Source organism: Microtus oregoni, unplaced genomic scaffold (genome assembly GCF_018167655.1).
Source record: "Microtus oregoni isolate MIOR12 unplaced genomic scaffold, Mior012 000009F_ref0000495, whole genome shotgun sequence".
Lineage (NCBI taxonomy): Eukaryota > Metazoa > Chordata > Mammalia > Rodentia > Cricetidae > Microtus > Microtus oregoni.
Genome location: NW_024543068.1, coordinates 24,142,006 through 24,286,184, shown reverse-complemented (window position 1 = coordinate 24,286,184; position 144,179 = coordinate 24,142,006). Strand labels below are relative to the sequence as shown.

General features: G+C 43.1%; 1 protein-coding gene, 1 long non-coding RNA gene and 1 pseudogene across 3 annotated transcripts; 1 reads left to right on the top strand and 2 right to left on the bottom strand.

The window, feature by feature from the left end:
• Positions 1–9,976: 9,976 nt before the first annotated feature.
• On the bottom strand, positions 9,977–15,065 carry LOC121452494 (annotated as a pseudogene).
• Positions 15,066–33,924: 18,859 nt separating this feature from the next.
• On the top strand, positions 33,925–81,814 carry Ppm1a (protein phosphatase, Mg2+/Mn2+ dependent 1A). 2 transcript variants are annotated; one of them, XM_041658437.1, is made up of 6 exons: positions 33,925–34,294; positions 67,087–67,940; positions 69,824–69,941; positions 73,988–74,096; positions 76,875–76,932; positions 77,684–81,814. In XM_041658437.1, the coding sequence occupies exons 2-6, from the start codon at positions 67,107–67,109 to the stop codon at positions 77,711–77,713; spliced, it is 1,149 nt and encodes a 382-aa protein (XP_041514371.1). In that variant the 5' UTR covers positions 33,925–34,294; positions 67,087–67,106; the 3' UTR covers positions 77,714–81,814. The 2 variants fall into 2 exon arrangements, with proteins under 2 accessions (XP_041514371.1, XP_041514370.1); XM_041658436.1 differs by lacking the exon at positions 33,925–34,294 and adding an exon at positions 66,232–66,313.
• A 12,303-nt stretch (positions 81,815–94,117) lies between these two features.
• On the bottom strand, positions 94,118–96,764 carry LOC121452201. The gene is made up of 3 exons (XR_005974823.1): positions 96,698–96,764; positions 95,716–95,770; positions 94,118–94,145 (listed from the first exon to the last, which is right to left on the bottom strand). It is a non-coding gene; the product is annotated as an uncharacterized LOC121452201 (long non-coding RNA).
• Between the last annotated feature and the right edge of the window lie 47,415 nt (positions 96,765–144,179).

Sequence of the window (144,179 nt, the reverse complement as noted above, 5' to 3'; positions counted from 1 at the left end):
TATAGAGAGATCTCTGCTCCAATGGAAAAGTCATCAAAAAACACCATTACACAATTCATAAAAGAAGAATTGCAAAGTAGGAGAACAGTTATACACGATGTCTATCTTTAGCATACAAACAAATGCAAGTTTAAGTGAGGCTAAGGCACTGTTTTTGCCCCTCCTATGATGAAGGGTGGACTTCTTGTGAGGCTTGGTATCTCGTTCCTATCCCCTGGACATGCAGAGACTCTAACCTATGACATCTGTAGCTGTCATACTGAGAAACTGGGAGGAAGCAGGGCTCCTTCCGACCAGCAGCATCCAGTTTCCAGGAGCCTCCGGGACAGGGCTGCCAACCCGGTGTCTGGTGTCGTATCCAATGTCCAGGCTCAGTGCCAGCACAGGCAGGCTCTCTGGTGGCAGTAACAAAGAATCCTGGCAGGATTGGATCCTCAGGGAGGCTGTGCCTGGGCTTCCAGCAGCATGGCCTTCCTAGCTTCCCAGCCACTTTCAAAGCCTGAGGCTCTGGCTTTCCTGAAAAGTCCGTGGGCTGCCCAACACCTTGCAGTAAATTCCTGGGTAGTTTGTCTTCCTTGACTGACAGAGTCTGGCATTTCCAGCTAGTGAGTCCTAGCGACATAAAAAACTGGAAATGAGCGTACTTAAGTTTACAGATGTGCTAAGCCCTCTTGAGAGTAGCAAGATCACAGAAGGTGTGTAAATCCTCTATCCTAGAGAGGTAATTAGATGAATTATAACAAGGAATATTAAATAGCAATTAAAAATCTGTTCTTAAAAAACAATAGCTATGTCTTGGGCTGGGGATGCTACTTAGTGGGAGGCACTTACCTAGCATGTAAAAGGCCTTAGGTTCCATCTCCATTGCTGCAAAACAAACAAATAAATGAAAAAACAAGCAAACAAGTAAATAAAATTTTAAGGGCACGGAGACATGAAAATATTCATGGTACACTAAATTTTAAAATGTTTCCTGAAAAACTGGTTTTTCAGAGAGCATGGTGGCATTGTTTATGTTACCCTCCTTCTTGGGGGTAGATACAGGAGAATGGCGAGTCAGAGGCCAACCTACCTAGTTAGCTCCGCTCCAGCAGATGTGGGAGGGATATCAGAGAGATGGCTCAGTAGTGGTTACGAGCAGAGGATCCGAGTTCCGTTTCCAGCTCCCACAGCGAGCAACTGGCAGGGAACTCTGTAGTGGTGTGAGTGAGGAATGTCCCCGGGAGGCTCGGGTATTTGAATCAACAGGAACACAAAATACTGTAAGTTGTTTCTTCGTGTATGGCTTCCATCTATTGCAAATACATCTTTTATTACCTATATCTACAAATCAAATACTGTATTGGACAAATGTATTGATCTGAAACATCGAGTGGAGAAGTTGACTTTTTGCTTAGTTGTGTGCTCGCTCTGTGCAGTGTGGTGACAGATCCCAACCAGCCGAGGCAAGAGGGATGGGGCTGGTGAGTTTCTGAAGAGATCCTATAACCCATTTGATGAATTTGCTCACCGCTGCCCCTGAATAAAACTGTTCCAATAATCTTTTTATGTTTGTAAATCTGGTTTTTGTTTGTTTGTTTATTTGTTTGTTTCAGAGTGAAGTTAAATATTTATTTAGTGGGTTATGGAAGGGAAGGAGAGAAGGGGGAAGAGCAGAGAGAGAGAAAAACAGAGAAAGAGAGAAGGGGAGAAGTGGAGAAAAGGGAGAGACAGAAGCTGCCTCTTTGAGAGAGAGATGGAAAAGCTGATTGTTTAAGGTAGACTCGAGTTCACTTTTCTACCTACAGCAGGAGATTTGAACTGGGGGAAAATTGGTGATGGACTTATGAAGAGCCACAGAGAAGATGGAGACTTGAACTCTTCAACATCCAGGGAACACAAACACACCATCCTTCTCAAATGAGCATGTCTTTGCCTTAGCTGACGGACCAAGGGGCCCTCCTCTCAGGGCCAAGGATCCTTTCTCTCAGAGGACAATTTCTTAGCTGATGAAGCCCTTGGACTCTCCCATAGTATTCTTAGGCTCACTTTCCTGAGGAGAAAATTAAGCCTAGAGAATCAAAACAACATGGGGAAGACCTCCTGTTTATTGCTCACAGCTACCCTATTTCTAGGCAGAACTGGGCCTGGGAAGCAGGCCTGCTGTTCTTCTTTTGTTTCTGAAACTTGAAGACCTTGAACTTTGGGACCAGACAAACCTGTGCTGCTGTGAAGGAGCAATACAGCAAGCCATTTTATCATTCACTTTCTGTATGACCTATTGCTGGTGTACAGACACAGTTGACTTTTGTGTGTTGGTCTTCGAGTCTAGAAATTTTGTGAATTCATTAACTGGTTCTGGTTATTCTTTTGTGGATGCTTTGCATAAAGTTTTACTTCTTCCTCTCTGTTGGAAACAGGATCAGAAGAGTCGATTTATATTTAGACACCATGGTATCGGTGGGACTATCCAGTATGAGTCCAGTAAAACATGACTGACATGGGACATTCACAGGACAATGAGTCAGCACAAAATGGCTGACACTGGACGCCTGGGAATCCCGAAAGTAAGTAGTGATGTAATCTGTTCTGTAACCATTCCTGGCAGAATGCCACTTCTGTGTGGGTTTAGTATGAATATGGCTGTGAGTTCAGAGGCCTTAGTCCTTTCTTGGTGCTTTTACCAAGTCACTTGTGTGCATCTGCCTGTGGATCTGTGTGCCTACATTCATGTGGCCTGCGTGCCAATCTGTTCTAGGCCTGCTCCAGCCTGTGTGTGGCCTGGGTGGGCCTGACTGTGCACTGTGCTTGCTTGTGGCAGCCTGCCCACTGGCTACAGCTCAGATAGATGAATTAAATAAAGTCTGTCTTATCTGACCTCAAATCCTTGTACTCGTCAGTCTCCTGACCTGTGACCTTCCTTCTTCCTGGTTCCGTACATTTTATCAGTCTGGAGACTTTTGTTTCTCCTTTTCTTGTGTATTTGGCTTAAAGCTCTAGTATCACGCTGTCTAGAAGTGACAGTGATTGATATTCTTATCTTATTCTGAACCCTAGAGGAAAAGGATTCAGGGTTCTGGGGTGTGTGTGTGTGTGTGTGTGTGTGTGTGTGTGTGTGTTGTTTTGTGCTATGATATTTGTTTGGTTTGGCTTGTTTTTTTTTTAAGATTATACAATATAGTTACACCATTTTCCCTTCTCTTTCCTCCCTCCAAACCTTGTCATAAACCCCTCCTTGCTCTCTTTCAAATTCATGGCCTTTTTTCCCATTGATTCTTGTTATATAAGTATACGGACATATGTATGTATGTATGTATACATATTCCCAAATATAACCTACTCAGTCTGTATAATGACATTGGTATGTATGTTTTCTGGGCTGACTATTTGGTGTTGGATAACCAGTTGGTGTCTTCGTCCCTGGGGAAGACTATTTCTCCTGCTCTCAGCGTTCCTTAGTTGTCTGTAATTCTTTGTGGAAGGTTGAAGCCTTGTAGACTTTCCACTATCTACTTTGGCATGTCTATTGCTGTCATTAAAGGTGTGTGTCACCAAGCCTGGCGGTGACTATAATCTTTAATGGATGATGTTGACTTGGTTTGCTGGTATTTTGTAAGGATTTTTGTATCCATGTTCATATATACATGAATATAGAGCTAAAACTTCCTTACCTTGTGATAATTTGTCTGATTTTTGCAAAATAGTAACACCAACCCAATAGAATGAGTTGGGAAGTGTTCCCAACAGTCTATGTTTTGGGGTAAGTTCATGAAGAATTGCTGTTAATTCTTCCTTAAACATTTAGCAAATTCAAAATGGTCTATGTTCTCAGGCTTTGTAGGATGCTTGTGATAACTAAGTCGGTCTCCTGAGTTGATGTAGATAGACTGCAATTTTCCAATTTTTCTTAAATCAGTGCCAATAGTTTATGCTTTTCTGTGAATTGTCTATTTCATTTAAATTATCCCATAATAACTTATGAATTAAGGCCGGGCCGTGGTGGTGCAACACCTTTAATCCCAGAACTCGGGAGGCAGAGACAAGCAGATCTTTGTGAGTTCGAGGCCAGCTTGGTCTATAAGAACTAGTTCCAGGACAGGTTCTTCAACTACAAAGAAACCTTGTCTCGAAAAACAAACAAACAAACAAACAATAAAAAGTTATGAATTAAGATCATTTATTTCATTGATTGTTTCTAGATGCATATATGTATATACATGTATATTCCTAAATATAACCTGCTCAGTCTGTATAAGACCTTGTATGTATGTTTTCAGGACTGGCCGTTTGATATTGGATAACCAGTTGGTGCCCTCTAGCCTGGGGAAGACAGTATCTCCTGCTCTTAGCATTGCTTACTTACCTGTGCCTTTATGATCTTCTATATTTCTGTAAATTGCTAACCATACCCCCTCTTTTATTCCTGATTTTAGTAATTACTTGTTCCTTCTCTGTCTCTCTCTGTTTCTCTTTGTCTCTGTCTCTGTTTCTCTCTCATTTCTTCCTTGGCCAATATATTACTTACTTTTCTGTTTCTGTAACAAAGAACCATGACCAAGGCAATGCACAGAAGAAAGAACTTATTTTGCCTTGTGGTCACAAGGACAGGAGTCCCTGAGGGTGGAATGGAGGCATAGAAACAAGTGGTAGGATGGCTATAGGAGCAGAAGCTGAGGGCTGAGATCTTGAACCACATGCATGGCACAGAGAGAGTGGACTGGAAATGGCATGAAGCTTTCTCTCCAGCAAGGCTGTACCACCTAAACCTCTAGCAAACATTGCCACCAACTGGGGACCAAATCTTCAAATGCCTGGGACTGTTGGGGGACATTTCTCATTCAAGCGACTACAGTCGGATAGCTAAAGGTTGTCAGTATTTCTGATGGCTAATATTGTTAGTGTTTTCTTTTCTTCTTTTCTTTCTTTCTTTTTGCTTGTTGTTTTTGTTTGTTTATTTCTCTGTGTAGCCCTGGCTATCCTGGAACTTGCTCTGTAGACCAGGCTGGCTCAAACTCAGAGATCCTGTACCACCGCCATCCAGCATATTAATATTTTCAATAACTAACTTTTATTTCATTTATTTCTCCTCCTGTCTATTTTATTCTCTCTGCTTCTTCTGGACTTGATTACCTCATTGATTTAGTTTTCTAGGAATATTGGTTGAAGTTTTTTTCCTTCTTAAAATAATCACTTGGCCGAGAGGGAGGTGGTGGCGCACACCTTTAATCCCAGCACTTGGGGGGCAGAGGCAGGCAGATCTCTATGAGTAGGAGGTCAGCCTCATCTACAGAGCAAATGCCAGGACAGGCTCCACAACTACACAGAGAAACCCTATCTCAAAAAAAATAATAATAATAATAATTAATAATAATAATAACAATAATAATAATAATCACTTGATAGCTACAACTTTCTCTCCAAATTCTACTATAATTCATAAGTTTTGAAAGCTAGGTATGGTAACACATGCCAGCAAAGCTAATGTTTGGAAGAATGAAAAAGAGACCCAGGAGTTTCAGACCAACCTAGAACACACACTGAGATCTTGTCCCAACAAACAAACAAACCTCACAACACACTTGTAATCCCAGCATTCATGGGGTGGAGATAGGAAAGTCAAAAGTTCCTTCTCAGCTACACAGCAAGTCTGAAGGCAGCCAGCCTGACCCACATGGACCCTTGCCTAAAACCTGCACAATAATGTTTGGGTGTGATATAAGATGGTATTCTTTTTGTTTCCAAAAACTCAAAGGGACGTTCTAATTTCTATTTTGATTTCTTATTCAAACTTTTTGCTATCTAGGAAGATGTTTAATTTACACAGATCTGAAGATTTTCTTGTGTTCATTAATGACATTTAATGTCATCCCTTTGTGGCCATTCTTTTAGATCACCAATCCTTTTAAATCTTTATTCAAAAATTTTGAAACTAGATTTATTCATTTTATTTTATGTGTGTTTTCCTGCATTGGATTTGTATACCAAGTGTATACTTGGTACCTATGGTGGTCAAAAGGGACACCAGATTCCTTGGAACTGGAGTTATGGATGGTTGTGAGCCACCTGCTATGGGTGCTGGGAACTGAACCTGGGTCGTGTATAAAAATGACAAGTGCTCTTACTCTCTGAGCCATCTCTCTGGCCTCCTCAGATCAGCCTCAGCTTGTATGTCCCTGAGATGGATGATGGACATTTGATATACTTGTTGACCATTTGTTTCTCTTGCCTGGAGAACTAATGATTCCCTTAATCAGTTCATTAACTAATTGCACGGGTTAGGGAGGGTTTAGTTTCTCTAATTCTTTTACATTTTAGATATTAGTCCCCAGTGGGGTATGTAATTGGTGAAGACTTTTCCTCTATTTTATGGACTGTCTCTTCAAGCTGCTGCTGGTTCTCTGAAGTCAGAGGAGGGGCTCAGTGTGTTAGAGAGCACTTGCTTCCCAAGCCTGGCAGCAACCTGAGCTGACTTTGCCTTCCCCCAGTACCATGTAAAAAAGCCAGGCACGCTTGCCTGCATTTGTAATTCCAGGCCTCCTACAGTAAGGTGGGAGGTGGACCCAGAAAAACTGGGTAGATGAATACCTGCCTCCTCTCTCTTAAATCTCTTTTCTTTGTGGTGGGGGGAGGTGTTGAGCAGGGTTTCTCTGTGCTCTGGCTATCCTGGAACTAGCTCTGTGGACCATACCGGCCTTGAACTCAGGGATACCGCCAAGGTCTTGGCTACCACCTCCTGGCTAGAAAGGCTTTTTAACTCCATATCGTCACATCTGTCAGCTCTTAGGGTTACTTACTGTGCAATTGGAGTCTTTTCAAAGAGTCCTTGCCTAGTCCTATACCCCCCATTTTTGTTTAAGATTTGAAAACTTCATTTTATGCATGCATGTTTGTGGACTGTGTGCTGGGTGCCTGCAGAGGTCAAAAGAGGACATCAGAGTCCCTGGGGGTGGAGGGAACACCAGATGTTGCAGACAGGAAGGGCAAAAGATAAAAGAACAACGGCAGTTGACCAAAATGGCTTCTCTATACGTAGAGAAGAAAGGATGCACAGCCCCTGGACTGGAGAAATTTACAGTAGGGGACAGGAATGCTAACCATACCCTGTAACAGGTAGGGACGGAGGGATGCTGGGAGAACCTGGAAGCCAGGTCTGCTTTGATATCTTAAACAGGCACCTCTGCCATTTGTTCTGGGGTTTGAGACTAGACACTAGTTTGACCAGCTGTGATACCCCTGTGGTCCCTTGCTGCTCAGGATTGCTTTAGCTGATTAGGGTCATTTTGTGCTTCCGTGTATTTAAGTTTTAGGATTGCTCTTCCGTTCATCGAGGAAAAGCATTGGAATTTTGATGGCAGTTGTTGACTCTGTAGATTGTTTTCAGTAATAAAACCATTTCCACAGTATTAATGTTGTCAGTCCATGAGCGTGGGACATCTCTCTATCTACTGACATCCTCCTCCATTTCTTCCTTCAGCATTTTATTATTTGTTTGACTCTTTGTTTGCTTGTTTGTGCTTTCGTCTTTTGAGACAAAAATCTCTCCACATAGTCCTGGCTGTCCTGGAACTTACTCTAGAGACCAGGCTGGCCTCAAACTCACAGAGATCCACCTGCCTCTGCCTTTCCATGGCTGGGATTAAAGGCCTGCACAACCACCACCCAGCTTGAGCAGAAAATCTTAGTAAGGGCTCATTGTATAGGTACGGCCAGCCATGTGTGGGAAGCTTTCTTCCCCTCTACCACGTTGAGCTAATCTAACCCAACTAAAGGCCCCAGTTTTAATATAGCTGTTTTTATATAGCCACATAGCTGGCTTTTATGGAGTTTTGTTTGTTTGTTTTCTATTTCAGAAACAGGATTTTACTATGTGAGCTGTCCTGGAACACATGGTCTTCCTGTTCTAGCCTCTGGAGTGTTGCTATGACAAACATGAGCCACCATACCAGGCTTGCTGGAGTATTCAGTCCCCATCCTGAGTTGTCACTGTTAGGGACCCATCAGTAGCATTAGCTACCACGGACCATGAAGAATAACAAAGATACCTTACTCACACGGGAAATTCCAACAATTTTCCCTAAGAAATAAGAGCAAAACCGACCAAATTCTTCTTTTTTTTATCTCCTCCACTCCCCACAGGGTTGTTGGGAAGCTCCACCCAGCCCCACTCCTCCCATTCCAGACTCCACCCATGAATGAGCCCACCATCCACAGCTCCTCCTCTGGAACTGCTTGAGACCCAGTCATGGCTCTGCCAATTGCTCTCAAGTTTTCTCTCCTGCCTTCCTGAAAGTCACCCAGCAATGCTCTGGTTTTCATTGTCCTCTTTATTAAATCTGGATTTATTTATTAGGTCTGATTTGGCTCATTGCATCAGCGGCAGAGGAACCCAGTAACTGGGGATCCAATACTTATCAAGGGTTTCTGGGTGTCACAGCCCTGGATGTCCTGGAACTCGCTCTGTAGACCAGGCTGGCCTCAAACTCACAGAGATCCACCTGCCTCTGCCTCCTGAATACTAGGATCAAAGGCGTGCACCTCTACCGCCCGGCCACCCAAATTTTCAATTATAAAGTTTCTATGTTTTGAGAACCAGAAAAATAAAACAGTCAAAAGTCTTTAAAATACAGTATATGATATAGTCTGGGAAGGAAGTAGAGCACACCTTTAAACCCAGCACTTGGCCAGCATGCCAACACTCAGGAAACAGAAACAAGGGTGTGTTTACTAACCAAATCATCCTTAAGCACTTCAACTAGACTGGTTTTTCTTCTGTGTCTACCGTCCTTCCTATTTTATGAAATAGTTTATCTTATGTTTTCAATATTTGAAATCATGTTTTCATTTTAGTTTTTTTTTTACTTTCATAATGGCTTTTTATTTTAGCACATTCTATTTTTTTGCATGGAATTACAATTTCAAGACATCCATTCATAATTCATCATATAATTATTTTCATTTTAGTTTTCTTCAGGCTCCTTTGATCTTATGGGCATGACTTCATGTGGCCAGTTTTAATTTCAGGAAGTATCAGTCTTTAATATCCAAATTCTTCTGTCGCTTGTGACAAGCAATTTTGTCTTGTTATTTACTCCAGATGTAGGGAAATAAATGGCTATTTACATTACAGAATAAAACAGATAGCAACATAGTATCTCTTCAATAGTGTTTCCAATTACATCATCTGTCTTAAAGTTTCCATTGCTGTGAGGAGACACTGTATCACAGCAACTCTTAGAAAGGAAAACACTTAATTGTGGTGGCTCACCTACAGTTCAGAGGTTCAGTCCTTTATCATCATGGTGGGGAACATGGTGGCATGCAGGCAGACAGGGTGCTGGAGAGGCAACTGAGAGCGCTACATCTTGCAGGCAGCAGGAAATCAACTTAGAGAGACACTGGGTGGTATCCTGAGCACAGGAAATCTCAAAGCTGGACCCAGAGTGACACACAAGGCTTTACAAGGTCAGCTGTACTCCAACAAGGCCACACCTCCTAATCGTGCCGCTCCATTTGGGGGCCATTTTTTCAAACCAACACACCATCCTTTCCCATATACCAAATGTTGATGACAGGGGTAGAGAGAGGAAGCCAGACAGGAGAAATCAAGATTTCAAAGCTTTTGTAGCCAGAGTCAAATCTTGTTTTATATTTATAATCAAAAAATTGGGAATGGAATATGAATATTTTTACAATATTTTCTATCTTCTTCTCACAGAATATGAGTAGTGTTCAGGTTTTCCAGGGTTGGCCTGGAGCTCATAACAATCCATCCACCTGCTTCTGCCTCCTGAGTCCTGGAATTAAAGATGTGCACTACAATGCTTAGCCATTTTGTTTTTCTTTTTAGAAACTGTTTCTTTTTTTCTTTTCCTTTGTTTTTCCATTTTGCTTGTGACCGCTCTGTGGTTGTTCTAACCCAGTCGGTGGGTGGCTGGAGCAATGGGAGCTAATGACAGTCTTTATTGGCTAGCTGGGCACTCTGGTCTTTGGTTGGTGACTACTCGCTAGGCACAGAGGCACTCCCACACCTTCGGATCAGCCTGTCACCTCAGGCTGAGTGACAGTGAACTCAGGAGCTAGTGCAGTCCGTTCCTTGCTCATAGCCTGTTCAGCAGGGCTTGCTATTTCTTCTGGATTTCTTCAGGATCTCTGTAGAAGTAGAGATCCGTCAGGACCTCCCATGGATGCTCACGGGAGATGCTGGCATGCATATACAGAACTCTCCAGGCCAGCATCCACATCAGCCCCAGCCAATGAGCTCCCAGACAGGCGCAAGGGATGGCAGTGTGCACGCTGCCTCGGGAGAACCTATGTTACACTGAGCGACGGGAGACAGGTTGAAATAAGATGCCTTCGTGAGGGACTGGTGTTCAGCCCTGGGCTCCCTGAAGGATGCTCGGAGCTGGTTAACGAAGCAGCCAGCGATTAGAGTGGCTCCACTGGCAGCGGCAAAGGTCAGCCCAGCTCACTGGCCACTGTTCCGGGAGGAGATGTCAATGACATCTGCAGGATTCTCCATGGCAACAAAGGCTAGAGCTGTCCGCAGCCGCTTCTCGCAGCTCTTCGGATTGGTGAAGTAGATGCCATCATTTTGCCTTTTGTAGACAATTCCTTCTAGAAATCAAGGTTAGTCCCACCAAAGTGTGTTCCTTCAGAAAGGCCTCCCCCTTCTTCATTTGCAAGACCTTAAAACTCTGGGCATTTTGTTGTGTGAGGTCCTTTCATTATGCCCAGAAGGAAGAATCATGCCCTATGAGCCACTGCTCTTTCAGTAGTGTCGAAAAACCTGCTTAGTTTTTTTTTTTTGGGGGGGGGGGAGTGGAGGTTGGAGACTAAATTATAGCAGTGTAAAGGAGTCATCAAACCACATAATAACCACAATACTGACTGTGCCTGATTAGTAATACTGAATCCTTACTGTCTTATGGGATACCTGGAAGACTCACTTAGTTGAAAAACATAGAACCTTAAAATGGAGTCTCATTTTAAGGATTCCTTCTTTTTTAAGATAACACATGCATTATATGCCCTATGTGTGAACATTTCCTTGTTTTTAATATATGTCTTTTTATGATGATAATGGTGACAACTGCTCGTTGATTGTGTCCTAAAATTCGTAGTTCCAAACCTATACCACTAGAGATGAAGCCTTTGGTTCTAGCATTTGGTCAATTTTGAGGACACACACACTACATACACACACGAATGATATTCTTTTTATTTTTTTTATTTATTTATTTATTTTGAGACAAGGTTTCTTTGTAGCTTTGGTGCCTGTCCTGGAACTAGCTCTTGTTGACCAGGCTGGCCTCGAACTCACAACTCACAGAGATCTGCCTGCCTCTGCCTCCCAAGTGCTGGGATTAAAGGTGTGTACCACCACCACCCAGCTACGAATGATATTCTTATTTGAGATTGTTTTCATATAAATTGGATGAAAAAGAGTCAACCTGAGCCTGGAGACAGAGCTCAGTGGGTAGAGTGTTTGCTACCCCAGAACAAAGACCTCAGTTTGTCCTCCAGCAACCAATTAAAAAGCAGCATGGCTCTCTCACTGGAATCTGGTACTTGCCAAATAGGCTAGAAAAGCTGGTCATAGAGCCCCAAGCATCTCCCAGTTTCAGCCTCCCCAAGGCTGGGATTACAAACATACCACTAGACCCAGCACGGTGGTGCAGATCTTTAATCCCAGCACAGTCAGAAACAGGAAGATCTCTGAGTTCGAGGCCAGCCTAGTCTACAAGGTGAGTTCTAGGACAGCCAAAGCTGTTACACAGAGAAACCCTGTCGTGAAAAAACAAAACAAAACAAATGCACTACCATTTCCTACATTGACTCTGTCTGTGCTATGGAATACTTTGAAAGCTCATTTAATTGAGAAATATGCACATATAAATAAATAATAAAATGGAAAGGAAAGAGACTCAAATTAACTCTGAAACCTCACTTAAAGATACCTGCAATAATAGCATGAGATGTTTCTATAATAGTCTGTTTTGTCCCTTTAAAAGACATGCTCTGCCCACTCCCCCCACCTCATCCATCCGCAGAGGCAAGTAGATCTTCCTTCTGCTTCTAGCCTGAGCTCCTTCCCTTTCTCTCTCCCAAAGAGGTAGCTTCTCTTCTCCTCTCCTCTCTCTCTCTCTCTCTCTCTCTCTCTGCCTCTCTCTCCTCATCCCCTTTCTCACTCCCTCTCCCCTTTTCCCTTCTCTTCCATAACCCACTAAATAAATAGCCAACCTCACTCTGCATGGCTTGCCTATCCATCTCTGTCTCTCATCTGCTGTGGACTCCTCGTGGGACCTGCTGACCTGCCGAGGTCTCTCACCCGCTATGCTGCTCCCTACCTGGGACCCGTCACCCCTCGTGGCCTGTTGCCCTCTACCCCTCGTGGCCTGCTGCCTGCTGCCCCTCAGGGAACAGCGCGATTTTATTTTTACAATTACAGTTTCCCTTTAGGAGGCTTGTCTGCTCAGTAATTATTTTTATAAGGAGAAAACTATTTTCTAAATGGGATAGATCTTAGATCTGGAAGAGCTAATGAGAGTCTTCAGCTAAGGAAGTCAAAGGCCTTTGTCAATTTTTTTTTTCTTTCGCTTTTTCGAGACAGGGTTTCTCTGTGGCTTTGGAGCCTGTCCTGGAACTCGCTCTGGTAGACCAGGCTGGCCTCGAACACACAGAGATTCACCTGCCTCTGCCTCCCGAGTGCTGGGATTAAAGGCGTGTGCCACCACCGCCCGGCGCCTTTGTCAATTTTAATTATTGATTTTTTAAATTTTTTTTGCCATCTGTCTATTTTACCATTTATCAGAAAGACTGAAGGTTGTAGGATAAATAAAAGTTCTATACAATAGGTCCAGTTTTACAAGTAAATTTATATTATTTGTCTACTAAAATAGTTTCATAATTACTGTGTAATTTAGTCAGAATACCCCAGATAGAAATAATGCTTTGTACAAAAAGGATTCCTATTCTGCTGTTGATATTAAAACTATTCAGAATTGAAAATGTGGCTCATCTGGCAGAGGCTTGCATCCAACATGCACTAAGCTCTGGGTTTTATTCCTATCACCACATAAACCAGGCATGCTCAAACATTTTTATAACGCTTACACTTAGAAGGGGAAACCGGAAGGTCAGAAGTTCAGCTATAGAGTGAGGTTGAGGTCATAGAGGAAAATAAAATATGACATTTGCAGGAAAATGGAAACCAGTATATAAAAACTAAATAAACCAGACTGAGAAAGACAAACGCAACATGCTTTCTCTCATATGCAGAGTTTCTATATATAAATGTACGTAATATATATATATATATATATATATATATATATATATATGTCTGTACTTACATGTCTTTGCAGACTGTGGAGCTAGAAAAGGGATCATGAGAGGAGAAATAGAGATCTTAAGGAAGGTGGAACATAGAGTAATAAAATACAAGTAACAAGGAGGCAGAGAGGGGATGCCGACTGGGGTTAGAAAGGCAAACACCTAGGGCATGGAGGAGGGCAGTGGGGGAGGGCAGTGGGGGAGGGCAGTGGGGGAGGGCAGTGGAGGAGGGGAATGACTGAGACCAAAGTGTAAAGACACTTATGTGTGAAGTCTTGAGATACAACGTATTACGTTTATTAAAAGAAAAGGTGGGGGGGGACACACAACATATATCAAATCTGAGTACAAAGCAAGGTAGTGTTAGAAACACACAAAGGGTAACCTTGATGTTGCATAAAATAATACCCAATCAAAGGGAAAGTAACTTGACGTGGTGATTCTTATTGTAAAAAGTATGTGCCAGAACCCAAATCAGCTGACTGGGAAGAGGGGGCAATATGGCTTTCTTCTTTTATCCATAAAATAGATAGTGGCTGCATCTCATCCCACTGGCAGAGCTCAGCTTCACAAGCTGATGTGATTGGCTAACGCTGCAAAGGGAAGGGGAGGGAAATACAAATCCTTGCCAGGTTAGCTACCTTAGATAAGGGGGAAAAATTTCTCACAGTAGAACATTTATATTTCTATATCTTTGAGATGTAAAGACCCAGTGAAAAGTCAAATGTGAGTTCCTGTTTTAAGAACTTAAGACAGGCTGGATGGTGGTGGCATGTGCCTTTAATCCCAGCACTTGGGAGGCAGAGGCAGGTGGGTCTCTGTGAGTTCTAAGATTTGAGAAAACTTAGGTTCCTCAGTGTTCACCTTTAGCTCTGAGGCCAGCCTGGTCTACAGAGCAAGTTCCAGGACAGGCTCAAAAGCTATAGAGAAATCCTGTCTTAAAAAACAAAAAACACAAAATCAAAACAAAGAGCTTAGAGAAGTCATTACACATGGAACTGTCTTATAGAAGTGAGAGGAAGCCATGTTTTGTAAGTCAATGGTGTGCCAAGGCCGGGAAATTCTTTAGCAGATCCTAGCAGGTCCTGATGACTCAGGAAACCTCATAATCCCATTTTTAGCCCAGTATTTGTCGGGAAATACAGATGGTATCAGGATCATTTTTCCCTCTAGGCTCTGTTTTCACCGGCTTTAAAATTGTTCTCCTCTGATGCAGAGTAGAAAGAATGAACCACAAAGGAGGAAGTGACCATATCAGAGGACCGATGAGAATCGGATCTGAGAAAACTTAGGTTCCTCAGTGTTCACCTTTAGCTCTGATGTAGCCTCTAAAGGTTTTAATTAATAGCCTATGTTTATGTCTTTATTTGGATAGTTTCCAAGATGCTTACTAATTTTTGTAAGTTTCAATTGCATCATTTCTGTTGGGTCTCAGAAACCTGGGGCAAATGGCTGACTCGGGTTCCTATTAACATATTGAAATAGATGCTGCCCGCTCTTCCCAGTGCTCCTTATCCCATCCTTCTGTACCCTACACCTCGTACCCCTCCAAGCTTCCATTTCCCTTCCCCCAGCCTGATTCCTGCATCACCCAACCATTTTGGCCTGTGCCACCTCCCTCTCTTGCTCTCACGGCCCGCCCTCTTTTCCTGGTCTCTTTTCATGGTCCGGTTTAGTCCGCCATTGGTATTCAGCCTGGACTCTTCCCCTCGGCCTGATTTCTTCTTTATGTCTAAAATGAAAATCTTCTCCATAGTTAGGAGTAGTCAAGTCCTCCTCCTTTTACTTCATTTCTTCATTCAATTTCTATTTGGGGGAAGTTACAAACTCCATTTAAAGTAGTCTGCCCCTTTTGGATCTTTGCTTTGGTTCTGTTGCCTAGGACTTCTAATTTGTTGAGGGGGGGGAGGCAGGGGCGGCTCTTGCTGGAGAATATTGGATTTTCTTCATTTTTTATGACTTGGGAGTTGAGTTATTGTAACTTTGCAATGTAAATTCAGCTGCATACCCAAGGAGGAATTTTTCCAAAGCTTTCTTTCCCTCAATTTCAGTTTCCCATTTTAGGGAAGTTTTGTTGTTGTTTGGTTGTGGTTTCTTTCTTTCTTTCTTTCTTTCTTTCTTTCTTTTTTCCTGAAAATGTCAACATTCTATGTCAGCTTCAAGGATTTGGGTTTTGGGTCAGTCATGTGCTGTTTGGGGGAGGAGTTCTCATGGGGTTTACCCTGAAATCAGTTCCCCCACACTGCACCTAAGTCTTATGCTTAAATCTATACTAAAATACTGGTAACTAAGCCCTAACCCTAATTCTTAGAAACCTGACTAGACCAATGAACCTTCAATTGAAACAAAAGGGGGGGTCCAGGTCCTATAAAGAACTCACCAACAGGGACTGGAGAGATGGCTTAGCAGTTAAAAGCACACTAGCTGTTCTTTCAGAGCACCTGAAATCAGTTCCCAAAACCCACATGGCAGCTCACAACTGTCTGTAACTCCAGTTCCAGGGAATCTGATATCTTCACACCAACACATACATTAAAGTTAAATAAATTATTTAAAAAGAAAGAAAAAGAACACACCAACATTCACCTGACAAGATGGTGTGGCGAACTGGGCACAGAGGACTTGCATTGGCACCTGGCACGAGCCTAGGTAACTCCTCTATTGGAGTAGGTCGTTCTCAGGGCCCACACTGGCACCACAGTTGACTCAAAACATAGTGAGTCAGAGGTAGTTCCCACATGGCCTGGGAAATGTGTCCAGGCTGTCCCGAGCCACGTGGCCTGGGAAATGTGTCCAGGCTGTCCCGCGCCACATGGCCTGGGAAATGTGTCCAGGCTGTCCCGAGCCACGTGGCCTGGGAAATGTGTCCAGGCTGTCCCGAGCCACGTGGCCAGGGAAATGTGTCCAGGCTGTCCCGAGCCACGTGGCCTGGGAAATGTGTCCAGGCTGTCCCGAGCCACGTGGCCTGGGAAATGTGTCCAGGCTGTCCCGAGCCACGTGGCCTGGGAAATGTGTCCAGGCTGTCCCGAGCCACGTGGCCTGGGAAATGTGTCCAGGCTGTCCCGAGCCACGTGGCCTGGGAAATGTGTCCAGGCTGTCCCGAGCCACGTGGCCTGGGAAATGTGTCCAGGCTGTCCCGAGCCACGTGGCCTGGGAAATGTGTCCAGGCTGTCCCCAGCAAAGCACAACATTGCAGCAGCACTTACTTGAGCTTTGAGTCATAGAACAAAAGAAAGTCATGCATTGAGGGGACTGGAGAGATGGTTTGCCCAGCAAAGTGCTTGCGCCACAAGCATAAAGATCTGAATTTATATCCCCTGTACCTCCATAAAAACATGGTGTGGGGGCCAGATATGGGGGCCCATGATTTAGGTCCCAGCACTCAAGAGACAGAGGAAAGCAAGCAGATCTCTGAGCTACAGACCAACCTGCTCTCTATATATTGAATTCCAGGCCAACTTGATCTACACATTTATCTCCAGGCCCACCAGGGATACATAGTGAGACCCTATTTGTTTATAAAGGGGGTGGGGGATGGCGACATGTTCCTGTAACTCTCCATAGTTGGAGAGACAGTCAGCAGGATCCCTGGGGCATATATATATATATATATATATATATATATATATATATCAGGTGTTTGCTGTAGTATTCTTGGTGGAAGCAATTACACTGCAAAGTTAATACATTCCAAATGTTCTACTTCATAGTTGAAAGTATTTTAGGTCAGACAAAAACATAGACAACAAATAGCTATTAAGGGCAAACACAGCCCTGGAGAATTTGGCTCAAACATTCCAATTCTCTACATCAAGAAGTTAATCAGTCTGGTAGAATCTTCAACATAGGAATGTCTCCCTCCCCATTCTCTACCCTCTCCCCCCCGTGCCCCTCCCACTCCCTACACACCCAAGGTACCTGACTTCATACCATCAAGTCTGAAGTCCTAGGGACTCTGAAAACCTTTGACAACTGAATCTCAGTGCTTGTCCCTTCTGATGCCTAAACGCCTCCCCATCCTTTGCTTCCAAACCAGGAAAAGGAGGATTCCTAGTCAGGATTCCAGACACAGCTCCCTCTGCTACAGATTCTCCTCTTCATACAAATTTCCTGTGGTCCAAGGGTGTACCCGCTGTGACCCCTAGGCACCAATGGACAGAGATGCCAACACGTTAGAGCTGACGAAACCAGAACTTCCTTGCCTCAAGTGTCTGAATTACACTGTGGCTTTAGGAACACTCAGAAGAGCCACAGCCTCCTCCCTGTCGCTGTTGGCAAGGTTGGGTAACCTCTGAACAGTTGCCATGGCGTCCTCTAACTGGTCCGCTTGGCTTAGGAGTCTAGCCCTACACCAGATTTTGGACTTACAGCAGGAATTTACTGAGAAGAAGGGCAAATTCTCCCAAAGGCCCTGTGAATACTATGACCAGTGCACTGGGGAAAATAGATGCTCGTGAAAGTAGGGTTGTTTTCCTTGTTAGAGATGAATGGTCAAGCCTGCAGGGGCCGTGAAAGTGAACTGATCAACCATTTTTAATTCACATTTGTAGAAACTCAAAGTTCAAAAGGATAAAATGAATGTTTACCTCATACACAGTGACCTAAAATCTAAGACCGAAGACTAAGACTAAAATCTAAGATCAAAAGTAAAACTCTATTTTACCCATTAATGATCTGGTACAATGGTTCTCAACCTGTGGGTGGTGACCCCTTCAGCAAAGCTCTCCCTCCAAAAATAATTACACCACGATTCACAACCGTAGCAAAATTACAGCTATGAAGCAGCAACAAAGATCATTTTATGGTTGGGGGTCACCACAACGTGAGGACCTGTATTAAAGAGTCACAGCGTAGGAAGGGTGAGAACTGCCGGTCTGGTTTCTTTTTTAAATGTCAAGGTTAACTTTAAATCTCTCTGTGTTCACTTTAAATCTTTATTTACTCACACGCTCTACAGAGAGGACAAGTGGCTTCTATTACTCATCCTCAAAGCGTAGGTAGCAGCACCTGCTTCGAATGGACAGTGACACGGTTAAGTAAATGGTGTGTAAGTAAAGATTCTCAGTCCCAGCAAAAGGGGAGTGGTCACCAAATGGTAGGTGTTGTTTACATCTCTTGCCATTTTAATAGGGCTTGAGACTATATTTTCTTTTCCTCTTCATTTTGTTCCTCCTTTCTTTCTTTCTTTCTTTTTTTTTTTTCTCGGTGGTGGTGGTGGTTTTTGTTTTTTTCCCAGAAAGGGTTTCTCTGTGTCGTTCTGGCTGCTCTGGATCTCTCTCTGTAGACCAGGCTGGCCTCAAACTCACATAGATCTGTCTGTCTCTGCCTTCAGTACTGAGATTAAAGGTCTGCATCACCACCCCACCTGGCAATATCTTCATTGTGTATGTGGTGTTTAACCTAATTCTTTGTGGATGTGAGGGGTCATGGCTTGCATCATCTTGAACATTTCACTGAGAACCCATTTATAGTCTTCAAATCTATATTAAATAGACAAAAGGATCTGACATTGCAAGGAATGTATCATGGCTTTGATTTTTATTTGTTACATTTGTGTGTGTGTGTGTGTGTGTGTGTGTGTGAGAGAGAGAGAGAGAGAGAGAGAGAGAGAGAGAGAGAGGGAGGGAGAGGAGGGGCATGTGTCTGGAGATCAAAGGACAGGTTTCTCCTTCCATTATGGGTCCCAGTTATCAAACTCAGCTCTCCGACTTGTCAGCAAGCACCTTGCCCTTTGCCCATTGAACCACCACACTGGCTTCTCACAGATTTAAGCACATTTTTTGTAACATTACCTTTGAGACTCTAAGTGTAAGGCAGCAGACAAGTTACAGATCGTCTGTTTGCCCGTGTGTTGCTTTTATTTCAGTTTTGCTGTTGAGCTCAGGAGGCCCTGGCGTGTGATGATGATTCTAGTGACAACATTCTCAGCAGTGTGGCCGCCCTCATCCAGTGTTCATGGGGGACGTAATCCAGATATGGCACGCATGACTCACCAGACCGTGTAAACCCCTGGTGTTCTCTATCAAGCCGAGCCTTTTCTTTTGACATCGCATGTTTCAAATACTCACATTGTGGCCCCCGCAGCCTTTCCAAGCGTTGTTGTGGTTGACAACACAAAAGAGTTTTGTGTGTCTTGCCTATTTGGACAAAGGTCAGTTCATTTGCCCTCCCAGGCCATATACAAGTAGTTTCTTTACAGTTCAGATGCATATATTTTATTAATCATTCAAGAATTTGGAATTGTCATAAGATAGGATTTGAACAAAATAATATCAGCAAGAGCATTGAAGAGACATGAGTCTGATAAGTAGGAACTCTGCAATATATTATTATATCTAATATATAGTATATATTTAATGGTGCTTGACACATAGTAGGTGGGTTTTTTTTTGAGACAGGGTTTCTCTGTAGCTTTGGAGCCTGTCCTGGAACTAGCTCTTGTAGACCAGGCTGGCCTCGAGCTCACAGAGGTCCGCCTGCCTCTGCCTGCCAAGTGCTGGGATTAAAGGTGTGCACCACCATTGCCAGGCCCATAGTAGGTGTTTTATTGGGACTCTTTCCTTTTTTTCTTATTAAAAAAAGGTGTTATTTTTAACATAGTAAAATTATATACAACCAAACAGTTATTAAGTAAGAATTACAGATATAATATCTAGTCTATTTGTATTTGACAAAATTAAAGAAAATACTCTATTATCTACTTTATCATTTTGAGTCTAAAGTTTTATTAGGGCTTTTTCTAGGGGCAAGTCCTTGTTAGTGACACTACCTGATGTGTTGGCTGAGCTTAAACTCAGGATTCTATGTAACTATAGTGCACTGATTCTATCGCTAAGTCTTTCTTGGCTGATTTTAATGACTTAATTTATGTTGTAATTAAACATAAAATTAATCATACGCCTTTTCCAAAGACCTAGTCTTGGTTTACTTTTTTAAATGTGGGTGCGAGGATGGGGGTTGGGAGAGGTCTTTCATCTTGTTTTGTTTATTGAAACAGATGCTCTCTATCAAACCTCTGGCTAACCTCAAGCTCACTGTGCAGCCAAGACTGACTTTGAACTTTCAGTCCTCTTGTCTCAACCTCCTGAGTATTGGAATTACAGGCACAAGACACTGTGCCTGGCTGTATGTAGACAGATTTTTCTTTGGGCTACCAACTCACAAAAATGACAGGGACTTATTAATTATGAAAACACAGTCTACAGTTTAGGTTTGTCCCACTACCGCCTCTTATAACTTAAATTAACTCATTTTTAAATCTATGTTTTGCCTTGTGACTTTTTACCTCTCTTCCATCTTGTATCTCCTGTTTCCTCTTCCTGTTTCATCTCCCCTTCTCTCTACCCATAAGTCCTGCCTAACCTCTTCCTGCCTAGCTATTGGCCATTCTGCTCTTGATTCAACCAATCAGAAAGTGACTTAGCAAAGACACATCTTCACAGTGTATAGATAGATTATCCCACAACAGCTTTAGGCTTACTTTGAAGATTTGCAACAACAGTGTCTAAATTAGACAAGGGGATCCTAGCAGTTGGAAGAAGACAAGCCATACGAAGCAAAAGCTATTCTTCCCTTGGGTTCCTGAGAAGGAGCTATTCCAGCTGGTGGAAGAAATGCCACCCGTCACTGGTGTTACAGAGGTCTTCACTTAAGGTTTTGTTTTTGGCTTTAACCCATTTCACCAACACATGCCAAGGCAATTTTCTCCCCCATGGGTTAAAGCTTTTCTATCCAAAGGATCTTGTGACTGTATCCTAATATAATCCCTTGCCCCATGTGAGGACATTTTAATTGTCATCCTCACTGGAGAGCACGAGATAGAAATTAATTGGCAAACTATTTTCTTCAGCATTCAGACATATCCTGAGAGAGAACAAAAAAAGGCCTAAGTAAAGGGATTGTGTTGGGGACTATGAAACTGAACCCCTCAAGTGTGCCTCTGCCTTCCCTATACTAAGCCCGGCCTTTTCTAGGAGATTCTCATCCTTGCTGAATTTCCTAAGAAAGGTTACTTGATGAGTCATTGGCAGAAGTATCCAAATATAGTTTCCAGAAAATAGAATCATGAGTCCCAGGAAAACGGAGCTTTCAAAAGGCTACACACTCACTACCAAAGTGCGACCACTTCCGGCTGGAAACTAATTTCACTTCCTCTTTAGTGACAAACAGAAGTGACATGAAAGGATTTTTTCCTGCTCTTCCTTCCTTTCCCTAAAGATCTATTTCCTATGGTACAGGAAAGCAGAACAGAAATCAGATTGTACCATCCCTCAAAAAAGCAAGCAAACAAACCTCCAGCGGTTTTCTATGGGAACGTTCTTATCATTGCCTCTGTGCCCACATCTATACATCACACACACACACCCTCGATGGGTGCCAGACCTCCCAGAGTGGTATCTATTCCTGGACCTGCCAAACTTATTCTTATTCTAGGGCCTTTGACCTTGTTGGGCTGTCTATCCAGACATGACGTGAGTTTTCTTCTTCTGCCATTCAGGCCAACTCAGCTGCCAGCCTCCTCTCCTGACAGACTCACTCGGACTACCCATATATATCAATACTATATTGCAGTAACCTGTCCTTTGCTCCCTCGCTGACCCCACCCACCATGGCCTGCTTTGCTTGTTTCCTTTACAGAGTGATCTCCTTTTGCATTGACCTTGCTTACTGAAAACCACCTCTCTCTACTGAATGACCTGAAACATCTAGAACTATGTCTGCCATAGCCTAGGAAGTACCTGTTGGTAGAGAAGGATGTGTGGTGACTCAAGATCTTTGACAGAAATGTAAGAATACGGTCCCATTGAAAACAAATGGGAGCCGGGCGGAGGTGGCACACGCCTCTAATCCCAGCACTCAGGAGGCAGAAGCAGGTGGATCTTTGTGAGTTCGAGGCCAACCTGGTCTACAAGAGCTAGTTCCAGGACAGGTTCCAAAGCTACAAAGAAACCCTGTCTCAAAAAACCAAAAAAAGAAAGAAAGAAAGATAAAGGAAAGAAAGAAAGAAAGAAAGAGGAAAAAAGAAAAGAAGTGGAGACTGGGTCCTTCTTGTGAATCATTCTAAAAAACACAGGCTAAAGATGCCATTCAAAACGAAGTGGTGACCTTTGATACAGATGGCACAAAGGAGAAAATGCACACAAAATGAAAATGGGACAGTGGTGGGGAGATAGAAGTCTACAGAGTCCTTTTCATTAAACTAAAGGACCAGATATTTAAAAAGTCTTAGAATGATTTAGTCCTCTCCCTGGCAACTCCAGTGTAACTTACAATAGTGGGTCTTTCCTTTTTTAAAATGTAGTTAATATACCCATCCCTGGACCCGCCCGCGCGGCGCCTCTCCCCCCACAAAACATCACAATGACACATGAGCTTGAAATGATTCTATTTCCTTGCTCTTGTGTCAGGCACAATGTGGTATGTGCATTACATGCAGGATCTTATCTGTGGCCAGGGGATTAATCTTTGTTCCAGATGAGGACATTGGGCCCGAGAGGTTAAACAACTTGTACACACGCTAGACAGTGCAGAGATGGTCTTTGAACACCAAGCCTTTGTGATAGACAAGAGAGATGGCCTTCGTGACCACAGTATGCTTGAAAGGTCTTGGAATGAGAGGTTTTTAAATCCCCACCATTCCCTGTTTCATTACACCCAGCCTGATGTAACTAACACTTTTAGTCTGGCCCCTACCTGGGTGCTTGGGTTTTCAATTTGGTTTGATTAAGGTTTACAGTGCCAGGAACAGAACCTGGCCTCAACAGGCTAATAAGTCCTATCCTGAGCCCTTGTGAGTTCACTCTCGGTCTCTCACCGGAACCCCCACCACCTCCTGTTCCCCTCATTGGCTGCTGCTATGGTCATCCCTGTAACAGGAGGCCTAAAGATTCAGCCTGAACATGGAGGAAACATGGGCGTTGTGCCGGGCTTTGTCTTATGATGTAAGAATTATAATAAGTGTGTGGAGAAGAAAGGGTAGTGTATTAGCACAAACAGGGGAGGTCTTCCTGGGTGGAGAGAGAAGAATGGAGAACAGACAGTTGAAGGCGAAATTCTAGGCAAAGCAACAATTCTACAGGGAACATGATCGCGTTTGCTGTGTGACACACACCTCTTCTCTTCCCCAAGACATGGTTGGTTACGATACCACTGTTAGGATTGTCCTTTTTGTGATCTTATTTGGGGGATTGTTGTTTTGTTGGGGGGGAGCTCTATGGTTTTGTTTTCATTTACAAAAATTTCCAGGAGATAGCAAGCCATCCCAAGAAGGCTCAACCAGCTTTGCAACAGCAAATACTGGAACCAGAAAATCATGTTACCCTGTATTTGCAAAGGATTTCTTTTTCCAGGCTTAACAATATATGTCAGTATATGTATGTGTGTGTGTGTGTGTGTGTGTGTGTGTGTATAGACATATATACCACGTATTGCATATATCTAATACACACATATATAATTTATTTCTTGGCAAAGTTATAAGAATTATATTCGATCACACTCATAAGGGGCCTAGTATGAGGTATGCTATATTCTAGGCCAAGGTCTTTCCCTTTCCTATATTGAAAGGAAATTTTCTCTGTAGTTCTCATGAGTTAGTTCGGGATCTCCTCTGCCAAATGTACTGCTTCTGAGACCTCATACATTGAAAAGTAGCCCTTGTCCAGGTTCTTCAAGAGAAAGGACTTGTCGTCTCTGCATTTAGCTGGTCTAACTTTTAAATGACTTTGCAATTACTATTTCACCAACTAAAAAACAAAACCAAACCACTGTTACGAGAGAAATGAGATAAAGAATAAAAGCGAAAGGGAAAATGAACAAAAGTCTTCAGATATTTAAGAGATAAGATTAGTGGCCAGGCTGGGTATCGGTGGCACACACCTTTGATCCCAGTACTTGGGGTAGAGGCCGGCGGATCTCTGTGAGTTTGAGGCCAGCCTGGTCTACAGAGTGAATCACAGGATAGCCAGGACTATTTCACAGAGAAACCCTGTCTCAAAAACAAACAAACAAACAAAATAAAGATCAGTGGCCAACTGACTGTGTTAGTTTTTCCAAAGACAAAGGACCCAGTGTGTAGATTTGCTCAATGAGCTCTTGCTAGGTGCCACAGATGAGCTGGTGCTTCTGCTGTGTGCTTGGGTGCTCATAGTTACTAATAACCAAATTTTTAAAAAGTGGTCTTATCAATAAGGAACATTTCACATCCCCTCTCCCTGAGCCTGGCGTGGTAGCATCCTTTGCAACTTTAATCTTAGCACTCAAGAGGCAGAAAGGGGCAGATCTCTGAGTTCAAGGCCATCCTACCCAATCTACATAGGGTGCCTTGCAAGCCAGGGCTATGTAGTAGGACCCTATCTCAAAATTAATTAACTAATTAATCAATCCCTGTAGTGAGGAGCGGCGGGTCGCTTCCCGCCACCCAGCTAGCTTTACCCAAAATAATTACACAGAAACTGTATTCTTTTAAACACTGCCTGGCCCATTAGTTCCAGTCTCTTATTGGCTAATGCTCACATCTCGATTAACCCATTTCTAATAATCTGTGTAACACCACAAGGTGGCTTACCAGGAAAGATCTTAACCAGCATCTGTCTGGAGTGGGAGAATCATGGCGACTGCCTGACTCCTTCTTTCTCCCAGCATTCTGTTCTGTCTACTCCGCCTACCTAATTTTCTGTCCTATTAAAGGGCCAAGGCAGTCTCTTTATTTAACCAATGAAATTAACACAAAACAGAAGACTCTCCCCCATCAAATCCCTATTTTAATAAAAGTTCCAGAAGTAGGCAGTTAATGCAGAAGTAGGCTGAATGCGGTGGCTGTGTGGTACACAGATTGGCCATCATTCCCCTTTCGTCTTAGAAAATCCAGGCTCACACATATACAAAACATGGCTACAAATGGCACGTTTTCCTCGTGTGACTCTTTTTTACAGAGCTTTCCAGATTCATCTCATCAGGATTTCTCAGGTCCTAATGGGCAGAAGTTGGGCACATCTATCTGCACCCCAAGATGATGCTTTCTACCCCTTTCGTGTCATGAAACAACTAGATTGTGTCCCTAGGGTGCAGAGGGTCCTGGATGAAGTAGCTGGCAGCTAAACTGGGAACTTCGCAGGACTTCAGTGTAGTGGCATTTCAATTGTATTTTAATAAATAAGAACTGCCTGAGGATCTGAGAGTAAAACAGTCCCACTGGTCAGCCTTAGCCACATTAGTTGCCATAGAAACTGGGCGGTGCAGGATTTTAATCCCACTGGCGCATGTCTTTAATCCCAGCCCAAGAGAGGATTATAAAATGAGAGGAGACAGCTCTCAGACACAGTCTCATTCTAAGATTCCTGGAGGCAGGGTCGCCATTTCAGACTGAGGTTGAGGTCAGAGCCAGCAACTGACTGCTTTGCTTTTCAGACCTTCAGGTTGAACCCCAATTCCAGTCTCTGAGTTTTTATTAACCGTGCTTTACTTCAGCATCTTAGCCGCACTCTGGTGTTCCATTTGTGACATACCAGTGCTCTGCTGGTACATAGACTGGGATATAGTGTTTGTCGCATAGCGATACTTTAGTGACAGACTACAGGTCTGGTGTTGTCTGTAAGTCCGAGAAGATTATTTTAGGCCCACAAGGGGGTAGAAATTCATACCCTCTAGCAACACGAGAGCTGTGATAACATCCTTGCATCACACATGACTCCTGCTTGAGGTGATGCTGGAACGGAGTTACCGTTCTGTCAGCAGTACAAAAAAAAGCATAACAATACAATCACAAGCAGCATATAGTACTCGAAAAATGATGATAAACAATTATGCTACTGGTTTATATACTTTTGGTTTTTTATTTATTAATTTTTGGGGGCGATTTTTCAAGACAGGGTTTCACTGTGTATCCTGGCTGTCCAGGAACTCCCTCTGTAGACCAGGTTGGCCTTGGACTCAGAGATCTGCCTCTCCCTCCCTTAAGAAACTCTGCCATCACCACTCAGCTTATTATTATTGTTATTGTTATTGTTATTATTATTATTATTATTATTATTGGTGTTCACCTACATAAACAATGTTTCCTGTGAAACACTGCTGGGCTATCGTGGTGATGACCTCAAATGTGTCCTGTTTCCCACATCTCTGGATTGCATCAAGGCATGGAGTGATTGAACTTCAACAGTTAGGTTTGCAAAAATCCTCACATGATGACGAATGCCTAACAGTTCTCAAGGCATCTCCCAGCACTAAGAGGTGCATGACTGAGTCTGGCAGGGGTGGTGCATGCCTTTAGTGTGGCAGGTGGAGCTTTGTGAGTTCAAAGCCAGCTTGGTCTACAGAGAGTTCCAGGAGAGCCAAGGCTACACAGAGAAACCCTGTCCTGAAAAAAAATACAAAGGCAAAAAAAGAGAGGTGTATGATTTGCACTCTGGTCTAAGATAAAATGGAGGAGAGAATATGCACCCACATACAAACGCTGGTGAGAGAAAGAACTGCCAACAGGGAGGACTTTGTTTGCCGTGGGTACAGCCAACAATGTCAGCCATGACTTTTCCAAAGTACCTGGACTCCTTTAACCCTTTTAGCCTCGGAGGAAGCATTTTGTGCAGGAAGAAATTGACATTAATTCAAATGATTTACTTAAGTTTGAAGAAGCAGTAACGGGGCCCACAGGGCACAGGGACTGCAGATCCAGGGATGTGCTGGCCCATGCGTACCAAGAGGCTCTCCAACTGTGGTTCTGACATGCCTGCTGGCTCATTTGTTACTGGTAGGAGGGACTTTGTGGTTAACTGCATGTTTCTGTAAAAAAAATAAATAAATAAATAAATAAATAAAGGAAAGAAATCCCATGAAGAAGTTAGAGATATGACATGCCTAGTTTAATCTGCAGGAAACATTTGCTCGGTTCTTTTTCTTAAATTCGAGAAGAAGGTACCACCAAGCCTTTATCTGTGCAGTGTTAGTTCTCCCTTCATGGTCAGTTTCCAGTCACCAAAATTAGGTCTCTGGATTTCCACCGCTCTGAAACCTTATGCATCAATTACCTCAGAAACACAGATCACACTAAAAATGCTAAAGCAAAGTGGAGGTAACTCATTTTAATCAGGTTTAATCTTTATTTTAGTAGACCTACCTATATTAATAGTTAATTTTTATTCTCTGTTTCATTTATTTATTAATAAATGACTTCTTTTTTAAAATGTTATTTCACTTTATGTGCATTGGCATGAAGGTGTCAGATCCCCTGGAACTGGAGTTATAGACAGTTATGAGTTGCCATGTGGGTGATGGGAATTGAACCCGGCTCCTCTGGAAGAGCAGCTAGTGCTCTTAACCACTGAGTCATCTCTTCAGCCCCTATTTACTTACTTACTTATTTATTTATTTATTTATGTTTTTTTCTGGGACAGGGTTTCCCTGTGTAACAGCCCTGGATTTCCTGGAGCTCATTTCAGACCAGGCTGGCCTCGAACTCACAGAGATCCGCCTGCCTCTGCCTCCCAAGTGCTGGGATCAAAATCATGCCATCATGCCTGACGTTAGTTAATTTTTAATAGTGGCTAATATTTAGCAACAGCTGTAAGAACTTCTGTAAGTTAACTGAGCTTGCAGTTTAGCTGTTCACAGCACTGTCTAACTGTAAGATTTATGAGCTTCCCTTCTCCTCTCTGCTGCCTGTATTACTGTTGTGGAGAGGCTAGTGGGAAAAGTCCAGGGTACCAGCCATCGCTTCCTGTGAGCCTGAGTAACTGCTGCCACTCTGGAGCATGGTTTTGTCTTCTTCTGTAAAGGAGACTCCCCCGGTCCTTGGCCTGCCCACACACAGGGCTTGTTGACAGGATTAAGTCACAGGTCTCTGCGCCATTTATTTGATTGTTTCCAACCAAGCTGTCATTGGTAAAACGCAAAAGGGTTGAGATTTTACTTTTAAGGATGTGGTTTAGTTTAGGATCTCCCACAATGCCAGGAATAGAGGGAAAGCCAAGGGAATTGTTTTCAAGGAGTCTCCCTAAAGGTTGCTAGTATTAGATGAACTTGATAACCAGGCTGAGCTCCCAAACGTCCAGTCGAAGGGAGAGGAGCAATAATATGAACAAAGGGGTGAAGACCATGATGGGGATACCAACTGAAACAGCTGACCTGAGCTAATGGGAGCTCACCCACTCCTTCCTAACAAGGGTGGGTGTGGGGGGGATGAGACACCAGCATGGAACCAAACTAGGCCCTTGAATGTGGGTGACAGTTGTATGACTAGGGCAGACTGTGGGGCCACTGGCAGTGAGACCAGGTTTTATCCCTTCTGCGTGTACTGGCTTTTTGGATCTCTTTCTCTTTGGAGGGATACCTTGCTCAGCTTTAGTACAGTGGGGGAGAGCCTTGGTTCTGCCTCAAAGTAAAGTGCTAGACTTACCCTCTCTGAGGAGTTGATGGGGGATGGGGTGGGGAGGAAAGTGGAGGGCAAGGGAAGACAGTGGGAACTGGGATTGATATGTAAAGTCAAAAAAGATAGGGGGTGTTTGTTTGTTTGTTTTTCAAGACAGGGTTTCTGGTAGCTGTGGAGCCAGTCCTGGAACTTGCTCTGTAGACCAGGCTGGCCTCGAACTCACAGAGATCTGCCTGCCTCTGCCTCCCGAGTCGTGGAATTAAAGGTATGTGCCACCACTGCCCGGCTGAGCTGATGGTTTTTGTTTTGTTTTGGTTTTTGGTTTTTTTGAAAAAGGGTTTCTCTGTAGCTTTGGAACCTGTCCTGGCACTAGCTCCATAGATCATACTGGCCTTGAACTCACAGAGATCTGCCTGCTTCTGCCACCCAGGAGCTGGGATTAAAGGTGTGCACCACCACTGACCAGCTGAAAAGATAGTTTTTAAAAAATATAAATTAAAAAAATAGTTTGGTAGTATTTACTGATTAAAAACAGTTGCCCCACGAAATGACTCAGTTTGTAAAATGCTTGCTCTGAAAGTCTGAGGAACTGATTTGAGATCCCAGTAACACAAGTAAAAAGCCAGGCATGGCTGGGCTGTAATGGGAGGCAGAAGCAGGCGGAACTCCGAGAGTTCGAGGCTAGCCTGGTCTACAGAAGGAGTTCTGGGACAGGCTCCTAAGCTACAGAAAAACCCTGTAATCCTATAGGGGAAGTGGAGATAGGAGGCTCGGTGGCCATTCAGTCATAAATGAAATGGCAAACTCCAGGTTCAGTGAAAGGCCTTGTCTCAAAATAAATAACAAAAAAAAGTGATAGACAGAGGAAGACACTGGATGCCAACCTCTGGCTTCCACAGATGCATGTGCACACATGTCCACATACACGTAGATATGCACACACCACATGCACAGTTACCTCTGCCTGAAAAGTGTCCCCCAATTCTTTATCAAGCTAAACTTCTTATTCTAAACATCTGGGTTCAATCCACTTCCTCCACTGCCCCATCTACCACCTCCATGACATCTAATTTTATGTATCCACTCACTTCGTTGTGAATGTCCCTTATTATAAGGCCTCTTCTGTGGGGGCAGGGATCTTTTCCATTGATGTCATTTGCCACCACCTCCAGCCCGGTGCCTGGCACACAATGACTATCTGTCAAACAGAGACGCTTATCTGCTAAGTGCCAGTGTTAGGCATAGCCACATGCCTGGCTTTGAGGAAAGAAGCCCCTCATTAGGACTTGGCTACTAGTGTCTAAGAGTTATCCACCTTTTTCTCAGGGACCAGGAGGCGATGCAGAAACAACAAAAAGTGCTTGGCTCCCTTGTGCTCCACCCCGGAAGGGCTACCCTGCCCCCCACCTCAGTGGTGACATCACATAGGGCAAGATTCTTTAACCCTTCTCATTCCTCCCCAGTGCTGTAAACAGTTGTTTTTCATTAGCATGATATGGTGAGGGGGGAGAGGGAGGGAGGGGATGGGGTGGGGTACTCCACCCCTGAAGGAAATTAGTTTAGGGCTATCTATGTTCAAGTTCAGGAGAAAATGGGTAACAGAAACTACATTTTGGATTAAGCTATTCAAATCAAGGAAGAGAAAAATGAAGGTGAGAAAGAAAAATGAGCTAAGAGTACAGAAGAAGGGGCGAAGAGAGACAAGAAGAAAACAGACAAGAGGACTCCACAAGTGGTTTTGGGAGAGAGAGAAGCATGAACCAGGTAGTGAAACAACAGAAGAGGCAGAGGAAGGGAGAGCTGGACCTCTGGCGCCCTTGGCTTCCAACTCTTGGGTAGTTCTCAGCATGTTGTGGAAGGATGGTTGGCTGGCTGGGGGAGGGGGCTTCTCAGGCATCCTGTGCCCATCACTTACCTGCCTGAGAAGCACTGTGAGAGGCCCAGGTGAGGCCATCTCAGGGCTGAGTCTCTGGGTGCATACCCAATAGTTACGGAATGTCAATCACCTTCCAATGCTTCTTTCTTCTCTTAAAGTCAGGATTGTAGAGAAAATGTATACTAATAGATCATCTTTAGAAATGGGAGACTATTGAGTATAGCAGGCTTTCATTGTAAATTAATAGTGTATTTCAATACTAGACTTTAGCTTTTCTACTGTAGTCGTAGTCCTTGCCCAGGTCTCTCAGTCCCTAAGCTGCTGGGGCACAGTAAATTCAGCACTTTGAAACCAACCTTTCAGCTTCCTTCCTCAGTGTTAACTAAAATAGAAACATCAGATTCTCCGTGTAGAATACGATAGTTTGAGATATGTAAAAAATGGCCAAACTGATATCTCACCAAAACTTATTGTGAAGACTTCATACATGTGTTGGAAGATTAAGTAAAGTCTTATAGTTCAAAATGGAAAAACATTTACCCCCCCCTTTTTTTTTTGGTTTTTCGAGACAGGGTTTCTCTGTAACTTTGTTTGGAACCTGTCCTGGAACTAGCTCTTTTAGACCAGGCTGGTCTAGAACTCACAGAGATCCGCCTGCCTCTGCCTCCCGAGTGCTGCTGGGATTAAAGGTGTGCGCCACCACTGCTCAGCAACCCTCTTATTTCTAAAGTTCCTTTCCTCCTATATACATTTCCCCTTCTTTCTAGGTATAAGATTTAATAAGAGAGCTGGGTGTGGTGGCACCTATCTTCAATCCCAGCACTGAGGCCAAGGCAGGTGGATCTCTGTGAGTTCAAGGCCAGCCTCTTCTACTCAGTGAGTTCCAGGACAGCTTAGAGCTATATAAAGAGACCCTGTTTCAAACAACAAAGCAATTTAATAAGATAAGGGAATAGCATAACCAACATTTTAATTAGACAATATTAATATGTCTTATTCCAAGTTTTTAAATGTTAGCTTTACAGCACACAAGTGTCCTCATTCATTTGAAAATGTCCCTGCAAATTGTGTCCAAAAATGAGACTTGGTAAGCACAGCTGACTGGCTGGCTGACGTACTGGGAAGACTCCTGGAAAAAAAATCTCCTTATATTGCATTTTAAAATTTTCTACCTCTCTTGTTACCCGGGCTTTCTAACAAAGGCAGAACAGAGAAGCTTCAGGAATGTAAACCTAAAAGAAGCCTGACAAAACCCTATAGCGTACCCAGGTGACTCAGCTTCTCGTACAACAAGAATATTTATTGCTTCGGAGCACGCTAATCAGGTGTGGTGGTGCCCCCAGGAGTAGTAAGGTGAAAGCCAAGGGGGGTGAATTAAAAGAGAGTTGAAGGTCAGCCTGAGATAAGATTCCAGTCCTGAAACACACACCCACACACGGAGAACTAAATGTCACATGACTTTGTATGGCAGAATGTTTATGAATTCACTAGCAAGCTCCTCCTGCCGTAACTTGTTGGAGTATTAAAAGTACTAAGAATTTAGCCTGGTGTGGTGGAACATGCTGGTGATATCAGCAATCCAGGGGCAGAATCAGGAGGGTCACTGTATGTTTGAGGCTAGTCTGATCTACATAGAGAATTCTAAGCCAGCCAGAGCTACACAGAGACTTTGTCTCAAAAACAAAATGAGACAAACACCGGCACATACACACAAAAACCACCACCAGCAAAAACCCTAACCAGGGCTGAGGACAGAGTTCAGCGATTGTGTACATGACTAACGAGCAAAAAGCCTGACTTCAATCCCCAGCATCTCTACTTAACAACAACAACAACAAAAAGCCCTAAATATATTAATATGTATTATAATATGATAATATATAATTCCAACAAGGCAGCATTTTATTAAAAGATTTTCCATTTAATTTCATTTATTTTCAACACTTGTGTAGAGAACTAAGAAATGCATAGCGAATCTTTACTTTAAATTCCTGGAAATCTTACATTTTCATCTTACTCCTAGATATTGAGTGATTTGGAGGTTCAGTTTAGATGAGGTCATTGCCGTTAGGTGTCAGGTGTAAAAGTGAAGGAAACAGAATCTTCTCTCAAAAGCCATGCTGAAAGTATCTGAAATGGTTTCACAACTTCCAAAGTAGAGACATGGTCTGCTGGACTGCAGACAGAGAAAAGCAGTTTGCATTTGATCTAACAGCCAAGACAATGGAGTAATTTTAGGAGACACAAAGTAGCCGGGTGCACATTGCGGCAGTAAGCTCCAGCGTGAAAGAGGGAAGGCCTTAATGCAATTCATCTTCTTACTGGCCAGAACTCAATTTGGTCAATTAATTCGTATTCGTTTTAAAGTACTCGCTTATTTCAACAAAATATTTGGTTTTCCTTTGTATTATTCCAGAATCTCTCTTAAACTTCGGTTCCTGCGAATTTGGTGCAAGGGTTAAACTGGTGACCGAGAAGCTGGGAAGGCACCCCAGCCAATGGGAACTCATACTGGTGATGTACTGCTTTCCAGCTCTGATTCATTGGCTGCCTAGGGTTTGTCATTCTATCTCCCGGCGTCTGCAAGCAGCGTGGGTCGGGTTTTCTGTGGTCTAGCTAGCTAAACTGGATTCTGGCCGCCTGCACGTGCAGTTTCAACTACCTTTAGCGCATCTCTGGCTTTTCGAGGAGGCAGCTGTCACGTTTCTGATTGTCCTCTAGATTTTGAAAAACCCTCGGTTCCAATAACCTCATTGGAGGTCTTTGGAAATGCCCGTTGAGACGGAATCACGTGACCGTGTAACGTGCACATAAATACAATTCGGAATCCTTGGAGCGACACAGGGACAACCTGCCAAAAGCTCTAGGCACGTGTCCCAAGGCGTGAGCTGGTTACACGTACACACACGTATGCGGTATGTGGCACCCGTGTGGGACTCCTGGGGTCGAAGGGGAGGCTGACTCCCCCACGCAGGGCCCTAACCGCGACTGCGCCAGAAGATCGGCGTCGGTAGGCAGGTGTAAGAAGGCGGTGTGACAACGACGGCCGGGTCTGGAGGGGACCTCAGCGCCCCAGCGCGAAGGTCTGGCGCCTGGCTCCCACCCAGGACTCCAGGGCTCCCTAGAGACCAGCCCCAGGCGCCGGCCGCCCTACAGCAACCCGCTAAGGAGCAGCGCCGGGCAGTGACGTCACCGCAGCCCCCCCCCCCCCCCGCCCTCGCCGCAGTTCCGGCCCTCCCACATCCGGGTCCCTCCAGCCGGTGGGCCGCGCCGCAGCTGCCGGGCGGGGGAGCGGGCGGCGCGGGGCGGGGCCCGGCGGGGGGAGGGGCGACGCCGTCGAGAGCGCGCGTGCGCGGGGCCGCGCTAGAGGCGGCGGCGGCGGCGCGAGGGGCGGGAGCGCGCGCAGGAGCCAGAACGCCGTGGTCTCCGCGCCGGCCGGGTCCGCAGCTCGGGATCGGGTGGCTGGGGCGGGGGGAGGGGGGCCCAGGCAGGTGGGGCGGCAAGCGATGAGTCCTCGGCGCCTCCTCCGCCTCCCGCGGGCCCCGCTCTCTGCCTCCCGCTCCGACGCCCGGATGATCTGAGCCGCGAGGGCTCCGAGAGCTGGGGGCCCGGACCCAGCCCGGCTCCTCCCCTCCTTCGCCCGGGCCCGGCCGCTGCCGTCGCGGGACCCCCGAGCCCGGCCGCTGTCGCCGCCGCCGCCGCCCCGGCCGATCAAGGGACCCGCCCGCCCGCGGCAGCTCCGGGTAAGCGCGTCGCTCGGGCGAGGGAGGGCGGGCGGGCCTGCGCGGCGGCGGCGGCCAGGCCTGGGGCCTGTAAACAAGCCGGGCGTTTGCCTGGGCGCTCCCGGGAGGAGACGCGACAACTCCACCCCCTGGGCGGCCTCCTCCCGGAGCCCGCGGCTGGAGACGAGGGGTTAACGCGCGGCGGGGGCGGGGGAAGGCTGAGCGCGGTGGCGGGGAGGGGGGCGCGACCCTCGCCCGGGCGTGGCGGGCCCCAGCTGCCCCGGAACTTTCGGGGAGCCCGAAGCGGGGCCGCCCCTTGGAGCTGACCAGCCCGCGAGTCCCCACGATTTGGAGACTCTGCGGCTGGGCTGAAAGTGAGGCCCCTAATTCGGTAATGATGCCTCCAGTTCATTCATTATTCCGGCTTCAAGCAAACCCATTGAAGTCAACGACAGGTTTTGCATCATTTTGGCCGTGTATCTTGGAGGAAAGTTCTTTTATGTTAGAGTTTAGTTGAGGCGCGGCTCGTTTCTGTTTGGAGGTTGTAAATACACACTCGGATCCTTTTCTTGAAAGACAGCTGGCTGTGGAGAGCCTCCTGCCAACTGGAGTTTTAGATGCTTTGCAAATTTCACCATCCGAAGTTATTTTTCTCAAACACCGCATGGTACTTAGAAATTCACAGAGATCAGAGTCTTAAGCAACCTGCAGTGCCACCCCCACCCCAAGTTTCCTGATAGTTGGAATAATGAGCCTGATGTATTTTTAAACGTGGTTAGTGTATAGGAGAATGGCATGGTTTGGGAAGAATAAATGATTTGACGGTATGGAAATTAGTAACTTTAAACATTTGTGAGAAGAAAAAAAAATGATTCTTTTAGACGCGGGATTTGAGATTTCAAACATGACCACTTTCTGGATGGAGGAGAAGCCTTTTGGAGATTCATAGAATTTAAACGGTTTCTCTTCTGGGCCTTAGGGTTCCTGAGCCTTCGTTCGTTCACTCCATAGTCAAGTAGTGCTTGGTTCCCACCTCCCTTTAACCAGACAGAATGCCCCACTTTTACACTTTTGTCTTTTATATATATTCTGGGCCCTTTCCAAAGATTATTTCTGTAGTTAGAGACGAGGAAACTTGAGGCGAGGAAGATAGTGAGCAGTTTTACCCCGTTTTTAAATCTTAGATACTGCCTTTATTGGTTTAATGTCTGCTTTAGCGCTTAATAGTTTGAAGCACAAACCACATCCTCCTCCCGATGTTACAATTCTTTCCTGGGGTTTTTATGTTTGTTTTGTTTTTGCATTGTTGGGCATAGGTCTGACCCAGGGCCTCTCCCCTGGTGCAAGAGTTACACTGTTGCCCCACGTTCTCATTTGTCTACCTTGTATATATTGATTAACATTCTGCTGTGTTGGGATGACTGCCTTTGACCCGGTAGCTTGCAGCAGTAACGCATTGCAATTATAGCGACCTACTTGTGTAAGTTGCTTCAAACATTTTTAGTTAATATTAAACACATCTGGGAAGTAGTTATGATGGTGGTATGAAATATTAAGACGGATAATATTCCACATTAGTTACCTTAATATGTGTTTGAGAAATAGTATAATTGGCTACTGGAAGCGTCAAGTTGCTTCTTGGGTTTGTATCCATATTTTCACATGGATTGGATAACTATATTTCAGTATGAAGGGCTGAAGAGCTGAACCATAATTATAGTATAACCTGTTGGAAGGAACGCTGCCCTGCTGGAATTATGTAGGAATGGCTGTGCTCCGAAATATTTGTGTTCATGGACAAGTCCTCTAACCTCTGGAGTCTCGGTTCTGAGTCAGTGAAGCTGAGGGGTAGATTATGTCATCACATGTCCACTTAGTGAATTTTTTGTTCTCTTGGCATCCTGTGGCAGTTACACATACCTTTAATGAATACATGTCTGATAGGTGCCAACCACTTAGATATTTCAGCCTTCTGCAGCTTATTTTTCTCTGGGCTGTGATGTATTTAAGAGAACATGAAGTTTGGGGCTGTGCTTTAGGAAACTTCCTGTGGTGGCCCTCACAGGTCTTTCTCTTGCCATTGGGAAGCCTAGAAGAACTCCTGGGAGAGTGAGGAGGGTGGACATCGTTGGTCCTATGGCCTGTTTGAAGAAGTTGGGACCCTCAGTACTTGGATATGATGGGCATTATAAGAATATATATATACATATATGGTGTATGTGTATATTTTTGTTGGTTCAAGCTGAGTGTTGTTGATTTTGCCTTATTAAACTTTTGTTTGGAAATTTCTCTGATCCCCCCCCCCAAGTGTATAGCAACCTCATTTGTCACCTGGTAAATATTGCTAAGTGGTTGCTAAATGCCTTCATCTTTTTAATTTTTTTAGACCATACCTTGACTTTTTACTGTATGACCAATAGATTGTATTGCTGATTGTGGTTTCACCGAAATTATTTACTTTATAATTTTAAACTAAAGACTGGATTATCCTAAGGTACAAAAATAATTCTGATATTATATTTGATTTTTTTCCTTCAAATGATCATCTGTTGTCTGAGTTATAACATTGAATACTTTCTATTATTAGTTAAATCAGAAGACTGTCTTAAACAGAAAAACAGCTTAAGCAGAATTTTGTTAAGAGTTAACACAAAAAGATAGAATGTCTTGGCCGTATGACATACATATAGGGATAATATACCTTGGGAAAGGGGAAATAGACAATATGAGGTAATTAGGAAAATATTTCTTTGTATGTGTTGTCACGTTTGTCCTGTTTTTAGGTAGCAAAAATATTTAAAAACTCACTTGCCTCATGAATTATGTTGCTGTTTTTAGCAGGATGTATTTATTTTCTGGCACATTATTTAGCCATTCTCATAAAAGAAGCTTGGATTAATGTATAGCAAAAGAAAGAGTGATTATGGTTTTCCATGCTTTAAGCTGTCTAATGTTTAATGTACTCAATATTATTTAAGTTACATTTTTATAAATGTATTTTTGTTGTTTTGTTTTTTGAGGTGGGAGTCTCACTGTGTAGCCTTGGTTGGCCTGGAACTCACTGTGCAGACCAGGTTGGTCTGAAACTTGTAGAGGTCCATCCACCTGATTCCTGTCTCCCCAGTGCTGGGAATAAAGGCGTGTGCCACCACACCTGGATACAAGTAACAATTTTATACTTCATTATCTTTCCAGAATGAATATATAGAGAAAGTATTGAGTGCAATGAGCTCATAAACCTTTACCTAAAATGTAGTAAGACTTGACAATTCTTATAAGAAACTGAGAAGTGCAGATTTATATCCATTGATAAATTAGACTGTGGTGTCTCTGGTTAAGAACATTTACTGCTCTTGCAGCAGAGAACTGAGATTTGGTTCTTAGCACCAACATGGCAGCTCATAATCATCAGTAATTCCACTTCCAGGGAATCTGATGCCTTCTGGCCTCCCTCCACCAGCTGTAGTATGCAGATACACGTGAAGGCAAAGCATTCAAATACGTAATAAAAATAAATAATTAGGCTGTAGATACTGATCCATCTGCCTCCCCCCCCCCCCCCCCACCCCATAGCCTTGGCTGTCCTAGAACTTGCTCAGTAGACCAGCCTGGCCTTGAGCTCACAGAGAATTTTTGTTTGTTTGTTTTTTGAGACGGTTTCTCTGTAGCTTTGGAGCCTGTCCTAGAACTAGCTCTAATAGCCCAGGCTGCCTTGAACTCACAGAGATCCACCTGCCTCTGCCTCCCCAGTGCTGGTGTTAAAGGCGTGCACCACCACCGCCCAGCTTGAACTCACAGAGATTAATAGTGTGTTTTTAATAGAGATGTTTTAAGCTATCTTTGAGTGAGCGATGAGTTTTCATAATTTAGTTTTTTTGTTGTTGTTTTGATTTTGGTTTTTCGAGACAGGATTTTTCTGCTCTGACTGTCCTAGAACTGGCTTGGTAGACCAGGCTGAACTCGAACTCATAGAGATCCACTTCTGCTTCCTGTGCTTTCTGAGTGTTGGGACTAAAGCATATGCCACCTGGTCGGGCTGAATTTATTTTTTATTTTTATTTATTTATTTATTTTTGAGACAGGATTTCTTTGTAGGTTTGGTGATGTGGGAGTGTCATATATCAATCTGTTCATTTCATTGGTTAAGTAATAAAGAAATTGCTTGGCCTGATAGGTTAGAACATAGGTGGGTGGAGTAAACAGAACAGAATGCTGGGAAGAAGAAGAAGGGAAGTGAGCTCAGACGCCATGCCTCTCCTCACCAGGGCAGACGCGATGAAGCAAGCCACCAGGTCAGACATGCTGAATCTTTCCCAGTAAGACTGGTGCTACACAGATCACTAAATAGGGGTTAGGCAAGATAAGTCACTACCTCGTGGTGCTACACACATTAATAGAAACGGGCCAAGCAGTGTTTATATGACTACAGTTTGTGTGTTGTTATTTGGGGGGCATAAGCTAGCCAGGCGGTTGGGAGCTGGGTGGCAGGAACATCCAACTCCATAAGGAGCCTCTTCGATGCCCATCTTCCTCTTGAAGTAGCTGGTGCTGCCAGGAGCAGACTTGTCTCATTGTCATGAAAAGCCCTAAGTTATTAAAACATTTAAATGCCATATTCTGCAGTCTTTGAAAGATATGAAGAATGCCTATCTAACTGAAATATATCTCTGTATATCTAGAAAATCTAACCAACATGACTACAAACTTGACTATTATTGATGATTATCCATTAACTACCTATATTTCTAATTATACATTACATTTTTAAATGAACTACACAATCACAATACCTTAATCAACATCAGAAATACATATACATATAGCAAAATTGACCTTAAAATTCATACCAATGCAAATTATTCATATCTATATTATATCCCCCTTTAAATGTAAAAGAACATTTATAAACAATATATGGGAACATGGGCACAGTTATTTCTCTCCAAACTGCTTCCTGCTGTATGGGGGCGCTGTTATTTAGGTCTTTCATGGTATAACCTGTCTGTTAGGTTCATCTCAGTCAGCAGTTGAGCAAAGTAATTTTTAGAAGGTGTTCACAGCAACCTTTCAGGAGGGCGTGGTCTATCATACCATATTGGGATAGAAGCAATCCACAGGATCTCATCCTCTGTGAAAACAAAAGAAGAGTCTCTTTTCCAAAGTATCATATCCTTAGATCCAAATTCTGAAGTCAAGGTATTTTCAAAATATCTTGGATTAGCTCAGCAGCATTTATAAACAAATATCTTTTAGCAGCTGTTGCTCTTTCCTCAGCATTCAAACAATTCTAAGAGAGCATAATAGCATACAGTATCAAGATTCTCTGTGTATTTTCCATCTTTGTGCAGCTTTATTTTAACCTCTATTTCTTTTATTTATACTTTTATTTTTTGAGACAGGTTCTTTGTATATCTTTGTCCTGGAATAACTCTGTAGACCAGGCTGTCCTTGAACTCTCAGAGATCCACCTGTCTCTGCCTCCCAGGCATTGGGATTAAAGGTATATGCTACCACACCCAACTACTCTCTTCCTTTTTTTTTTAACTTTAAGAACTTTAACTTTTAGCCTGCATATATTTTTAACACACTGTAAACCATTTAGACGTTTTCTTCGACTTTGAATCTTTCTTTTACTGTATATGTCTCTTTTTGTGACCACATAAGTCTTTAATTTACCAAGCAATATGGGTAGTATTAAAGCCGTGGCTTTGACGGCTGGACTTAGCTTTCCAGCCTCATGGCGGAGGTACTGGCTGTAGCCATTTTTATTGCCACAACTCTATGGCATTTCAAGGTCCCTGCCAGCAAACAAGCTGCTACACTCAAATGCTCTCTCTGTAGCTGACCTCCTCAAAGAGTCAGAGTTTGCCCTGGCAGGACGGCCCAGAAAGCCAGCATTTTAAAACAGCACAACTTTTTTCCTGCTACGGCTGAAAACCGAAAACCATGCATTCAGCTGTTCATCAACACCGTTTAAGTGTTTCGTGGCAGGATCTCTTAAAAGAGCTGCAGGGTTTTGCAGCTAAAGCTGAGTCAGGAAGCCTCTCTTAGATGAGAGCGCTTGCTTTCCTCTAGCAAGCAGAGCAGACCCGAGAAATTGCTACTACCAAGAAAGCATGCTTTACTCTATCTTTCCCAAGCTTTCTCAGGCTTTCTGTGGATGCAGTTATCCACGTGGGTGCCATATGAAGGCGTAAGTCACAAACAATCCCACACCAATTTGGAATTATGATTAATAGAATGGTTATTTATTTAAAGGGGAAAACTTACAGATCACCGTCCCAGACAACAGCCCTCTGCATAGTCAGGAAAGGAGCCTAGTTGCCAGAAGCGGAGCCGAAAGCCAGAGAGAGAGGAGAGGGAAGTGGCCACTTTTTTTAAAGGGAGAGAGACCACACCCCAATGGGCTGGTATCTCAGGGGCTGTTGGCTGAAGGAGCAGAAGGAGCTCCCGCAACAGTTTGGAGACTGTTCTGGAACTAATGCTTGTAGACCAGGCTGACCTTGAACTCACAGAGACCTGCCTGTGAGTTTTATTCCGAACCTATTGATTCAAGTATATGTAGTATTAATATTTAAGATCTGAATTTTGTGGCAGTTTGGAAATCATGAAACTAAAGTTCTTTGATAAATAGCAGAAAATAAATAATGAAAACTATACTTTCCTGGCAGTGGTGGTGCATAGCTGTAATCCCAGCACTAGGGAGGCAGTAGTAGTATCAGCCTGATCTACAGAAAGAGTTCCAGGACAGCCAAGGCTACACAGAGAAACTCTGTTTCAAACAACAACAACAACAAAAACCCTATACTTTATTGACCATTTATTTGTGTCAAGCTAATAGTCCTCTAAAATACTTGATGGTAACTCCTCTTGTTTTGTTTTGAGATAGGGTTTTTCTACATAGCCATGGCTGTCCTAGAACTTACTATGCAGATCTCATGGAGATCATCCACTTGCCTCGCCTCCCAAGTGCTGGGATTAAAGGCGTGCACCCTCACCACCCAACTAGAATTCAATTTTTTAAGTTGGCATACACACGTGTTTTAAGCTGGGCATAGTGGTGGAGTCCTAGCACTTAGGAGGCTGAGGCAGGAGATACACAAGTTGGAGGTCAATCTAAACTAGTCAGGAGTAAAATTCTGGGCTAGAACGAGTCCTTCCCCCACTCCCAACAAACACACACATACATACAGCATATACACAAAAACAAAATAGATTTCCTTGTGGTTCTTACTGGTCCCCTTCCACAAAAACCTCCTTTCTCCTTGGATACCTTCAGTTAGTTACCCTTAGCTTTCATGACAGGTGCCTATCCATTCCTTTCTGTTTGGTTTTCAGGGTAGGGTTTCTCTGTGTAACAGTTCTGGCTGTCGTGGCGTTAGCTTCCTCGTGACAAATAGTTTGCCTCCTTGGTTCAAGCAACCTTGAATAAGTATTTTTAAATTGCATATGTTTCTAAACATTTATACATATTTTTGTACTTATTCTCTAAACAATATATGCTTAATTTACAGTAGTATTTCCATTATATTTGTATTTGGTATTAAGTGATCTAAAGGTGACTCAATGTATACAGGAGAGTGGTTATAGGTTCCATGAAGATTCTACACCTTCTTAAATGAGGGATGTGTGGAATACTGCAACCAATGCCTTGTTAAGTGCCGGTGGATAGCTATATATGGGCTTGGTGAACCTAAGTGACATTGCAGAATCATATCTATAGATTTAAAAATAGTCTGAAAATGCTCCCAAGTGGGTTCTCTCGTTATTCCTGGAACCGGAATTTTAAAAGCTGAAGGTTAGCATTTCTGAATTGTGGGTTTCTGCTGTTAGAAGGAGTAAGTACATAGTTGTCATCCTCTGCAAGAATCTCTTCAGAAAGGATGTGTGATGATGCTTAGCTTTTCATTTCTAGGGCTTTAGAAGTTAAAAACCAAAGATGTTGGCCTGGCCTAGCACTGTTGAGATGGAGGAGTAGAGTTGGTATTGTTGAGTGGCTGAGAGCCTGAGTGAAGAACTTGAAGAAGCCTGAGTGAAGTCGTCTCTGAGCCGGTGGAACAGCAGAGCCTCACGAAAGGCTCCACAGAGGAGAAGGAGGGCAGAATCAGCTCTTTACTTAATTTTAGGTCTGTTTTCTTTATCTGTCAAATAGAACTTTATATTAGAAGGTTGTCTTAAAAATATGGTGGAATAATTATGTAAAGACTTTTCATTGAGCCGGGTGATGATGGTGCACACCTTTAATCCCAGTACTTGGGAGGCAGAGACAGGTGGATCTCTGTGAGTTCAAGGCCAGTTTGGTCTACAGAACGAGTTCTAAGACTGGCTCCATAGCTATTGAGAAGCCCTGACTTGAACCCCCCACTCCCCAGAAAAAGAAAAAGACTTGTATTGGCCATGGTGACTCACACCAGCACTTGGTGTGATCTTGTAAGTTTCATGCCAGCTTGATCTATATAGGAAGCTCAAGGCCTGCCAAGGCTACATAGCAGGGTCTTTTCTCAGAAAAGGGGGTGGCAGGGTGCTTGAAATTTTCCATCATAAAGAAAGTACCAAGTAATTGTTAGCTATTATGGAATCTTTATTTTTTTTTCTTTTTTCTCTTTTGTTTTTCCTGGAATTCACTTTGTAGACCAGACTGGCCTTGAACTCACAAGAGATCCACCTGCCTCTGCCTCCCGAGTGCTGTGATTAAAGGTGTGTGCCACCACACTGGGCTAAGTTTATGGAATCTTAAGGTACTTAGGGTTGAGTGTGAGTAGAAAATTGAGAACATACTGTAAAGACTGTTGGGTATATAGAGCTTTCATATGCACAGAATGAATGTCAAGTAAAAGTAAGTTAAGTATGAAAATTTTACCTGGCTTTCTGGAGTTGGAAAGGGTCATCCTGGGTTTGGAGTTGGTGATTAAGCAATAGTAGATGATGAAATTGGTGATAAAGAATAGCAGCAATAAAGCAAAGCTGAGACTAATCAATAAGTAGGGAAGAGTTGAGTTGCTATTTTGAAGAGGAGTTAAATTTCATGGTTAGAAACAAGCAGAAAGGATTGGGGTTTTTTTTTTTAAAAAAAAAAAAACAACTCATTTTTATAATGGACAGTAAGGCTTTGTGTCTGTCATGGGTTGTTTAAGGCTGAGCACGCTAGATCCTACTACCTCAGCCCAGACCAGCACCAGTGCTATAACTGGTCTCTGTCCCTTTAATCCTGTACCACCACCAATCCAGTCTATAAATACAAAATTCTCCCCCTAATACTGTTATTCATAGTTGCCCTCTCCTCATTCTTCAGTAATTCCTTCTAGTGCCTTCTATGATTAGATACCAGTCATCGTTTTTCTGTTAAGCTGGACCCTTGTCTCTGGAGTGCATCCATTACTTTTCTTGCTAGATTTTTCCTTATACTAATTTGCAGTCTGGAATTTGCCCCAGCCACCCTTCTTTTTTTAAATCAAAGCTCATTCTTAATAGTGTAACTGTATTATTTCTATGGCTTTTAAGTCATGTATTTTACTTCTAGGGATGTGTATTTTAGTTATGCTTGATTCTGAAAGGGAAAACAAAATAATTTATTTCCAGGGCCTACTGCTATGCTATGTGGCTCGCAGACATTCAGATATTTGTTAAGGAGTAATCAAGGTCTGTCTGACATGTGAGTTCCTGCTAGAGAAGGTGGAGTAGCCTGTGAGCTTCCTGGTAGCAGACATATGACTTGTGAACATAGATATTTAAGTGTGAAGGTTACATAAATCTGAAGTGGGACAAGATTCTTATTGGTATGGAGGTTAGGGTCTCTGATTATGGATTTGACAGCTTCACTCTTAACTTATCTTTGGGCTTTGGGGGTTAATAGGACATTTATGATCGATCATACATTTCTTTTCAGAATATCTGTCAATGCAAATATTATCATGTCATAGTTGTCCTTGTAATAACAGGGGAATTATGTAGTCACAGGAATTTTACAGTACATTCGTTAAAGAAGTTATCAACAGATTTAATTTCAACCTGTTTGCTAACATGTAATCTGTTCATATAGACCTCCAAGCTAAGCTTTACAAATTTTTTTTACAAATGTACAAATTGTAAACTAGCTCTAGTATTTAGAAAATGTGTTAATATTCTCTTACTAGATTTTAAGTGGGTAATTCCTTATAATTAGTGACTTCAATTCATTTATTGACTATGATCCTAATGAGATCAGAGTCATGAACTTAATCTTTATGTGCTTTTTATTTCTCTGACCTTGACACTGACTAGTAACAACAAGCATTTGTATAACAGGAACTGCTAGATGATATTTCCAATTATCACTTTAAAGCTTTGCAATATTTTTATGAGATAGATAGCATTATTAGTTATATCCTAACAAACAAGGAAATTGAGGCAGCTTTAAAGCCAAATGCATATTCTGGGACTTTTGAAACTAACTCTAAATGTGGGTTATCGCACTTTTATTGCTGCTGTTGGAAGTCTGTGGGTGGTAGTGATGTGTCAAAGTCTTTGTATACAAAGGATATGACCTCCGTTCTATTGTACCAAGGATGTAACTCTTGTGATGAGTTGGAATCTAAGATGGCTGTGTACACTTCTAAAACACATCACTATGTCACATCAGCTTCCTTTAGAACTTTTCACCAAGCAGAGCTACACACACACACACACACACACACACACACACACACACACACAAGATAGGTAGGGATCTAGTACAAAAGAAAGTCCTTGAAAACTGGGTCCTATCTTTACTCGTTGGAAATAGATCCTCATTGTGTGCCTGTTTAATCTTTTCAGTCTCTTCTGGTTTCTGATTACATGGCAAAAATTGAATGTGAGCCAGAAATATGTCAGACTGTGAGAAAGCGTAGGTCATGTGTAATTTAGTTTAAATTTAGACTCGTGCTTTGCATTCATCTATGATGTGACTCTGAAGTAGAGATGGAGAAAATCATTTTTATTCATGCTATATGTATCTTAATTATTTTAGTGAATATGTTATTCAAGAACTATCTATCTGTTCTCTTTCAAAGAATAATGTAATTGGTTACCAGCTTTGAATGCCTAAATTCTTAGTGCTACTTCCTGTAGTATGGTTGGTTGAAAATTTGACCAAATTTGCTTTTACATCTATAGGATATGGTTTGCCTTCCTTTGTTAACAGAATTCCATAGTGAAAGACAAGTAAAGCATAGTTACGTATTTTGTCATGTTTTCTATGCAAATCTCATTTAATCAGGCTTTAGAAAAACATCTTTGCAGCTTGTCATCATGCCTCAGAATGGTGTAGTAGGGAGTAGGTTGATTGTCCTACCTGGAATATGGTAGACAGTTAACATTGAGATAGGGAAGACTTGAGATGTCAGGCAGATCTTGGAAGTGGCAGGTTGTTACAAGAAGTGGGCCGCCTGGCTAGCTTACACATGAAATAATCACATAGAAACTGTATTAATTTAAACACTGCCTGGCCCATTAGCTCTAACTTCTTATTGGCTAACTCTTACATCTTAGTTTAACCCATTTCTATCAATCTGTGTATCACCACGAGGTCATGGCCTACCAGAAAAGTTTTAGCACATCTACCTCCAGCTGCAGATTCATGGTGTCTCCCTGACTCTGCTTTCTTTCTTTCAGAATTCAGTTCTGTCTTCTCCACCTACCAAGTTCTGCCCTATCAGGCCAAGCAGTTTCTTTATTGATTAACCAATGAAAGCAACACATAAACAGAAGGACCTCCTACACCTGCAGGTTCTGTTCTATGGTCAGCCTACAGCCTGCCCCATGTGAGTTTGGATCTTTCATCTCTGTAATGATGCTTCCTTCGGCTTCTGGTCAGTCACAGAACTGTGGATGAGGCTGTGGGCAGTAGGAAAGCAGCTCTCCTCTAGTATAATTCCAAGACCACACAGAGAGAGTGGCTCCTGCTCCCATTAGTTAGTCCTTGCCATGTCTGAATTGCCTTATAATTTTTAATTACACCATCTACAACTCTGGTGAGTTGGGGATCTCACCAGGTTGACCAGGCTGGTCTCCAAACAACACAAGAGACATTGCCACCTTATTCTCCCTCCCCCTTTCTTTCTTTCTTTCTTTTTTTTTTTTTTGAGACAGGGTTTCTCCGTAGCTTTTGGTCCCTGCCTGGAACTAGCTCTTGTAGACCAGGCTGGCCTCGAACTCACAGAGATCCGCCTGTCTCTGCCTCCCGAGTGCTGGGATTAAAGGCGTGCGCCACCACTGCCCGGCCTTTCACGTGTGCTAGGAGGCTGCTTGTTCATTCTCAGCCACCCACACTCTGGAAATAACCACTCAAAAACTGTATTAATTACAATGCTGCTTGGCCGATTAGCTTATGCACATTTTTAGCTCACTCTTAGCTCTTAAATTAACCCATTTCTATTATTTTATATTTTATCAAGAAGCTTGTGGCCTACCAGCAAGGTTCTGGCTGCTGACTTGAGTCTTTTCTTGTGGCTCCATGGCGTCTCTCCGATTCCACCTTTTCTCTCCCAGCAGTCAGTGTAGTACCCCCCTTCCAGCTCTACTCTCCCCTATCACAGGCCAAGGCAGATTCTTTATTAACCAATAAAAGCAACACATATACAAAAGGACTTCCTACACCAATGCCCTGCTCAGTGTTTTCATATTTATGATGTATAATTGTTTCTGTGGTGATGGAACAGAATGAACTGTGCATTCTGTAGCCTAAGCAAGATGGAAATGGTTGAGACACTGTTGGCAGGTCAGCTTCCATGAGATTATCTCCTTCTGTAGAAAAGAATCACTGGGCAAGTCAAGATGGTTGCTGCCATTCATTTCCTCCACAAATGTATCCTAATCCTATTAGGTATTAGCCTCTGCTAAATACTGACCAAAGCCATGCTCTCTTCCTTTATGAATCTGAAATATAAAGGGAGAGATTGCTCTGGCAGTGAGTGCTACTAAGGGAGATACAGGCTGCTATGAGCATGAGGCTATTGGTGGATCTGTTTCCTGAGACAAGGAAAATGATAGGGACATGATGCTCCTTTTGGGCTATGCCATTAGAGGCGAGACTATCCAATCTAGGCGGCAGTTAGATAGGATTTTTTTCATCGTAAGTTTTTATTCTTTCTTATTTTCTGGGTACTCCATCCTACTTATTAGAAAGTATGTGTGCCTGTGTGTAGATTCAGTGACTGTTTGGTTAGGAAGACACATCTACACAGAAGTCTTTTCAGAGCAGCTGCTGTTGGCTTTCCTAGAGGAGACATTTCATGTGTAAAATATTTAGAACCCCATATATTTCATTTGTCGATGAAGCATTTCTTGCCTTAACTATTAAATAAGTTACATTGCTCCCCTCTTTTGAGCAATATACAAGGTTTTTAACAAATATTGAAGATGTTCAGTTGAGGGGCTTGTTTTAGCAAACAAAAAGTATATTGGCTTAGTAAGTCAACTATTGTTTTTTGGGTCAGCCAAGTCTGAATCATTATGCAAGGATTAAAAATTACCAAACTAGGAATTAGCTATATTTTAAAATTTGTATTCAAAACTGATAAATTTGGATCAGTTAACAGATGAGATTGTGCATATCAAACATTCTTAGAAAACTTCACAGATGAAATAGCTCTGTCCCATTTAAATCTCTACTATAATTGTTGGAGAAAATGAATCAGTCTCTAATTTTTATGGTCACTAGTATTTTTTCAGGCAGTTATTCAATATACTTGTAAAATTTACTTTAAAAAATTGTGTGAGGGGCTGGAGAGATGACTCAGCAGTTAAGAGCACTGCCTGCTCTTCCAAAGGTCCTGAGTTCAGTTCCCCAGCAACTACATGGTGGCTCACAACCATCTGTATTGCGATCTGATGCCCTCTTCTGATGTGCATAAGGACTGAGCACTCATGTTACATAAAATATATAAATAAATAAACTTAAAAAAATTTTTTTTTAAATTGTGTGAGATACACCTAGGTAAAACTTGAGGCAGTGACCTTATGCAATGTGCAATCATCTCAACAGGTCTAGAAGATAATTGCTTTTTTCTTTTCTTAAATGAACCCTAGGTAACAAAACTCTATAATATGCACTCTGAAACTGTTGTCAAAATCTGTACAAACTGACTAGCTGGGATACCTGTAAATTTGTAGCTAGTCTGGCAACTGATTCTTTCTTCATAATTCAGGGCTTAGAAAAATGACCTTTAGCAGAGTAGTCCTTTGTTTTACTTTGATTGGTTCAGTTAGTTGATTCTAGTTTCATTCTGAATTTTTTAAAAAGTTTTTATTTGGGGGCATATTTAATACAGGGGTTCATTTGCATTAGAATTATTTAAAGCTGCTGGGCTGTGGTGGTTCACACCATTAATCCCAGCGCATGGGGGAGGCATAGGCAGGTGGAGTTCAAGGTCAGCCTGGTCTACAAAGAGCTAGTTCCAGGACAGGCTCCAAAGCTACAGAGAAACCCTGTCTTGAAAAACCAAAAACAAACAAACAAAATTATCAACAGCTTTTTGTTGTTGAAATATTTAATTGAAAAAATATTTAAGTGAGGCTATACCGTGAAATATTGGGCAGCTAAGAAATTATCCAGTAATTTCTTTCATCTTTAGAAAAACAAATACAAGTCTTTTCCTATTAGTATGTCTATTAGTATTTTCCATATTAGTATAGCCATTTTATGTTAAAATGCAGAAAAAGCTATAGTGATAGTCTTAAACAGCTTTATAACTCACATCATAAATTTGCCTATTTAAAGTTTATAGTTGAGGTTTTTTTATGTTCACAGAATTATGCAGCCATTATTATAGTTGTGCTGTGTGCTTGTTTTTCAACTGTTTGGGGGACAAGATTTTTGGTTAGATTTTTTTTGGGGGAGGGGACAGGATCTTAATACTGCCACCCAAACTGGTCTCCAGTTCCTGTGTTTCATTAGTCCTCCTACCTCAAGGAACTGAGACCACAGTTGTGTGCTGTGTTCCCTTTCCCCAGTTTTGTTAGTGTTTTCATGGTCTCTAAGATAAACTGTACTCTCCAGCAGTCAGTTCCTGTTCCTTTCTTTCCTGTTTTTAAAAATCTCTTTGTTGCTTTTCTGTTTATAGATTTGTCTATATGAATATTTTATATAATGCAATGCAGGTAACTTTGATTAATGTTTTAATTTTTAACCTCAGGAGACATAAATGCTTGCAGGAGAGCTAGTTATAAGTAAACCCTCCCAATAATGATCACTGCTTTCTTGTCTGACTAGGAAAAAATACATGGAAATTCAGAGATTGTGTCCAGATTTAAATCAAGAATTCAACTTGTCTCTAGCATAACTGAATGTGTGCTGTAGGCCGCTAGTGCTTTTGGTGGTTGCTCAGTTGCTTCTGCTTTTTAAAATGCTACTGTTGTAGTCTTTTTGTTTTTCCTCCCCTTCTGAAACTCAGACTTCCCTGAGTTCCACTGAAATGGTTTTCTTTGCAATGTCAGCCTTGGATTTAACTGTTCTTCTTTTAGTCCTAAATTCTATAAGGAAAACTTAAAAGCAAGATGAGTACATTGTGTAACATTGTTCAAGGTGTGAAGGAGTATAATGGTAAGAACGGAATTAGAATGGCTATTTGGATCTCCATCACACTGAATTTATGGACAATAGAATACAACTTGAAGTTGTTTATAGTGTTTTTATTTTATTTTATTTTTACTTTTCAAGTCAGGGTTTCTTGTGTAACAGCCCTGACTGTCCTGGAACTAGCTCTTGTAGACCAGGCTGTCCTCGAACTTAAAGAATTTACAGAGATCTGCCTGCTGCTGGGTTTAAAAGTGTGCGCCACCACCTCCTGGCTATAGCAATGTTTTAATAAACAGAGTTTGCCTGAATATCAGAAGGGCAAAGCTAAGCCACTAGAGGTGAGGCAATGGTAGCACACGTCTTTGATCCCAGGATTTAGGAGACAGAGGCAGAAGGATCTCTGTGAGTTGAAGGGCACCTTGGGCTGCACAAGATCAATGCAGAAACAAATCCAAGTGGTGGTGCCTCACACCTTTAATGCTAGCACTAGAGGAGACAGAAGCTCGGTCTGCTTAGTCTGCAGTCGCCCAGCCTTGGCAGAGGCAAGACTTCTCAGGTGGCTACTTTGGTTTGGTTTGGTTTTTGGATTGAGCACCAATACCTGTCTCTGGGTTTTTATTATTCTTGCTACAGTTGTTGAAGAAAAGAATAAAGCTGGGCATTATAGGATACAACTATAATACCAACATTTGGGAGGCAGAGGCAAACCAATCTCTGATTCAAGGCCACACCTGGTCTACACAGCAAGTTCTAGGCTATCCAGGGCTACAGATGAGACCCTGAGAGAGATGGGGAAGGAAGAGGAGCACTTCAAGCAAAAATGTAATGTGATAAACGTCACAGACGGAGGAGTTTAGAAAACGGTGCTGTGTGATCCCAGTCATACTTCAGTGACAGGCGTTGGTGGTATAGTGGTGAGCATAGCTGCCTTCCATACTTCAGTGACAGACAAAATTAACTACCTTTCTGAACTTTCTAGACCCTTGTTTAGGAATCTTGAAGGTGAGCAATAGTCTTGTCTGACATTATCCAAGCTATTCAGTTTGAAGCTAGTGAGTAGTAAAGCCATAGAGTAACCTTAAAATAGGTTTTTGGAGGAATTTCCCAGAGGACTCCATAGCATCTGCCTGGGTTTGAATACTGCTCATACTGGGTTGTGATGCATTTAATTTAATTATTCTTTATTGATAAGAACTTGGGAGGCAGATATTGGAATAAGAACCTGAGTGATCAGGAACAAGACAAGGTTGGCCACTCTCTCCATATCTATTCAATATAGTACTTGAGGTTCTAGCTAGAGCAATAAGACAACAAAAGGAGATCAAAATGGGACAAGAAGAGGTCAAACTCTCACTATTTGCTGATGATAGGATAGTTTACATAAGTGACCCCAAAAGTTCTACCAGGGAACTTCTACAACTCACAAACACTTTCAGTAATGTAGCAGGACACAAGATTAACTCAAAAAGAAAAGAAAAAAGGAGCCCTCCTGTACACAGATGATAAATGGACTGGGAAAGAAATCAGAGAAACATCACCATTCACAATAGCCACAAATAACATAAAATGGCTTGGAGTAACTCTAACCAAACAAGTGAAAGGCCTGTATGACAAGAACTTTAAATCTTTGAAGGAAGAAATTGAAGAAGACAACCAGAAAATGGAAAGATTTTTGCAATGCCCATAAAAATACCAACAAAATTTTTCACAGACCTCAAAAGAACAATGCTCAATTTCATATGGAAAAACAAAATACTCAGGATAGCCAAAAGAGTCAGTACAATAAAGGAACTTATGGAGGCATCACAATCCCTGACTTCAAACTCTACTACAGAGCTACAGTACTGAAAACAGCCTGGTATTGACATAAAAACAGACAGGAGGACCAATGGAACCAAATAGAAGACTCGAATGTCAATCCACACACCTACGAACACCTGATTTTTGACAGAAGGAAAAAAAGAAAGCATACTTAACAAATGGTGCTGGCATAACTAAATATCAGCATGTAGAATGAAAATAGATCAATAGATCTATCACCATGCACAAAACTCAAGTTCAATGGATCATAGACCTCAATAGAAAATCAACCACACTGACTTTCATAAAAGAGGAAGTAGGGAGCACACTTGAATGCATTGGCACAAGAGACCACTTTCTAAATACAACCGCAGTAGCACAGATACTGAGAGAAACAACAAATGGGATCTCCTGAAACAGAAGCTTCTGTAAAGCAAAGGACATAGTCAACAAGACAACATGACAGCTTACAGAATGGGAAAAGATCTTCACCAACCCAATATTAGACACAGGGCTGATCTCCAAAATATACAAGGAATTCAAAAAATTTGTCATCAAAAGAACAAATAAATAATCCAATTTTAAAAATGGGATACATGTTGAAGGAGGCTGCTTGTTTGTTTCCCGGCTGCCCAGACCCAAACTGCTTGGCCTGTTAGTTCACAGTTCTTGTTGGTTAGCTCTTACATCTTAAATTAACCCATTTCGATTAATCTGTGTATTGCCACATGGTTGTGGCTTACTGATAAGGTTCTCATGTCTGTTTCCTGTGGTGGGTACACGCCTTCTCCCTAACTCTGCCTACTCTCTCTTCCGCTATTTGCTTGGAATTCCCACCTTGCCCTATTCGGCCCTGCAATAGGCCCAAAGCAGCTTCTTTATTAACCAATGGTATTCACAGCATACAGAGGGGAATCCCACATCATATACAGACCGAAACAGAGAATTCTCAATAGATGAATCTAAAATGACTGAAAGACACTTAAGAAAATGTTCAACACCATTAGCCATCAGAGAAATACAAAACAACTCTGAGATTCCATCTTACACCTGTAAGAATGGCCAAGATCAAAAACACTGATGACAACTTATGCTGGGGAGGATGTGGGTTAAAGGGAACACTCCTCCATTGCTGGTGGGAGTGCAAGCTGGTACAGCCCCTTTGGATATCAGTATGGCAATTTCTCAGAAAAAACAACCTTCCTCAAGACCCAGTAATACCACTTTTGGGTATATATCCAAAGGATGCTCAATTGTACCACAAGGAAATGTGCTCAACTATGTTCATAGCAGCATTGTTTGTCATAGCCAGAACCTGAAAACAACCTAAATGCCCCTTGACCAAAGAATGGATAAGGAAAATGTGGTACATTACACAATGGAGTACTACATGGTAGAAAAAAAATAACATTTTGAAATTTTGGGCAAATGGATGGATCTAGAAAACATCATATTGAGTGAGGTAACCCAGACCCAGAGCTACAAATATAATATGTATTCACTCATAAGTGGCATTTAAACATAAAGAAAAACCAGCCTATAATTCACAATGCCAGAGATCCTAAACAACAGTGAGGACCCTAAGAGAGAAATACATGGATCTAATCTACATGGAAAGTAGAAAAAGACAAGATACTCTGAGTAAATTGGAGCATGGGGATCATGGGAGAGGCAGGGAGGGGAGGGAAGAAAAACATATAGCTCAATAAAAAACAAGAGAACCTGAATGATCAGAGAAGCGGCAAAAAAAAAAAAAAAGTGAGTAGTGACCTCCTCTGTCATTCCTCCATCCAAAAGGGCTGAGACCTCTCTCTCTACTTCTGCTCCCTATCTGTCCTCAGTCCTTCGAAACCCCTACGGTTAATTTTTTTCTAGCTCTGCCCTCTAATTCAAAGCAATTTTTTTGGCAGAACATGATCAAAATATCACACAACAGGGTTACTTTGGAAGTCCCTCATTAGCCAGCAAATTAGAGCTAATTAGAAAATTACTCAGTGGGAGAAAAGAAAGACTGGTTTAGTCAGAATTATTAGTGAGATTTTAGGGTCAGTCAGTGAAAGTGCCCTCCAGAAGTCAGAAAGCCATGTAATGTAGAATTTGAAGTCAGTAAAATGCTATGGTAAAGAAATTAGAAATTTGAGGGTGCAGGGTATGAACTATCAGAAGTCATACTATATGTGTGATGACTAGTTGGATACTATAGAGTAAACATTGTATTCAGCTTTTTTGTTTTTTGGTTTGGGGTGTGTGTGTGTGTTGCTCTGTAGACTAGGCAGGCCTGGAACTCACAGAGATCCGCCTGCCTCTGCCCCTGGAGTGCTGGGATTAAAGGTTTGTGCCACTACTGCTCGGTTTATATTCACTTCTTTAGATTAGAAATAGTGTCAAGAATATTTTATGTCTAGTTTATTTTATGTGTATGAGTGTTGAATGTGCATGTATGTCTGTGAACCATGTGTGCTGGTGCCCTGTGGTCAAAGGACGCACTGGATCCTCTGGAATTCGAGTAAACATGATTGTGAGCCACCATGTAGGTGCGGAGAAGCAAATTCAGATCCACTGTGAGAATGACGGGTTCTTAAATGCCAAACCTTCTCTCTAGCTCCGTGTATGTACAGTTTTTAGGGAGGTGATGAAAGTAGGCTTTTACCCCTTCCCCCATTAGCTTATAAATTAACTTGTTTCGTTTTTTTTTGTTGTTGTTGTTCTTATACAGAATAAAGGATTTGATTGACATCCTTGTACACATGTTATCACTGTACTTTGCTCTCATAGGCGAGTCTCCTTGCTGCCTTTCCCCACTGGTCCTCTCTTGGAAGCAGTTCCTGTGGCTGTGTGAGGGCGTGTGTAAAGCATGCAGTGTTTGGCTTTTCCATTTTATTTCATTTAATATGCCGTTCATGTTCCTACAGATATTTAGTTCTTTGTATTCAATATTGCCTAGTTTGTTTTTGTTTGTTTGTTTGTTTTTTGCTTTTGTTTTTCAAGACAGAGTTTCTCTTTATAGCCTTAGCTGTCCTGGAACTCACTCTGTAGACCAGGCTGGCCTTGAAGTCAAAGAGATCCGCCTGCCTCTGCCTCCTGAGTACTGGGATTAAAAGCGTGTGCCACCACCGCCCATTCTGCCTAGAATATTTTTTATATAATTCTTTTAAGGACCAGTTGGGAAATGTCTTGTTTTCTTAGAGCAAGTAGGGTTCTTTTTTGGGGTGGGGGCGTTTCAAGGTAGGGTTTCACTTTGTAGCCCTGACTGGCTTGGAACTCACAGAGATCAGCCTGCCTCTACCTCCCCAGTGCTGGGATTAAAGTCATGCCCCCATCACCTGTTGAAGTTCATTATTTTAACAAAATTAACTGTTTTATATTGAACTTGTAATGGAAATGGGTTTATAATATGTGTATTATTTGTTTTAGTAATAAGGATGCTTTGTAAAGAATTCCCATATAAATCTTCATTAACTTTTATAAATTACTCTTATAAAAAACTAGGAGAAACTTATGAGTATTTATTGTTTTTTAGCTAGTTAATGTGCAGATTACATTGGGTGTTTTGTTTTAAAATAATAATTGAATCAAGAGAAATCTAAGAAAATATTTATAATCCTGAGAAGGAAATTAGTGTGACATTCTAAAGATGGTTGGCTTTGTAAACTACCAACTAATAGGCCTTGTCAGAAAATCTGAGCCACTAATATAAGTATGCCCAACATCAACATGGTCGCTCACAGTCACCTGTTAATTCCAGTTCCAGGGCATCTGCTGGCACAGATTTCTCCTTGATATAAAGTATTTAGAAAACATGAACTGTCAGAATATTTGCTAAACAAGATTTTGCTCATTGTAGGTGCCACTGCTTTCCTGGCTTTGAGTGTTTGCAGTAGGTGACACTAGGAACTCTGCTACCCCCTTAAACCAGGGAATCAATAAGAACACAGCTGAGTTAATAGACCTTGGGCTTCCGATGTTCCACAGTGCCTGCATCGTCATTCCTTAGAGCTGATATCTATGTTTGTTACTCATTATTCTAACAGAGCTTGCTTATCCTTTAGAATGATACTAGTATGAGATACTTAAAAAAAAAAAAAACTCCTTTGCCAGTAGTGGCAATTATGAATAACCTTCAAGAAGACGGGAGAAATGGCTCAGGTAATATGCTTGGGCCTGACTCAACCAAAGAACTCATGCAAGGTTTCTGGCCCCTTCAGACATCCGAGAGTACCAAGCACAAATGATGCATGTATATACATTCAGGCAAAACACCTATATATGTAAATAAATGTAAAAAACTTTTAAAAAGTAAGGTAATATGACTAGTGAGGTTGGTCATTGTTCCCTGTACTTATTAGTCATTTGTTTTATTATTTATTCATTTAATCACTTGTTGATATCTTTTTACTCTTTCATTTCTTTTGAAGGGTTTTCCACTGGTAGAAGGTGGAGGATTAGGACTTTTAAGTTGCCTTGGGCCTCACCTAGCTCCACGCCCCTGACTACTGTAGACTCAAATCTCAAAATGATTCTTAAAAGAACCTTTTGCACATTTTAGGAATATTCATTTTTGTTTCATTTATTGCAGATACTTAAAATTGCTTGCCCCTCTGAATTTTTTGTTGGTATTGATTGTTGCTGTGTTATTTTGTTTTTGAACTGCATAGGGTCTTGCTGTCCTCAAATGTGTGACCCTCCTGTCCAGAAGGGCGCATCACTAAACACTCCCCCTACAGGTTTATGAGCTTTGTTTTGAGGATAAGAGTTTATATCAGCTGCAGCTCTTTCCTCTTCCAGAGTTCGTATTTCCCTCTGCACCAGCACTGCCTCTCTCAGAAAATGCCCTTTCTGCTGTAAGACTATAGAAACCTTTCCAGGGGACCAGGATGGCTTTGTTATTAAATTCAAGACAAAACTCTTAACTCTTGTGTTGTTTTTAAGGTGCGGGGTAGCCTCCCACTGCAGGGGTGGGAAAGGTCAGCTGGTCTCACCATTGCTGAACCTGTTCCCATATTCCCTCAGAAATCATATAGTTCTCTCTTCCTCATCAGTTTTTTCTGTTTCAGCACCACTTCTTACTTGATTGTGCAAATTCTCATGATATTTGAGAATATGCCGGACATCCACTTGCTTGGTGTTTTTTCAGTGTATTTTGAAAAATACATTTTTTATCAAGGTCTGGGAACCAAAAGGGCTACTTGTGATAGAGTTTATAGCTCACTAAAATGAGATGGTAGCCATCTTTACAATGAACCTGTCTTGGTGAAGTCTCCTATTCCAAAGCCTCCTTAAAGCCCTAGTTCTTTCTGACTCTGCTGCAGGGCCTTGCTGTGCTGCCCCTGCTGGCCTTGAACTTGATAGTCTCCTCAGACTCCTATATGCTGGGGTAATGGACATGTGCTGCCGTAGCCAATTTGGAAGCGTCTTATTTGTATCGCTGTTTCTCTTCATTTTTCTAAGTGACGGATCGTAATAGTGTTCTTGTAATTCTTCTATATCCCTATGACCTCACAGTCTTTTCATGTAGATGTTAGGTTTTGAATAACTGCTGGCAACAAACAGTTTGATCTGTTATCATTTTACATCTCTTTATTTTATCCCACTGTATTGACGAGTCTTGCTAGACATTGCTAAGTTACAGGAATAATAATAATCCTGTTTTTGTATTTTTTTTTCTAGGATTGTTCTAATCACAGTGTTTCATCTTTGATTTTAAATATGAATTACCAAAGAATGGGTAAATGTCTTTTAGGAAATGATATAGTTGTGCTTTTTTTGAAGTTTTTAGGGCTTTTGTTTTGTTTTGAGGTAGTCTAACTATTACAGCCTTTGCTGACCTGGAACTTACTGTGTAGACCGGACTGGCCTCAAACTCAGAGATCCATCCATGCCTGCCTCCTGAGTGCTGGGATCAAAGGCGTGTGCCACCACACGACTCCTTTGAATTTTTAAAGAAACAATGTATTGTTATGATCTCTGATACTGGTCCATAGCTGTCTTTCTGAAATGAACACTGGTGGTTTATTTAATTTTGTTGCATCAGTTAATGAACATGTTTGCACAATACTATATAATAGTTGAAGTATGCTTCTCTAGCCACAGGATGTGCAGACAGCATTCATCATTGCCTATTCGATATCCTAAAGAAGTCTGAAGCCAGGCTGATGTGTCTCTTTCTGAGAAGAAGGGGACATGTTAAGTTTCTCTGAACTGTTGTATCCTTGCAATATGCTTTGGTATTGGCCAGTTTCTACTAAATTTAAATTCATTTTGTGATTAATGAGATTTTATGCTGCTAATTAGAATCTAATGGTATTGTTCTCCTTATAAAACAGTGGTGCTCAGACTCATGGTGGAAGTGGTGAATGGAGCTCAGTCTAGCTCCTGGGAGCTGCAGTGATTCCAGGGTGTGGGGGGGAGTGACCGACAAATCATGATGGTCAGATATAATAGGTGTTGGCAGTCTGTATTTTTAACTACCTTTTTTTTCCCCAAATTGATCTTTTTGTAGTAAAATAATACCACAATTTTTAAGAACAACGGGTTTTTGTTGGTTTGTTTTGAGACAAGGGTTTTTTTTTGTGTAATTCTGTAGGCCAGGCTGACCTTGAACTCAGAGATTTCCCCTGCCTCTGCCTTCTGAGTGCTGGAATTAAAGCCACACACCAACACCAACCAGCTGTTTTTTTGTTTTTTGAGAAAGGTCTCTCTTTGTATTCCTTGCTGTCCTGGAGCTTGCTGTGTAGACTAGGCTGACCTCAACCTTACTTGAGAAATTTGCTTGCCTCTGCCTCCCGAGCACTCGAATTAAAAGGTGTGCACCACCAACCTGGATAATCTTCTGATGGTGCTTGCTGTTGATAGGTCGAGTCCAAAAAAATATGAGCTATTTCCCTGGCATTTTTAAATGATTGGGTAATTTTCTTAGTTCTTTTTTAATTGTGATTTTTTTTTTTTTTAATGTATGAACACTTGCAGGGCTGGAGAGATGGCTCAATAGTTGAGGACTGATTGCTGCTCTTCCAGAGGTCCAGGTTTGATTCCAGTACCCACATGGCAGTTCTCACATGGTGCAGAAACAAACCTGTGAGCAAAACACTCAACATAAAATAAAAATAAATGTAATAAATATTTTAATTTAAAAAAGTACAGTTTGTAGTAGTGCCAGCATGCAAAGGGACAAAATAAAAAGTTGATATTATGAACTGACAATAATGATAGCTTGGAGATTGAAACACTAGGTTAAGTTTTCAAATATTTAAGAAGCATAATGTATGAGACTTGATGGAAGAACTTAGGGAGGCAGCATGTGGAAGAAGACCTAGGAAGAAGCCTGAGGAGCGCCAGTACTCAATGGCTGGGGAGATGGTGGTAAGCCTCCCAAAGAGACAACTTTGGGGAACCTGGCAGAGTATGGAAATTGTGGGGGGCAGGGCAGCTTAAAGGCAGGGAAAGAATGTTTTCAGGAGGGATCATAATGGGGAAAGGTAGTGTGAGCAGTTAGTTAGATGGGGCCATGAGATGATGGTAAAAGCACTGACTGCTCTTCCAGAGGACCCAGGACACTTCCCAGCACCCACCTGGCAGCACACAATTGTCTGTAACTCCATTTCCAGGGGATCTGATGCCTCCTTCTAGCCTCTGTGAGGACTGGGGTAGGCTTGTGGCCCACAGACAGACATCAGGCAGAACATTCATACACAAAGTAAAAGCACGAACCCCCCCCCCCAAAAAAAAAGGTATCACTCCAAAATGATACTTTGGAGTATCACTGCTTTTCAGAAAGGTTGGCTGGAAAGGCGGGCAGCTAGAAGAGTGTACACTGAGATATTGGTGGGTGACATGAATAGTGCTCGTGTGTCTCTAAGCATCATGCTTCAAGACCTGGTATAGAGGCACATTGTTTTAACCAGTACTCCTGAAACAGTGTGAGTGCAGGGCTCTGATCTGGAGACTGCTCTTATTTATATAGCCAGCCAGGGCTACTGCGCGGAAACCCTGTCTCAAAAAAGAAAGTAGTCTCACCAATCAAAAGATGATGTGAAGATCCAGGGAAGATAATAGTGTGGGGACCCAGAAAAGTAGCCTGCACTCCAGAGCGCTCACAGAAGGGTTCATCATGGACAAGAAACAGTCTCCATCAGAATAAAAATAGACGAGGTCAGAAGAGTTCTGAGAGGAGTTGTATCTTACTTCCCGACCACTACCATCTCTGTCCATTGCAGCTCTCCATTTTTCATCTTTATTTTTCATTTCCAGAAAACTATTTTCAGAATGCTATTTTAAAAATTGATAGCCTCATTCAGTGTCATCTTGATAGGTGACTTCCGATTTGGAGTTAATACAGTCCATTACTGCAGCACGAATAATAAAACCCAGAGACAGATACTGGGGTTTGAGCTGAAGGTCAGAAAAGCAGAGCAGCCAGCCACTGGAGAGACCTTTTACCTCTTCCTAATCTCTACCAAAAGGGCGAGATCCTGTCTCGGCGGATCCTCAGACTCCACACTCCGCTGAGTGCCTGTCTCTTCCTCTTTATATTCCTCTCTCCATCCGCCATATCACTCCTATCTCCACCTCCCTAGTGCTGGGATTAAAGATGTGAGCCACCACCACCACCTGGTTCTGTTTCTAGATCAATCTTATTGAAGCCCATGCTGGCCTTGGACTCACTGAGATTGTCTGTCTCCTGGGTCCTGGGTCCTGGGATTAAAGGTGTGTGCCACCACTCCCTGGCCTTTATGGCTGACTAGTGTGGCTGCTTTGCCCCCTGATCTTCATTCTTAAGCTTTATTTATTAAAACACAAATAATGTACTTCTTGACTTTTGATGTCAAATACAGCCTTTTATGTGTAAGGTGCTACATGCTTCTGATGTATGTGGCCTTTAATCATAAATTTTAGATTTTTTTCCCTCTCTTGAAAGTATAGGGATTTAAAAAAAATTATAGACTTATAGGCAAGGAATAATATTAACTCTGAAGGACTTTTAGCTTTGTTCTCTGACAACCCTGAGTACTTCATATCATCTTCAAACATATACCTCCCGTATTTTAAGTTTTCTGTTATTTCATTTCCATGTACATGTGATGGCATGTGTAGAATTGGAGCGCAAATCTAGAAATACGGGTCCTCTTTTCAGCCTTACCTCTACTATTTCCCTGTACCTTCTTGTTTGTAAAATTAGATTTTGACAGATTGCTTCTGTATTTATACCAGAACTAAATTTGTGAATATGTATTACTGTTTTTGTATGTTTTTCCCTTTTTATTAGCTCTTCCCTCCCAATCTGTTGCAGTTTTTATGTGCTTCTCTCATTTCTATAGATAACCTTGAGGTAGCTGCCTTAATTAATCGTGGCTTAGGAAATTAAAAGTGTGTTGTGTGGCCAAGTTACCCTTTTCAGGGACGTGACAGTAAGCAGTTTGTGTTGCTTTCCTGAGCTGCAGCTGTTTGATGTGTTGCCCAACACTACTTGTCAGTGTGCACTTGAGAAGCCAGCTGGCTCTGAGGACAGCAGCACTGATGGACCGTGTACAGTGCAGAGATGGGTGGCACTGGTGCTGTTCTGCACCCCTGCTTCCTGTGCTCTCAGCCAGGTCCTTGCACTTCTTCTCTGTGCCTTTCTTTTCCATCTTTAGCTTCCTATCTCTTAGGCAGATCTATTCCAGATCCCCCCCCCTTTTTATAACTAAATCTATTTTAATGCCCACCAAAGGCCCTCTAGTTCCCAACATCCTTCCTGTTAGTGCCAGCTTAGCAGGGCTCTTTGTTATTTGAGTATATCCTTGAATCTTACCAATCCCCGCTATAAATATCCACATTAAATGTTGCTTCCCAGCATGTAGGGCTCCATATGAGAATGATGCAGTACCAGTTGCTAAGAGAGTATCATTTTCCCCACGTTGTTTACATGGGTCTGTTTGACATAGAAACTTGGAGGATTGTTTCATTAGACTGTCCACAGGCAAACAAATACTTGTAAAGTTTGATTCAATTTTTTAAAGACTGCTCAAAATGGATTTGTATAGGGATGTATAATATGGTATGGTATGGTATGGTATGGTATGGTATGGTACTGTTACAGGGAGTGGGGCCCCTTGTTCCGGCCACCTGACTAGCTTACACCCGAAATAATCACACAGAAACTGTATTAATTAAAACACTGCTTGGCCATTAGCTCTAGCCTCCTATTGGCTAACTCTCACATCTTGATTTAACCCATTTCTATTAATCTGTGTTCACCACAAGGTCATGGTTTACCGAGAACGATTTAGCATGTCTGACCTGGCGTCTCCATGACGGCTCTCTGACTCTAGCTCTTTCTTCCTCCTAGCATTCAGTTCTGTCTTCTCCACCTAAGTTCTGCCCTATCAGGCCAAGCAGTTTCTTTATTGATTAACCAATGAAAGCAACACATAAACAGACTACACCATAGTATAGTATAAATAGTATCCCCTTACTTGTTTCTTATGCCTTTTAAGAAGCAGTCAAGTTGTTTCCATGTTTGGCTATTACAGTTTTCAGAGGTCAACAGTAAAATATGTAAAGCTTGTTAAAACTATTATTCAGTGTGATTCTGAGGGAATTAAACCTCTTGACTATTAGATTATTACATTAGCTTTGTGAAAGGCACAAGCTGCTGAGGGGTTGCAGGTGTAGTTTGCTATCGACTATAACATACACCTGGGCATTGCAGGAAAGAGCAGGCAGTGGTTGACCTTTAATGAGTGAATTTCTCAATTTAGATGTTGGTTTCATTTTAAAGGACTCAAAATGTTACCACAGCACTCTTGAAATTCAGATCAGCTGCTAATATTTGTGATGAGATGCAGTATGTATTCAAGTAGGTATAAGACTCAGAAACTGAGTTAAACTTTCATTCCCACACACACACACACACACTTGTTCATTTAATAATTGTACTAAATAAAACACTGTGTAGTCATCCATGTATGCAAAAGGCCTATGCAAACAATATTTATATTAGTAAAGACTTTCTGACATAGTTATATAATCAGCATCATATTTTTATGTAGTTTACAGTTGGCAACTTTACTAAGTTTTTATAAATTATTCAAACTCTTAAGTAGATAAGATTCATAAATTGCATACTTTAGTTTTGCGGAATTAATTTATTTGGTAATTTTATATGCATATCTGGTAAATAAGTCCTGGACTTGTTTCTAAAGGGGAGAGTAAGGTCTCTGTTATGCAAAGTGAAAATCTAGATTTGCTATTTGTAGGAATATAATAGTGACTGAATAGTATTCTTTTGCTCAGTGCCTTCATTCTTACCAGACTGTCTGACTGCATTGAAGTATCATTCAGAAGGTCATATTAATATGTTCACTGCACAGTGAAGAAATCGAGGGATGCTAGTCTAGATAGGCATCTATCTAGATTTATTAATCATCTAGCTGTCTTAATCACAACTCACACATAACTGGCTAGTCAACCTCACAAGGCAGTTCACACCAAGATGAGGCAACTTGGCTGTTGGCCTTTAGTAGGTAACTTAATGGCTCAGTTTCTTCATTGGTAAGGTAGGGGTATAATAATGCCAATATTGGCATAATGATTTAAAAACATTAATACATTCATAAAACTTCTGAATAGTGCTTGGCTGGTACCCCTCCCCCCACATGCACCCAGTCTCTGTGAGATGTTACTTCTAGGCCAGTAATCATTCACTAATACCTTCTCCAGTTGTTGAGAGGTGAGGGTGTAGGCTCTAGGTTTTAAGAGAATGTCATGTGCTTTTAAAAACATGTCTTGGTTTGGTTTTCTTTGGACTTCTCTGTAGAGAAATACACTTTAAAGGAAGCAGTGTTCTCAAGTCCCTTTGTCCCTTTAATACAGCCAAACTCCCATGTTGGACTTCTTCCTGAAGCCATGCTGTCTCTTTTTCTTTCCAGAGAGAAACCAGTAGTTTTATATGCTATTGAGTTTCTGCTGTTAGGCTCTGAGTGCTGGGGGCACACCAATGGAAGTCCCTGTCCTCATGGAGTTTGCAGCCACTGTCCTTAAGCTGGCTGCTGCCCTCATTTTATGTACTGTACTGTGTATTATGTAGAATTGCTTTGCTGCATTACTCAAGATACTGCCTTTTGTTGGGAAAAAAATGATAGAATTAAATGTCTATTGTTAAATGCTATCTACTGTACTTTCTAATAAGCAAGTTATTTCCAGTGTTTGCCATTTATAGCTTTTAGTAATGGTCACTACACATTTTCTTGGTAGATAGGACAGTTTCTTTAAAATGCTGTATGTCAGGTTCTTTAACCAACTACAGTTAGAATCATGGCGTGCTTGAGCCTGTTAATGCAAGTGAACATGTGGAGCAGAAACCTTACCTTTGCTCCCTTACTCCAGCCCTGTAAGATGCAGGTCAGACACGGCCACAGAGGTGACTCCATCACCTGGGCATTGCCTGCCCTTGCTAGCACTCTACTCTGGTATGGTCATAGGATCGCTGTGCTGTCGTGTAGTGCATCTTCCAGCTTTTGCTGTTAGTACAGTCACTGGAGTTCCTGTTTTCCTCACACTCTACCTGCTCCTGGTGTGTCAGGCGGGCAGGAAGTGACTTTCTTAACCGCCTCCCCCATTTCTAATGTGTTTAAAGTATGTTTTAAAGTGTATTACACAAAGAATAAATGTGTAGCTCATTAGTAGAATAGCATTAGTGAGGTTTTGAGTTTAATCACTACCACTCCCAAAAGTATATTATGTACAAATTTCTTACTTAAAGGACAGACAAAGCTGGTGTCCAGGAGAAAAACATTATTATAACTGACTCCCTTGCTCTGGTAGAAAAATAATACTATATAAGCATTGCTTTATAATAAACAGCTTCACTAGATTAAGTGTGGGTAGTATACTAGACATGCTGCAAGTGCATTATACATTTATTCTTTGTAAGAATCCTGTAAGATTAGCACCTGTGCCAGGCATGATGGTACACACCTTTAATCTCAGCACTTTAATTTAAGCTGAGGCAGGTGGATTTCTGTTAGTCTCAGGCCAGCCAGAGCTATACAGTGAGACCCTGTCTTTTCATGTTTTTTTTTTGTTTTTGTTTTTCTTTGATTTTTGAGACAGGGTTTCTCTGTGCAGCCCTGGCTGTCCTGGAACTTACTCTGTATAGATAGGCTGGCCTCAAATTCAGAGATCCCTGCCTTTGCCAGAGATTAAAAGTGCTGGGATTAAAGGCATGAACCACCATACCCAGCTGTCTTTAAAAAAAAGTTTAGCTGGGTGGTGGTGGTGCACACTTATAATCTCAGTATTCAGGAGGTAGAGGCAGTCAGTTCTCTCTGAGTTCAAGGCCAGCCTGGTCTACAAAGTGAGTTCCAGGACAGCCTAGGCTGTTGTTACACAGAGAAACCCTGTCTCGGCGGTGTGGGGGATTAGCGCCTTATTACACAGATGAAGAAAGCAGTTCAGAAAAACTAGTATGCTTGCTGTGGTCACACTGTTACAAAGAGATAGAGCTGGTCAGGTCTAACTTTATAACTTGTATTCTTCGGTGCTTGGTTCTATTGGGAAAGTCTTATGAGTCTGTGGTTCATGATTTTTCTTTTGCTTTGTCTATGAAATGAGCTTCAGTTTGAATTTTACTCCCCCCACCTTCGAGTAGTTATTTCTAGTAATCATATTTTGAGCTGTTTTTCTCTTTGACTCTTAACCCATTGGCGTCTTTTCCCATCCCTCCCCGCCGTTTTGGAGGGTTTGATGGACAGTGAGGCAGTTTCTCTATGATGTATGTAGTCATGGTTGCCCTGGAATGCTTCTCACAGAGACGCCTGCCTCTGCTGGGATTCTAGGCATGAGCCACTACACCTGGCTTTACCTCGTCTTTTACACTTTTTGTGTAGTTTATCTGATTTTTTTTTCCCCTATGCTCTGCAACTTTGGTATGCCTTATAAAATCACATAGGAATTTTAAAACTGTAATCCTTTGAGTTTTTATTGAGCGTGTGTGCGCGTGTGCGCGCGCGTGTGTTACACATCTGCACAGTGGAAGTCAGAGAACTTGGAGAAGTTTGGAGCTTTCTTTCCCTGTGCATCAGTTGGTTAGAAGGAAAAAGGAAGTAGTGGGGAGAGGATGTCTGCAAAAACAGAATTTTTTATTTCTTTCCCAAGAAATTTCTATACTATTTCTCTTCTGAGTTTATCATTACTGGTATCTTTAGTCTCCTAGTTTCAGAACATCACCTGGACACTGTCCTTCCCTTATTATATACGTCTTCTCTACCTCCTTTCTCTCCAGTATTCTATTTTACTTTAAGATTTTCTTTAGTTTATAACTCATTTGATTACTTGGACTAAATTATTAAATGCATTATTAAAATATTGCTTGACAAGAGCTAGCCTACGTCTTGACCCGCTGTGTCTGCTTTGTGGGTCCATTCCAAATCAGGGAGCTGGCTGGTAAGTGTTGACAAAGGACTAGATGAGCCGAACTAGACCCTTCGGATCTTTTAGGATTTATACCTGGTGCTCATAAAGCATATAATAATGATAATTACTATTACTGTTAGCTTAATTATCAGATTAATTCTGTTAAATTTTTTGTATAATAAAATTTGTCGTTAAAGCGCATTATTACTTGAAAATTGAAGCTGACCGCTTTAGTAACTGACTGGATTTGTCAAAGACTACAAAGTCTGATGAAGGGAGTAGAATCTGAGCTGGACTTCAAAGGATAGATACAGGTGGGTTTTTTTTTTTTTCTGTTAGTAAAGAGATGAGGCAGGGGATTCCAGTTAAGGAGTATGACCTGCACAGGGCTTAAAGAAAGGCACTGAAGCCGGGCAGTGGTGGCGCACGCCTTTAATCCCAGCACTCGGGAGGCAGAGGCAGGCGGATCTCTGTGAGTTCGAGGCCAGCCTGGTCTACAAGAGCTAGTTCCAGGACAGGAACCAAAAGCTACGGAGAAACCCTGTCTCGAAAAATCCGAAAGAAAAAAAAAAAAGAAAGGCACTGAAAATTTGGACCAGTGTGAGTAATTTACAGAGTTTTCTTGTTATGGAAACAAAATGAAATAGCTTGAAATCAAACTTTCAAAATTTCTTAGTACTCAGCTAAGGTTTCTGAAGTAGGAGATACTCATATGTCTTATGAATTAACTTTTTTTATTGACACACAACATAATTGCAAGGTTACATATGATGCATGCACCCTGGAATCTTGCCTGGTTCATGTAAGTTAATGGTCACTGCTGGGTCTCCTTAGTATCAGAGAGAGGCAGACAAACTCCTTTTCCTGGTGACTTAGTTCCCTTTGCTGCTTGTCTAAGTGATTTCTATTCGGTCAGCCGCTCCCTTTCTTGTTAACTGCACATTCCAGGTCAGTAACATAGTGCTTATAGCTATAGCCCATGAGTCTTTACAATTTCCTTGTATCTCAGAGGTGCTACAAAAGACTGTTGGATGTGTGTTTTGTTTCAAAGACAGTTACTGACTTTCTTATTTCTCTTCCTTTACAGACCTAGAGGATCAAGTCATAATGGGAGCATTTTTAGACAAGCCAAAGATGGAAAAGCATAATGCCCAGGGGCAGGGGAATGGGTTGCGATACGGCCTAAGCAGCATGCAAGGCTGGCGTGTTGAAATGGAGGACGCACATACAGCTGTGATCGGCTTGCCAAGTGGACTTGAGACGTGGTCATTCTTTGCTGTATATGATGGGCATGCTGGTTCTCAGGTTGCCAAATACTGCTGTGAGCATCTGTTAGATCACATCACCAATAACCAGGATTTTAAAGGCTCTGCAGGAGCGCCATCTGTGGAAAATGTAAAGAATGGAATCAGAACAGGTTTTCTGGAGATCGATGAACACATGAGAGTTATGTCAGAGAAGAAACATGGTGCAGATAGAAGTGGGTCAACAGCTGTGGGGGTCTTAATTTCTCCCCAGCACACCTATTTCATTAACTGTGGAGACTCGAGAGGTTTGCTTTGTAGGAACAGGAAAGTTCACTTCTTCACACAAGACCACAAACCAAGTAATCCGCTGGAAAAAGAACGAATTCAGAATGCAGGGGGCTCTGTGATGATTCAGCGTGTTAACGGTTCTCTGGCTGTGTCAAGGGCCCTTGGGGATTTTGATTACAAATGTGTCCATGGAAAAGGTCCCACAGAGCAGCTTGTCTCACCAGAGCCGGAAGTCCATGATATCGAAAGGTCTGAAGAGGATGATCAGTTCATTATTCTTGCATGTGATGGAATCTGGGATGTCATGGGAAACGAAGAGCTCTGTGACTTTGTGAGATCCAGACTTGAAGTCACTGATGACCTTGAGAAAGTTTGCAATGAAGTAGTCGACACCTGTTTGTATAAGGTAGCTAGACTTTTCTTTTCAGTCAACTTTATGCCATTAGTTACTGTTCCTTTTAATTATTGTGGAGCCTGTAGATATCAAAAATAAATTTTGGCACAATTACAGGATACTCTACCAACTGTGAAAATATAAGGATACTTTAGAAACTAGCCAGTTACCATCTGTGCAAGAGCTGAATCTAAATGCTTGGTCTTTAACCATGGGTACTTAAGCTTTTGGTACTATAGAAGAATATTAGAGAGAAAGAGGGTGGGGAGATCTGGAGCTCTGCATCTATCTGTAAGCTCTGGATATGCTTTAGGACGCTGGTTGAGTGTTTCCACCACTTGAACATGAGTTCTGTAGCATGAGAACAGCAGGGTTCAGTGAGTGTGGGTATGGGGCAATAGAAATAGCCTTGGTTGTGGGCACAGAAGGACCTCGGTGAGACCCTGTGACTGGAGGTCAGCTCGTGTTTCCTGAAAGAACAGAGATTGCCCTGTCTAGTGGGACTGCTGGGAGGAGGATCAAATAGGCTCATGTACATAGAGAAGCAGATAAGGAAGCTGAAGACAGAGAAGGTTCTGTGGACTTAAGAGTCAAACAGACCTGGAATCAAGGCTTACCTCTGTTGCTTTGTATTCTTCATTCCTAAACAAGTTCAATCTGCTATAAAATACAGAGAATATATAACTTCTAGCCTCTGTTAAGGACTTACATGTGCACACATGCCTGCCTGCGTGTGTGCTCGTGTACACTCTAGTCTGATAGGTAATGCATAGTCAGTTCATGCTCGAGAACTCAGAATTCATTTCTACACTATTACACAGCTTTAGTCGCAGCCCCCAGACTAGAAATGCTGGGGCCTTGGCTTAGCGTCAGTGCCGCTTGTGCCACACTGTGGTATTTTGTCAGTGACGCTTGCTGACTACTGTTTGAAAGCAAGCGCTATGTATCCACACATTCATCTCAGTGTAAAATCCTAATTCTATTAGAAGTAGAATTTGTGTACCTTCCAGCTTGTGTGTCTGTAAAGTGATAGTGTGCTGTCAGTCTAGCTTCCTTATGAACGGTTTGAGGTATTCGTTTAATGTGTATAAGATCAATGTTTCCGTATAGCTGAATTAAATACTAAAAGTAAGGAAAATGTAGGAAGACTATCAATTCAAGTGTTCTATTTAACAACAGTTTGAATAATGATTTGAATGTACTTCCAAGTTAAATCAGTACTTTTATTATATAAATAATACATAATATGTACTACAAAAGTATAAACTTCTTCTAGTTTTCCTTCTGATTTCATATTTCTACTGCAGAAATAAATGCATTGACCCCACAGTGCGTTGAGACTAAAGTGTAAATTTGTGACAGGGACAGTAAAGACTAGTACTAACAAGCTCCGCCATATTACGTGGCGTGTGCAGCTGCGTGATACTGACATGGCAGATGACTTCAAGCAAAGTGGCCAGCAGAGAAGATTTAGGGAAATTTTTGTTTTATAGGCTCTTTGGCAATAATTTTCTCACAGAGGATGTAGCCTGTAATGATTGCTCCTTATAATAGTTAATATATTATATGGAGGCAACTGTCCCCTACCAACATGTCTGCTTTTTTCTCCTTAAAAGTAACTTGTTTTGTTTTTTGAGACAGGGTTTCTCTGTAGCTTTGGAGCCTGCCCTGGAACTAGCTCTTGTAGACCAGGCTGGCCTCGAACTCACAGAGATCCACCTGCCTCTGCCTCTGCCTCCCGAGAGCTGGAATTAAAGGCGTGCGCCACTGCTGCCTGGCTAAAAATAACATTTTTATAGACACAATATAGTTATGATTGGCATAGGTATAAAGATTCTCAAGGTTTTAAAAAGTAGAAAGAAAACCAAATATTTTCTTGCCCTTTCTCTTTCCAGGGAAGTCGAGACAACATGAGTGTGATTCTGATCTGCTTTCCCAATGCACCTAAAGTCTCAGCAGAAGCCGTGAAGAAGGAGGCAGAGCTGGACAAGTACCTGGAATGCAGAGTAGAAGGTGGATCATTTAACAAAAAATAAGTAGCTTTCTTTAAAAAACCTGCAACAGAAAGTTTAACACTCTAGAGTTTTTAATTCTTTACATGCCTTTAACATCTAGTACTTAGCATATAAAAGTGGAAAGGACATTTCGTAGTAAGCATTTAGATGTCTTCCCAAGGCACCCTGTCAGATTAGAGATAACTAGTACAGCCTCATGCAAACATGAGTTTTCTGGTTAGGAAACTTCTGTACTGAATGGTTGAAGTGTGGATCTAAACTTCTTGCTGACCTCACTAGTGTGAGGAGTTTTATGCCCAGAGAACACACTTGTTTCATTTGAGTATTTCATCTTCCTGTGAGAAAGCCATGTGCGCTAACTTCAAATCTCTGGAATAGTTTGTGTACGACCTGTGTTTGGTTGGTTGTTTTCTGGGTGGTTTGGTTTTTTTGTTTGTTTGTTTTGTTTTTGATAACTTGGAAGTCAGATGGTTCCTAGCAGCTGTCACATCCCACAGCTTTCCACACTTAGTTTTCAGTTCTTTGACGGCTTCCCTCCTAAGCCATGAGCTCTTTGACCTTACAGCACAGACCTGGCAGGAATCAACTCTCAAATGAGATCAGGAAAGTGGTTTGGAACTGTAGGAGTGTGGTTCTTAGATTTCTGCAGATTATTTTATAACAGATGGAAAGCATTTGTACCTCAAAAAAATGTGATGCTTTTAAATATTGGAAGAAATTTATCTTTTGTTGGTGGGGTGGGTAGATAGGTTGGTTGGTTGGTTGTAGAACTGGGGACCAAATCTAAGGTTTCTTGCACAGTGAGCAAGTACTTCCCTCTGAACCCCACCCCAGCCCTTCCATGATCTTTGATGAAGCTGCTCACTAAGCATAAGCATAAACATTGTCTCCCCAGACACTAGGTTCACTGTGTGGACAGATACAGTAAGCACGGAGATTATGCATGCCCTATAAACAGAAACACTTGAGGGTAAAAAGTGCGTTTTGCTCTCCGGATACCATAATTGGCATGCAAGCATCGACCTACCATACTATTGCATCCCATTGTGTCTTCATTATTAAAATTAGTGTGCATCTTAATTTTATTTTCTTTTTTTATTGCTTGATATCATTTGTAATCTGTCTATTAGAGTTGTGCTTGGTTTGGGTTGTTAGTGTACCTAGAGATTTGAGGTTTTGTTACTATCCTCCCTCCCCTGATGGTAACGTCTGTTTGTATTGTTTAGTATTTCATTCATTAAGTATACTAGTCAATGCATTTTTCCTCACTATTTTCAAGGGTCTTGTAATTTTTCACATCTTAAGTTATTTCAATTGTTATTCTAAAATATTCTAAAATACTCTAAAAATACTTAGAATGTTACAGAGTGTTTGGTCTAAATTGCTGTTTAGTAGAAAATTATGAAACCAAAAAGATGTGTATGGGGTAAGTTGATGTTGCTGTTTTGGCACCTTAGCCTGGGAATACTTTTTATTGGTATAAAGAAATAACACGTAACTTAGTATTTTTACTATGGAATAGGATCCAGTTTTAGGAATGAATTACTATTTTTCTCTTCAGTGTGCTTATTTTAAAGTGAGTTTTTGGTGGAGTTATAAAATAGTCACTGCATATAATTTTATTATAATAAGTTTTATATTTCATGCTATCAAGTGGCAGTTGCCACCTGGGCAGAGTTTACATTAATAGTCAATATTGTACTATGTTCAACTGTTACACCGTGCAATTGGAGGTAATGTGTCGTAAATTAAGTATGGTATTTTAGAGCTGATGAGACGCAACTAGAGAGAAAGTCGTGTTAAAGTTGCTGCTACTTAAAAGCACAGAAGGAATGTATCTTTGCACTGTGAACGATGTATGTCTAGTGAACAAGTACGCAGCTTATAACACAGACACCAAATACTTTTCTCCTTGTTTAAATACATGCCTTTACTAAATTGCTGTGACCTACTAAGCCTGATTTATTTGTTTTCAACATTTTTGGCTTCTGTGTCTACAACATTGAAAGGACAAAGCTCCTCAGACCCTCCCTCCTCCCACCGTGTCACCTTTTACTGAGGGAAGGTGATGAGGAGACTCTTGCTGCCTTAGTAACCAGATGGCTGTTGCGCTGCGGTCCTTAGGCAGTTTAAGATTATACTCACCTGTGTGTGACTCTCTCCTCAGCTACTGGCCTGACTCCCTGAAAAGTTGCTAATCTGGAGGAAACTGAGGATTCCTTAAGCTTTCTTGAGGAAAGAGGGGGATCAGGGTGTGTTTGTCTCTGTTTATGAAACAGAGTTCTTGATATTTCTATTCTTTATGGCAGCACCGAGTTTTTGCAGTCTAATTAAAATGTATAGTCCAAGAACAATTGCAGGAATTTTTCTTAACATCCAGAACTTTTCTAGAAGCTGAAGGAAGCAGAATAGTGTAAGTGTTCATAACAGTTTAAATGACTGTCCCACATCAAATAAGAGATTCTAATTGTTTCTAAAGTCTTTATTATTCTTAAAAGAATTTGCTTTCCTGTATTCTTAACAATTAAAATATCATAACATACTCTAATGAAGATGTAAGCTACATCAAATACAGCGGGTTTTTTTTTTTAAAAACTTAGAACCGAAACCATCATTGGTTGAATTTATCAGTGTTCATTTCTCCTGTATCCAGAGCTCAAACTAAATGATTGTATTGGCTTAGTAGACACTGTGTTGTGTGTTGCCCGTCTAGATTGTGAACTTGTGTAGCATAGGCAAGCATCAAATCCCTTTATTTTTGTATAGTAGATCTTCAGCACTAGCACCATGTAGAACATCAATATGCCAAAATGTTAAAGACTATACAATAAAGGAACTTGGCAAACCAAATCTGAGATCCTCGCTTTTTGTTCAGATTTAAGACTGCTTTATTTTGTTCATTTTTTTTTAAGGAAAAGAAGGCATAATATAATACATGCAAAGTTTGGCCTTTATTTTAAGAGAATAATTTTAAACCATTTAAAGAGATTTCATGAGAAGCGATGTCTGTCTTTACGTGTGCCTTTAATGGTGAAGAAACACTTTGAGGCTTGATACAGAATGAAGTTTTTGTGTTATTTTCAGAGGGATTTACAAACAGAGAAATAGAATAATTTCTTGCTCTGGTGGCCTAGAAAATACCATTTATTATAAATATTGAGAAGCAAAGTGCTGTGGTGCCTTGGGCTGGGATTTGCACTGAGAGTAACTGTGCTTAGTCTCCAAATGAGGTCTTGTACTTAGTTTAGAGATGGGATGAGGGTCTTTGTTCACAGCTCGCGTTGGTCTCTGATAAGAATTACTGCATCTACCTGTTAGCGCTGCAGATCCCCTCTCTGTGCCCTCAGAGGAGTCTGATGTGAAACTAATCATTCTAAATGCAGTTGTTCAGTTACTAAGTCTTTCTTTCTGCTCTTAATTGTTTTGTCATGAAATTTAGATCCTTTCATTTAAAGTGTTGCTTAAGTAACAAATGAAGGCAGTGGTGTGTGTTTATTTATATGTCATTTCCTAGAGGGAAAATTGATATGCAGAGTGATGTTCAAGTATATCATTCATTTGTTTATGCTACTTAAGACATGTTGCCACTATAAAAATATAGGTTAAAATTTTAGGCTAGTATATCTTTAATAAATTGCCCTATACTTAAAGGTGCCTTTTCAAATCTTGAGTTTTTATTTATTTATTTCTATGTGCAATGTATTTTACAGAAAACCCGTGTCCTGTGTAAGGACAGGAGTTGATTTCAACAGTAACTAGTTAACATCTTAAAGAAAGTCATTTATACCCACCTTGATTGTGTAACACATCAAGTTAACACAAACTTTTTTTTTTATTTTCACATTTTTATCTTGTTTTCATTCATTGAAGTTGATGTTTTGTGTCTTTTTCTGTATTTGAAGATGAGTGATTGTTTTCATAGTGGTTTAGAAAGTCTCGGGTGTAGGACAAGTAATTCAGCTGTAATAACCTAAGGTGTCTTTGCTTCAGTGTTTAAAATTGAGTTTTGATAACACTTACAAAAAAGGTACTTCTGATTCCCAGAAATCATAAAGAAGCAGGGGGAAGGAGTCCCTGACTTAGTCCACGTGATGCGCACGCTAGCCAGCGAGAACATCCCCAGCCTCCCACCGGGGGGTGAACTGGCAAGCAAGTGAGTATGTTCTGTGTGTTCAACCTTTGTCTGTGGGAGCTATGCATTTACTCCGAAGGTTCATGCTGTGCCTTCACTGTTAGGAATTGTGCTCCTTGATTGGGATCAGTGCTTAATTGTCACTGTTTATAATTGTACTAAGAATTGTCCTTAGTGGAAGCTTGGGTGACACTGATTTCCACAAGGAATAAATGAGATAATGGAGTGAGAGATTATACATGAAATAGCATGGCTGCAGAAGGGTAAGTGGCTGTAGTAGTGGTGGTGGTGTTTTCTGTCGTCAGTCCTTGTATAACTTAACACTCCAAAGACTGTCTTCAGTTTGGGCAGTGTTTGCTTGTTTATTGCTGATTGGTGTTTGGTGTCAGAAAAAGTAGACAGACACTTTTTTCCTTTGCTTGTTTTTCCTTTTCTGTTGTTTCATAGAGCCATACTAGTTTGTGTTAGATATTAAGCTTATGTCTGTAGTTAACAATGTACATTGTGCAATTCAGGTGAGTTTTTGTTTGTTGCGACAGCGTTTCCCTGTGTAGCCCTGGCTGTCCTAGAACTCGCTGTGTAAAGCAGGCCAGCCTTGAACTCACAGAGATCTGCTTGCCTCTGCCTCCCTAGTACTAGATTAAAGGTGTGCACCACCACTGCCAGGCTTCAAGTGTTTCATTTGTCTTGTTTTAGTTCAATGCCTGGTGTAAAGAGGGATATTGTGGCCGTTTCTCTGATTTTCTATAGTTTGCACATACTGCTATCTTTATTCTTTGTGGTCATTTCACCAGGGATTCTAAAAGTTCCTGTTGAAACTTGTAGTTTTTGAAAACTTTCACATGACCATCTTTGATATGACTGTCTATAAAATTTTTTCCCATCAGTTTTAGAAGTGTGAAGGCTGTAACTGTAAAAGCACCGTTCGTTGCATTACAGACAGACAGACACAGAGGTGTGTGTGTGTGTGTGTGTGTGTGTATGGTTTGTTATACTGAAAAATAAACCCAACGTCTCACACTTGCTAGAGAAGTTCTCTGCCATTGAGGATTAAAGAGGTATTCCTCCACACCTCTCTTTTTGTAGAAGGGGGAGGGGTCCCTTGTTTGTCCTGGCCGTCCAGAACTGAAATAACCGCACAAAAACTGTATTAGTTAAATCACTGCTTGGCACGTTAGCTCTAGCTTCTTATTGGTTAACTCTTCACACATTAATTTAACCCATTTCTATTTTTTTAAAAATATTTATTTATTTATTGTGTATACAATGTTCTGTCTGTGTGTATGCCTGCAGGCCAGAAGAGGGCACCAGATCTCATTACAGATGGTTGTGAGCCACCATGTGGTTGCTGGGAATTGAACTCAGGACCTTTGGAAGAACAGGCAATGCTCTTAACCTCTGAGCCATCTCTCCAGCCCCCCATTTCTATTATTAATCTGTATATCGCCACATGGCAGTGGCTTACCAGCAAAGATTCAGCATGTCTTACTGTGGTGACAGATTCATGGCATCTCTCTGACTCTGTCTTCTTCCTCCCAGAATTTAGTTCTGTCTTCCCTGCCTACCTAAGTTCTGCCCTATCAACAGGCCAAGGCAGTTTCTTTATTCATTAATAGTAATCACAGCACACAGAGGGGAGGGAGCTTCCACATCACCTTTTTTCTTTGAAGGAGACAGGCAGACATGATCTTCTTGTATAGCCCAAGATTTCCTGACTCAAGTAACTTTGCCTCAGCTATTCAGTACTGGGATTAGGCATGTACCAACACACGGCCAGACTTTAAAACAAAATATTCAAAAATTAATCCTATACTTGTCATGGAAGTATTCAGTGTTCTAGTTTTTGTAGAAGTTTTTTTGAAAGAATGTTAAAAGGAAGCAAAGACAAGATGTATGTTGGATTGTTCTACTTTGACATGTTAAAGGTGCTTCTACTTGTTAACTATGGTACATTCTCAATTGGTATGTCTTCGGATTGGTATTGCTGTTGCTCACTTGTAGCCATTTAAGTCAGCTCAAATAGAAGTAGGACCATATAGACTTTTTAGTCTGCATACGTGTATATGTGTGTATGCTTGCATGTGTACGTGTGAGCACATGTGCTTGGAGGCCAGAGGTTGCATAAGGCAGAAGACAGGCGACATCTCCCTCTGTTGCTCTCCACATTATCTTTGAGATTGGTCTCTCACTACACCCAGAGTTCACTAACTAGCTGGCCAGTAAACTCCAGGGATCCACTTGTTCTTGACTTCTTCCAGTGCTAAAGTCACAGATGCAGGACACTGTGTGGGCACCGGGGTTCCAACCAAGGTCTGTGCTTGTGCAGGAAACCCTTTGCCAGTGAGCTGCTGGATTTCTTGGGAGGCTACTTTTGTTTTAATTTTGTAAAGGCTCCTGCTCCTGAGCCTGGTGACTGCCTTTGGTCCCCAGAACCCATATAGTAGAAATAATGAAGAGACTCCTGCCTGCTGTCCTATGACCTCCATACATATGTGCACACAGTAAATGAGCTGAAAAGAAGAAAATCACCAGTTGGTTTGTTAACTAACTGAAATAAACTGTGACTTTTGCTCCAGTGTTATTTAGATCAGTGGAGAGTTAGAGTATTTCATGTTAGAGAGACTGTCTCTGCTTTAGCATCGGGACACAGATGTCTTAAAGACAGACTTGGTATTGACAGCAGGAGCTAGAATCAAATGTATTTGAAGTGTATTTAAAGTTTTAGTGAACACTGGACTGGGGTTATTAGCCGTGATTTACTTTCTGAAAGATTAACTTTCTGCATTTTCTAACATTTAGGCGGAATGTAATTGAAGCCGTTTACAATAGACTGAACCCTTACAAAAACGATGACACTGTGAGTAGTGTTCGCTCCTCTGCTCTCCTGTCCTCCCTGTGGGTCTGCTCTAGTGCACAGCTGAGTGGGTCAGTGCTGCTGCTCTGGGCTCGGCCGGCTGTACTCTACAATCAACTTCAGAAGACCTGCCTTCCGTTTTTTTATTAAGTTAGGGATCTCTTTCCTCAGAATCTTGGATTATTCTGAGTTTTACAAGGAGCAACAGCAGAATTCAGAATGTTCATCGTGAAGCGTTTTTCTGCATGCAGATATCTTTGCCACAGTCCCGAGGCCGAACCCGCACTGAGACACTAGAGAAGTCCCTTGCAGCTGTTAGCGCAGAGTCACTGAGTGCAGCTGTTACGGGCTGCGTGCTGCATTATGAAGCTCTTAACCTCTTCACTCCCACAATGCAATAAGCGTAATGAAAGTGGAGGTTTAAAATAAGTTAGGTAAAGCTTTTCTAGTAATTTTGTTGGTTTAATGATAAATTTGTTCATACTTGTAGTAAAATCATTCAAATATTTTTTCAAGCCAAAGGATTTGTTTGTTTCTTTCTTTCTTTGTTTATGCAAATTTTTGGTGGGTGGGGCCAAGGCAAAGTTTTCTTATTTTTTAACTAAGCAGATTAAATATTAGTTTTCATATGTAGACATAGATATTTTTGAAACCAGCTAAGTTCTGTAATTGGTATATTATAAAACCGTGTCTTTCTGCACTCTCCAGGGAGTGGTACATCTAACGCCCTGTTTGTCTGTTCTCCCCTGTGAAGGACTCTGCATCAACCGATGACATGTGGTGAAGCCGCTTATGGCCATGGGTCGCCTTCGCCGCCAGAGGAGAGCACAGCTCAACTTGGCCGAACCTTTGAACAGCCATCATCAACTTTAAGGAGGAAGGGGTACGACGTGGCTGAGGGACTACACCAGAGCTTGAGCGGTGGAACAGCTAGCCCAGAACGGATTTTTTTTTTTTAATTGTAAATTTGAGACTTATGTAAACGTGATTTCAAACCGTAATTCATGTTGTAAATCAGACTCCAGCAATTTTTGTTGTATGATTTTGGTTTTTTGTAAAGTGTAATTGTCCTTGTACAAAGTGCTCATATTTAATTATGAACTGCTTTAAAATCACGGTCAACGAAAAAGGAAATGTTTGGCTTGTTGTGTGACACAGCAGATAGAGTCGTGCTGTGGACAGGGAGAGCGGCAGCCACGGAGCTCGACGCTCGTGTGCGCATGATTATGAAGAATTCCAAAATCTTACAAAGCTGAACACCCAGGGAGTTATGGAAAACTGTCTCTGTGTTCTGGCGAGGGACTGGCTTGTTCACGCAGCCGCTCCTTCTTACCTGTCTCTAGGATGGCCTCTCCTGCAGCCGAGAGCGCTGCAGGTGACACCGAGTGTTGGTGAGAGTATCGATTTGGGGCTGAAATGCCTTGATTCTCTGCACCTCTTTATGAGTCCTACATTCAGTTACTAATTGGTAAGCAGCAGCTTCCTACACAGTAGGAGACTGCCACATTTTTTTTTCCTATCATGATTGGCTGGGCCTGCTGCTGTTCCTAGTAAGATATTCTGAATTCCATTTTATCAATAAAGCTTGGTTTAACAAACAAGAAATTTAATCATGTACGCGTAGTTCCTCTTGCCCCGGCTTTCAGAACCCCATGCTATTATAAACGGGACATGCCTCCTAGGGAAAGGTGTTAGTCTCCTTAAATTGGATGGTGGTGTTACCCAGGTACAGATGGATTGAGAAGTCAGTCTGTGTTGTCCTAACCTGTTTTTAAAATGAGTTTCTTCCAGGCTGCTTGCTTGTCAGTAAGATGTGCATCAGCTTGGGTTTACCTACTGTTAATGAAAAGAATTGTCCAAGTTCGACAATCTTAACACTATGATAGATGTGTGTGTGTTGAATGTGTGTTTGTCTGTAACTTTTAATTGACCCACGTCTTTAGAATCTAAGAGGTTAAGATGTATTTGTGATTTGAAATATAGCATGTTGATAATATTTAGCTGTTGGCCTTTAAAAATAAATTTCAAAGCTTAAGGAATTGTAGATATAAAATACCTAATTTAATTTAGGCTTCACCCCCTCCGATTAAGCATGTAAGAGTAAGTTTTCTGGTCTGTCACATCATAAAGACTACTGTTCTGTGCCCGTCTGTGTTTCCGTCTCTGTAGGTTGAGTGCTGTATTTACCAACATGTGTCCGAGTCCCCACCAGGAGCCGATTCAAATACGTTAGATACAAAATCACAACTTTGTGTACAAAAGTTAGTGTAATACATTTTGTTCTGTGTGTTTTCCCCGATCTTGGAAATAGACATGTTTGTATATACAGCCTTAAAACCACTGTAATGTTAAGGGAATGTAGGAGAGCACTGAGAAGTGTCGCAGACTTCAGTAGCTAGAATACCAGCGGACTCTTCATTATCCCTCTCGTGAGCTGATGTAACTTCATTGTATTTAATTTATATCTTAGTCCAGCATGAATGAAGAAAACCTGAAATACTCTTGATATTTAGAAATTCATAACAGCTGCAATTACAGAACCAATTCCAAACTTAATAAATGCTTAATGTCTAAATCTGTGGGAGAGTTGGAAGTATGGTAATGTTCGAGCTGTGGCTTGCAAAGATGGGCCTGTGCATTTCATGACATCCAGTGCTCCTAGCACAGACTGGGCGCTAGGCTGACAGCGGAAGCTGAGATCCTGACAGATGACCTGGGTCCTTCGTTTTTAGAAGTAACCTGAAAACCTTTAGTTTTAGAAATTTCAAAACCTCCAGCCGGGGTTTGCTTATGGCAGCTTTTGAAACTGCCATGGTGGGAAGCTGTGTTTCACACAACAGCAGCCTAGTCAGGTCAGCCTTGTTTGAGATTGTCTCGGCAGAAAAGGAAATTCAATTGCTCTTCTGTTGAAATCGTTAATTCTGAAGACTGGAGTAAGAAAGTGCTGTGATCTAAGGAGACTAGATCTTTCCATGAGTCAGCACCACACTGGTCATTTTGCATTGTGGAACTGCAGGAAGGAGGTGTGCCTTGTAAAAGCCTATCGTGCCGACTTCCTGGGAAAATGGCCGTGGTGGAAGCCAGCAATGCTTTTTTGAAGGGGGATGTTCATACCTGCATGGTACACTTTGTTCTTGTCCCCCATCCCCTTTCCTGCTAATTAACATCTCAGGACAAATGCCTCAAAATATTTCGGTGTGGGTTTTGTTTTGTTTTGTTTTGTTTTGTTTTATGTGAAGAGGAAAAATTCTTGTGTGATGGTAATATAACAGAGTATACTTTTATGTCAGTGAAAATTTCAGTTCTGCATAGCAGTGTTTTGCTAACTTACATTAAAAAGTTTTGAGTAAGCCAGTGGACACCTTTAATCCCAGCACTGGGGAGGCAGAGGCATGTGAATCTCTTGAGTTCAAAGCTAACCTGGGCTACAGAGCGAGATCCAGTACAGGGCTACCCAGAGAAGCCCTGTCTCAACCCCTCCCCTAAAAATGCTTTTCATATCTTACTATTTTAACAAGTGATCATAAGAGTAAAATAAGCCAGGCACAGTGGTACATGCCTCTAATTCCAGCACTCTAGAGTCTTGGCAGGTGTGACTGTGAGTTCAAGGCCAGTGTGATCTACAGAGTCCACAGAGTTCTAGGACTGCAGGGGCTACACAGTGAGAATCTGTCTCATCTCATTTTCACTTTCTTGTAGCGTATCCTTCCACTGATAGCAAAAGCATCTCATGGCCAGCATAAACTTTATAAAAAACCAAAGTGGTCACTTGCTTGGCTTCAGAACACTTGTCAAACACCTTCAGTTACTGTGCGTTTATTTGACTCTAGATCACGAAGCAGCTGTTCTTTGGATATCACATAGTATTAGGAACTCGGTGGGAAAGCCAGGTGTGAAGGCTCTGCCTATGATCTTAGCACTTGGGAGGCTGAAGCAGGAGGATCATGGGTTTAAGACTAAACTGGCCACAAAGTGATAACCTCTCTGAATTTTTTTTAAATTAAAGAGTCATGTGATATAAATAGTTTGAATTACAGTACTGCTTACAAAGACCGTGTGTTTGAGCACATTAAACCAGCTAAGCTCTGCTTTCCCACAAAGTGTTCAGTGTTAGCAAAATACTGTTCTAGGTTAAGTCCCTGGGGACTGTAAAGAGATGAAGTAGGTCCTTGTTCTCAGGGAGTTCACGTTTGGGCAGAATTTAGAATCCAGTGTATGTATTATACATATTCATATAAATAAAGAAAAATGCATTGCCTGCCCCTTCTTTTCCTAGTACTTTCTTCAACAAAGTAGGTCACCACCTGGAAGAATAGTTGCTGTTCCTTTGTTCCCCAAAATTGTTTAGTTTCTTCTTCCCAAAAATTGAAATCATTCAATAGAAGATTCTGCTCAGCATAAGAGTAAATTGGACTGCTGAAGGGTGTCTTAGTATCTATATGGAATTCCTGGTTCTCTCTTGGCCTTGACTTTTCCTGCTGACTACAGCAAGTCACAAGCAAGTAATGGATGTCCTAGAGTTCTCCAACCCCCAGGATGAGGTGGGATCTAAGCTTAGGGCCTCCTGTAGGTTCTTCCTTAAGACTGTGGTCCTCATGTTACAGCACCAGTGTTCATATGAAATCGTTGTGCTATCTAATGCGCGTTAGTGTTTTAGAGTAGCCATGCTTACTGCCTGTCCTTACTGAACAAATTAGCCTGGGAATTTAACACATGGATTCCCAAAAGACTGATGAGTTGGCTTTGTTTTAGTTTTTAATTTCATGCTATACTTCTAGTTCAAACTTCGCTGATTTTACAGTATAGATTTGGTATCCGAGAAGATGTAAATATTTTAGCATGTAAATGTTTCTCATTTAAGGTTTTTGTTTGGAGGGACCTTCAAGAATGTTATATTCTCACATATTCTGGTAATGAGATAATGAGATGACCATTTTAAATTTACTAATCTTCTAATTAGATTTTCTTTCAGGCATTTGAATGTCTTTAGAAGCCTGATTTTACTTTATATCTTACAATAATGTGCTGTTCGTTTTGGTTTGCAGTTGTTTCAAATTATATATTATTTCAGAATATGCTTGAAATATTTAATCCGGTGTTTTCATGTTGGTCAGTAACTCACTAACCGCCATTACAGGGAGAATGCCGTGTGCCAGGCATTGGCTCTGCTGTGTTGTCAAATGAGCCATTTCCATTCGGGGTCAGTTCAACACACATTCTTTGTTTTTTATCTGCTATGTACTCAGCTGTTGGCTTCTGTTTCTTCCTATCCATTTAAACAGCGTGGTGGAGTGTCAGAAAAGCTCAGATGGAGCCGGGCGTGGTGGTTCACAGCTTTAATGCCAGCACTCAGGAGGCAGAGGCAGGTGGATCTTTTGAGTTGGAGGCCAGCCTGGTCTACAGAGCAAGTTCCAAGACAGCCAGGGCTACATAGAGAAACCCTATCTCAATCCCCCAAAAAAGAAAAACTCAAATGGTATTCAAACTGGAGTTGCTTTTACAAGACAGGAAGCTGTTTAAGTTGAAATAATAATACATGACCGTTTTTCCTCCTTATTCTTCATGAAATAACCCCCCCCCCCACACACACACACACTTCCATTTTCTCTCTTCCCTTGGTGCCACCCCCCCCACACACACACTTCTTAAATAGGCCAGTTCTATTCTCTTGAACAAGAAAAACCATGTATTACCTCATCAAGGCCACTTAGTAACTTTATTTTACTGGGTTAAAAGTAGGAAAACTCGGGATGTGGAATAGTGGGGGGCGGGGCACTATAATTGCTTTGGACCTGGCTGTCACTGTTCCAGAACTGAGCATCACAGAAGTCAGCCAGAGACAAATGAGTTTGCTTTTCTGCTGATAGTTACTGATTCAACCCAAACAACTGAGAAAGAAACTGTTTATTCACCCACATCCACTCCTTTGCTCTTCATTGCTCTAAGTCCATCAATTTCTACTGGCTGCCTTCTCATTAAACTAAATGTTTAAGATAGTTGTTCACTGTGTATAGTCCTGACTAATGAAAGACCCCTGAGTAATATCTGTTTCTGTATGATCCTGTCTGAAGTGAGCTAGTTCATATAAAGCTTGGGTAGTTATAGAACAAACTTAGATCTTGATTGCGTACATCGAATAGCACAGGTTTGTTCTTGAGGGTCTTAAGCTTTTGGGGGTCACAACCCTTTGAATCTGACTGCACCTGGGAAAATGCATATGATGTATATAACTCCCCAAGAATGTCTCTTTGGCCTGGTCAAGACCCTCTCTTATATCGTGGGGCACCGTCCTTCTCCAGCAGAGCTCAAACTATCCCAAGAGCACAACAATCTTATCAGAAGACAGTGTCTGTTTTACTTTGAAAAGAGAAAGGAGGAGAGCCGGAACCTGGCTGGAATCTGGTGTGAGGGTGTTTTTTGTTTTTGTTTTTTGTCTGGCTTGGGTTTTCCCCCCTGAGGCCCTATGTTGTGGGAACCTATCTGTAAAGGTGGAAGGAGGCAATGAGGCCAGCTTTTGGAGGTTGACATCATTTAAGATTTGCCAGTCTTGTAACTCAAAAAGTAGAATGGAAATTGAATGTGTCTGGTGTGCTTCTGACCCTCCAGAGCGTAGGTTAATTTGTTAACATGTTAACAGCATGTTAGCTGTCGGGTCTCACTCAGGCTTTAAGATTTTCATTAAATACTAACTTAATTTTGGATTCTAAGGAATTAAGTACTTAATAAAGAACGTTTAAAATGAGGTCTTACATAGCAGTGTAGAAGGTTGATGATACCGCTACAAAGATACCATAATTGCATTGAAAAGTGATTGTTAAATTTGTTGCCAAAATTTCATGTTCAGTTCTAGCTTGATTTCCGTCTGTGGAAGTAGAAACAGAATTCATTATCTTACCCGGCTAGCCCTGAACTAACGCCATAGCATATCTGCAGGAGAATACTATGTAGCAGCAATGCCCAGCACTAATTAGTTTTACAACTGTAATTACTTCACATCATTTCTATGAGTGTTTTGAGTGGGGAGACATTGTACATGTTACAAGCATGTTGCATTACACATAAATTCAGTTTTTTAAACTTATCAATGTAAGAACTGCAGAAATATTTTTCTTAAACATAATATGTGACAGAATTCTCCACTTTGCAGTTTATGTGACCCACAGTTTTAAAGAAATTCCATAAATGTATATTTTGTATTATGTACCATTTCCTGGTCCAAAGAAAATATGTGAATTTAGTTCTAATTTTAAGACTGTACTTTTGTTTTCTAGTTCTCTGAAAAACTGCATTCCGCCTGTGGATGGTTACAGATTGTATGTGAGGTGGGAAGTAGAAGTTTCTCGTTTGCAAAATCGATGCCACTAAATAAACAGGCAATTGCATAATGTGTGTGTTCATGATTGTTTGCTGCCAGGAGCGTGTGTGTTGTGCTGAGGAATCTAGAAATCTGGGGATTAATTATTACGTGAATTTAAGAGAATTTTTTTCCCTGGTGGAACTTGGTAAATTGGCTGATCAGATCAATGAAATCATAATTTGAACTAGAATTGTCCCCAATTTTTGGGAGATAGTTGATAGCCACAAAGGTTGGGTTGGTGGTTATTGTTATGAAGACTCCAGACATAAAGAAGCCAGTTGTTGTTCCTCTTGGACAAGAAGAGTGGAGACTGGGATTGGAAGTGATCTGGAGAAGGCCTGTCAGCTACAGCAGCCCTGGTGTGTGTGTGTATGAGGAGGGTGCAGAAGGAGGCGCTTGCTCGGCTCCTAATGTTGGCTCTAGCTGATATTTCATCTTCACCCAGGTCTCAAAATGACCTCCAGATTTCCAGTCTGGGCTTCACTTCCACCATTAGAAGTTTGAAAACTGAGTAGGTGATTTAATGGAAGTTCTGTACGTTGCAAGCTGCTTCTACTCGATGCTTGCTAAAATCTAGTCTTCTGAGATGTTCCTTTCCTTGTTAGCCCTTAGTAGCGCAGACTGAACTTGCTGTCAAATCAAATGGGATTCTAGTTGAAGATAATACTCTTGGTGAACTGCGTTAGAGGACGGAAGGTTTACAACAGAACCCACCACATGGCCCCAGAAAAGATTTTGCTTCACTGATTGCCTGGAGTCAGCATGAGATTCATATTGTATATTTGTATTCTAAGGGCTTTTTATAAAATGATTTTATGGTGATAGTTTTATTGTTGCCTACATAGGATTAGCTGCTCTAAGAGTGTCATGGCTTTAGCTTTTAGGTGCAGGCTGGCATCTTCCAGACCAAAGTGCTCCTACAGCTGTCCTTAACAACCACATACAAAGTGTTTTCCAGAAGTTAATTTGAACCAGCAGGATTTCCAATATTTGGCCATTATTGATCTACTAAAGAAGTTGTTTTAAACTCTTCAATTTGATGTTCTTTGAAATGAGTTGTTTTCAACCAGCTAGGGTGTCAGTAGCAGGTATTTTTCTATTTGAACGGGTGAGAAAAACACGGATGTATCTGTATAGAGGTACCGACATGAGCAAATTTGCAAGTAGGGGGTTTGATAATAGGCAATACTACGTTTATACAGGTTTGGTATATCCAAGCCAGTGTACAGCTTACATGTCACTCCAGGGTGTGTTTCTCCAGCAGTGGTGAGGGAAGGAAATGGTGCCACGCCGAAACGTTCAGAGCACTGTTCTCTCTCGGACAGTAAACTGAAGATGACAACAAGGTCACTCATCTGGTAAAGGTCCTCTCACGTCCTGGCTACCTGAGTTCAATCCTTGGGACCCGTGCAAAGAGAACTAACTCCACAGTTGTCCTCTGACATCCGCACACATGCTGCAACTTCTGAGCGCGGTATGGGTCCGAGTATATTATATATGCCCATGTCCTTATTCAGATTCAACTCCGCAGTCACCTTGACCTTCAAAGAGGCACGGGGATTTGGAGACCAGATCTGTCTAAGAAATTTCAGTCCAGGAGGAGCAGGGATTCATGAAGGGAACTTGTGTACAGCAAGTCTCCATAGTGAGCTAGGAATGTGGTGTTAGGTTTTGAAGATTACATGGTTGGCTCTCTTGGAGCAATTCATATTCTGATTTTCTGGGTAGAATGTCAAATGTTTTTGTTTAAAAATCTTTTGTTCAAGTATAAAACTTAAGGGTTTTCATGGGGAAAATGATTGAACTCTGCAACTTGAAGTTACTTAATGAAATTAAATAATGAACTTGGCCGGGCGGTGGTGGCACACGCCTTTAATCCCAGCACTTGGGAGGCAGAGGCAGGCGGATCTCTATGAGTTCGAGGCCAGCCTGGTCTACAAGAGCTAGTTCCAGGACAGGCTCCAAAACCTACAGAGAAACCCTGTCTCGAAAAACAAACAAACAAAAAAATGAACTTGACATTTTCGTGTTTGATGACGAAGAAACAAAGGGAATGTGGAGAAAATGATACAATGCTTAAGGTTAGGAGAGAGTTGATTTAAGGTTAAAAACAAGGTTACAATTATTTAAGTTGAGAAAACGCTACTTTTCTGATATTAAAGTGAAATTAGTCACCATAAATCATCAGTATGCTCATAGTGATCAAAGTTGAAGAAATTACAGATGCCCCTCTACTACCAAACCTCTGAAGCCGCAGTCTGCACCTGACCAACAAGATGGAATGACTTGGCAGCCTGAAAACCAAGCACTTTACAGGGACTGCTTTGTGGGGAAGTTCCCACTGAAAGTTTAGCTCCTCCACAGGGAAGCCTGCACCCTCCCTTCCCTCCCCTTGGCTCATAGTCAGCTGACCCACCCTTCAGATCCCCACGCTGGGGCTGGGCAAGCAGCTCTAGAGAGCGCTAGCCCAGCACGTCACGAGAACCTGGGCTGAGGGCACACCCATAATCTCAGCACTCGGGACAGGAAGGCAAGAGGATCAAAAGGCTAAGGTCCTCTGATACACACCAAATCTGAGGCCACCTACGTCACTAGTGACTCTGTCCCAAAGACATCCCTCGGCTGCTCTACAAAGCCTCTAATGTCTGGTTCCTCTGCTTAGACTCACCTCTCTCTCCCTTCTGCCTTGGCCACACCTCTGGCTATTCCTGACTGCACCTAACCTAGGTCTCAAACCCTAAACTCTTATGGGTATTCGCTCTTACTCCTTCCCAGATGTCTCATTGGCCAAAGCAGGTCCCAGGAGAGTTCAAGGAAACCTGAAAGAACAAACCCTGGTCTTTACTGGGGGATCCAGTGTGCATTCGATTGAACACGGTTACATGTGTGTCTGTGCAAACGAGACTGGCCTTGTGTGTGTCGAGAATACAGTCTTGTCTCCTACTGCGCCATTTCATTTGTGGGTTTTTGTTGAAGGTTTTTCATTGTGTAGCTAGCCCAGAACTATGTAAATCAAGCTGGGCTTGAACTCACTGAGATCCACCTCCCAAGTGCTGGAATTAAAGGTGTACACCACCATAGCAGTGATGATACAACCATGTGAAATGGCTTCATGCTGTAAATGCTCATTGTAGTGGTGGTTTGAATAGGTTATGCCCCCCCACCCCGTACTCAGGTGTTTGACTGTTTGGCTGTAAGGACTGGCACTATTAGGAGGTGAGGCCTTGTTGGAGGAAGTGTGTCACTGTAAGGGTAAGCTTTGAGGTCTCATACAGTCAAGCTATGCCCAGCACACAGTTTTTTCTTCTGTTGCATCTGGCTCAATATGTAGGACTATTCGCTCCTCCAGCACCATGTCTGCCATGATGATAATGGACCAAACCTCTCAAACTGTAAGCCAGCACCAATGAAATGTTTTCCTTCAGCCGGGCGGTGGTGGCGCACGCCTTTAATCCCAGCACTCGGGAGGCAGAGGCAGGCGGATCTCTGTGAGTTCGAGACCAGCCTGGTCTACAAGAGCTAGTACCAGGGCAGGCTCCAAAGCTGCAGAGAAACCCTGTCTCGGGGAAAAAAAAATAAATAAATATTTTCCTTCATAAGAGTTGCTATGGTCAGCTGAGCGGTGGTGGCGCACGCCTTTAATCCCAGCACTCAGGAGGCAGAGGCAGATGGATCTCTGAGTTCAAAGCCAGCCTGTTGTACAGAGGGAGTTCCAGGACAGGCTTCAAAGCTATACAAAGAAATTGGAAATAACCAAAAAAAAAAAAAGAAAGAAAGAAAGAAAGAAAGAAAGAAAAAAAAAGAGGCTCTATGGTCATGGTGCCTCTTCATGGTGATAAAATCCTAAGACACTCATAATGAGGGGAAGTGTTCTGGTGGAAGAGGTTAAGTATAGTGATATTGGAGTTGCATAAACCCAGTTAACCAGGTATCTATTTAAAAGCAACAGCTGAGCAAAGGAAAATATGGTGGCAGGAGACAAGATGTCGGACTCAACAGGAATTTTCTACTCCAAGGCCCCAGGGATGAGAGGTTACATTGAAGCACATGCCCTATGAAAAGGCTTTTTATGTTCTTTGCTGCTGCTCCCCCCACCCCCGAGACAGGGTTTCTCTGTGTAGCCCTGGCTGTGCTGGAACTCACTTCATAAGCCAGGCTGGTCTCGAACTCACAGAAATCTACCTGCCTCTGCTTCCCCAGTGCTGGGATTAAAGGTGTGTGCTGTCACCACCACCCAGCTTGTTCTTTGCTTCTTGAAAAGAATTTTCACTATTGTTTATCAAAACCTTACTTTCCTCTCAGACTCAATGGTATTTTAATAATCCACAAGAGGGCTGGAGAGATGGCTCAGTGGTCAAGGGCAGCGACTGCTCTTCCAGAGAACGTAGGTTCAATTCCCAGCACCCACATGGCAGCTCACAACTATCTATTACTCCAGTTTCAGGAGATCTGACACCTTCACACCAATGCACATAAAGTTTAAAGATAGCAATAATACACAAGAATCATCATCCTGTGCACCTTAGCCCTAGATCTAGCTATGATGACTGATATTGGTTGGCTGCTTGGTCAAGAACATACACCTGCTAGATAACCCGAGTGGAATGTTCTAGAACACAGAAGTAGAGATTACAAACATGGCTATGGTTCTGGCAGAACTGGGCATGGTGAGAAAGTGCTTTCCATGACCAGCACCACCTTGCTGGGCTGGCTAGCTGTGGGCCAGCAGGTGTCAACGGTCAGGCTCTAACTTGAACTGTGCATACTGGATCAAGCACATGCATGCAGAGGGGCCAAACCACAAATGCTGTTGGAGCTTCCTGTGTACCTTTGGGCACTGCTGCAGGCAGCCTCGACCCCAGCCCACAAATGAAGCTGCAGAAAATGGGGATGGTTTAAGCTAGTCTCAATTTGATGGGCTGCTGTTTCTTCGTGTTCCTTACAATGAATACCACCTCTATCTGGTTCACTAAGAGTTTGTTTTTAGTGTGACATATGTGTTAGGTGAATATTGTCATGCTGTCTCTTGCAGCTATTGCATAAGCCCACTCCTCTGGGTCTTGGGACCAGTCTGAGTCTGTGTGTTTGATACAGCATCCTCTTGCCCATGGATGCTCCACTTTCCTGGCATCATTTTTATAACATCACCAGCCTTTTTTTTTTCATTGTTTCTGCTGTTTGATTTGTGTGTGTTGGTGTATGTATGTGGTGGTGGGGTGCATAGGCCCAAGCACATGCATCCAGAGGCCTGAGTACAGTCTTCCTCAGTCACTCTGCCTCCATCTTTTGAGATGGAGACTCTTGAGACTGACAAGCTTGCCATTTTGGCTACATTAGTATGCCTATCATCTCAATCCTGGGGTTACAGTTACAACATGACCATTCCAGGTTTGACATAGTCGCTGGGGATTTGAACTTGAGTTCTGTCTCCTCCATGCATAGCTAGTGCTCTTATTCCCATCTCCCCAACACTAAAGATTACCAGTTTTATTTACAATGGATTGAGTAGCTCCTTTTCTCTTCCTGTCTTACCAGCCATGACCAAAGATGGAGACAGAATAGCCAAAAAGTTATTTCCTGTTCCTGTTAGTTGGTGAGGACCAATGACAGATTCCTGTGATGATCATGGCTCCTGACTGCCCATTCTTTTTTTTTTTTTTAAAGATTTATTTATTTATTTATTAAGTATACAGGCCAGAAGAGGGCACCAGATCTCATTACAGGTGGTTGTGAACCACCATGTGGTTGCTGGGAATTGAACTCAGGACCTTTGGAAGAGCAGGCAGTGCTCTTAACCACTGAGCCATCTCTCCAGCCCCTGACTTCCCATTCTGTTTTCTGATTAGTCAAAGAAATGGAGTCTGTGAGTCTTCTTTACCAGCAATTTGCCTTTCCATGCTTGTCTTCTCCAAGAAAGTGTTAGAAAATAAATGTATAAGACACCTAACACACTGCCTGCCACACAGAAAGCAGCAAACAAAAATCAGCATGTGCCTTCTTATTGACTTGTTACTTCAAGCCTACAGTGAAATGGATACAAAGTCTGTTAGAGGGCTAGGGATAAAACGCCTGCTTATCCACAAGATGCAGGACCAGGGCTCTGATCCCCAGAACCCATGTAAATGCTGGTCAAACATGGTGGCCACCTGTAATTCCAGAACAAAGGCAAACTGACTAGCTAGACCAACAAGAATCAGTGGGTTCTGCATTCAACAAGAGACCCTGCCTCAATAAGCAAAGTGGAGAGAGTATGTGCCCACATGCATACATATGAGCATCTTTCATGGACACCATGCGTGTATATTTTTTCAGTCCATTAGAAATCTGTGTGTGTGTGTATGTGTGTGTATGTGTGTGTGTGTGTGTGTATGTGTGTGTGTATGTGTGTGTATGTGTGTGTGTGTGTATGTGTATGTGTGTGTGTGTATGTGTATGTGTGTGTGTGTATGTGTGTGTGTGTGTGTGTGTGAAGGCTACAAAACAGGTTGGAAATGGGTAGATTTGGGTAACTAGAAAGATCTGTCCTTAGCATATATGGTGGGGTATGGTGGGTTTGAATGAGAAATAACCCCCTCCCAGGGTTCAGGATTTGAACACTTAGTTCCCAATTGTGACAGGGCAAGGCAGTGCAAAGATTCCACCATCTTTTATTTTTGTTGAGGCCATGTCAACTTAAACTGCAACTTGATCTCCTTGATAGAAAAACCTATGGAAAATTACCTTACTCTGTTCCAGGATCTGAGGCAGGGATGCCCCATACTTAACTTCTGTTAAGCACCTGCTTATGCAAACTACCTCCTACAGCTGCTGAGCAAGATACCAGAATGTGGTTTTTGCCTTTAAAAGCTTTTTGGTCTAAATACTTGAGGGGCTACACTTGGGTCCCCAAATACCTGAGTGTAGTCCCAGCTGGATGGAACAGACTTTCAATTGTCTATGCACTGGATCTGGTCAGCTGTAGTCGACTCCCTGTAATATTTTAGAGGCCCCAGCAAGATCGCTAGACACTGGATTCTGATACTTAGATGCCTCAGGACCCCCAGGGTTGGAGAAGAATGAACCTGCTGCAGAGGATTCTTAGGGGTTATGTACACGGATATGTTCCAGGGCCCCCTCTCTGAACCATCACTATCAAGCACTGCAGAGTATCCAACACTGCCACCTGAAGGAGCCTATCAGACCTGATATGACTGATGTCTCGTTGGCAATATCAGATGATGTATTGTTCACAGATGGGAGCAGTTTCATCCAAGACAGGAGCATGTATGCAGGGGCCGTGGTGGTGACCCAAGGTAAGAGTAATCTTTAAGCAGGGTAACCTCAGCTCACTGACCTGAGCTTTTAGCTTTGACTCAACCACTCTGCTGGGGAAAAGCCAAGGCTATCGTCGTATACGCTGATAGCTCATATGCTTTTGCCATGGCCTATGAGCATGGGGCTCTATTCAGGGAAAGAAGATAACTAAAAGAGATCAAAATAGAGAAGAAATCTTAGCCCGATTGGAAACTATCTGGTTACTCAAGAGGGTGGCCATTGTCCATTCCGCAAGATGCTGAAAGGGGATTCCCCAGAAGCCAGAGGCAATAGAATGACTTACTTGGCCACCAGGGAAATGGCCCTAGAACCAGTGGAGTCTAGCTTACCTGACCACCCGGAATACGCCCTGGAGCAAGAGGGACTGGGCAAAACAACCACTGGCCAAAGAGGATAAACAAGGATGGTGGGAGGCTATTAGTTATAGCACTCACCAAACCACCCACCTAGGAACAATAAAGACTGCGCAGCACCCCAGCTGCGATCATCCCTTGGAAAAAAGTCACTGAGGACAACGGCAGATGGATTGTCACTTGGGCCTCAGACTCCTTAGAGATAAGATTGACCAGAGTTTACTAATCCCGATGCACAATCCTTATCAGTCTCAAAATTAGACACAGGAATTCAGCAAAGCCAAAGGTGGGAAACCCTTTTTCAGGTGGATACTACTCTCCTACGTCTCTTCCAGGGATGGCCTCAGCTCCCTGCTATGTTTTCCTGCCACGATGGCCTCTCATCCCCCTGGAAGCTTACGCCAAAACAAACTCTCTAGTAAGTTGCTCCAGTTTTAGTATTTTAGCAGAGCAACAGAAAACTAGATAATACATGCAGGCCAAGCAACAATTGTGTCAACTACCTGCAATCAGGGTCAAATCATGGCTACACAGTGAAACCTATTTCAAAAGCAAAACATCCCATAAAATTACCACCCCCACTACCAAACAATAAGAAATCATCAATAGCCATAATAGACAGACCACTTCCTGTTGCCTGCAATCTGTAGAACTCTCACCTACCTCTCCAACCTTGTCTGCCTTCACACTGCCATGTCCCACCATGATGATAACAGACCGAACCTCTGAACTATAAGCAAGCCACCCCATTAAATGTTTTCCTTTATAAAAGTTGCCATGGTCATTGGTCTCTTCACAGCAATAGAAACCCTTAATGCATGTACTCTAAGACGATTGCTCTAGCTAATGTATTTTCTCCAAGATATACCATGGCCTTCTCTAAAAGTCCTGTGGGTCATTTCCTTGAAAGGTTATACATGGATGTCCCACTGCTGTCAGGCTGGCCGAGAAGATAACTTAACCAAGGGATGCTGCTAGCCGCTCCCTGGCCACAGACTTGACACAGTTCCATGGAGGAGATATTCCATTTTCCTAGGTCCCAGAGTGAACTGCACATGGACGGAGCCACACCTATAGTTTATAATTTACATATAGTGTGTTTGAAAGTTAAGTTCACTATGGTAAGCCAGGGAGAGAGGGCAGTCACTTGTCAAAACAGAACATAAGCATATCTGTCAACAACAAATGGAGAACCTATGTTAGTCCCAATTCCCCAAGAGAGATCTGATTGGCTAGCTACTCAACAGCCATTATCAAGAATCTTTGCAGGGCTGAGCTCCCTTGTTGGACCCTCCCATATGCAACAGGCTAAACTACGAGACAGCTGCCTTTGACTCCGGTAGGTGCCAACTTCTGACATAGAGCAAAAGGACATGTAAGATAAAACCAGGCCCCTGATAGAGGCTGTGAGTGTGATATTCATACTCAGTATTTAAATAGGAGATTTTATTCAACGTTCAGCCATCCCTGCAGCCCCCTGTGCTAACTGTAGGGAAGAAAGTTTAAGAAAAGATTTGTAGCGGCTGTGGAGGAAATATCATGGATGCTGTACAGAGAAGATGGAATGAGTGGAGAAATGGCAGCTGACTGACAAGTTAGCTCCACCCCAAGAAAACACAGGAGTCAGCTCTTACCTTAGGACTGTATAGGGAGATTTCCTTGAGAGAGGGTCGTTGCTATGGAGACGGAAGACAAGCCCCATCTGAGGCATGTTCTCACGTTCTACTCAGTTATGCTGGACCAAGAGGGCTCAGGAAAGTCAGGCTATGATGTGCAACGGTCTTTGTAAAACACAGGAGTCTCCAGTGCTATCCCTAAGGCTGCTTGAGCTAGAGGGACATTTCATTTAGCTGAATGTGCGGTGCACGCACCAGAAACTTCCATGCGAGCAGGGACATTAGGAAGATTTGTGTGGTCTTGGAGTTCCAGTACTTCATCTTTCCTGGCCTCCTGCAATCTATGGGAATCTAGCTGGGTTCTTTGTCCCCAGCCCCTGCAGAGCCTGCATGGTGATCGTTCCATGCCTGTGGAAGGCTCACATGGGGAGCCATACAATTATGTAGACGAGGTGACCCTGTTCTCAGACAGAACTGTTTGTGGATCATGGAAAGTCACAGTGAACAGCCAGGGATACTTCAGGCAACAGCAGAAGCTGTCTCTCAGGTCCATCTGAATCTTTAGCGCGAATCCACCTGTAAGGAAAAAGCCTAAGATGAGCCACTCCACCGGCACAAAGAAATCCAGTCAGGCCAAATCAAACCAAATTAAAATGCCCATGTTTTATTAAATGCAGCACTCTCGGGTGGCCGAGAGCATGTCAGGGGAGACAGAAAACCGGGGAGCACATGCAAAACCCAGGACCATGTGTTCTTCCTTTGGGCACCCACTTAAATACCCTGGGGAGGGGTCAAGACTTGGCATGCTGGGATTTGGAGTCCAGACCAATGCAACTCCCAGGCCAAGGGGCTGGGATGGAGGCCAGGGGCTGGGGTGACCCTCCCAGCTTAACATTAATGCTTTACCCTTTTCACTCAAAAAGAGCACATGATGGAAGCATGGCTGGAAAAGTTATCTGTGGACTGTCTTTGGGAGAGAAGGACCCTTCACCTTTGGAGATACAGAAGCCAACATGGCTACCCCTGAGGAGTGAGGAGAAGGGTCAGGACTGCTGACTTGACAGCATTGTGGCTATCAATTGTGTCACTTAGACTGAATTTGGCCTAAGTTCTAACCAGTTGATTGTGATCAGTCATTTTAGACGGTGAATGGACAGGGTACGCGGCTGTCCCAGAGTCCAGGAGGAGGTCTTGTGGGCTCAGTGTTACACTCTCCATCCCTGTTAAGGTGTCTGGTCTTCCTGATGAGAACAGAACATAGAAATTGACCAGGTAGAGCAGGGCCTCCAACCAAGGCAGCAGTTCAAGGATGAACATCCCCCAGAGGCCAGGGGTGTCGCAAGAGAGCTGTGCTCTTGTGTCTTTCTTGTCTTCTAAAGAGACCCTCTGCCTGGCCTGTATGCAGTCGCATGCTTGAAACTGAGAGGCGGCGCCCGCACACCAGGCTGGGGCTATAGACTCCAGCTCACTCCTCATCCCTCACCCAGGTTTCTACCGTAAGTCCTTCCAAAGTAGGCTCCGGGCTAGCAGTTCAATGACCCCCTAATTCCTGGACCCCCTTCCTGACACGCAGGAAGCTCCCCCGCACCACCACACACATTTAAATTTCCAACAATGCATCTATTAAAAAACTCGCTAAAACTCACCCCATGTGTTCATGAATTCCATGCTTAGAATTTTCAAGGCAAGAACCTGAAGACACCCAGCTCATGGCAGCTATGGTGCTCACTAAGTACAGAACCTAACTCCTTGGGAAAGGAAAGGCAATCTCCTCAAATATGTCTTAATAATCCTTACCACTGTCCCCCATGGGCCCTCTCCCTCCCAGGTGCCACACATCACTGCTCCATTTTATTCCCTTGACTTCTTAGAAAGAGGGAAGCAGCCAGGAACTAGCATCCCACCAACTCCTCAAAGGCAGCAAGACCACAGAAAGCCTAGTGAGACAGGGCCGTGGGGAAGCTTGATCTCTAGAAAAGGACGGGCAAACCCTACAGAAATGGCTCCTGAGAAAATGCATTGGTTTGGAGGGGACCCAAGCCCCTCCGTTGCCATGACAGCTTGGGCTCTGTTGCAGCCCCAGTGGGGTCTGACACTCATTAGCCCACTCCCGAGAAAAGCCAGAGGAGACCCACAGAGCACTTACAGCGCAGAGTCCCTGGGGTTCGAGTCACAATGTCATTTGTCCATCCCTTTGTCACCTGGGATGAAAGCAAGTTACTAATTACTTCTGTCTATTTCTGTTCATAGGGCACAGGTTTTCCATCCTGGCCGTTCAGATTCCAGACAGTGAGAGAGAAGAAGGGGGGAAAGATGCAGGCTAAAACCTCTAGAAGCAGGGGACACAGGAAAGGCTCAACACACCAGATACCACCCACAGGCTGCTTGCTCCCTGGCCTCAGCCTGGTAGCATAGAGCCAGGCAATGCAATCAAACAGATACCACCCAGGGCTGGCATTTATAGCCCACCTACCCTAGCATAGTCAGGTGGTTTCTGAGTCCTAACATTAAAATCTTCTAGATAGCACCAGGACACAAGGGTACAATTGCCGTGACTGGGCTGGTCATATGGCTAAGCGGCAGAGTGCTTATCTAGCATGTGTGAGGCTCTAGGTATAAGCTCCAACATGGCAAAAAAAAAAAAAAAAAAAAAAAAAAAAGAGGAAGAGCCAGGACGGGGAGAGAAAACAGAGAAAGGGAGGAGGTGGGGCAGAGGGGGGGGGGGTCGTCATCATTATGTAAACGAAAAAGGTTTGAGAAGGCATGTGACCAGTAGGATTTGAACCTAAGAAGTCTGCCTTTAAGACCATCTTAATCGTTCTGGGGTACCCATTTACAGCATTCATTCTAATTTGGCCTGGAACAAATAACGCACACAGGCAGTTAGGGCGCAGCAGCACCCTGCGCCCACACTTCTGCCCCTTCCTTTACCGATTCTGGACAATCGCTATAGAGGCAACAGTCAATCCCACCCTATCCAGGGCTAAAGAAAAGTGAGCTGCAGACTCCTTTGTTCCAGGGGTAAATTCTATTTCCTCTTCTATTGTCTCGGGCTTCGGAGTGAGGTAACATGACACCCAGCGTATCCTGCTTTTGAAAGGAAACTTCGGTGGTGGTTGGTAAATTACCATTCACAGCTCTGACTGCTGGAGTCACCGGAGAGGAGAGAGAGCCGCCGCACCTGGTGTCTGTAATTACAGGCTTTCACCGGAGGAAAGAAGGGATGAAACAGCCAAATACAGCTGAGCGCCGAGAAGGGGAGGGTTGGCGCAGGGCTGGGCAGGAAGAGCCTGCAGCTGAAGATGCTGCCCGGCCGCCCCGCCCCAACTCTGCACCCTCCTCTCCTTCCTTGGGGCTTGTCTGTTTCCTTTTCTCTCTGTTTTCGCTCATCTCAGAACTCTTTGTCCGGCTTCCCACAGCAGCGTCTGGCGGGTCATCACGAGGAAATCAAAGCTCTTGAGGCATCTGCGTCTTGGTGGCAAGCAACCTGTGTTTTGCTTCAGAGGCGCCCTCTCAGATGTTATGTCTGAGAACTTGCCAGAACACTCAAGCATTCCCTTCAGAGACAATGCTGGGGGACTTAACAAAAACAGACCATGATGCTGGCTGTTCCCTAAGCCAGGCCTCTCGTCACCCCCTTTTAATTCTTAAGTGGTATGAGAACATTTTGTACCTGGAAAGCAATCTAGTGTCTTGCGCCGGAACTGTAGCTGGCTGGTTTCCTCTCTTTCCCTCTCCTCCCCTCCCAGCTTCTCCCCGGCTCCTCTCCCCCTGCTTCTCTGCTTTCTGTCTTCTGGGCTGGATCAGAACCTCATGCAAGCAAGCTCTCTACCACTGAGCTACATTCCAACCCTGGGGCTATTTAACTTATAAATTAAAAGACATCAGATGTATACACGTGAAATGACAAGTCTACTTTCAAGGAGAGGAAAAAGAGTTTATTCCCAGCTTAATATAAGTGATCATGGCCCGAGGAGAGATTTGGGATACCTCGCAATGACACCTTTCACAATGGAGATTACTGACCTTTTATAGCCACAGAACAAAGCCGTCAAAATGTCAGATCAAGATATCAATCAGTTATTTTGGTGGGAGCTTCAGGGTTACAGGAAGGTTGAGAGTCTACCTTAGGTTTCGAATGTGACATTTTTAGCTCTAGGGTTGCTGGAGCCCAGAGGAGGTCTTCATAAATTTTATCGGGCTCAAGAATGTTAGGTCAAATACAAAAGTTGAGGTAAATGGCTATTAAAAGGCTTAAATAATTCAATGTGATTTTGATTCACAGTCTATAACGTTTTGTCTCTCCATACTTGCAATGCTTTAGCAAGTCAAAGGCAAGCATCTGCAAGATTTCTGAACCAAAGCTTCCTGTCTATCACAGAGGAAAGTGAGAACTCAGGTTGTATGAATGATACTTCAAGGGCTAAGCAGTTATGTGCTGAACAGCACAGGGTAGAACATTTCTCCTACAGTAGCAAAGCCTCTGGCACTAGGATCCTTGCCCTAATGCTGACTCTTTGCTAGGCAGAATTTCCGAAGAATGAGCTCGAAGATTCAGTTTGCTGTCAGAGCTGTTACCCTCCGAGCAGCCCACTTAACACTTTCGGGGAACCACCTAGCCAACGATCTGTCTTCTGTTTCCGTCTCTCTAAATTCTGAAATAGGAACTCCAAAAATTATCCTGGCATTGAGGGTGGGGCATCTGAGCCACATGACATCCTTTGTCTTTCCCTAGCCTTGAGATACTGTTTCTGTTCTCACTGGTTACATAACTGGCACTCCGGAACTGCCTTTACCGAAAAGCGCTGACTCCTTGCTTATGGCCTCAGGTAACTAAAAGTGGGAAGATGCCAACTCTGTCTTTAGTCCACATCTGTCTCTTTTACTCTGGACCAAGCTCCTGCTTAGCTACACACAGACATGCCAATCACTTGAAGAGCACCTGGCAACAGCTCGCCTGCCTCACTCCCCTTCAAGACTGAAGGTACAAACAGTGATGAGGCATTTGTGGTCATCTCTTCATAGTCCTAGTCCAGACTCCAAAAAGGCAACGGTCGTTGTCCTAAACGGCTGTCATCTTGGATCTCAGAACAGCTGAGCTTCACGACCAAGCAGGAGCAAACATCTGACGCCGAATGATTGTTTCCTCAATTCACAAGGACTCTGGGCTGGGGAGGTGGATCCATGCAAGCATGGGGACCTGAGTTCAGATCCCCAACACACCCAGGTAAAAATCCTGAGAGTGGTGGTCACATGCGTAACCTTAGTCAGGGTAAGGGGGAGAACATGCTGAAGGAGGGCTTGCTGGCCAGCCCGTCAGTCATGGTGAGCACCAACTTAAAAAAGAAAAGGCTGAGAGTCACAGAGATCAAAAAAGACAGCAGATGTGAGGCTGTCAAGCTCTGGAGACCACACTCACATGGACACCTCTGTATAAACACACGATGAATGCCAGCGTACACCTATCCCTTCCTTTCTTCCCGTCCCTTCTCTCTAGGGCCAGCAGCCTTATGATGTCAACACACACACACTGGACACACACACACACAAATAGTAAGGACTCCTTCACATCACCTTGAAGAATGAGAAGTAAAGATAATGATCAGCCAGAGGATACCTTGATATTCCTGATTTCTGCTCCAACTCCCTCTTTGGGCTTAGCTTGGAATGGGCTCTGTCTGTTCTCCATGACCTAGGATACTCTAAGCTCGTGTCATAGTTCCTTAAATTCTAATAACTCTGCTCTCTTTTTCTCTGCAGAACAAACTTGCCTCTTTTGCTGGGAGAAAACATTGCCACCCCCCACCCCCTAGCCCCCCCGACATGCACAACACACTTCTTACTCTCTTTCTCCTCTCTAACTTAATTAGGCAAGAGTCAGAAAACCTGCTGGAAGAGGCCAACAGTAGGTATTTTTTGCTTTGCAGATTCAATTTCTTGCAACTCAACTCTTTTTGCTGTAAGTGCAAAGCACTCACAGACACACAGTATGCATGGGCATGGTCGTGCTTCAATAAAAGTTTATTTTACAAAACTTTAACCCTGCTGCTCGTAGTTTGTTAACCTCTGACTTGTAATAGAACTTTGCCTCCAAAGTTTTATTTTATTTTATTCTTTAAAGATTTATTTATATTTTGGGTGATGGTGGCAACACATGCCTTTAATCCCAGCACTCAGGAGGCAGGCAGACCTCTGTGAGTTTGAGGCCAGCCTGGTCTACAGAGCAAGTTCTATGACAGCCAGGACTACACGAAAAACTGTCTCAAAAACAAAAAAAGATTTATTTATTTTGTTTTATGTGTTAACGTTTTGCTCGCTTGTATGTATATGCACCATTTTTATGTTAGTGTTTGTGGAAGGTAAAAGAGGGCATTGGTTGGATTGCCTGGAAATGCAGTTACAGATGGCTGTGGGCCACTGTGTGGATGCTGGGAACTGAACTAAGGTCTTCAGCAAGAGCGTGTCTCCAGACCCATGCTTTTCATTTTAGAACAAATGTTTATAACAATAGAAAAAAATGGTTAAACTACTTTGCACATGAAAGTGTGTTGTAAGAGGAGTCTGCTGCTTTGGGCCACTCTGTTTTAAGAGGAGCGAGCGGGCCATGTCCTGCTGCCCGGCTAGCTTAACCCCCGAAATAACCACACAGAAATTGTATTAATTAAATTACTGTTTGGCCCATAAGTTCTAGCCTCTTATTGGCTAACTCTCACATCTTGATTTAACCCATTTCTAATAATCTATATGTCACCATGAGGTCGTGGCTTATGGAGAAAGATTCAGCGTATCTGATCTGGCAGCTTCATGGCAGCTCGGCTCTATCTGCTGATTTCTTCCTCCCAGAATACAGTTCTGTCTTCTCCGCCTATCTAAGTTCTGCCCTATCAGGCCAAGCAGTTTCTTTATTAATTAACCAATGAAAGCAACACAAATACTGAAAGACCTCCTACACCAAAAGTGAGCTGAAGCCAGGCAGTAGTGGCCCATGCCTTGAATCCTAGCACTCAGAGAGGCAGAGGCAGGTGGATCTTTATGAGTTCAAGGCCAGGCTGGTCTACAGAATGAGTTCCAGGACAGCCAGAGCTACACAGAGAAACCCTGTCTTGAAAAAACAAAACAAGGGCTGGAGAGATGGCTCAGTGGTTAAGAGCATTGCCTGCTCTTCCAAAGGTTCTGAGTTCAATTCCCAGCAACCACATGGTGGCTCACAACCATCTGGAATGAGGTCTGGTGCCCTCTTCTGGCCTGCAGACATACACACAGACAGAATATTGTATACATAATAAATAAATATTTTAAAAAAAAAGAAAAAACAAAACAAACAAACAAACAGAAAAGAAGCTGAGCTGAATGTGCTATAGGGTATAAATGTCACTGAACATGGGCTGGGCTCGAGCTTAGTGGCAGAGCCCACCACAGGCCCTGGATTTGACCCATAGCACTGGGGGCAGAGGGGCTTGTTTTGAATTCAAACACCAAGAATTTATTTTGTTGTTCTAGGCACTCTAGTCGTACCTACAGAGAGAGCATGTAGAAATTTATCCAGATGTCGAATGGTAAGAGAGAGAGGATGAGGCAGAGGATTAGAAAATCATTAAGACTGGATATCTGAACTGCGTTGACAAAGTGGACCAATGGTTCTTCCGGAGCAGCGATTGCCAGGATTCATGATCGGGACCATTAGTAAAATGCGGTTCAGTAATTGACAAGCTTGTGATTAATGTTCAATACACACCATTCTTTTCCCTCCCCTCCCCTTTAGGATCAATTACTGGAACATCATTAGAGAAATAGCAAGAAGTTAACTTACTCTGAAAATACCCATTGTTTCTATTGCTGTGAAGAGACACCATGACCATGGCAACTTTTACAAAGGAAAACATTTAATTGTGGTGGCTCTCTGACAGTTGAGAGGTTTAGTCCTTTATCATTATGGAGGGGAACATGGTGGTGAGCATGGCCTCATTCAGGCAGACATGGTGCTAGCTACATCTTGATCAGAAGACATCAGGAAGTAGATAGTCTCACTGGGCGTGGCTTGAGCATATATGAGCCCGCCTCCACAGTGATGTACTTTCTCTAGCAAGACCACACCTACTCCAACAAGGCCTCCTAATAGTGCCACTCCCTTTGGCACTATTTTCTTTCAAACCACTACATTCATATTCGTAAATTTCTTTCTTCTTTTCTCTTCCTCTCTTCCATTCTTTCTTTTTTATTTTTTATTCTTTTTTTGGTTTTCCAAGATAGGGTTTCTCTGTGTAGTCCTGGCTGTCCTGGAAATCACTCTGTAGACCAGGATGACATCAAACTCATAGATCCACCTGCCTCTGTCTCCTGAGTGCTGGGATTAAAGGCCTGTCCCACTACTGACTGACTTGTAAAATTCTTTTTACCTTAAAAAACAAACAACAACAACAAAAAACTCCCAAAAGAGGCTTTGATGTTCTCGGCATTATATTTTTCTTTTCTTTTCTTTTTTTAAAGACTTATTTTGATGATTTTTATTTATGTGTGTGTTGGGGGTGGTGTACATGAGTGTTTGGAAGCCAGAGATGTCAGATCCTCCTGAAACTGCAATTAGAAGTGGTTGTGATAGAAGACTTCTATGACAACCCTAACCCTCCAAACCCCGCACCCCACAAAAAGATAACAACCTAGCCACCAAAGGGAACTCTTAAAAGTGTGGCAGGGATGCTGAAGGGTAACTCTCCACAATCGATGGCTTCTGGCGGTGGTTCAGGAGGGGAATGATTCAGTTCTATTTAAGGGGCCGGCCACTGAGAGTTTGACCATGCTCCACTGAGTATATAGATAACACAAATTGATTTGTTTCTCTCTCTATCTCTTTTGAGGTTTTTTTGTTTGTTTTTTTTGTTATTTGTTTTTGTTTTATTTTGTTGAGACAGGGTTTCTCTGTGTAGCTTTACCTGTCCTAGAACTTGCTCTGTAGACCAGGCTGACCTCAAACTCACAGAGATCTACCTGTCTCTGTCTCCTAAGTGCTGGGATTAAAGGTGTGCGCCACCAGCTTCCCAGCTTTTTATTGTTATTTTTACCTTTTTTTGGTGGTGGGGTCACAAGGGTTGGGTGCAGACATGGAAGGACTTGGAAGTGAGTGTGATCGGGTGCATGATGTGTTCTCAGAAGATGGTGAGGAGTCACATTTTGTAGAGGTTTATAAAGGCAAACCCACAAGGCTATGCATTTCCCCCCAGGTCCAATGGGGGCAAGCATATATGCTGATATATTTTCTGCCTGCGTACTTCCCAACTACACATGATCAAGCAGACCCAGTGCAGAAAAGTCAAACAAATTTGTTTAAAGGAGTGGAAACGTGTGGCTTGTTATTTCCCCTAAACAATAGCCTCCCTCAGTCTCGAAGTATCTGTCCTTGGGCAAGGGGCTTACAGGTAAGAGGCACTATTGCTTTATGGATCTCTTAGGCATTGTAATTAAAACTTAAAACATAACTTTGGCTCTCACAACATCTTGGCGTGGGATGAAAAAAGGCTGGTGGCCACTCCTACCTTCAATCCGTCACAGGACGTCGAGTGACACACATTCCTTTTTCTTCTCATCCAGTTTTAAAAATTCCAGGAAAGGATCCTGGTTGGCCCTCTTTGGCTTCATTATCCTCCCAGTTAGTAGAAGGAAGGCTGGAGGTGGATCACAGATATACCACCGCAGCCAGCTGGCTGAGGTGAACGGTAGGCTCAGACTTCATCCTGAGCGGTCTGTATGCAGAATTTTCTCTGTGTGGCCCAGCTCGCCCCATCGTTATCGGAGGAGACAGCAGTGACTGCGTACGCCTGTCGTGTGTCACGTGATTCTGTGCTGACTCATGGCTCACAAATCTGATCTTCTCAGGCAAACTGTGCGTTGGGTTAATTTAATATCCTGGAAATTGGTCCGGGCCAGAGTGTGTGGTGATTTCAGATCTCTGCGAGGTTTTTCCTAGGGAAACTCCTTGAAGTGTCAGGCCTGGGAGGGTGCCTGGAACCCATCCTTGCTGGCCCCTAAGTGCCCGCGCCCCCCCCCCCCACGTCATGCCGGCCTAATGCAGCTCTCTGGGGTTCCCTAGGGCTGATGATCTAATCATCAATGGGGCATGATTCCATTCACGTTGAAGATGGGTATTAAATCCTTTTGCTCCTGGTCTTGTCAAGAAAAACAATGCCTGCTATCAAAGGCGTGGGAAGCACCCCTTCCCGTAACAGCAGTGTCTGTGCTCAGTGGTTCAGAAGAGACTGTGGGTCCCCGAGCCTGCAAGGCAGCTCCTTCAAGGTCAATTCCGCTGATCCTTTTTCTATGATAACCCAAAAAAGGATCAAGTTCACATCTGACCTTTAAAGAGTTTATCTCTGGGGAACCAAGCTAATTTTAAAATTAAACGGTTGCATGTTAAGAATATTTAGACGGAAGCCTAAGGAAAGCATGAGCATGCTGTATGGTGGCAGAAATAGCTACAGGAATTCCAGACCGTGAGCCAGATCTGTTAGCGCACGTCTGTGCTTTGAGTGGGGCCTCTGGGATTAAGGGAAGCAGAGTGGATTCCCGGCTCTGTCACTTTCTACTGGGCAGGCCTTGGTCCAGTTTCTTCTTCCTCCTCCTTCTTTTGTTGTTGTTTGTTTTTGTTTTTGAGAGAGGGTTTCTCTGTAGCTTTGGAGCCTGTCCTGGGACTCACTCTGTAGACCAGGCTAGCCCGGAACTCACAGAGATCTGTCTGCCTCTGCTTTCCTTTAGTGCTGGGATTAAAGGCATGCACCACCACCCTGGGGTTTGGACTCTTCTTTGTAAAATGGTCCAGAAGATCACGTGAAATAGTACTTGTTAAGCTCAGACACTTAGGCTTGGGGTGTGTGTGTGTGTGGTTTCCCTTCCTTCAGTTCTGAAATACAGGGTTTTATACACACTAGACAAACATTTTACCATCCAGTACTGCTGGACGCTACTTTGGATTGCTTTTCTTTTTTCCTTTGACAGGGTTTCATGTATCCCAGGTTCGCTTCATACTATGGAGCAGAAGGTGTCTTTGAACTTCTGATCCTGCTGCTTCCTCCTCCCTAGTGCTGAGATTACAGGTATGCACCATTCCACCTGGTTTATGCAGTACTGGAGATCAAGTCCCTTGGCTTCGTGCAAACCATGCAAGCAAGCAGGTCGCCAGCTGAGGCAATGCAAGCCATGCAAGCCATGCAAGCAAGCACATTGTCAACTGAGGTGCATCTCCAGATCCTACTGGGACACTTTCTAAAATTTGCTTGACATTTATGTAATGAAGTTTAGTTGTTTTGTACCCTTTTCTCCTCCCTCACCTCCCTGCTGCCTGCTGGAGCCTTTCTCCTCAAGCCTCCCTCTTACTTTGTATCTCCTTGTGTATGCCCCTTTGAATTTAATTAGTTTCCTCCCAGGAGTAAGTGGGAGGATATTAACTGAAGCAGAGGCAATTTATTAGCCTCATGGGCTATCTTCCCCGTTCATGATGAAATGTTGATGGGCACAATCTCTTTTTCGGCTTTTAGAGAAAGTATTTCTCTGTAAAGCCCCGGCTGTTCTGGAACTGGCTCTGTAGACCAGGCTGGCCTTGAACTCACAGAGATCCACCTGGCTCTGCCACCAAGTTTAGGAATTAAAAGTGTGTGCCACCACCACCTGGCAGATTGGTTTAATTTTGTGCAAATGACCACAGTGCTTGTAGTTTATTGATACAGTCCTTATATCATGCTACTGTGGATACTTTTTCCTTTCTTTCTTTCTTTCTTTCTTTCGTTTTGGTTTGTTTTTTGAGACAAGGTTTCTCAGTAGCTATGGAGTCAGTCCTGGAACTTGCTCCTTAGACCAGGCTGGCTTTGAACTCACAGAAATCTGCTCGCCTCTGCCTCCTGAGCGCTGTGATACCTTTCATTTTATGTTTGTTTTGTGTTATCGACATAGTCCATCATGTTGACAGTTGGATGGGCTCTCTTGACAAAGAAGTTCGTTCTCCCTTCCTATGTCTACAATCCAGAGATACTGTAATGAGAGGCAATGGGTTTGTGTTTGGTGACTGCAGCTCCCGAGAGAACTCAGAAGGTAAAATAACGAAGAAGGATCTATTACTTGCAGCAGGCCAAGGTAGCTCTGAAGTTGAAACAGGTGCCCTCCTAGACTAGGAAGCGTGATAGTTTTATTTCTGAGCCTATATATACTTGTTCCACCCAGGATCACGTGTTTGAACAGCCCAATGCTGTTGGAGGAGGTCCATGGAGTCTCTGGGATGTGGGGGCCTTACTGAGTCACTGGGCATGGGTGGGCCGTGAAGAGTCTATCAGCAGCCTCTTATTCCAGCTGGAGCTCTCAGCTTCTTGATCCTCCAAGATGTGAACAGGCTGCCCTGCAAGCTCGAACTACCAAGCACTGAGTCACCTCGGCCACTGCGGATTCCTGCACTGATGGGCTGGTATCCCCTGAAGCTGGGATCCAGAATAAGTCTTGCCTTCTTTAGGTTGCATCTGCCTGGTTTTGTAACAGCCACAAGAGAATGAAGCAAACAATGTTTACTTAGGAGTCTACTTTCGGAGCAGACACATTTCCTAAGCATAGTTCAGGAAGGGAAGAAGACAGACGTTTCTAGGTATGTTCAACTCAGCCTAGAGCACACGATCAAAGGTTAGGATGCCTACAAGGATGTGTCAGTGGCTTTGGTAACCTTTGCTAGTTCTCCGAAAGTTTCAGTGAGTTTCTTGGCTGACACCGGAAAAAGCAACTCTGACGGTGTATTCTTGCTGATTTCCCAACAGGCACCCACCTCTCTCAATGGCTAACAAAACCTCTAGGTTCCAGACAGCTCAGCTTTGCACCAGGTGCTACTAGCGTCAACTCAGCGGCACCGCCTCCCAGCTGTCCCAGGTCAGCACCATCTGCTCCAGGCAGACATTATGACAGCTCTGCTTCTACTAAAACCATCTTTTTGTCTTGTTTTGTTTCTCTATGTAGCTTTGAGGTCTGTCCTGGAACTCGCTCTGTAGACCAGGCTTGCCTCAAACTCACAGAGATCCGTCTACCTCTGCCTCCCAAGTGCTGGGATTGAAAGCCTGCACCCCCAAACTCTCAGTTTACTAAAACCATCTTACAAAGTGGTGACTTGAGAATAGGGGTGACAGGCTGCCCAAGGACGTTTCTACCTTTAGATGCTCCTCCAAAGGCTTTTCAGCTCAAGGAGATATTTCTCATGGTTAAATGCTGTCTTCAGAGGGACTAATCCTCAGTGAGTTTGGTTTCCTTTCCTTTCTCCTTTGCAGTGTAGGCATGGAACTTGAGGACTCTCCACAAGCTGGCCAAGGGCTAGGATAATCTACGAAGCCACTCTCCACTGGGTTTTGACATGGTTGAACTTACCTCTTTTGTATGTTGGCAATGACACAAAGCCATATGGACTCGAGGTGGCCTGAAAAATCAGATCATAGACTCTCTGAAACCCAGTTTTGCTTGACTGCAAACCCCTGCTCCTGTGCACCACAGTTTTCATATTACACGGAACTTTCTCAGAACTGTAGAAACTTTGACCTGGCCCCAGACTGCTGATCCAGAATCTATACGACATTAAAGTTGGTATTGACCCGTTAGGAGACAGGTGCACGTTGGAGCCACCTGGGTAGCCTGGCAATATCCATGAGTGGATAGGTGCTAAGAGACTTAAGATCTTCCCGGGTGGCTGAAACGACCAGTCAGGCAAGGTGAGGGCTAGTGCTGCGGAGGGAGGGGTGGGATTCTTTCTGCTTTCGCTACCTACAGCTGCAGTTATCACGTAACCCATACTGACCTTGAACTCTTTATATAGCTGAGGATGACCTTGAGATTTTGGTCCTTAAACTTCAGCTCTTCAAGGTCCCAGGCCTACGCCAGGCTGAGGATTGAACCTGGGACCTGGAGAAAGCTAGGCAAGCCCTGCACTTACTGAGCTACACTTATATCTCCTTCTCTCTCTCTCTCTCTCTCTCTCTCTAATTCTCAAGCTACAGTTGAGAGCTCATTGTTTGTATAGTGACATGTGATCAGTTTCTGGATGATACTCCCCAATTCAAAGATGCACTTTTGAATTTCCAAAATCACTGTTATGAGTTTCCTCCGAACTCTGTCAAGGTTTCCAAACCAATTTCTCGTTGACGAGCCCAGCAGCAGACACTGTCCTCTGGTGTAACCCTCAACAGTGCTGAACATCTGCATAAAGGCCTTTTGTGTCCCTTCTGAATGAAAGGTACTGTTTCAATCAAGTCAGGCCATTTGAGTGACTCTGATGGCCAGTAAGAGGTTTTCTCATGCCTGTAAGCTGAGGGTGGATGAGCCAGTTACATAAAGAGGAAACCTCCTTGGGCAGCGCGCTCCTAATTGGAGCCCTGGATGTGCTGTTATGTAACCCGACACCGTGATTAATAAGCTTTCTTGCATCTGTAACTCGCAGATGACTAAACAGATGAACCTGCCCCGTACTTCGAGACACTGCGGTTGATTCAATAGATTCGGGTGACATCGTCAGCATAAAAGTCATCCGAGCCTTGCACTGCAGACTCCAAACTGAAGCACCCAGTTTATGGGAATCACCTGGACTACTTACTCACTGTTCATAGAGGTCTCAGTGGCTCTCAAACTTTAAAGTTGAATGTTTCAGCCCAGAGTGGTGGCTCGTACCTGTGACGGGTGTGCTTGGAAGACTCAGACTCTGGGGAATACCTTGGGTTCAAGGCTAGCCTAAGCTACCTACTGCGTCCCAGCAGACAAGCCTGGGTTATAGGCTGAGACCTTTTCTCTAAACCCCAAACAAAAATGCATAAATAAATAAATAAATAAATAAATGTTGGGGTCTTCCATAAGTTTCTGTTGCATTTACTCGTCAGGCCTGTGTGGGTCTGAGAGCTTACATTTCCTAAGGTCTCTGGCACGATGCTTGCACAGCCTCTTCACGGGGCAGACTGCATGGCATGGGCCTGGGTCACAGCAATGACCAAGCAGTTTGGAAACCACAAGTGGCTTGAACTAGGGGGTAAATGCTTATCTCTCCATATTAGTGTTAATCAGAATTGCAGGGTGTGTGGATGAGTGCTGAAGAAGAGAGAGAAACGGCACACGTACTAATTAAAAACAAAACAAGCCTTGAGTTGGCAAATTCAGTTTTAAACGGTGGGAGGAACCTGGTTTCAAGTATTTAGTGTGTCCATGCTTTGCCAAACCAAATACAAGAAGACGGTGAATTTTTTTTTAATTTTTTATTTTTATTTATTTATTTATTTATTTTTGTCTCTAGTGATCTGCCCTTTGCATTTGCCAGCAAGCACAAAGGCAGGAGGAAGCGATGCTTTAAATTCACATTATTTTAGCTGATGTATCTGGAGCACGGTGATAAATTAATCATGACGGCCGCTCCGATTCACTATCGTATTGGAGCCCAATTTACACTTCGCGTCTGCAGAGCTGAAATGTGATGCATTAAAAGGGTGCACACATCACAGATTTTTCTCTCCAGTGAACTCACGGAGGGAAGAAGAGGAGCTTTGTGCCTGTTCCTGTAAGCACCTGCCTGTAGGCCTGGGTGTAGCCGGGCACTGGGAGCACCCCGGGAGGCGGAGAGAGAAAGGACGCCGCGGGAAGCCTGCTTGCAACAGAGCGTCCTTTAAAACCGTCTTCTTGGCGTTCTGACCGAGGCCGGCTTGGTCACAGAGGAGGGGGCGCGGGGTGGTGTTACTAAACATAACAGATGGCAGCTGTCTGCAGCTATATAGGGCGCGCTGACAAATCCTCCTGGACGGAGGCGCGGCGTGGGTGCCGCCTGCGGGGCGCAGGGCAGTGGTGGCTCGGGAGACTGCCAAGGCCAAACCGGCAAGGGCGTGGCCTCTCCAAGGTTACCGCCCCTCCACACTTGCGCCCCAACCCGGCCATGGGCTTCTGGGGACAGGTGATGTCTCCAGGCAGGTAGGCATTCACTATGGGAGGACGTGGCTGGTTAAGTGCCCAACACGTGCCTACTATGGAGGAAGCCTAACCTGGCCTGCATGCTGGTTCTTGTGCGAAGTGGATTTCCCACCATTCCCGGAATTTTCCAGGTCCCAGATCAAGACTTAGTATCTGTCCAACGGCTTGTTTTGCTGTGATTCTGAGATTCTTTTAGATGGGGAAATCTTACAAAGTCTAACCGGTGCCACTTTCGGGGCTATACATTTTTAAACATTCCTACTGAAAATCACACAAGTAGATACTATTGGGCAGTCTCTGGGAAGTCGGGGCTAATACTGGGCTGGACGGGTGAGGCGACCTAGAAGCTCTGAGCCGGACTTAACTATTGTTAAGTTGCTGTCATTTTCAAGCTGCAAAGAGCATCAGAGACTCAAGGACTGGCATCATGGTGCCTCTACAAATGACGGGAGCTGTCCTAGGAGAGGGAACAGACACTGTTAACGTCTGTGTGTCCACAAAGGGTCTTCAGCCTGCACTCCCTGCTGATGGAACGACTGAGTCCACAGAAGTCTCCTTCCTGATCCTTTCATCCTTGAAGGTCAGCGGCGAGTGTTTCTTATTTTGTCCTTAGCCACCTTATAGGGCTTTTCATGAACATGGGAAAGACTCAGGGTTGGGCTGCCCATTCATTCATTCAGTTATTCATTCATTCACCATTCAACCCACATCAAGAGCGAGTAAAACAGGTAAGAACCCGTGCTCACACGAAGCTTCCGACAGCAAACTGAATGGATGGAGTCTGTGGATGGTGTAGACCTGGCAATGGGCTGGTGCTGTTTTCCAGCAAATAAAATTCCTTCCTTCTGAGTTACAGGGGATGCTGACACCTTGGTCTCTCTGTGTAGTAAGCAATGGTTTAAGGAAAAGGGCAGGACACATGTTGGAACATATATTGGTAGAAAATAAAAAGTTCTAACCCATTTTTACAGGCTTATCTGGTGGAGGAGGCTTCAACCACATGTGAACCTTTGCCCAGTAATGTGAGTCTGTGGGTGGGGTGAGAGTCACTGAGGACCGAGGACTTCCTGTCTCCATTCCCAGGAACCACAAGAGCAGATGAAGAATAACTGGGACTTTAGCCTGTGCACCCTGCCACCTTGTAACATTCCCTCGCCTTCTTTACTAACTCCTTGCCATCTTCGACTCCCAATGAAGTACTGAAATTATTTCCTTGTCTCTGCCACAGGATCTGAGAACTCTGCCCAGTGATTCTATAGTATAAAAGTCTATACATCAGCCGGGCGGTGGTGGCGCACGCCTTTAATCCCAGCACTCGGGAGGCAGAGGCAGGTGGATCTCTGTGAGTTCAAGGCCAGCCTGGTCTACAAGAGCTAGTTCCAGGACAGGCTCCAAAAGCCACAGAGAAACCCTGTCTTGAAAAAACCGAAAAAAAAAAGTCTATACATCAGATTTCTTGCGTTGGGCTTGACAGCAGTTCATTGAGGTGCACTGGCTGAGTATTTTACCAGGTGCTTGTTAAAGAGTGTTTGGGAGAGAGAGAGCCACAGTGATTAACAGATGAAGTTTTCCTTTTCCAGTTTAACTTTTTTTGAAACCTGGTCTCACTGTGTAACTCTAACTGTCCTGGAACTCATTATGTAGACCAGGCTAGCCTTAAAACTCTCAGAGATCTGCCTGCCTCTGCCTCCCAAGTGCGGAGATAAAAGGCCTGTGACACAAACCATACTTCGGTCATCTCTGATGTGAATTTTCAGGCATCCACTTTGGAAGCAAGTCCTTATTATCCATAAAGAATACTGACTTTTAAACTCCTTTATATCATGGCTGAAGTTATGATTACACTTACTTAGAATAACACAGGTGAATGTCACATGTTTCAAAATTAAGTATGTATTTTAAGTATATTCAAAATATAGTTTATCAGACTCATGTTGGTAGAAGTAACTTGGGATAAACAAGTTTTAAAATTTTTTATGTATTTAATTTTCTTTGAGACAAGGCCTCATGTAGTCCATGCTGGCCTTGAACTCCTAATCCTCCTGTCTTCATCTCCCAAATGTTGGAATAAAATGTGTGTGTCACCATGCCAGACTCAAGCAAGTTTTGAAAAAGTGAATTATTGAAAATTTATAAATAGAGGCAGAATTTTTCTGTCCCTACTGCCTGGTCCCAAATAAACACACAAAAGCTTAAAATAATCACAGAATGCTCAACCGATAGCTCAGGCCTATTACTAACTAGCTCTTACATTTAAATTAACCTATTCCTATTAATCTATGTATTGCTACATGTCTTATGGCTTTACTTCATTTTCTGCTAGTTTTGTTTCCAGGGCGGCTGGCTAGTCTCTCGACCCTGCCCTTCTTTATCCTAGTCCTCAGTTTGATTGTCCCACCTAACTTTATCCTGCCTTGCTATAGGCCAAACAGCTTTATTATTAATCATTGAGAGTGATGCATATTCACAGCGTACAGAAGGATTATTACCCCACAGCATAAAATAGCATCATTCAGGTACAGCAAAAATAACATAGGTGGTAAAGAATAAAGTTTAAGTAGGAGATTCCTATAGGATGTAGGTAGACCAGGAAAAGCAACAGCTGGAAGTTCTACACAAAACCCCTTCACACAGTTCCCAAAGCCCTTGTCACACATATCACTATTATTCACTAATAGATAAATAAAACCAGGCACATGAGCACAAGAAAAAAAATATGTGTGTGTATGTATATCTATATATACTTTTCTAGAACCCAGGAAAACTCTACAGTACTATTTAAGCAACAGATGACTTATGAGTCACAAGACATCTCTGTTTCATGCAGTCATAGCTTTGACCTTCTCAGTTCACTGGCTTCAAAAGCATGTCAGATACCCTCCAGTTAGTTTCTGTAGAAGATTCTCAGGATGGAAAGCTCGGTGTGAAACTCCATACAAATTATTAGGAAGCTTGTGGCTCCCCTGTAGTAACTATAACATTCTGCTCCAGAATTTTTTAAATGATTGGTGTGTGTGTGTGAGAGAGAGAGAGTATGTGTGTGAGTGTTCTTACCGTTGAGTTCATGTGGAGATTGTTAAGTCTGGAGCGTAGCCCCCAGCTCCTGGCATCCATCCCAGCCCTTCTGGTCTGGTAGTTTCATTAGTCTGGACTCCAAATCCCAGCATGCCAGGACCACTCCCACAAGGTATTTAAGTGGGCTCCCAGCGGAGAAACACACGGTACTGGGTTTGCATGGGCTCCCCGCTCTCCCAGCCACGGGCACTTGGTCACCCATGAACGCTGTACTTAATAAAACGATGGGCATTTTGATTTGGTTTGATCTGACCTAATTGCACTTTTTTTTTGCGCTGGCGGAGCTGCATCTTTTTAGGATTTCTTTTCTTTTTCTTTTTCTTTTTTTTTTTTTTTTTTTTTTTTTTTTTTTTTTTTTTTTTGGTTTTTTCGAGACAGGGTTTCTCTGTGGCTTTGGAGCCTGTCCTGGAACTAGCTCTGTAGACCAGGCTGGTCTCGAACTCACAGAGATCCGCCTACCTCTGCCTCCCGAGTGCTGGGATTAAAGGCGTGCGCCACCATCGCCCGGCTAGGATTTCTTTTCTTAATAAAGATCAGAGGACATCTTTGTGAAGACTTTAGACATTACTCCCCTTCAACTTTTTTGTGGGTCCCAAGGATTCGATTCAGGCCACCAGCATTGGTACGGCAAGCTGAGCCATACTACTGACCCGAGACCTTCCAGTTTTGCTGTGGACTTAGGGATTCATATACTTTGAAAAAGTAAACAAAGTGATTATCTGGTGCTTGTCAGCAGGGCTTCCAACAGCTTTGGCAGGATGGGCAGTGTTGCTCCCTCCTGGCTGACAATGCTAGGTTCCCCTGTCTCCTGGGCTCTGTCACATCCCTCTTCCCTGGCATTCTGTCTGGCCTCTGATGTATACTCCCTCATTGAGGACCCATAACTGCCTCACTAAGGAGCCCCAGGAAATAGAAAGGCAGTGGGTACCACTAAGACCTGCACCAGACTGCCATTGTTGTCAGCGTTAGAAGTTTAGGTCTCTCCAGATGCTGAGATACTTGGGGCTAATCGAGAGTTCCAAAGATGAGGCAGAGGGGCAGAACTAGGAGACCAATTCAGGGGCTCCCCAATTGTAGGCACAGAGGAAGCCCTGGGTGAATGTGTATCACTGATGTGAGCATGATCATATCACGGACCCCAATGTGTCAGAGCCATGGGAATGGGAAAACCTTCCCTTGGCCCAAGTATGAGTGCTGAACTAAGCCGTGACCTTTAGCTAAGACCTGTGTGTAGAACAGCTTCCTCTTCCTGGATCTTAGCCTGAGACTGCTCTGCAGAGACCTCCCACACTTCCTCCTTGTACTGCACATATAAACATGATGGTCTGCACAGTCGATCTTCTCCACCAGGGTGATCACAGCCCAGCTCTTCTGTATACACCTGCTGTTTCTTCATTTCCACATCACCCCTGGAGGTTTCCAGGGACAAGCCACGTGGGATGTGGATCTACTAGACCTCCTGGGGGAGCAGAACGCTTCCTCACACTGCAGGCCTCACAGATGTAGTCAAACAGTCCAGGGACTCACGGTCGCTGGGGACCCGGCTATCTCCTGGCTACATCACTGCCTTGTTTCCTTCCGTGCCCTTCCCTTACCACCTCTGCTCATGCAGAGGACTCCCCGGTTGTAGGCACAGGCTATTCACACTCATACAGTGCAGTCGGGATGGTTAAATATTGCTGATGAATGCATCCCTTCTGGAGCAGGGTCTTTCTGACAGACTCCCCTATAAATGGTTGGAACAGTCAAAGGGTGCTTTGTATGAGGGCCAATAGCTTGTTTCCCCAGTAGGAGGTAGCATAGCTCACTGGCACCTCCGGAGTCCACTGCCTCAGTGGGGGCCTTGAAGTCAGAGTTTGAGAGACACTTCCATATATCGGCCTTTGTTTAACTTCAGCTGTTTGCCTGTTTCTGATTCGAAAAATCACATATTAACAATATAGACCATGGGCTGGAGAGATGGCTCAGCGGTTAAGAGCACCACCTGCTAAGTCAAATGGTCCTGAGTTCAATTCCCAGCAACCACATGGTGTCTCACAATCATCTGAAATGAGATCTGGTGCCCTCTTCTGGCCTGCAGGCAGAACACTGTCTACAAAATAAATAAATACATCTTTTAAAAATATAGGTTTAAAGACTTGTATGAACCAGTAAGAAAGGACATCACATGAGAACACATTTAAAAGTCCCTGAGACCAATCGCGTGGATTGAGCATCTTGCTGCCAAGTCTGATGTTCTCTGGACCACATGGAAAAAGGAAAGAACTGATTCCTGAAATTTGTCCTCTGAACTTTATATATGTGCTGTGCTACAAGTGTCTCTCTCTACAAACAAAGGGAATAACTTTTTCCCTCTTTGAGACAGGTTTTTTTTTTTTTGTGTGTGTGTGTGTGTATCAACAACCCTGGTTGTCCTGGAACTTACTCTGTAGACCAGGCTAGCCTCACAGACATCCACTTTCCTCTGCCTCCTGAGTGCTGGGATTAAAGGTGTTTACCACCATTGCCCGGCCTTGGGAACAACTTTTTAAAGAATTTAACCTTTTGTAAGCATTTGATGAACACTGCCCGTTGATTTTATTGCTATGATTACTAATAAGTAGGAAATGATTGCTTTGTTACCATTAAAATAAGAAGCTAGAACTTTCCCTCAATACGTACAGTTGCCTGTGTCAGACTTTTCCATTCATGACTGAAGGCGGTGGGAACATAGACCCAGGAGGGTGCGGAGAAGGGAAGGAGGCTCTCAGCATCCTGGTGTGACCTGGGGATTTCCATGAAATCAATTACATCATATTCAATTTCGCATACTACCTATTATACATTGAATAGATTAGATAGCTTTTAAATATGACATACAGTAACATAGTCTTATTAGTTTCAAAATAAGTTTTTTTAAATCATGTAACAATTCAAATGCTTAGTTTTGGCCCAAAAATATTTAATAGAATTTCTGATGCCAATAAGACACTTCATGTTCCTCTCCCAGCATATATCCGGAGGAGAACAGACCTGTTCTATGTGGCCCTGATTCTTTTTTTTTTTTTTTGGATTTTCGAGACAGGGTTTCTCCGTAGCTTTTGGTTCCTGTCCTGGAACTAGCTCTTGTAGACCAGGCTGGCCTCGAACTCACAGAGATCCGCCTGCCTCTGTCTCCCGAGTGCTGGGATTAAAGGCGTGCGCCACCACCGCTCGGCTTGGCTCTGATTCTAAGCCATCCTGGTTGCAGTTTCCCCTCTGCAAAGGCTGAATAGGAAAGCATGTTGCTTTCTCCCACATATGGATCCTAGATTTTGCTTTCTGTATGTGTATGTATGTGTGTATGAGTGTGGGTATGGGTCATGGAACTAGAAAGTGGGCCATGAGAAAGGAAAAAAAGACTTAAAGAAGGGTGGAAAGGGAGGAAGAAGGAGTACTAAAGTCTATGTGATATGAAGGCAGAAGAGGAGGGGGCGGCGGGCAGACTTGGAGGGGGGGGAGAGAACATAATCAAAGGTGTGTGTGAAAATGCTGTAAGGAAATCCGTTATTTTGTTTGCACGCTGATTTAAAAAACACACAATTGTTTGCCAACTGCCAAAAGTTTATCAAGTTATCTTTAGCTTATGGTGGGACATGTAAGTTCTACAGAGGACCCCACCCACTCTCTACCCCAGCAGTGTCTAACCATGGTCTTCCCAAGAGGGAGTGGGTAACCTGGGACCTTCCACAGTGCTCCCTACAATTTGGTCTTCTTTGTGCCTGGCTACTTCCAAACTCCAGTTGGACAAGGATAAGATCTTCTACACAGGAAGTTAGTCTGCTCTTATAGAGATCAGTATACAGACCGCTCTGGGCACCCCTTCCCAGCCACACCATGCTCTCACACCGCAGCCTTTGCCATACAATTCCCACTCCCCTTCTTCAGGACATTTACCCTGATTGAGTCCTCTTGGTTTTGTTTATGTGTGGTGCCAGGAATTGAACCCAGGGCCTTGAATGTGCTAGGCAAGTACCACTGAGCCATGGGCTCAAGTCCACTCTAAATATGTCCTATTCTTCCTTCAGGACTCATGTCTTTCCTCTGAGGAAACTTCCTGGAACCCACGTGAAAGTTCCTTCTCTCATAAACTCCCTAACTTTCCCTGTTACACTTTATGGTACTTCTTTGATTAGTGGACCATCCCTTTTGGAAGATTTAATCCCAGAAGGGCAGGAACTATAGGAAAACCAAAACAAACAAAACAGAACAGCATTTGCTGATGTCCAGTGGAGCCCATTGTCTTTTGCTGAGTGGATGCAACAAGGAAGAGGGAGTGTGGCTTAATCCCACTTCCCAGACACTGCGTCATAGAGAGAAGGCAGAAATAGCCACATGGGTGGATCTTTCCTGTTGATTTAAATCCTTTCTGACTAGCAGAATGATCACATCGTGACACAGCACTGAGCTGCCCTGCATCCGTCAATGTCACTTACAGAGAGGCTGATCGATAATTATGTCTTCCTCCCAAATAGAGGGAATGCCCACTGTTTCGTCACCATGTGAAAACTCAGCCTCTGGTTCCAATGCTAACCCATGTGATGCCTCACTTAGGAAGGCCTCGGACTGCAGCTTGCCTTGCGAGAGTGAAGACTCCAGTCTCCCAAATGTAAAGTGGTTAGAGTCACTAAGAAAGAAGTTGGCAGCTTTGCAAAAGGTATAGAGATGTAGTGTCAAGCAGAGAGCAGAAGAGAATGAAGCAGATGTCCCCCACCATCTCTAGGAAGAGGTGGTGTGGCCTGAGCCAAGCTGCTCTGCCTGTCCAAATCCGTGATGACCACATATGCTGAGGTTCATGGCCAGCCAGCATTTGACAGCACAGGTCACTTCCATGTGATGTGGCTCAGAGCAGAGTTTGATGTCTTAACCGAACTTCTCACTCATGTGACCTTGGACAAATCCCTTTACAAACTGTAGATGGACCTTTCTTTCCTGCCCGCAGGTTCCCAAATAACCGATAAGGAGACTTAATATTGATTCTAAATGCTTGGCCAATTGCTCAGGCTTATTACTAAGTAGCTAGTCCTACTTAAATTAACCCATTTCTATTTTTTAAATTGTTTTTATTGAGCTATATATTTTCTCCACTCCCCTCCCTTCTTCTCCCTCCCCCTTCTACCCTCTTCCATGGTCCCCATGCTTCCAATTTACTCAGGAGATCTTGTTTTTTTTCTACTTCCCATGTAGATTAGATCCTTGTATATCTCTCTTAGGGTCCTCATTGTTGTTTAAGTTCTCTGGGATTGTGAATTATAGGCTGATTTTTCTTGGCTTTATGTCTAAAAGCCACTTATGAGTGAGTACATATGATATTTGTCTTTCTGAGTCTGGGATACTTCACTCAATATGATGTTTTCTAGATCCATCCATTTGCCTGCAAACCTCAAGATGTCATTATTGTTTTGCACTGTGTAGTATTCCATTGTGTAAACATACCACATTTTCCTTATCCATTTTTTGGTTGAGGGGCATTTAGGTTGTTTCCAGGTTCTGGCTATGACAAACAAAGCTCCTATGAACATAGTTGAACACATGTCCTTGTGGTATGATTGAGCATCCTTTGGGTATGTACCTAAAAGTGGTATTGCTGGGTCTTGAGGAATGTAGTTTCCTAATTTTCTGAGAAATTGCCACACTGACATCCAAAGTGGCTGTACCAGCTTGCATTCCCACCGGCAATGGAAGAGTGTTCCCTTTACCCCACATCCTCTCCAGCATAAGTTGTCATCAGTGTTTTTGATCTTGGCCATTCTTACAGTATAAGATGGAATCTCAGAGTTGTTTTGATTTGCATTTCTCTGATGGCTAAGGATTTTGAGCATTTCTTTAAGTGTCTTTTAGTTATTTTAATTCATCTGAAATTAACCCAATTTCTATTTTTTAATTGTTTTTACCGAGCTATATATTTTCTATTAACCTATGTGTTTCCCCGAGGCTTGTGGCAATTACCTCATCTATGAACGCCCCACGTTGCTTCTTCTGCATCTGGCTCTCAAGTCCCTCACTCTACCCTTCTTCTTCCCAATGTCCTTAGTCTGGTTCTCCCGTCTAACCTTATCCTGTCCAGCAATGGGTCACTCAGCTTCTTTATTAAACCAATCACAATGACATATATTCACACAGTGTAAAGGAATAATTCACAATAAGCCTCAGTTTTTTTTATATGTAAGATTGAAGTGAGGCTAGTCACTCCTTCACTGGGTTGCCATAATCGACTGGTTTAAAGTTTTACATAGAAAGCACCCAAAATATGCCAGACGCATAGTATGCTCCACTAAGTGTTTGCTGCTGTAGTTTAATGGTTGCTCACAAATCACCTGTTTTCTTAGAATGTGTGCTTGCTTTTTAAATCAGAGCAACAAAGTTGTTCTCACAGTGCAGCCAGCGTCTGTCCAGCCTTTTGACACTGTGACACAATGTTTCCACTGTAATACAGCATCTATAGTCTTGCTCAAGAACTTTGCCATTCCGTCAAGAAGACAGTATCTCCTGCGGCTTTCTCTAGGGTTTGCGTTGGGAACATTCCTACATACATACAGGCATGCTGTGACTCTGTCAAGCTGCTCTTCTCAAACACACATGACAGACACCATCGACGTTGGGAGTCCCTCCTCAGGGGGATTTGCTAACTGTTCCCATGGTTTCCGTTTCAGGGGAGAATTGACGCAAGTCAGGAAACGGCACAGTGGTTTGAACGATCTCATCAGCTGTGGCATTTATCCTAAAATGGTAATACTTATAAAAAACTACTTATTTTAAAGAAAGTAAACCATGGCAATTGCTTATTAATTAATACAGATTTTAGAATCACAATGTCTTGCACAAATCACAACTTTTTCAAATTCATTTATCTTTGCCAGTGAAGTTGTGTGCTCCATATCCCTGCAGGCTTCCTGCCACATATACTAGTATTTCCTGATGGGCCACAAATACTCTCACATAGTCTCTGGGTAGCACTAAGGAAATGGAAACAAACAAGGGCCATGCTCAGAAAAATTTAGTTCTTCAGATTAAAAACAAGTATGGTTAGATAAATTAAACAGCTTTTGTCTTGTCTAGAGAGGTACAGACTATGCTATTATTATTTATAAGGGGGTTTCACCATAGTGAATAATTCAATCCACTTTCTATGTTTAGTGACTTGTAAATTAAATGAAGAAAACTGTCATCTTAAGCACTGCTGGGTGGCAAAGAGAGGAATCATTTTAGTTGGGTAGGAAATATAAACAGTGACTATACACGTTTTTAGCTTTGTCATTCTTGTTTTCTATTCCACTATTTATGCTTTTATCCGCATTATTTCTGTTTTTCTTGTTGTCTTTTTAATACATTAGAGCTATTTACTTTATGTAAGTTCAGAGGGTTGTGAGCTGCCGTGTGGGTGCTGTGAATTGAACCCGGGTCTTCTGCAAGAACAACTGCTCTTAATCACAGAGCCACCTCTCCAGCCCGTATGAATTCTTTTACATTTATCTGTGTGCATTGTACTGCCTACTTGTCTGATTGCACAACACATGTTTGCAGTGCATGCAGAGACCAGAAGAGGATGAAGAATCCCCCTAGACCTGGAATTACAGGTGCCACCCAATGTGGGTGCTGGGAACCAAACCCAGGTCTCAATTGTTGAACCACCTCTGGGTCCCTTTTCTAACTTCTAATTTCAGTCTTTAAGATATTTTTGTAGTCTCAGTCAGGCATGGTGACCAACACCTTTAATCCCAGCACTCAGAAGCAGAATCAGTCAGATTTCTGTGAATTCAAGGACAGCCTGGTCTACAAAGTGAGTTCCAGGGCAGGCAGAGGTACACAGTGAGACCCTGTCTCAAAAATAAATAAATGGAAAAGAACAAGAAAGGTACAGTTTCTATTATAAGTATTGAAAAGTATGAATCATAAAACTAAAAATTATGAAAAGACCATAACCTTTATTTGGTAAGTTAATAAATTTTTTAAAATAAGTTTTAACAGAGGTATGTATGGATGTATAAAGCTATTTCAAGAAACCATAACTTTACATGAAATTGAGCGATTTGCATTAAATAAAACCCCCAGTACCAGGTGTGAGCTACCTCCCTCTGAGTTGTTGGTGAGGGAGGGGGACCTCTGATGCCCCTAAAACAATGTAGGCTGTAGGAGCCAGCCATGATAAGCTAAATAAAAACAGACCACCCAAAGGAAGTTCTTTACTTCCAACCATTATCACCTGCCAGAGTAGGACTCACCCTCAATAAGTTTAATGGAGGCCTGAGTCTCAGTAGTTTACCCTGAAGCAATACCTGGTTGCAGGAAGAACCACAAACTGAGATTACCTGAGCACCACCCAAGGACACTCCATCCAAAGGAAATGCCTAAGGTCCTAACCATTGTGTAGATAGGATCACCTGCCAGCACACACTCACCTGGACACCCCTAGACAAATGTTAGCCAATCAGGGGTCTTGAACCTCAGAAACTCCTCACCCCCACCTTTACTACTATAAAACCCAACTCTAACTGAGCTTGTGGCTCTTCGTTTATTCCTATACGTTGGACATGTGGAGAGACCGAGTTTGCAAACTTGCATGAAATAAAGGTTCTTGGCTTTTACATACGAGACTCAGTCTCCTTGTTGGTTTTTGGGGGACTTCGTGGATGGGGGCATAACATAGGCAATTGTCAACACAGCTGGCTGCCCACCAGGACTAGCTGAGAAAACCGTGTAGCTGAAGACACCACGTGCTCTGGCTGCAGGATGTCAAGAAATCAAGTAGGAACCCTGATGGAAGCCTCCTTCCCGCTAGCTCCCTTTTCTAGTACTATGCTGGGTGGCTGGGGAAACGCTATCAATACTGGTACTCAGCTGTGAACACTGCCTGCTGGGCAAGGGGCCAGGCTCTCCAGTGCGGGGGGGGGGGGGGGGGGTGGGGTGGGGTGGGGGGGGGTGCGGGGGGGGGCGTGGAATCATGTTGGTAGTACCTAACTGCTTTCTGATCTCTGATTGGATGTGAGGCTCTCCACAGGAAAGAATTCTCTCCGTGGCTATGGAGATCATAAACCCTAGCAGGGAAGATGACTGCTGCCATTTTGCTAAATGGATGTGTTGGGCCTGTTCAAATGACTTCTGAACATCCCAGATTAGTGCTGGTATCAGTTTGGGTCAGAAAACAAAAACAAAAAGCAAAAGGAAACTTCTTTTTGCGGGTCACAGTGCTGAGAACAGGTTATTGGTGAAGACTTGACTTTAAGATGCTTGTCTACACAGCTTCTTCCGAGGGCTGGAAGGGATGTGAGAGCTAGAGGAAGGGGCAGATGCTGCAGCGGTGACTACCCACAAGATGTTGGGACCAATCAGCATCCTGCCATGGGGAGGGGGAGAGGCTTAGCAAGGCCAAAGCTCCCTGAGGGTTGACTGGAGAGGGAGAGACATTGCTAAGGAGCTACGCTCGTTACTTTTCTGTTGCTGGGACAAAACACCACAACCAAGGCAACTTGTAGAAGGAAGAGATTATCTGGGTTTAGGGTTCCTTCTGACAGAAAATATGGCGGCCGACAGGCATGGCAGCTGAAGCAGGAAGTTGAGAGCTCACATCTCAAATTGCCAGCAGGAGGCAGAGAGCAAACTGAGTCTTTGAAGATCACCCAGTGATGGACATCCTCTAGCAAGGCCACACCTCCCCAAAGCACCACCACCTGGGGACCACACGTTCAGGTGCTCAAGATCTTGGGGGGGTACATTTCTCATTCAAACCACCACAGGTACCCATGCCCTCACCCCGTGATTCTGTAGATGAAATTTTTTTTGGGTCACCAAAAGGGAAAGGAAAAATGAAGGCAGTGGGGGGAGGGGGGGATTAGCTAGGACGAGGAAAAGGATCAGAGGGAAGGGACAAGAGAGGCTGACAGAGGGTGAATATGACCGAAATACATCAAATACCTGTATGGAAATATCACAATGAAACCCAGGGTTACATATAACTAATACATATGAATGAGAAACATTTATCAAAACTATCAGTTTAATTTCATTCCACAACTTTTTCAAAAAAAATTATTTTTGCATGTGTGTCTGCTTTTTCCTTCCTCTTTTATGTAAATTCCATAAACTTCGGTCGTTCATTCGTAGGTTTGTGGAGCAAGCGCCTCTCCAGCTGGGCCGTCTCAAGTCTCCCTATAAGTTCTGACAGACAGGTAGAGTTCTGTTGCCATCACATTCCTAATTTTTTATTTTCATTATAATCTTTTTATTTTCAATATTTAAGGCTTCCCTTTTTGTCTTGCTTGCATTAATATTCAACTGACAAAATTGAATTAATACATTCATACAATTCAGCTGATCCAGATAATTCCATTTCTCCACATTTTAATACTATCTAGGTAATTGTTCTACTTCTCTTACCCCAAACCGTATCTGATTCTCTAGAGCTTCCAATACCGAAAAGAGTAGAATCCAGACTACAAAGATAGGTTTTATTTTTAGATTTATTTTTAGTTTTATTTATGCCTGTGGGTTTGTCTGCCTGTGTGCATGTAGTACCTGAATAGGCTAGAAGAAGGCGTGAGATCCTTTGGAGCTCCAGAGACAAGGTGGTTGTGAGCTGCTTAGTGTCGGTGTTGGGGACCAAACTCCAGTCTTTGGCAAGTGCCCCTAATTGCTGACCCACCTCTCCAGTCTGTGACATACTAGTTTAAAGACACCACCATTAAAGCTGTGAATTTATTTACATGAAGAGGAGAGCGTGGCTGCCTTTTGAAGCCAACTAAGGTGACTCCACCACAGCAGGGTTCTCAGATCAGTAGCATCAAAATTAGCTCAGGGGGAAAAATGTTACCTAAGAATGTATTAGAAAAGTCTCCCTGTAACTCCTGGGCTGGTGGGACACCTCCTGGGTAGAATCGCTAGTTGTCGCAACTTCCCCAGACAGTGTGTCCTCACATCTGAAGCTCGTGAGACACTGGCATGCAACTGGGAACTGTAATTGTAAGTGTGGGGAAAGCAACCTGGTGACGGCTTGGCCTGTTGGTAAAACTCACCACCCTTTAGGAGCTGCTAAAATGGGTTCTGAGCTCAGACCCCACCTAGAGTCCAGGTAGGTTTTCAGATGTGTTATAACTTCCTACGTGAAGGTCTAGGGGAATTCTGAACCCAATGCTGTGCAGCTGAGGCACACCCTACTGTCTGTTCTTTTTCAAGGGAGTGAGGGGTTGGATCTAGGGGTCTCACCCATGCCAAGCAGTGCTCCAGCTGACCTACACTCCCGTCCCTGCCGTTCACAATTGTCAAGTGTCTCTGCAAGGTGGCTTTGCGGTCACAGAAGAGCTGGCAGTAGCAGGGAAATCCAGGTTAGAAGCAGGCCTAACAGAAGGCCTTGGCCAAGAGTCTCCAGGAAGCGGAGGGTTCCAGGCAGTCCCCAGAAGGGAATCTCCTCAGCTTCCCATTCCTCACCTTCAGACCCCGAAGATGAGCAGCAAGGAAGGGAAGTGGACACTGGAACTGAAAGAACCCCAGAGCGGTGAGACTCTCACTCAAGTCTGGGGATAATACGACCCCTCAGGAACTCACGAGAGACCATCCTTGCAGCAATCACACGAGGTTTATTGACAGGAACCAGTGCGCTGGGGCCAAGACTCATATCCCACGCAGGGGTAGAGGAGTTAGACCCCGAGTAGCTAGGAGAAGGGGTATTTAGGGGAAGAAAACACAAACCGAAAGGGGGTAGGGAGGGCGTCATTGGAAAATTCCAAAAATACCAGTGATAATCACAAGGGGGTAACTCCCCATTTCTCAAGATTATTCTCAAGATTATAATCTAACTTTATGGTCAGCTAGTTCCTGGAACAGTCACTGAACCAGCTAACCTAGATTTCCTGCTAGATTTTTGGCTCTTATTCTTCCTGCTAGGGGTTCTGGATTTATCCGGGTCTTTCAGAACTGAGGCTCCTTTGTCTGAGGCTGGAATATCCGCGTGGCAGAGTCAGCTAGGCACACTTCCTGTGTCAAGTGAGCATGTGCTGGCTGCTGTCCAATGAGAAATGCCTTCATCAGTCACCGATTTGTGCTTCCGTTCCAGTGGCGTTCATCCATATTGAAGCAGTCACGTGACAAGGTCACGCAATAGTTGCTATCCCGAGGAAGAAGTGTTGGTTGCTGGGAGCAACCTAGCACTGTCTGTGGGGTAGTATTTCTTCTGTGTTAGAATCTTGCTCCTGACTGACTGTCTTGTGAAAGTTTGGCCAAACAGCCTCTATTTTTTTCCTGGACCTGAGATGGCTTATCCCTTGAGCAGGTGGATTACCCCTAAAATATTCAACTTTCTAAGTCGTAATCACAGTTGAGATTGAGATCTCCTTATTCGAGGCCCCACACCTGGAGTTCTGCGTTTCTTTTAGAATATTCCCTACACCATGTATTGAAGAGTAGTATGCTGTTTCCTGGACTCCAGGCAAGAGTGTGGAGCTCCTCCAGCTTTTTTTTTTTTTTTAAAGCATTCAAACTTCCATTTCTGTCTTGCCTTGACTGTTCCTAGGATCAAGAGGAAACAGTCCTGGGAAATAGTGGGGGTGACTTTACTGACTTCCGCTGACTGTATAACCCCAAAGGCAAGCACAGACCCCGCCTGTGTTAGCAGTGTTAGAACTTTGCTTAGCTTCTTCCTATTCAGCTTCCTCCTGCCTCAGTGTCCACACCTGTAATATTAGGCTAACAATCTTGCTTCTCAAGGTTGATATGAGACATACATGAAACAGTGCGCATGAAAGTGTTAGGCACATGGTAAGCACTCTGTTATTAGAAATCATGTTTACCAATACATTTAGATTGAATATAGGGGGCGAGGAGATGGCTCAGTGGGTAAAGCATTTGCCTTGCAAGTGTAGGGACATGAGTTCAAATCCCCAGGACCTACACAAGGCTAGGGGTGGAAGCACGTACCTGTAATTTTAGGGCTCCTTGGAAAACCGGAGGCTGATGTGGGAGAGTCCCAGGAAGAAGGTGGGACCTGGGGGTGTCCTCTGACCATCCCACCTGTGCCGTGCATCCACACGCATGCATCCACACACCGTGACCGCACATACAACACACAAACACATGAGCAGCGTCAAATTCCACAATAAATACCATTTTGCTATGCAGGTTCCCTCACTTGCAAGCTGATTTTTCTTGTATTGGAAACAAAACCAAGTTACCTTTCTGGGTTCAACTGTGCAAATCTCAACTCAACGGTTTCCTCTACCTGAGCTCACTGACCTCAGACAGGAGAAAACAGACAGAATATAGCTGGTTTCAACCATTGCCTTTTCTTTCTCTTTTCTCTCTCTCTTTTTTCCATCTCTGAACAGAAGTGGGACTTATAATCCAGACATCCAGGTCAGTACTTGTTGGTCACCTTTTCTTCCTAATTAAATTTACCAGGAGTTCATTTTAAAGAAAATAATTTGTTCAGTCAAAAGTGGTTGCATATTTATATTGCAATTAGTTAAGAACTCCACCAATGAGGCCCTCCCCCTGAGATCCAGCAAAGAAAGGAAAATGCCACTGAAGCCTCCAGATTTCGGAGCAATTAAGCCTGGCAGTGCAGGTGTGTGAAACACCTGCTTCCCTCCTGCCCCTGCCCGCCTGCCCTGGCCACCGGGCCTCATGGGTTAGTGAAAATAATTAAGTTACCCTATTAGGAGAAAAGCCCAGAACTGCTAAGGGCAACAAGTCCCCTTTTCTCTTCCTCCTTAGATTAAGTGAGAAAAAAAAAAAAAAAAGGTTCCTGGGTGGTCCACAAACAGGTGGGGGGGGGGGGGAGTTTTCTTTAAACAGAAAGGAGGAGGGGTATTGTCTGCTGGTGGGGAATGTGGTAGCTAGTTCAGTTCCGACTTCTGCTTGCTTTGTGACAGCGATTGCTCACCGGTGGGAAAGCCCCATTTTAAAGACGTTCATGCTTATAAGCAAAAGCTTTTGGGAAGGATATTACTTTGTCAGACCTGTCTGTTGTGAACGCTTGAAAATTTACTTTAAATCTCAATAGCAGGGTCCTCATAAAGGCGTGTTGGGAAAATTGTTTTAATGATGTTGGTCTAGTTCATAGCTAGAAGTCAAGAAATTGTTTTTAGAAACATTTCCTGTATCAGTTCGATGAGTTTTAGCCTTTCCATAGCTAATTGCAGGGGCTTGCTGTAGTCCAAATGGAGACACCTGAAGCAGAACCTCTGCCTTACCTGGTCTCTCTCTCTCTCTCTCTCTCTCTCTCTCTCTCTCTCTGTGTGTGTGTGTGTGTGAGAGAGAGAGAGAGAGAGAGAGAGAGAGAGAGAGAGTCCAGGTAGGGCAGAGGTTCTGCTTCAGGTGTCTCCATCTGGACTGCAGCAAGCCCCTGCAATTGCTTGTCCACACCGCCACACCCAGTGTTGGGGTAATAGGCCATATGTCTCAGCTTTTTCATGGGTGCTGGGCATCAGAACTCGTCTTCGTGCTTTGGCAGCTTTACCCATGGAATCATTTCCACTGCCCAAACTTCTTTGTTTTCTTTCATAGAGGTCACCTGAAGCCACTAGTGCAGTTAGACTGAACTTGAGTACAAGGTTTGTGAAAATGTCCTCTGATTGCAGGAGGCCAGCTCCTGCCGGGTGCACGTTATCAATTCTTGTAAGTCTGACTTCCTTACAGCACCTGATGGTCTTAAAAGGCATCCTTCCATTCCCAAGGTCCCAATGAGTAGCAGAAGGAGGGAGAACATGAGCAAGGAAGTCAGGACCACGAGGGGTGCACCCACTCACTGAGACAGTGGGGCTGATCTACTGGGAGCTCACCAAAGCCAGCTGGACTGTGACTGAAAAAGCATGGGATAAAACCGGACTCTCTGAACATGGCGGACAATGAGGGCTGATGAGAAGCCAAGGACAATGGCACGGGGTTTTGATCCTACTTCATGTTCTGGCTTTGTGGGAGCCTAGCCAGTTTGGATGTTCACCTTCCTAGACATGGACGGAGGGGGGAGGACCTTGGACTTTCCACAGGGCAGGGAACACTGACTGCTCTTTGGACTGGAGAGGGAGGGGGAGAGGAGTGGGGGGAGGGGGAGAAGGGGAGGGAGAGAAGGGTGGGAGGAGGGGGAGGGAAATGGGAGGCTGGGAGGAGGCGGAAACTTTTCTTTTTCTCAATAAAAAATTTAAAAAAAGGCATCCTTCCATTTGAGGTTAGGTACGTTTTATAATACCTTCCGCGAGATGAGGCTACTAAATTATGCAGAGAGGTGGCTACATGGAGGGACTGAGAGCAGTTGGGAGGATGAGAAAGGTTCCGAGGGCATCACACATAAAGAAGGCGTTAAACTGGGACTTCTCAAATGTGTGTGTCACGCGAACACACACACACACGCGCGCGCGCCCTCCACCTCGGGTTTGCTACTTCCATGGCCCTGGACCACAGGGTTTGTCTTCCCGGAAAGCATTGCCTTGTCGCAAACCAGGGCTGAGGTCTGAGATCTGAATATGGAGAACGGCTAAAAGCGGCATTATCTCTAAATGGCCAGCAGGTGGCAGAGCAAACCTTGTTCCCAAATACCCTTGCAGGTTTTCAAGGGAACTTCAAGAATAACAGGCCAAATAAATTTAGCTGCCAATGTTCCATTAAAATATTAATAATCATAGTACTTAATATAAAGTCAACTCAATTCTGACTATTTTGTTATTAGCTCTTTTTCTCCGTTAGCAATCCAATACAGCTGTAAAGTTTTGGGGTTTTGTTTTTGTTTTCAAATTCCGTTTTCTTCTCACTGTGCTAGTTAGTTGGAAAGAAATGCTGGCCCTTTAGCCACTGCAATTCATTTTGCATTAAGCAGGTCGGTCTCTGAGAGCCGGCTATGGCTGACCAGGTCCAGGAACATCTATTAGCATGATGTTGAGCGGGTGGTGGCCGTGCGCACGCCTTCAATCGCTGCTCGTGGGAGATAGAGGCAGGCAGATGTCTGTGAGTTTGGGGGCAACCTGGTCTATACAGCAAGTAGGCAGGACAGTCAGGGCTACACAGAGAAACAAAAACAGACAAAAGAGTAATGGTGCTGATTGGGAAGTGGGACTTTCCTGGCTCCTCCCCGCCCGGCTAGGGGGCGCTAGCTTGTAGGACCTGCTTCAGGGTCTGGCCACCTAGGAGCTAGGAAGGTAAACAGAGAAGGTTCCTTCACCAGAGCCCTCCTCCCTGCTGACTTTGGTTATGGTGCCTTGGTGGTTCTTAAACCTCAGTGTTTCTAAGTCCTTTTGTTTTTTTAATTAATTAATTAATTTATTTATTTATTTATTAAAGATTTCTTGTCTGGTGTTTTCTTCACCGCTCACACTTTCCTGTATCACGGCAGGCACCACAGGTTATTCAAAGGGTTCCCTAGCCAAGCGTTTGCAGGAATGTCTAATTTTACATACGAGTGCTATCCCCATACATATATTCTCATTTTCAGATGCACATGTGTAGTCTGCATGAGGGTCAAATCTTACCACAAGGAATTTCATTGCATTACTCAATTCAATTGTTTTAGAATTCTGCTGTCTCAAATATATTGTAAATACATGCGAGGAGCTGGGTTCTCAGAGGTCAGCGCTAAATGTATCATCGATTTCCCATCACCTATAACTTAGGAACTAAGGATTTTTTAAAGTCTGAAATGAAACCTTATGATTATACTAGTCATAGGTGCGTAGGTATTCATGAATCCATTCATTGGCTGAAAGCACAGTGAAAGCTTGTGTTAAAATGTGCTTATAGGCTGGGTGTTTGTGGCATATGCTTTTAATCCCAGCACCTGGGAGGCAGAGGCAGGCGGATCTCTGTGAGTTCGAGGCCAGCCTGGTCTACAGAGCAAGTTCCAGGACAGGCTCCACAGCTACAGTGAAATCCTGTCTCAAAAACAAACAAACAAACAAACAAACGAAATGTGCTTATAGATGATTTGCTTTTTTTTCCCTCAGAAAAAAGCCTTTAAAAAGACTGCAGGCTACAAGCTACAAATATTTTCCAGCGTTCCAAGTATTTTAAACACATTCGTCGCCCAAGGCTTACTAAAAAAGGTGTTAGTAATTGATGCTTCTAGAATGATGTAATTTCTTTGGTAAATTGACCAACTAAATCTGGCAAAGGTTAATAAAATAAAATCAGCTGTTTGCCTGTGCCTTTTCTCTGGTTCGCCTGAGCCTTCAGTTAAAAAATGGGGCATATTAGCACAGCTCTGATCCTGAGGGCACTGTTCAGTCCTAAGTGAACTCAGGGGAGCCAAACAGAGCATGTGCGTCTACCAGGCCCCGCACAGAGCATGTGCGTCTACCAGGCCCAGAACAGGCACGGAAGCTTTAGACGTCATTCACAGGGTTGGAGAGAAGGCTTGGTAGTGTAGAGCGGGTATCGCTCTTGCAGAGGACTGGGGTTCAGTCCCCGGACACCCACAGTGCTTCATAGTTATCCGTAAGTCCAGCTCCAGAGGTCCAGTGCCTTCCTCCAGCCTCCATGAGCACCAGGTACCACATGCTTTCAGGCAAACACTCGTACCATAAAAATCCACATACAAATCTTTAGAAATAGAAGTCATTTGCCTTCCCTTGAATTTGTCAATTTCATTCTATAACCATGTAAATATTTTGTGTGTGTGTGCTCAATTTCCGCATGGACACACACACACACACACACACACACTCACCTTACCCAGACTTTGAATAGTTCCTTCTCTTCAGTGTTCTAGGTGGAACCAAGAGTGAATATGTGGCTTGGCTAGACCTAAATAAAGCTTTCATTTTTTTTTTAAATGTGCACTTTCCCCAGCGTTCTGTGATTTTTCATTGTTTGAGATGAGAACTGGACGTTTTTCTCTTGTTTGATCTCCAAAGCCCAAGGTTCATTGCCTGTCACACACTGACGGATCGGGCACCTCTCCAGCCGAGCTTTCCCGTCTCCTGTTGTGATCTCTATCTGGCTCCAGGGAAACCTGTGTGACACATTAACTGTGTCTCCGTGGTAGCCCTGACTCCTCTTTCCAGTCCTGGGACATATGAGTGCGCTGAGAGAAACAGACGGACTGGTAGCGAAATGGGGGAGATTTGTCTGTACCTTGTTCATGGAGCAAAAGAATTCCTATTGGCTGGTGCATCTCAGGGCATCCTGCGGGGCCCTTTAAGAAGCCTGTTGCTCTTTTCCCACCTCAGTCCCACCTCAGGGTGATAGCCAGAAGAGCAGTTACTAAGAACTGTCTCCACTAAAGATGACGGTGTTTGGTTTCACTGTCCGGCACTGGTGGGATTTAAAGGTGCTTTAGAGCAGAGCTGGGGAAAGTTAAAACAGGAAGACAGAGATGTCGCTAGGTCAGTTCCTGAATAACTGTCAATGAAGAACCATTGTGTCCTGTGGTAGCTGAACCTAGACTCAAAACAGCCATGTGGAGAGGGAGTCGGCAAGACGTACATTCGTCACATTTGAAGCATTTTCTACATTTATATGTGAAATGCTAATTCTGATTTAAAATTTGATGACTGCCAGGAGCCGAGAGATTGCTGTGACGAGAGGCACCGTTCAAGGACCTGCACGCGTTCCCATGTCTCAGCACGGCCCTGGAAGTGACTTGCTCTTTGTTCCCTCAGAGACCAGCGCAGTTGAGAAACACGAAATCCACCAGCTGTTTATCTTCAGGCCCAGCTCAATAAGGCTAGCGTCATGGGGGTGCTCTAACCGGAGAGCGATTGCTGGGATAAGGTACACAGCAGACGGAGCTTTTATGAATGGCATGAATTCTAAACTACGAAAAAACTGAACTCCAACATAATCTCTGAAGGTTTGGGTGTATTTACACCTGAGTCTGTGGGGCTGGTGTTGCCACATTGTTGAGGGGACAACAGCTAAGTGCGACATAGTTGGCCTTCCAGGCCAAGGGTTCTGCTGCTGCTGACCAGGGCGGGGCACGCCTGGAGATGCTACATCGGCCTTTTCTTTCTTGTCACTATTTTCTCTTTCTTTCTTTTTATTTTTAATTAGTTATTTATATGAAAATCTTATAAAAGTTCATCCACACAATGAGATTCTAGAATAATGTGGAAAAGTACAATCAAAGGTTGTATAAATATTGAATAAAAATATTGAATAAAAAATACTCATAATTTAATTTCTTAAAAAGAATATTACTTAATAATAATAAATTGCCATCAAGATGAACATATTTCTTAAAAACATGGTTTCCATTATAAGGTTTTATTTTGATTTTTGTTTTTTGTTCTTTTTGAGACAGGGTCTCTTTGACTGTCCTGGAACTCACTATGTAGCCCAGGCTGGCCTCAAACTCACAGAGATCTGCTTGCCTCTGCCTCCAGAGTGCTGGGACCAAGCCTGGCTCTCTCATTATTTTCTGTATAGTATAACAGCAACTTACACAACATTGCATCGTAGTGGGTATTATAAGGAAGCTAAAGAGAGTTCAAAGCCTACATTAGGATGGACGAGTAATATGCAAATACTGAGCTATTTACAAGGTACTTGAGCAACCAAGGTTTTTGCATCTGTAGCCCAGGCTAGCCTGGAACTCCCTGCGTAGTACAGGCTGCTCCATCATGTCCCAGTTGTTACTTGACAGTTTTGGGCTTCACCATGAACTTATTATAATGCTAAAACTTCCATAGGGTTAAGTTTGCTTTGAGTTTTTATAAACCTAGCGAGGGAGACAATGTCTGGAAAGATAAATTATCTCCAAAGACACCATCATTAAGGGAAAACATTTTTTTTTTGAGAATTGCTAATTGATTTTGGTAACTCATTCATTGTAGAAGAAAAAGTGGGTGTTTCGGGGGGACTAGTGGCCTGAAATTATACTTTCTTGTATTGAAAAAGGTTAATTAGGAATTGAGCTCAAAGTTGATTTTTTGAAGGTCAGCCGCTGTGCTATTGGGCCCCGTGACCCTGTCTCAGGCAATCATGGCGCTAATGCACACGTTATGGCTTCCCTTTCACGCGATGACATAATCTCTTTAATTGGTGTCGGAAAGCCTGCCTGTGAAAGAGCCCTGGAAAACACCTAGAGACTGTAATTTTACTCTCCCCATTCACAGGGTAGAAAGAAACAAGCTTAAGAATGTACTAGAGACTCATTACGACCCCTAGGTTGTCAACACAAAGACCTCAGGTTTCAACCCAGAGTTTTAGGGATGATCAGTTCTGCTTAGTTCTAACTTTGCCTGGTGAACTATTAACCTTCTTGGAAAAACTGGTGAATGCTTCCTGTCAGAGACTCTTGGTGAGAAAGCTATGAGGTAGATAATGTGGCTTAAGTGATTGAACATAATCGTGAGAAGATAACGCTTGCAAAATGATTGTAGGTTCTCTGGAAGAGCCTCTTCACGTGAGACCCTGGCACCTTACATTTCCCACAGTGTTTTATGTAACTCTCATTCATAGCATCCTGTGGATCATCGGACAGACTTAGTCTTTCCTCATTAGGGCTCCCTCCCCCCCAAAAAAATGTGAGCTCAGTCATGTAATTTAAAATGGCAATTCACAATAGGGAACTGGCATCTCTTCGTTCCCAAAGCTTTCCTTAGCAAGAGAAGTAGTTACCTGCTAATGCCACTGCAAACCAAGTAAGGTCTGTCAGTTTCCACACTCCTGTTAAGGCTTAAACACCCCTCCAAACTCCAGCAAGTAGCCCCCTGCCATCTGGGACCGTGACTTTCGCTTTTGGGAATCATTGCAGTGTTGTCTCAGCCAAGAATTTCTCTTTCTCCAGGACAATCACTAACCACATCCTCTTTGGGTAGGGGCTGGGATGCTGGCTTCTTTCTGCAGAAATGTGGACCAACCGCTTCTCCCCTCGGGCTGCATATTACTCTAGCCCAGCGCTTCTCAACCTTCCTGAGGCCGTGACCCTTTAATACAGTGCCTCATGTTGTGCTGAGCCCCAACCATAAAATCATTATAGTTGCTACTTCATAACTGTAATTTTGCTACTGTTATGAATCATAATGGAAATATCTGCATTTTCTGATGGTTTTAGGCAACCTCTGTAAAAGGGTCGTTCTACTCCCCCCTTCAAGGGGCTGTGACCCACAGTTTGAGAACCACTGCTCCACGTGTTCTCTCAGTCCCTTGTGCCAACCTTCACGCCCATGCCTTCACTAGCTCTTTTGCTCCTCTTTGAAGGAGTAACTGTATTCCGTCCCTGCATCATTGGCCTCTAGACCAGAACTGGCAACAGTTGAATGCAGGCTCCCTTCAGACTGTTGTTGAAAGTCACTTTGATAAAAATCACTGAAATCTAAAAACCCGGAAATATATTAATGTCTCCTAATCTAAGCGTAACTTCAGCATTATTTTAAAATTCATAAATCTAGTGATATGGTTGTAAAGGAACTGCTGCCGCGTTGTGCCCGCCTCCACAGAGGCCCGGCCTGACCCAATCCTTTAGATGAGAAATCAACCGGTGGCTACTCTTCCAGATTGAGACATTTTACCTTCTCCGTGTTGCTCTTGCTTTTTCTCGGCCAGGGGAAAATGTTTGACGGGCGTTTGAAAGCCACCTATTTTAAATGCTGGCTGAGTGTTGTCCAGCAATGTACGATCTCCCCACCGAGGACACAATCAAGAAATCGAAATTCCCTGCCAGTTCCGACCAGTTGTTCTGCAAATCAATGAGCGTGCATAGCCTGTCAGCAAAGCCAGCGTTCGTGACAGCAGCTCTGAATAGGAGCTTTCCTGTTTACCTTCTTAGCACTTGTTTAAGTTCTAAGGAGAGAGACCTGGCTATTTTGTTACAGAATGGGTGTTTTCAATGTAAAAGGGGGGAGGAAAAATCACAGTTTTGAGTTTTTACAATGTTTGCCCCTTTCCCCAGCAGGGATGTGTTTTGAGTGCCAGGAGACAAAAAGTGTGGCCTCAACAAGCAGAATTTTAAAAAAGAACATCATTTTCATTATGTAGTCAATCTCAATTACAAGCAAATGTTTTCTCTGTGGAGGCTCTCCTCCTTTCAGGGCATTCTGTGAGCCTCTTTTGTGGATTGAGAGAAAAGATCAGTGGTCAATAGGGAGCAGAGTCCTGTGTTCAGTGGATTTTTGTATCCCTCCGTCTCCTACATAATGCGTTTTGTCAGGAGAACAGCCCGCCATCCTGAGCAGATTTGCTGAATTAAAGAGCGCAGCGGGGATAGGAAACTTGTTGCTAGGTGACTGGCCGCCGCTGCTTGGCGGGTCTGGGCCGAAGGTGACTCCGCTTTTCTCCCTCTACTTAATCTTGCCTTTTAATCTGCATCCACAGTTAACTCTGCTAATGCCACGCATCCATTTGTTTCTTCTTTACTGCACTTCAGGCAACTAATTTATCATTATTTAGTCTTTACACTCAAATAACAAAACTATTTTTTCTCCATTAACGTCACACGAGGCGAAACAATCTGCCTTGCAAAAGAGAGAGACAGAAGGTTCGGTAGCTACTGCCTCACTTCCTGCGAGGGTTTCAGGAATTCTTTTGCTAATCTGGGGGGACAAACAAAACAACCAGATCCTTGAGGAAATACTCTTGCTTTCCAACATTTCAGCACTTTGAGAGTTCTGGATTACTTGAAATGTTCTTGGCGCCTTTAAATTCCTTTTGGTGGCATATATCAACATTTAATGCTTTCCCCCCCTTAGGGGCTTATAAAATTGTTTAGCCTAAAACAAATGCATTGCTTACAGTATCTGTGCAGAGTAGATTCTCTGTGATCCTCATCAGCTCCCAGAGGCTGAACTTGGGTGCAGACGTGTAAGGATGTCTAAGCTTCCAGAGGGCAGCTTGGTCTTGGTGGCTGTTGGCGCTGAGGCAGAGAGCTAAAGTGGTTTCCAGCATCAGGCCTGTGCTCACCTCCATCCCTGCTCTCTGACTTCCTGGACATTGTGTGTGCTATGGCAGAATTTAAGAACCCTTATTGACAGTTCTATATTCATACTGCCGGGTTAGCGGCTCAAAGACATGATCTGGAGGCAAACTCATACTGCATGTATTCAAGTTCCCCCCCACACACCACTTATGTGTTGCTTGACCTGAGGCAGTTTACTTAATCTCCCTCTGGCCTCTTCATCATTACAACAGGGATAATGGTATCTGTCTCCTTGTGGTTTTATGCCTCATACAGGATTAAAAGACCTAACATATGCTGAGCAGTTACAATTAGTGTTTATCAGCTGTTCTATCGATAACACAATGAAATAGTCATCACTGCATGTTAAAACTGTGCACCCTTGGGGTTTTTTAACTGTGTGGTCTCTTGTTCTCCATCCCGGAACTTTTTTAGTTTTGTAAATTCTGTCTGGTTACCTTGCCAAAGATAGCTTAAAGATACTTTTTTTTTTCCTTCCTTCCTTCCTTCCTTCCTTTCTTTTTTGTAGAGTGTATATTTTGTATGTTCAGTAGGGTGATATTAAAGTTTTGTTTTTAAAAGTGCTCAATCTCATCCTTTTAAATTAAGGCAAGGCATTTATATGGGCTTTTATGCCAGGCATATTTGGAGAGCATTAGGGCTATAATTAAACTAACTGGGGCTAGCTGGAGGTTGTGATGGCTTCGCTTCGCTGGTGCATAAAAGCTCCATGCGCACAGGGAATTAGGAAGCCAGAGTAAGGACCATTAGGATGTCATGTACTACATTTTCATTTGATCAATTTATACTCTTTAATGTGATGGCCTGGTTTGCATCCTTTGTGCAGGTGTTAATTCTTTGCCTTTGACTCTTTAATACATGTCTGTGGAAGTGCTGCATGCCTGCTCGTGTGTGGGATGGAGGGGAGATCACAGTGTTGGGGAAGTCAGCCGGGGCATTGTTTGGGTCCCCGCTGCACACAATGGGGCAGCTAGGAACCCTTCTAACTGTGGTCTGAGGTGAAGCCAAACCTGTGCTCTGCACGAAGAGCACCACTCTGAGGCTGACTCCTGTGCTGTGCACGAAGAGCACCGCTCTGAGGCTGACTTTGACGTTAGTTCTGGATATTGCTTTACTATTGACCAACAATAAGCAAATGCAGCCTCCAAGTGTTTGAAGCAAACGGTTCAACTGAGGACTCGTGTGACCTCGCTTACTTTAAAGGTCTTCCTGGATGATAAAGAATTCTCAGGCATAAGTGAGGCAATAGATACCCAGTGGTTCTTGCTGCCTCAAGTGTGGGTCAAAGACAGGAATGAGAGGAACACAGGCAAGCTTCCCTCAGATCCTGCTCCCTGCTGCCCAGTGCTAGTTCCCAATCCCTGTAACCAGACACTGGAATAACAAGGTTACAACCCCCAGGGTGAGGGGCTGAGGAGTGACCTTAACTGAAGTGTGGAATTCTATTGCATTTGGACATTTGTAAAAGAGTTTGTCTCTAAAGATCAATAACAGAATACTCAGAAGTGTCTTTCTCGGTTCCCAGATAAAGATCTCATAAGAACAAAGTTCCATGAGCTCAGGGGCTGTACCTTTGGAGTCTACTAGCAGAAGTTAGCATGGTGCCTGGAAATGCTTATAGCATGCTGTTGAACAGTCAATTAATTGAATGAATTCATTATTTAATGTGTTTAAAAGGGGAAGCTGCCGTCCATTCTAGTTTCCTAAAATTCACTCACTTCCAGACGTTTTTAATTTATTCTTCTACTATTTCTGTCATATTCCACCCATTATCTCCTGTTGGTGAACGCTACCTTTCCCCCACAAATCCCTCTCCTTGTGTGTATGTATGTATATGCACGCATGTATGTCCCAATGCATTTAGTTAGGGTTTCATGTATAGACATGGATGAAGGGTTATTTTCTCGGGCAACGGCAATTTGCCAGTGGAATTCTGGGATACTGGTGGGCCCAAGCTTGAGCAGGTCTTTTTAGGTCATCATCGCTCCTGTGAGTGCTGGGGTCCACTGCCAGCCCATGTTCAGAAGGGGACATTTGTCAGCACTCCCCCCTGCCTCTGCCTCTCACATTTTCTGCCTCCTCTTCTACTGTGCAGGAGTGACACAGAGGTCCCATTTTCAGAAGGTTTTTTTTTTTAATGACCAAAAATTAATCTTAAATGTGAAGGGCTACTAGGAAACTGACTTTTAATTTTCTCATATGTTACCAGTTCTTTTTAGTGAGTTCCTGATGTGGGATGCCCCTCTATAGGCTGTGAATATGTTTTATTACCATTGGTTAATAAGGAAGCTGCTTTGGTCTATGGCAGGGCAGAATATAGCTAGGTGGGAAATCCAAGCAGAGAGAGAGGAGGAAAGAAGGCAGAGTCAGGGAGATGAAAGCAACCATCAGAGAAGCAAGATGTGAGATAATGCCACACCACATGGTAAAATGTAGAATAATAGAAATGGATTAAGTTGTAAGAGCTACTTAATGATAAGCTTAAGTTAATAGGCCAAACAGTTTGTAATTAATATTAGGTCTCTGAGTGGTTATTCAGGAACTGGCAGTTGGGAGGGAAACCTCCAGCCACCAGTTCCCAGCTGCCAGGCGACTGTGGAGACTGTGGTCACTGGCTTATCCCAGAGCTCAGCTCTGTGAGATCAGCACTGCTATCCGCTCAGGCGGATTTCCCTACGTCTGCCACCAGGATGGATAATGCTAGGGCCTTTGGGTCTCACTTGAGGAAAAGGAGCTCAAAAGTTGTCTCCTTTTTTCCTTCTGAGACATAGTGTCTCTGTGTAGCCCTGGCTGTTCTGCAACTTGCTCTGTAGAGTAGATTGGCCTCAAACTCAAGAGATCTGCCAGCTTCTGCCTCTGAGTGCTAGGGTTAAAGTCATGTGACACCACCACCTGGCTCAAATGTTTTAAATATTGAAAAAATAATCTTATTTTGTAATGTTTAGGTAAATGTAATAATTAAAAATACTTAAAAAACGAAACATTTAAACTTCAAAGTTCAGGAATTATGTATCCTTTCTTCTCTAGTCTAATGTATCTTTTTAAGGAAATGTAAGTTATATTTATGTTCCAAGAACCTCTACTAAATTAGTTTGTTGTTCTAATATAATTTGAGAAATTAGCATCAAATAAAGCTCATTAATAAACACTAATAATTGATGTTATCTTTTGCAGCAGAAAAACTCTAATTTTCATTTATTCATAAACCCTTTTAGTTAATATGCTTTACTAATTGACATCCATATGTATAATGAGAGCTATGTACAAATAGTATTATATTTATATTCTTTTTGCATTTATTAAAAAAACCCACATTAATTATTGATCATTTTCCTATAATAATACTTTTCAACTTTTTCAAAAATTAGTGGATATTTATTTGGATAAAAGATTCTGTTTTGCTAGCTGCAGAGACCCAGAGCCAACATTAGACAAAGCTCCAGAATCCTGTGGAAGAGGGGCAGGAAGGATTATAGGAGCCAGAGTGCTTAAGGGCACCTTAAGAAAATGCACAGAAACAACTAACCTGGGCTCACAGAGACTGACCGACAACTAGGAAGCCTGCATGGAACAGACCTAGGCACTCTGCACGTGTGACAGTTGTATAACTTGGTCTTCCTGTGGGACTCCTGACAGTGGGAGCGGGGCTGTCTCTGTCTCCTTTTTGGGATCCTATTCCTCAAACTGGGTTACCTTGTCCAGCCTTAATAAGAGGGGAGGTGCCTAGCCTCCCTGCAACTTGGTATGCAATGTTTTGCTGACGTCCACGGGAGGCCTGCCCTTTTCTGAACAGAAAGAAACAGAGGAGGAGGGATGGGGCAGGGTTCAGACTGGGAGGAGAGAAGGGAAACTGTGGATGTAAAATAATAATAATAATAATAATAAATAGAAAATCATTTTTAAATGTTTCTGTTTTGATCATATTTATGTCTGGTGCACACTAATAACTTTATTACTTTTAGTATAATTTCATGTATAACAGGTAAAGATTATTTAGAGTCAAAAAATGCAAATAGGAGGGAGGACTGCTTTACTCTAATGGCCATCTGTGTAAAAAGGAATATATCCTATAATTTTATTCATTTTGCTTTATAATATGAATATTATTCACTAGGATCTCAGTAAAATGCAATATAATTCTGAACATATTTGAAAATTATGTTTACTATTGAATAAATTTAATTACACACGTGGTATTCCAGTCCAAAAGAATGTTCCAGCCTTGGGCAGCCTCATGCAGTGTATAGCAAATAGAATGGCAGGTTTATTCAGTGTTCAGCTTAATGCATAATGCTGGCCCTTAGTTAAGTTCGGTTTCCTTTGCCAGGTTTCTGTCTCTGTGTTGGTATGTGCATGTGAGTGCAGGGGTCCCTGGAGGTCAGAACAGTGTCTGACTCCCTGCAGTGAGAGCTGTAGGCTGTTCTAAACTACCCAGCATGGGTGATGGGAACCGAACTGAGGTCCTCCTCAAGAGCAGTGTGTGCTCTTAGCAACCATCTCGCTAGCCCTCAAGGAAAGCCATTAGTATTGGTTCTTGGAACAAGGTCTCACTATGTAGTCCCAGCTGGCCAGGATCACTCCGTAGATCAGGCTGGCCTGAACTCACAGGAAACCACCTTGGGCTGCTTTCTGGGTGCTGGGATTAAAGGTGTGCCCATTGGGCCCAACCCTGAAGGAAGCTATTTTTAAAAGATAACAATTTTCTTTTTCTTGTGCGAGTGTGTGTTTATGATGCTGTTTCACAGTTAGCAAAGTCTAGTAACTTCCCAATGCCATTTCCCTTAGAAATGTTCGAATGCTAGCCATTAGGTGCTAACACCTGAGGCAGACCTTATGACTGGTTTTCTTCCTTGGTTTCTCTTCAGAGTCTAAGATAAGCATCTGGACAAAATATAGTCAATGATGCATCCACTGCTGGGCAAAGCTGATTGTGGTCCTGAAAGCCTATAACATTCTCTAATTCTAACAGAGGGGTTTAAGTTTGGAGAAGGATGACAGTGGGTAGGAAAAGGGTTGAGTTACGGACAATTAAGGACATTTAAAAAATGTGGATATCTACTATTTTATAAAGTCCTTAACGTATATGTATTAAAAGATCCAACTGGAGTCACCCTATGTGGAAGGATAATGATCCTCCTAGAAATCATAGGTTATCAAAAACCAAAAGCAGTGCCAGGTGTGAGATACTGCCTGTATAGCTTTTCGTCGAGACGGCACAGAGAACCCTGAAAGATACATGATATTGTTGTTGCTCTTGGTTACCTACTAGAACCTCATGGGAAGACCCTATTGCTGAATGTACCACACTTTGGTCACAGGAAACAGAGCAGTCAAATTGGTATTGAACTGGAAGATTCTTCTCTGACGGCTAGCTCTTCCGGTGCCTCAGATGCTTTGCAGGCTGCTGTGGTAGAAAAGTTATCAGCTATCTTACCCGGCTGGGAACCCCGAGAACCACAGTCATGGCTGGCCTGGTAAGGTAGCCCAAGGGTACATAGCAGTGTGGACGTTATGGAGATAACCGACAGCTTTTTTTATTTTTATTAAAACAAGTTTTTGATCGTAATATATCAATTTCTTCCTCCAAACCCTTCTATATAAGCTTGCTCTATTTCAAATTCATGGCCTCTTTTTTATTAATTGTTACACACATGTGTGTATATTATATTTACAGAATACATAAATACAGTCTGCTCAGTTTCTATTTGTTACCTGCATGTCTACGTTTTCAGGGTGTATTGGAAAACCAATTGGTGTGCTCTCCCCATGGGGAAGGAAGACCATTTCTCCTGCTCTCAGCATCTCTTCTTAGTTGCCCGTTGTTCTTTGTGTAGGGTTGAGGCCTCGTGCACTCACACACTGCACCGCCCCCATGATACATGTCTCTTGGTATTGTTATACTTGTTCAGCTCATGTGTAGGTAGTATGTCGGAGATACAATCTCACAGCAAATCTCTGTTCTTCTGACTCACAGTCTTTCCTTCCCAGGGGTCCCTGTGCCCCAACAGCTTTCTAATTGGACTTAAAGGCTATTCCATAGGGAGAAATTGTGTCTGGTACTGTAAACCTGGCCAAATGCCTGTGGTTCTGGAGGTCATAGGCCCTATTGCTGGTGTTTCGCTAAAGGGAGATGATATCAAATCACTTTCTAGATAGTTATCCTTGTACCCACAGACTAGCACAGCTCTCACCTCTCATCAGAGAGCATCTTCTGTGCAGCAGGCTTACCACTTGTCTAAGTGTAGAGAAAAAGTACTCTCAAGTACTCCTCCCTAAATGGGACATGTATGCCACCCCCCCCTGGGCTGGTGGTCCTGGGCATGAAAGCAGAAAAGAAAGCCACGAAGAGAAAGCCAGTCAGTAGTACTGCCCCTCTGGCCTCTGCATCAGCTCCTGCACAAGGTTCCTGCCCTGACTTTCCTGGATGACCGGTTACAAGCTGTAAAATGAAATCAACCCTTTCTTGCTCAGGTAGATTTTGGTCATGGTGTTTTAGCACAGCAACAGAAAACCTACTTAATACAATATACATACATAAAATTGTCAAAAGATAGACAAAAATTTAAAAAAACAAATTCATTTTCTTCATAAGATTTTTTTCCCCTGAACATTCAAATCACTTAAATAGTGATAATTCTGTTTTGGGTTTTATTTTTGTTTTGACATAATAAAATTTCTTAGTAGATTGTCAAGTTTGTTTTCTTTTACTTAAAAACATTTAAATGAAGATTTATTTAAAATAAGAAATTAAATAAAACCCATGTACAAACTTTAAAAAGCTGAATTCTACCACAAACACAAAATGTAGAAAATATAATTTTAAGATTACCTGAAATTCTTCAATAATACAACCCAAACCACTGAATTTTTCTTTTAAAAAACTTATGTATGTCTATGAGATGGTAGTCCATGTGTGTGTGGGTCCCTGACTTTATATTACCATTCTTCTGTTATTGTTATTTTATTTGAAAACCTCATCCAAGGGGACACTCTGCTCTGCCCTGGATTTACTATTGAGAACTACAGCTGGCTGCCTTAAAGGAATTCCCTAGTCTGCTGGATGTTCTGAGTGCCTGATCATCAGAGAGCGGGGTAACTGCCAGTAGCTCTAGAATTGACACACTTACATTTGCTTACCACACATCAGGTATTGTTCTAAGAGTTCCATATATGTTATCTAACTTATAATGTACATGGATTCTCGGCGGAATCTGAAGGACAGAGAAGCTAAAGAAGTTGCCTAGGAGCATGTAGGCTTTTGAACCCATTTGTTACTGAAGCTTTTAAGCTCGCGATAAGTTTGGAACATGCAGTATGCTCAGTATCTACGGTCTTAACTAGTTTATGTCAGCTTGGCACAAGCCAGAGTCACTTGGGAAGAGGGACTCTCCACGGAGCAAGTGTCCCAGAAGACCGGAGGCAAACCTGTAGGGAATTTTCTTAACTAGTAATTGACATGGGAGGGTCCAGCCCACTGTGGGTGGTGAGAACCCTGGGTTAGTGGTACAGGACTCTATAAGGAAGCACGTTGAGCAAGGCATGATGGAAAAAGCCAGTAAGTAGTATTTCTCTATGCCTTCTGCATCAGTTCCTGCCCTGGCTTCTCTCAGTGATGGAGTGTTACATGGAAACTCTAAGTTGAAATAAACCCTTTTTCCCCATGGTGTTTCATTACAGCATGGAACCCTAACTAGGACACATACGTATGTTCATATATACAAACTAAGCATTTATTCACTGATATGTGGCCGTGCACATGCCACAGCCTGTCAGAGGAAAACCTCTAGCTCATTCTTCCCCACCATGTGGGTTCCGGGCATTGAACTCGGACCTCAGTCTTGGCAGCAAGTGCTTTTATCCACTGAACCATCTCGTTGGCCCTCAACCTACGTACATTTAGAAAGACCAATAGACTTAAAATACCTCTTATATGCTCAGATCTTCAAGAGAAACAGGTCTGGGAGTGACAGCAACAGCTGGTGACTGAGAGTATCTCAGGGAGTGCTCTAGAGACACCTTGAGAAGGTACTGAACCCAAGCCAATGTAGAAAGAGACTCCAGTGAAAGAGGCAGGAAAACCGGAGTTGGGCTAACCCACTCTGTCCAGGTCCCTTTGGGGACCCCATCTTTGGGGTCTGCCTTCAGAACAGACAGTCTGTAAGTATCCAGCATTCTAATGTCTGGTTACTGATAAAGGGATGGTTTTCTGTCTTGCCTGGCAGATCAGAGGTATAACAAAGAAGCCAAGACATAAATACTTGCCTAACATGTATGAGGCACTGAGCTTGATTCCCAGCACTACAAAAAAAGACTTATTTATTTATTTATTTTTGAGACAAGGTCTCTCTATGCAGGCCTGACTTGGAAATCATTATGTAGATTAGGAAGACCTTGAACTCATAGAGGTCCACCTGCCACTGCCTTCTTGGTTCTGGGATAAAATTTTATACCATTATGGCTAATCTTTTTTTTTTAAGATTTACTTTTATTCTTTTCTGATTATGTGTCCGTGTGTGGGCATGTGCCGATGCCTACGGAAGCCAGATGCACTGGATCCCCCAGGAACCAGAAGAACAGATAGGCGTGAGCTACCCAACATGGGTGCTGGAACCGGAGCCTGGGTCCTCTGAAAGAGCAATATGCACCATTAGCCCCTGGCCCATCTTTCCAGTCCATTATTTTTTTTAAATAAAGGGAAAGACACTTTGCAGGCAAGCAAAAGCTGAGGGAGTGTTCAT

What these genes read in the sequence shown, in the direction of transcription:
- Ppm1a (XM_041658437.1), top strand. Translation starts at nt 67,107, where the DNA reads ATGGGAGCATTTTTAGACAAGCCAAAGATGGAAAAGCATAATGCCCAG. An exon ending in TCGACACCTGTTTGTATAAG is followed by an intron (nt 67,941 to 69,823) that starts GTAGCTAGACTT and finishes TTCTCTTTCCAG; the next exon opens with GGAAGTCGAGACAACATGAG. An exon ending in CCTGGAATGCAGAGTAGAAG is followed by an intron (nt 69,942 to 73,987) that starts GTGGATCATTTA and finishes TCTGATTCCCAG; the next exon opens with AAATCATAAAGAAGCAGGGG.